General features: G+C 41.4%; 1 protein-coding gene across 3 annotated transcripts; it reads left to right on the top strand.

The window, feature by feature from the left end:
• Positions 1-44,212: 44,212 nt before the first annotated feature.
• AMOT (angiomotin) lies at positions 44,213-111,530 on the top strand. Of its 3 annotated transcripts, none has more exons than XM_010353289.2 (14): positions 44,213-44,701; positions 52,822-52,899; positions 60,054-60,202; positions 62,125-63,058; positions 69,825-70,341; positions 74,307-74,451; positions 75,746-75,838; positions 81,180-81,325; positions 94,399-94,548; positions 95,617-95,807; positions 103,674-103,796; positions 105,311-105,543; positions 106,675-107,367; positions 107,696-111,530. In XM_010353289.2, the coding sequence occupies exons 4-14, from the start codon at positions 62,187-62,189 to the stop codon at positions 107,791-107,793; spliced, it is 3,261 nt and encodes a 1,086-aa protein (XP_010351591.1). In that variant the 5' UTR covers positions 44,213-44,701; positions 52,822-52,899; positions 60,054-60,202; positions 62,125-62,186; the 3' UTR covers positions 107,794-111,530. The 3 variants fall into 3 exon arrangements, with proteins under 3 accessions (XP_010351591.1, XP_010351593.1, XP_010351592.1); XM_010353290.2 differs by lacking the exon at positions 44,213-44,701 and adding an exon at positions 44,875-44,911; XM_010353291.2 differs by lacking the exons at positions 60,054-60,202; positions 62,125-63,058.
• The last annotated feature ends 32,649 nt before the right edge of the window (positions 111,531-144,179 follow it).

Below are 144,179 nucleotides of genomic sequence, written 5' to 3'. Positions count from 1 at the left end.
GTCCCAGGTACTCTTTAGGCCAAGGTGGGAGGATTGCTCAAGTCCAGGAGGTTGAGGCTGCAGTGAGCCAAGATTGCACCACTGCATTCCAGCCTGGGGAACAAAGCAAGACTCTGTCTCAAAAAAATTTAAATTAAATTAGAAAGTGCCATCTTCTCCCTATCATTTGTGGACGTATTCTAGTTCTATTTTTCTGCACTCTCCTCTACTGGCTTTGCTAGCTTCTCCTTTGACTCCAGAAATGTGGATTGTCTCTAAGGTTCAGGCCTGCTGTCCTTTTCTCTTTCTATAGTCTCTCCCAAGGTGCTCTCATTTATCTTTTAGCTTCAGCTTTCACCTCTGTACAGTTTCCTCCTCAATCTCTTTCTCTACAATTCAATTACTATCTTAAGAAACCATTCTAGGCCAGGCATGGTGGCTCACCTATAATCCCAGCACTTTGGGAGGCCGAGGTGGGTGGATCACCTGAAGTCAGGAGTTTGAGACCAGCCTGGCCAACATGGTGAAAACCCGTCTCTACTAAAAATACAAAATTAGCCAGGCTTGGTGGTGCACGCCTATAATCCCAGCTACTCAGGAGTCTGAGGCAGGAGAATCGCTTTATCCCGGAAGGCAGAGTTTGCAGTGAGTGGAGATCATGCCATTGCACTCCAGCCTGGGCAACAAGAGCAAAACTCAAGAAAGAAAAAGAAAGAGAGAAAGAGAGAAAGAGAAGGAAAGGGAGGGAAGGGAAGGAAGGGAAGGAAGGGAAGGAAGGGAAGGAAAGGAAGGAAAGGAACCATTGTACATTTAAAACAAATTGCTGAAGAGCATCACAGAATATTTTATCTGCACATTAAACTCAATCTGCCAAAAACACACTCATTGTCTTTCCTAAAAAACCAGAAGTTCTTTTTCCAGACTTCCATCTATCTGCTGAAAAAAACTTTTTTAATAATAACAATGAAAAACACTTATTAGGTGTTTTCTATGTGCCAAGCACTATGATAAAATGATTTACATTTAGGCCAGGCATGATGGCTCATGCCTGTAATCCCAGCACTTTGGGAGGCCGAGGCAGGTGGGTCACCTGAGGTCAGGGGTTTGAGACCAGCCTGGCCAACGAGGCAAAACGCCGTCTCTCCTAAAAATACAAAAATTAGCCAGGTGTGGTGGCGCGCATCTGTAGTCCCAGCTAGTCAGGAGGCTAAGGCGGAAGAATCACTTGAACCCAGGAGGTGGAGGCTGCACTGAGCCAAGATCACACCAGTGCACTCCAGCCTGGGGAACAGAGCAAGACACCATCTCAGAAAAAAAAAAAATGTACATTTAATAACATTTGTACCTCATAATAAATAACTGTACAGAATAGACACTATTATCATAATTTTACAGAACAGGAAACTGAGACCTTAAAAATTAACTTCCACAAAGTTAACAGCAAATAAGTGAGGAAGGCAAGCTTCAAACCCAGACACAGCAGGTTAAACTGTTAAGGACCAGTAATCCAAGCAGCAGAAATTTTGGTTTTTCAAATATTAATGCTTTATAATGATTCATTTTCAAACAGTCTATCCTGTCAAATGTCAAGGACATTATGACCCAACAGCTAGGGTTATAAGAAGTTGACTGGAAGAAAGTTATGATACTTGTTTTCTTTCTTTAATGGGTACCAGTGAGAAATCTAATCATCTCCTTTACTGTACGACATAATTACCTCTGAGTTCATCCATTCATTCGTTTAAGTAGCTCCTATGAGCCTAAATTTGAGGTCAATCTGCAATTTGCCATGAAAACACAGAGAAACTAACAATTGAGGGGGTGGGGGACTCTTTTATGAACACTCCGTGGGCGCTTTTGAATTTTCATGGCCAATAAATACTGTGGCATGATAATTCGGTGACTCTACTTGTACTCTTTGATCTTAAGGGCATTAAAGCCTCCCTTTTTATGTGAATACAAGTAGTGACATATGAGCCTAACAAGAAATGTGAAGACATTAGCCCCTTTCAAATGGAGAAAGAGAAGAAATACATTCATATTTATCCAATCTGTGGATATCCCACACACATTATGTACCCACAAAATCCCCAAGGGAACGGATAAGGAAGAACAAACATATCTTGACTCAAGGTGCACAATGACGATAATTCATATTTACATTGACACTCCAAACTTCAAAGGATGTTCACAAAGAGACATCATCTCATTTCACAGAAAAGGCAGCATGAAGCTTGCCTTCAGTAAAATAATAAACTACACTAAGTCTATCATTTAGGCATCCATCCAACCAGGTCCCGTAAGTTACACCCTCAGACACCACCCAGACATCCTTCTGCCATTTTCTTCTCATTCTACACATCCTCTGGATTTGCTTTTTCTGTCCCTCAGGCCAATTATCCAACACAAAACAGTAGGTCTTTAAGAGAAAACATGCTTCAATCATTCATTCACTGAACAAACATTTATCAAGTAACCACTACGTACCAAGCACTGTGCTGGGTGCTAGAAATACAAATGTTTGCAAAAGCACATAGTGCAGTCTTTAATGGGGCCTACTCCACCACTATCTTAGTCAGTTTGGGCTGCTATAACGAAATATCATACACTGGGTAGCTTCAATAATGAACATTTAGTTCTCAGTTCTAGAGGCTGGAAGTCCAAGATTCGGGTGCCCGCATGCTAGGGTTCTAGTGAAAGCTCTCTTCCTGGCCATCTTTTTGCTGTATTCTCACAAGGTGAAGAGAGAGAGAGGGCAAGCAAGCATATTATAAGGGCACTAATCCCATCAGGAGGGCCCCACCCTCATGACCTAATTATCCCCCAAAGTCCTCACCTCCTAATACATCACAATGAGGATTAGGATTCCAACATGTGACTTTTAGGGAGACACATTCAGTCCATAATAGCCATCAACACAAATTGGTCAGGAGATAATTGTCCTGGCTCTGCTTTATTGGTTCTTATATTGGACTTGTCCATCCAACTCTCGTTTTGTTTGCTCTTGCTCAGACTTGGAGACACATTTTCTTGAATTGTTTATCAGAGCTTGGTTCCTCAGCAATTCTGCTTTTATACTACATCTAGTCTTTGGTATCCTATATCCTGTCTATAATAGAGTCTGCCGATTTGGCTTTGCTATTTCTACCTCAGCAATAAGAGCTCAACTGTCTGTAGCCCCATTATGAAAACTATGATAGGATCCCTGCCTCCTTTATTTGAATTCCTGCCCTTACATCTCTTATTTGTCCTATTATCCTCTATTCCATATTGATCTAATTCTCCCCTTCCATTCCTCTTGGTTTACTCTCTTTGTCCTCTAACCAGCACCCTTTTAAAGCCCAGTGATCAACCCTGGTAATATCCCAAGTCACTCCATGATAAGACCTGAAAACCCATAATACATTTCTTAATGGAGTATGCATATTTTCAAGACTTCCTGGATCCCAGGGTTGCCACAGCTATCATGGAGTCCAGCTTGACCAACCAGAGAAACCTATATCAGTGAAGCCATCAGAATCTCTCAAAGCTAACTGATCTTCTCTGGAATGTGGGAATCTTCTTCAATAGTCAGTCTTCTAAAAAACATCATCATCTGGGTCATTTGTTCCTCATGGTCACTGTTGTTAGGCAAACATCAAAGAGTCTTGCTTTGGTAAGGGTAAGTCTTTGGTTTCTGATCCTCACCAAGAGGTTTTGAAAATCCCTCTAATTTCATGGCATAAAAAGATGTCCATATTGCTTTTGTGAAAGGCTGCCACCCAGTCATGAAACATCTTCTAGAAAATGTAATGCAGTAGAACAAACAATGGATTGGATGTCAGAAAATCTGGATCCTTCTTCTTGCTATGTCACTGATTTATTTAGAGACTCTGAATCATTTGCAACAGGATTCAGGTAACTCATATGCATAATGTGGAGGCTAATCTAGCTGGAAACATGGTTGTTTCCAGATTGTAATGTTCACGATTCTATTTCTGCGCCTCTGTAACCAATTAGACAGATTTCGGTACCCTTTTTATTCTATTTGAAAAGCCCCATAATGTTATGGTTCCCTGGACCTTTGTGGCTGTGCTGGATAGAGCGATATGAAAACAAACAAATAAGCAAAACAAAGCAATCAGAATAAAAGGTTGGCTGCAGGTGCTTCTGTTTTACACTTAGACACAGCCTAATTCCAGAAAAGCAGATGAGTGTCATGGAAACTGCCTATGAATGTTACAAGATTTGCACGTAAACTGAAAGCCCCATTGCTGGTTGAGGAGACAGAAGTGGAGAGGATTTTGTGCAGATGATTTTCTCCTTTTAATTGAACCACTCCAGTAGCAGGAACCAAACTGAAACTCCCTTAGACATTTAAATGACTCACATATTTTAGTGCTTGAACATCAGCTCTGTGAATACCTAAAACGGGGCTAAGTGAAAAGTGGATAACATTTGCTTGACATTGTCATTGGCCTTTCTCTAATGTCAAAGATGAATTTGCATAATTATGCTGAAAGCCAGGAAACTGCACCCAGCAGGAGGTTTCCTGGCTGGTGTTAGGTTTTAGTTCTACTCCAGCGGTGACTCTCAGGATGAAGAAAATCTTTCAGAAATGAACAGAGAGAGTGCACACTTTCTAAAACAGTATAGTAACAGCCTAATGACAATTTAACTTGCATACTGATTTCCAAGGTATAATTAAGATAGGCCTGATAAGCAACTGATTGACTGAACAACCTTTTGCTTGGTATCAAAAGGGCTTCAGAGAGCACAGTGTCCAAGCAATGTTACCTCATAAACCTCTTCCTGATTAAAATTCTTTTAAGCTGGCCAGATGCCTGATAGAAGCAAACTTCTAAAGGCTGCTACTGTAACAGGTGTGTGTCTATGGTGCAATCCTGCCTTTCCAAGGTCACTGCAGTCATAAAAAGTCTCCTGAAGGTATCTACAAGGGGAAAATGCTGAAGCAGGTGAGGCCTCTCTGGGTTCCAACTTTTACCCCTTACATGGGGCTCATATTAACCTCAGGCTGTTTCCCCATATGCTTTTTCATTTTCAAATCCTGCTCTCACCAAAGAATTTGAACCCCTTAACATCCTAGAGAATCACTTCTTAGTGTGTCAAGAAATCATCTCAATGTTTTTAACTTTCACTTGTAAATGACAACAGGTCTGTTTTGCTATAATTTTAAATAACACCTAAGTACTTGCAATATATTAATAAGAAAAATAATGAGAAGTGTAAAATTCCTAAGCTCCTGCAACGAAGCTCCAACAAAAAGTGAACATCCAGATTGGAGTCAACTGAGAGACACATTCCTGAGGACTACTAGTCGATTCACCTGGTACTTGTGAAATCATAGAGTTTAGATAGCAGTGAGCTTGATTTTCCAAAGCAATCTTTTCAAGCAGACCTAACAATGTATTTCTCATTGAGATTTCACAGCTTACAAAGCCTTTTATGCTTGTTGTTCACTCTCCTGTTAATTAAAACAATTTCCATGCTAACTCTGGGTTTCACTACAGAATTCATAAATACCTAAGATTATTTCACGGAGTAAAGCACAGATGAAAAGTAGTCCTTTTTCATTCACATGCACTACTTGCTAAGTTCAAAATGTGATTGTTTGTTTGTTTGCTTGTACTGCATGTATGGCACTAATAAGCAGAATCTGCACATGTAGTTCTCCTCTGACTATGTTACCCTGTCTTGCATATATAGAGAGATAACTTTCGTCAGACTTCAAATGCCAAAGAGCAGAGCATATCTTCCAGCTTATTTCTGGTTTGAGCTAGACGTTGCAGCTTGTGCAATTTGCTAGACAGCAATTCATCTTGGAACAAACTCATAAACATGGAATAGGCAAATAGACTGATTCAGAACTTCTGATATTTTTTAAAGGGCAAGAGAGCAAATGTCTAGGTTCTAAGGCAAAAAGGTAGCAGCAGAGACAAAAGCCACACACATTTTAACCAAGTACTATTGTTATTATTAACACATTGCACTAGTATCACACTTTAGAGTTTACAATGACCTTTTACAGCCGTTATCTCATTTGATACACCCACCCTGTGGAACAGATGTTCATTAATGTAGGCATTTGACAGATGAAGAAATCCGGGCACAAAAAGGTTAAGTGACTTACCCAAGGTTGCACTGTAAGTTGGTATACATATGTTGCCTTTTGTGCTAGATAGATAAGGAATGGAGGCATCTGAAGAACTCTCAGTTCTGTTTTTTATGAGTCCTGATTGAGAAGAAAATCCCACAGCAGTGCATTGCATGCTCATCTTTATTTCAACTAATGTTTTCAGTATGTAAAACGTTGTGCAGAAGCAGCACGCTTGGAGGTTGCTCAGTGAAACTGGCATGATGCAAATGTGATGGGTAATGTTCAAAAAGGAACTAATGCTCAACATTATCTGCCACTTAATCAATGTGCAGTGTGGCCTAGGCACCACAAAACGTCCAGATTTATAGCATTAATTCTCATGGATTTTATGATTGCTTATTTACTGATAAATTTGGTAAATTAACATCTGCCCCTCAAGCAAGTCATGGAGTAATTATTCTCTTGGCTTGATTTTTACTCACCATCAGCCAACTCACTTAACAAATGTTGAAAACTAACCTGTTGTTGATGTGTCTCCCAGACTGTGAGAGACATGTCTCAAAGCTGAGATATTCTGTGATATCTATTAGGATTAATTTTTAAGATCTAAAATGGTCACGTTCCCCAATGTCTCTGGAGTGTAGCAACAAATACCAGTTAGTGAGAACACCAGGATACTTCCTAATCCCCTTCCTACTAATTTTTTTAAAGGAAAAAAAAATGAAATGGAAGTTATAGCATATTCCATGAAGGCAGTCTTTCAAACATAAAAAAGTGGGAGTTTTGCAGCATTTATAGCAAAACTTTGCTTTCCTTGGAGATATTTTTAAGGTAATTGGATATTCTGTGTTTTAAAGGCTACTTCTGTAGGGAAAAATAAGGTTTATTCACTAAATTTTAATGTTGAAAAATAGTTACTAAACCTGCTAGCTGAAATGTGTTTATGTGAAAAAGCTGCACTTTGAAGATGATAATTACCACTTTGTATGTTTCCATTGCCGCTGCTCAATTCTCATTTTCATAGTTTAAAAAGAAAAGCAGGCTTAAATAATGTAATGCTTATTAGCGTATGAATATGGACCTAATTGTCCCTTTTTAACTCTAAGAAGTAATTTGGTATATAGTCTACATAAGCGGGTTAAGAAGTGTGCCACATATGGAATTAGGACTAAAAACTTTCATTTTGAAAATTGCAACCTTATCTCATTGTCTTTTAGTAGCAATGTCTTGTGTGCTGCCTGCCACTCCGCACTTTCCTTAGAAGATGTTTATAGGAGTATGTGTAGAGTAGTAAAACCAGTGCATTAAATTATAGCAGAGTTGATCAGTGCCTTGTAGCACTGCGTAATACTGCACATACTCAAGTTGCATCAAACAAAGCACAAGGATAGTTGAAAAATGAAAACAAAATCAAAATGGTTATTTGGCATCAAGTAGACCCTGAGATAGCCCCCAGGTTTTTCTTTTAAATTCAGTTTCCTTTTGAACTGGACGAACCCATTCAGGAAGTGACATAGCCTAAAAATGTTCTAGAAGTTTCTCAGAGATTTCTTCAGTGACCTTTCCTAAGACTCGACAAAAAAATGCTTCCACCCAACACTGCAAGTTTCTTCTTTCTACCAGCTCAGAAAATGCCTGTCACATTTCAAAACATGTGCTAGAGATCAATGAGATTTTGGTTAAATTTGCTTAAGGATGATAAACACTCATTTTAAAAACACTGGGCTCATTTATATATATGATTGCTCAAGCTGTTAAAGTGAAAAACTCTCTTGAAAAAAAACAGATTTCTTTTGGACTGTGTATTGACAAATAGTAGTTTGGCTAATTGTGTTTGTTTGGTTGGATTTTAATCCAGAATGACTAATCAAACTGCCATTTCATAGACCACATATATAAGAATTTCAAAATATCCTTGCTATGCACACTTGATATCCCATGCAACCATTTTTAATATATTTGTTCTAGGTTATACTGACATCTATGGACCCCATAAGAGAAATTCAGCTTTTTAGAAAAATTCTGTTAGCTGCTTATGAGCAATTTAAAATGTGGCTCAACCAGGTAGACTAAGGGTCTTAATCTATTGTGTGTGAGCAACTAGTTGATTTTTGAACCTTATCACTTTTTTCAAAATCATTACAGAGTTCTTCTCCCTACCTACAATCAAAACTTAAGGGAGAGGGAATGAGCGAATCTCCCTTAGTAAAGAATTAGGGCATCTTGGCTGGGCGCGGTGGCTCACGCCTGTAATCCCAGCACTTTGGGAGGCTGAGGAAGGCAGATCACGAGGTCAGGAGATCAAGACCACCCTGGTTAACATGGTGAAACCTCGTCTCTACTAAAAATACAAAAAAAAAAAAAAAAATTAGCCGGGCGTGGTAGTGGGCACCTGTAGTCTCAGCTACTCAGGAGGCTGAGGCAGGAGAAAGGCGTGAACCCAGAAGGCAGAGCTTGTAGTGAGCCGAGATCGTGTCACTGCATTCCAGCCTGGGTGACAGAGTGAGACTCCATCTCAAAAAAAAAAAAAAAAAAAAAAAAAAAAATTCGGACATCTTAAATAAAAGAGTGGTCCTTATTGGTAAGATAGTAAGGGGGATCCTGTCAGGGCACTTGTATCCATTTATAGTATTCATTCAATAAGTTTTATTATTGTAATTACTGTATACTGAACACTGCGCTAACAACTGGGGTACAATGACTAAAGATATACTGGTCCTGTCCCCCGAGGAATTCCCAATCTAATGGAGGAGACAACATACAAAAACATATAACATACAAGAGAGGATGATAAGTACTATGATAGAGTGTTTTTGTCAGGATAGGCTAAATGCTATAACAAACCTCACAATTTCAGTGGCTTAACACAGTAAAGATTTTTTTGCTCATTCGAGTCAAAGCCCAATGTGGTCAGTAGGAGCAGAGGAGCATCTAATCCAGCTAGTCATTTAAGGACTGAGACTCCTTTAGTTTTATAATGCTACCATCTTCAGTGCATGGTCTCCAAGGTCATTGTGAAGAGGAAAGAGAGAGTGTGAAGAAAACACCTCCATTCCTACCTGCCTCAGCCCAGAAGAGACACATCACTTCTGCTCGCATTCTATAGGGGAGAACCAGTCACAGTGCCCCACTTAGACAAAGGGAGACTGGGAGAGATATTTCAGCTCTGTTCCTAAGAAAAGGAAAGAAGTTTGGTGGACAACTATTGATAACTAGATGTAACTGGTAGTAACTAACTTGTTAACTAAAGGTAACTAAAGATAACTAGAAGAGGCCAAGATGCAAAAAACAAACAAAACCAAAATCCTCTTGAATCTAACTTATTTCATCTTAAAATCATAGTGACGACTATAGAAAACTAGAAAAAATAGAGGATCATCTTAACTAGTAACTAGCTAACTAGATAATCAGAATAACTGGAATAAACCAAGAAACTCAGGATGATATTTTCATCTCAACTCTAACTTCTCATCTCTTGCTTGAATAACTAGGGAAAACTAGATGTAACTAGTGTTGATTAGATAAATAAGTAATTAGAGATAACTAGAGTAAACCAAGTTAGATTTAAAGTATTCCTCTTAAATCTAACTTTTCATTTCTTGTTAGAAGAGCGAGTGAGAAGTATAGAAAACAAAAAACAGAGAAATGATACAATTAGTTAACTAGTAACAAGCAAACTAATAGCTAAATATTATAGACAACACGAATCACTGAAGTAAGTTTAGAAGATCAGAAACACACATTCCAATCAATTATAACATCCTATTTCTTATTTAAATAACTGTGAGTAACTAGATATAAGTAGTGGTAAATAGGTAAATAATTAACTAGAGATAACAAGAATAACTAGAGGCAGCCCCAAAAAACTGAAAAAAAAAAAAAACTGAAAAACACATTTCTCTCCAATTTAATTTCTTACTCCCACTTTCTGATCATTGTCCACCTCTCTATTTCCTCATTGTTGTAATATGTCCCCTATTAGGACACCCCATTGTTTCATTGTAAACCCTATCTGCTTCTACTGATGCTGAAGACCAATTCCTTTACTGGATGCCTACGTCCAAAACATCTGCTCCATTACTAGTTGGAGTGTAATACTGCTAGATTGGTGCTCAGTGGTGGTGGGCCACAGAGAGCCAGGTGTGAAGTGTTGCCCTGCTTACACAAAAGGAGGAGGGGTTGCTGGAGCACAGACTATATCTGGGATACAGCGGGAGCCAGACAACCAGTTTGAATATGGCCATTATGGGAAAGTACATTTTCAAATGACAGAAACCCAAATTAAAGTCACTTGGGAAAAAAAAACAAAATGATTGGGTTATCTAACTGGGAAGTCCAAGGTAGATATGGCATATTTGAGCCAGATGCTGAAATGATACCATCAAGAATATTTCTGTCCATATTTTGCTTTTCTTTGTTTTTTGGCCCCATTCTCTACTCCTAAGATAGATTTTTCCATATGGCAGGAATGGTGTCTGTTTGTGGCTACCTTTCTTCTTCTAGGTTTATGACTTCAAAAGTAAGGCCAATTTTCTCTAGATCAAAATTGAAAATTTCAAGGAAGGAATCTGATGGGCTAAGCCTGGTCACATACTCAACCCAGAGTAATTAATGTAGTTACAGAAATGGAGTTTTATGTTTGAATGGGCTTGGGTCAGCACCCAATCCTTGTGACCAATGAGATAGAGCACTATGACTAGCAGCTGCCTCAACAAAATTACATGATTGTACAGCATGAAGAGCAGTTCCACCAAATGAGGTAAGGGTGCTGTACAGAAAAACCAAGATATATCCACTACAGCATCCAAGCACTTGTAATCTAATTTTTTTGAGCAGACAGGTCCAGACCTCTATTGAGATGTCATCCAGGGGTTTGTCATGGATTGGAACTAAGTTTATTCTAAGGTATTGCTTGCTGAAGGATATTTGTGTTGTTAGAATATTTGTCAGGTAGTCATCTATGATGAAAACAGCACTGGACATGGTTGGAATTGGAAGATACAAAGATGAAAACCACATTTGGTATAGAGTGAAGTATTCTTGATAGATATGTAATGTGGTCAGTGTAAGAGACAACCAGTGAGGGTAGTAAGGCTATCTGCATATTTTGCTATAGCAGGTATAGAAATTGAGTCATTGCTCAAAAATCTGGGACTGATGTACAGAAGATAAGTTTGTAATCAGTAAGATGTCAAAGAGAGACTTTTTAGATCCAAGAGCTGAATTTAGATCGAAAGCAGAACATTTACCTAGGAATGCATATTTGTGCAACCTATTTTTAAGATAATCTAGTTTCAAGGTAATGGATGGCATCATAGCCCCAAAGTCATGAGTCATCCATGATCAAAACCAGAATTATTAAGGCCCATGTTCTAAACAGTTTTGGATATATTAAATTATATAATACATATTAAGTGCTTAACAAAATCAGCACTTTTTTTTTTTTTTTTTTTTTTGAGATGGAGTCTTGCTCTGTCACCCAGACTGGAGTGCAATGGCGTGATCTCGGCTCAGTGCAAACTCCGCCTCCTGGGTTCACGCCATTCTCCTGCCTCAGCCTCCCCAGTAGCTGGGACTATAGGCACCCGCCACCACGCCCAGCTAGTTTTTTGTATTTTTAGTAGAGATGGGGTTTCACCGTATTAGCCAGGGTGGTCTTGATCTCCTGACCTCATGATCTGCCCGCCTCGGCCTCCCAAAGTGCTGGGATTACAGTCATGAGCCACTGAGCCCGGTCACACAATCAGCACGTATTAAACGTTCTCATAATAATGAGAGCCAATGGTTCTCTCATTATTATTACTGTGTGCATGGCATCATGCCAGGTATTTTAGATACATTATGTGACAATAATCTTATTTAGATCAATATTGTTACAATATTTTAAATAATTTACTAAGATAACAAATTTTTATTTGCAGAGTTGAAATTTAGCCTAGGTCTATTTGACTCCAAAGCTTGTGTTCTTACCATTATGCCACAAGGCTCCATGAAATGTTGGTAACAGCCTATGAAACCTAGAAAGACTAGGTACAACAGTCTACCACTTCCTACTTCCCACTGCAGTTTCATAAATATTATTGAGGCTTTAATGTCGTCACTGTCCAGGATAGATAACTGATACTTCTTAACCATGACTTCTTAGACTACATTTCCTCTTACCTCGGTCTCTGAAGGACATTCAAATTGAAACAAACTTGGAAGGAAGATTAGAAGAAAACTACCTTCCAGACTGAATACAATGTGCACCAATTCAGACACTGTACAACCCATAACAGCCTTGAAGTCTTTCAGAAATTCATGAAAGTTGTATTTCATTATGTACTAGAAGAGTGTGGGGTTATCAGTCTACTTTAGCAATAATGGGATGTACTTCAATGTTCTTGCTTGAGTGAATAGAACAAAACATTCTGGACAGATCGAGTAGCAGCATCAATTTTATAAAGAACTCCAGAAATGCCAATTTAACCTTCTAATGTCAGGTTTCTAATCTTGTAAGGAATTCAGATGTCAACTCCAAAATACCATACCATACTCTAAGCACCAAAAATATACCATATAGTACCTAGTCTTTCTAGGTTTCATGGGATGTTACCAACATTGCATGGGAGGCCTGTGGCATGTGGTTGATATAACCAAGCCAAGACGCTACCTACACACTGTGCTTCTGTGTTTCATGTAACACTAGAGTCCCACCACACATATATTGATTGATTGATAGATAGATAGATAGATAGATAGATAGATAGATAGACAGATATTGCTACGGAGAAAAGAAAATATATATGGTGGTCAGAATATCTTGGAAACAGTGGTTTAAATGTTCAATAGGGCCAGGTGCAGTGGCTCACGCCTATAATCCCTACCCTTTGAGAGGCCGAGGCAGGAGGATTGCTTGAACCCAGGTCTATTGTCAAGACCAGCTTGGGCAATATAGTAAGATGCCATTTCTGCAAAATAATATAAAACTTAGCTGGGCATGGTGATGCATGCCTATAGTCTCAACTACTTAAGAGGCTGAGGTGGGCGATAGCTTGAGCCCAGGAGGTCAAGGCTGCAGTGAGCCAATATTGTGCCACTGCACTCCAGCCTGGGCAACAAAGCGAGGGCCTGTCTCAAAAATTTTTAAAAAAGTGTTCAACAGGTTTATTATGTATTAAATTCTCAGAGATTTTAATAAGCTTATGTACTATAAATCTTTAGAAGCATCTACTATGAAGTGTTTTCAAATGTAGTTGACCAGGAATTTGTTTGCTTGTTTGTTTTTGATGACTATGTGCTAGCATACTATAGAAAACCAGTATGTTTCCATGAAATACTGTTTAGAGGATGCTGGTCTAGGCTAGCATAGGAATAGGTATGACACAAACCAATTGGTATCCATACTGGAAGATCAAGGAACTAGATATTTCTGGTAGCCAACCCAAAAATTCTTGCATTAACCCAGAGAAAGCTTGATAAGAGTGCTTTCCTCACCACACAGCATGTCTGAAAAACGTCTTTTAAGCCCAGGAACCAATGTGTCTGAGGAAGGTCCTGTGAACTCTGGGTCCGCTTAGGTTACACACCCTCCCCAGGCCTTGCTGTGCTCAGTTCACTGATAGAGGCTGGGCTTCCTGTTTCCAGAGCACACTCCTGTTCTCTCACTGACACAGAAACTCTTCTCTCCATTCCAGTCTTTATGGAATTAACCCTGACCTCTTGCTTAATTTTTGTCAGATTCCTCTCCTTGGGGACTGTCGATGATTAAGTGATAAAGTATGATGAGTAAATGACATGGCCTATGCTTTAAGAAGTAAATTACACATGTAAAACACTCAACACTGTCATTTGGCATATACTCAGTAAATGTTAGTTTCTAAATAGATGTCAAAGATTTCTTTAACAAAGCCGACATCCATCCCAGACTTTTACTTTTCATTTTATACACTTTGATGTTATTTGGAATTTTTAAAGCCACAAACTTAAATTACCCTCATTTAAAAAATTATAATAACTAAATAAGCCAATCACAAAGAAAAAATGCACTATGTGATTCCACTTATGTGACATAACTGGAGCATTCACAGAGGCAGAACATACCATGGTGGTTACCAGGAGACATGGGGAGGAGGAAGTATTGCGTTAGTGTTTAATGGGTATAGACTTCTAGGCTTACAAGATGAAAAGAGTTCTGGAGATCAGTTGCACAAAAATGTGAATGTACTTAACACCTCTAAGTTGTACATTTAAAAATGGTTGAGATGGTGAATTTTGCATTATATGTATTTTATCCCAATTAACAATTTTAAAAATTAAAATTAAAATAAATAAATGAAAACATGTCTCTCCCTTCCTCTTGTCCTGCTTAAAAGTCTCTGCTTACCCTTTGTCACCCACTTAACCTATTTTCCATATTGCCACTGCAGTGGTAAATCTGACCATAGTACTCCCCATTAATCACTATAGGATAAAATGCAAAGTTTTCAGCCTGACATGCAAGGCTCTTTAACTAAAGCCCCCACCTAGCTCCGTCTCCTAACACTGCCCCATTTTGTACCTCCAATCAAGCCATACCACACTGCTCTTTTCAAAATGTGGTATTTCATGACTTCTTGTCTCTGCCTAAAATGCCTTCTCAGAATCCTTTGTATGCCTGCTGAACACCTCATCTTTCAAGACTAGGCTTAGTGTCTGCTCTGCAGAGCTTTCTTTGACCAAGCAGAACACTGCCTCTTTTGTATCACCACTCTACCTGGTAGAGCACTCTATCACTGCAGGTAGCGTGCAGTATTGCAATGGTTTGTTTACATGTCTGCATCCCTCAGTAGACTGAGAGGACCTCAAGGGCTCATTCATGTTTGTATCCCCAGGGTTTAGAGCACGGTGCCTCCTACATAGGAATTGATTAATACATTGTTGTTGAGTAAGTAAATGAATGTATAGAAGTGGAAGCACATATCTGAGAACATTTATCCCTGTTTTCACTGCTACTATCAATAAAAATCCCCCCAAAAAAAAATCCTTAAAGAAACTGTGTGTTCTCAGGGTAGCAGGCAGACCAATACCTGGTGATAGAAAAGAAAAGGGATGGGAGCAGCCTCAAATGCCTAAAAGTGTCTGCCTTCCTTCTCCTTTCCTGCTCCCAAAGAGATCACCACTATCTTGGAGTCAGGGTTTGTTCTCTTTCACACTGCCTGCCTGATAAAGGATTGAGTAAGCGTAGGGAACAGCACTGGAGGGGAGTCACCCCAGGAAAGGGGAATTTATTCTGGTCTTCCTATGTTGGATCAGAACTGTTTTTCTTTTCTTTTAGTTTTTTTGTTTGTTTGTTTGTTTTGGTTTGGTTTGGTTTGGTTTTTTACTTTAAGTTCTGGGATACATGTGCAGAACGTGCAGGTTTGTTACATAGGTATATATGTGCCATGGTGGTTTGCTGCACCTATCAACCCATCATCTAGGTTTTAAGCCCCACACGCATTAGGTATTGGTCCTAATGCGCTCCCTCCCTTAGCCACCCCCAACCCCTACAGGCCCTGGCGTGTGATATTCCCCTCCCTATGTCCATGTGCTCTCATTGCAGAACTGTTTTTCATAGAAATGTTATTATATATGATGTACATAAAGCTTTACTTCAAGCACATTATAGGTTAAGTAGCCTTGGGTGGACTGGTTTGGGAATATAACCATAATTTATAACATTGTTTTTACAGGAAATTTGTTTCTGAGTTCAAAAAAAAAAAAAAACAAACTTTTGGAACTCGACATGAAGACGTCCTGAATTCTTTTTGAAAATACAATAAGTGTGTCAATAGGGATCTAGAGATTTATGAAAATGAAGAGTTTTAATTAGGGGAAAAGTGATCATAGCAATATTTAGCTGTAACACTGTAGGCATTAGGACTAATTTATACCAATCCTATTCTGTAGGTCTCAAATTACCCATTATTACAACTAGTCTTAAACTCTGTAACAAGGTAATTGAAATAAAGTTTTAAAATGTAAGTTTCCATTTTAAACCCAGTCTCATAAAGGTCCAACATCCAATACAACCTGTGTTGTGTCATACATGATGCCTGCAACTTGCTTTAGGACACAAGCAGCCTGTAAAAGCGATGTACCCTCTCTTAAGCACTTTCACAGCAAAATGTCAAGCCATGAAAATGACTCACTAACTTACAGTTTGTCATCAGGGTAAAATATTCCCTGAAATGAAACAGTCTCCTGTAGGAACCCACTGTATGTAAACAGATGCATCTGAAACCCATATGACCTATATGGTTATTTCTGGCCATTCCCCTTCCCACATCCAAATGTTTGTGATATATTACTATGCAGTTGAAGGCTGCAAGGCAATATGCATGATTTGAGAGGAAACAGTTCATTTACTGACACTACACAGAAAAGTTGAAGAAAGAGGCTTTCTTTAAAAAAAAAATAGAAGAAACTAAAACTGCTTTTAAGAATCACCCATTTTCCTGTTACAAAAAACAATCGTGGATATCTGTCAAATACTAATGACAGTCTGTCAATCACACCCAACCCCACCCCTCCCTGTTTTCAAGAGCTTGTCTTCTTATTGTAAAACTAGCTTTTAACTGTTTCCAAAGCAACAGAATTATATTGCTGCTATGTGTGACTGAAATGTGTGACAGGTTGTTTGGATTGTAATTCCAAGGTCCCAGTTATGACCTACCAGCTAGTATGCTCTCCTTATTCAATAGAGCCTTGTGTCTACATAATGTCAAACAAATGGTAGGGCACTAAACAAATAATGAGCTGATTTAGTAACTTGTGGAGTGTCTCAGGTTATGCTGCACAGTAGGTTGGCAACTTGAGATTATTCTGAGAGGCACAGTGAGGTCTACCCCATGATAATACTGTGATATTGAGCGATTATCTGGGCCATTGTCCCACATCTTGTCTGGGTACACAGTACTGAACATGATAAACACATTCATTCACTAAATAGTTGAATGAACCCTGAGGAAAAACTTTCAGATCTTTCTGAGATGGACTAAACTCACCTAGATTTTTTCCTATTTTAACCAACCGATTCACGCACATTTCAAGGAATGAACTACTCAAACAGCGGCAATATTTTCTTAAATGTTCCCCCAGGGAAATCTTAGGCTATGGCAAATTAAGAGAATTGCTCTGTCTGTCTGGTGACTCAGGGCATGGCTGGATTAAAAGAAAAGTATATATTAACTATGGGTCCTGGTGAGAGCAGGAGTGGGAAATGGCCTGAAGTATTCAGGGAAGATAACAAAGAAAACATGGGCCTTGGGGCCTGCTTTTTAAAACAGATGACACCTGTCCTCTCAAACTCTGCTTCTCTCTACCTCTGAATTCATGAAAGCATCTTTCTCTCCAATCCCAAAACATGATGTACACCTAGTCATTCTCCAAGTTCAACCTTCCTGACTTTCCTATGAACATTTCTAACACTTATTGTCACATTCAGTAAGGACAATTCTACTGACTAATATAGCTAGTACCATGGCTTGTCTACACAGCTGGATCATAACCTGCCTGAAGAGAGGGGCCTTGTCCTCTACTTCTCAGGATAGCTGTGCAATGCTGGGTAACTCTTCTCTTTCTGCTCCTGCTGGATGTTTTGACTCTCTCTTTGCTTACTAACATGCACAGGACCTTCTCACTGATTAAGAAGACAACAACAATAAAACCATGACTCTGCCTTCCCCAGTGTTTTATCATCAGTCTTCTTCTTTTCTTACTGTATTCCTTTCCCTAGTAGATAATATTATCCACTCTCAGGATTTCAACAATCAACTATGAAGATGGTTTGTAAATGGCAATCTCCAGCCCTGATTTTCTTAGAATTCTAGTACTACCTCGCAAAACTGCCCGATGATTTGCATAATTTTCTGTCATCTCGTACTTGGCCTAGGAATAAAATCCCCCTCCAACGTCCAAACTGATTTTTCTCCCCTGACATTCTGATTTCTACTAATGGAGCATGAGTCTCCATATCATCATGTTAAGTTCAGTTTATTTCAGCAAATGTTGATTGGGTGCTTGAGACATTGAGTCCAGAAATCTTGCTAGCATATTTATTTATTTATTTTTATTAGTATTATTATTATTTTGAGACAGAGTCTCACTCTGTCACCCAGGCTGGAGTGCAGTGGTGCAATCTCGGCTCACTGCAAGCTCTGCCTCCCAGGTTCACGCCATTCTCCTGCCTCAGCCTCCCAAGTAGCTGGGCCTACAGGTGCCTGCCACCACGCCTGGCTAATTTTTTGTGTTTTTAGTAGAGATGGGGTTTCACCATGTTAGTCAGGATGGTCTCGATCTCCAGACCTCGTGATCTGCCTTCCTCAGCCTCCCAAAGTGCTGGGATTACAGGCGTGAGCCACCGCGCCCGGCCTTTGCTAGCATATTTAAATCTTTCATCTCATTTTCTATGTGATTCAGTCTAACCTGAAGCTCAGTATGTTCTTCCTTTGAAATATCACCTGTATCCAAACCTTCCTCTCTATTCCCCTTGCCACCAACCTCAGCAGTCCCAGGACTCGTGTTCTTACTATGCCTGTGTTATTACAGCTTTTTGGCTAGTTTCTATGCTAGTATCTCTCTTTTCTCGATTGCAGTGGTTCTCAAACTTTGCTGAATATTAGGAATATCTGGGGATCTTTTTAAAATCTTAAGGGCAAGGCTGTATCTCCTAACATCAGAATCTCTGATGTTAGGAGCCAGACATCAGTATTTTGTAAATCTCCCCGGTTGATTTTAATGTGCAGTCAGGTTTGAAAACCCATGATTATTCCTCTCTACACACTATTGTCAGGACATTTACAAACACTGCTTCATTATGTAACTTACTGGTTCAGAAACCTTTAGTAACCCCCCATTTACCAATTTCAAGGCTCTTTACATTCTGATTCAATACTAGCTCATGAAACCTATGCCTTCCCACCTCAATGACCATCCACTGGAATGCCTTTCCTCTGCTTATCCAAATCTTACTTGCCCTTTAAGGTCCAGTTTATTTTTTAAAAAGAAGCGTTCCCCACTTTGGGAGGCCGAGGTGGGTGGATCACAAGGTCAGGAGTTCGAGACCAGCCTGGCCAATATGGTGAAATCCAGTCTCTACTAAAAATACAAAAAAAAAAAAAAAATTAGCTGGGCATGGTGGCACACACCTGTAATCCCAGCTACTCAGGAGGCTGAGGCAGGAGAATTGCTTGAACCTGGGAGGTGGAGGTTGTGGTAAGCTGAGATCGCACCACTGCACTCCAGCCTGGGCGACAGAGGAAGACTCCGTCTCAAAACAAAAGCAAACAAACAAACAAAAAAAGCAGTCCCTAAGGAATCTAGACCACAGTGATTATCTCCCCTCTGGACACTGATAGCACTTTTTGCCTATATAGTCCTTTCCTAAGTATCACCTTGTAGTAATATTTTCTGCTCTTAAGTCTCATTTTCAAACTAGTTTGTATGGTTTTGAAGACATAGTCTACATCTACCATATGACCCCTACTGTACCTACTGTACAGTGCTGCAGCGCTATGAAAATTGTAGACATTCAATAAATATATACACTGGTTTATGTCCATCCAATCATAAAGAATATTTCAATCCACATGTAACTAACGTTATATGTTTGTGCCATGTTGTAATATAATACAATTAGTCAGTATGCTTAATATTCTCTACTTTTTTTTTTTTTTTTTTTTTTTTGAGACGGAATCTCACTCTGTCACCCAGGCTGGAGTGCAGTGGTGTGATCTCGGCTCACTGCAAGCTCCGCACCCTGGGTTCACGCCATTTTCCTGCCTCAGCCTCCCAAGTAGCTGGGACTACAGGCGCCCGACACCACGCCCGGCTAATGTTTTTGTATTTTTAGTAGAGATGGGGTTTCACAGTGTTCACCAGGATGGTCTCAATCTCCTGACCTCGTGATCTGCCCGCCTTGGCCTCCCAAACTGCTGGGATTACAGGCGTGAGCCACTGCGCCCGGCCAATATTCTCTACTTTTTGTCAGTAGACAGAGGAACAGAAAAGAGGATATCACTTTGAGATGGGGCTGCTTTTCTTGAATACCTCCTGACTGAGTATATTCAAAGTATGTAAATAGACTGCATGTAATAAACCCAAGGGAGGATATTAACAAGTCAACATTTCCTGTTCACGTGGGAATGCTAATTCCATTTATCAAACAAAGATAGAAACATTATTCTTTTAGTCTGATCCTCCCTTTTTGGCTCCTCATGGCCCAAGACTCATCACTAGCAGAGCCAAGAAAAGAGCGAAAACCCTCCCACTGACCTTCGGACCAGAAAGTTAGGCTAACAATAAAGATTTTTATGTTCAGAAATGTTTAAATGGGCTATTTGTAACTGGAGGTAGCTATGGGTCACGTAAAAAGCAGGAGGCCTGGAGTCAGAGGAGCTGGGTTCAAATCCCAGCTCTGTCACTAAATAGTTCTGTGACTTTAAGCAAGTCACCGAGCCTCTCTGAAACTCAGTTTCGTCATCAGAAAAATGGGATGGGTAATAAATAGCATAGTGTTTGGGAGATTATTAAATAATACAATATATGTGACTGTCCCTAGCACATAGTAGGTACTCAATAAACATTAGCAGATTTGAATAAGAAGGCTAAAATAATCAGGCTGGGCACGGTGGCTCACGCCTGTAATCCCAGCCCTTTGTGAGGCCGAGGCGGTAGATCACTTGAGGTCAGAAGTTCAAAACCAGCCTGGCCAACATGGTGAAACGCCATCTCTACTAAAAATACAAAAAAATTAGCTGGGCATGGTGGCGGGTGCCTGTAATCCTAGCTACTTGGGAGGCTGAGGCAGGAGAATTCCTTGATCCCTGGAGGCAGAGGTTGCAGTGAGTCGAGATCACACCACTACACTCTAGCCTGGGTGACAGAGTGAGACTCTGTCTTAAAAAAAATAAAAATAAAAATAAGGCTAAAATATGTTATTTGTACATTTAGCATCAAATGCAAATATTTTAACAAAAGGGAGCCATCTAGCTCCCCAAGAATGTTCCATACATTTTTAAAAATGAGCGTCTTGGCCGGGCGCGGTGGCTCAAGCCTGTAATCCCAGCACTTTGGGAGGCCGAGACGGGCGGATCACGAGGTCAGGAGATCGAGACCATCCTGGCTAACACGGTGAAACCCCGTCTCTACTAAAAAAAAAATACAAAAAACTAGCCGGGCGAGGTGGCGGGCGCCTGTAGTCTCAGCTACTCGGGAGGCTGAGGCAGGAGAATGGCGTGAACCCGGGAGGCGGAGCTTGCAGTGAGCTGAGATCCGGCCACTGCACTCCAGCTTGGGCAACAGAGCGAGACTCCGTCTCAAAAAAAAAAAAAAATGAGCGTCTTGTTTGGAAATAATTTCAAACTTAGAAAAATTACAAGAATAAAACGGCACAAAGAATACTCACCTATACTTTACCCATGATAATAACCCTATTATAAACATTTTACCCCATTTGCTTTATCATTTTTATCTATCTAAATTTCCAAATCATTTGGGAGTAAATCACATACATCATGGCCTGTTGCCTCTAACTGCTTTGATGAATATTTCCTAGCTATGAGCATATTGTCTTACATACCACAGTGCAGTTAATAATTTCAGCAATATCAACATCAGTCCAATATTTTATCTAGTCTACTAACTCTTTTCCAGTTTTGTCAGTTGGCCCAATAATGTCCTCTAAAGGATATTGCTCCCCTCCTATACAAGATTCAGTCTAGGATAAGGTATTTCATTTAATTGTCATATCTCTTTAACCCCATTTTATCTGGAACATTTCCACAGCAGTTCTTTGTCTTTTATGACAATGAATGTTCCATAACTTAAAATTGAAACTGAGTACTTTCACAAAGTATAGCAGTTAGGAGCATAGGCTCCGAGGCTAATTCAGGCTGGCTGAATTAGAATCCTACCCCTGCCACCAATTACCTGTGTGAACTTAAGCAAGTTACTTAATGTCTCTGTGCCTCAGCTTTTTCATAAAAAATGGGGCTGATAATGCTACTTCATGAGGTTGTTGTGAAGATCAAATAAATTAATACACAAAAGACATTTGGAAAGTGCTTACCACATGGTAAGTGCTCAATAATGTTACATATTAATATTATTATTATTCCAATGCCAAATCAAACATACCCAAATTTACTGAGTACCTCTTACATGCAAGGTATTTTACTAAGACCAAGTCATATGTACCACACCAACTACAAAGTCATAGAATGTTGGACTTAAAAAGAGCTTAACGATTATGGGTTCTTAATTTTTATTTTTATCACAGCCCCCAGAGAATCTGGTAAAAATCTATAAACAGACTTCCCTGCCTGCCCCCCAACGCCAAAACACACACACACGGTAGTGGGAATGGTTGTTCCCAGAAAGATATGTTCACATCCTAATCTCCAGAACATGTGAATGTGACCTTATTTAGAAAAAGAGACTTTGCAGATGTAATTAAATTAAGGATCTTGAGATGAGGTGATCATCTTGGATTATCCAGTAGGGCCCTAAATCAAATGGCAAGTGTCCTTCTAGGAAACACAGAGGCAGGACAGAAGAGAAGGAAGCAATGTGAAAATGGAGGTAGAGACTGGAGTCATATAGCCACAAGTCAAGACATTCTGGCAGTTACCAGGAGCTGGAAGAGGCAAGAAACAGACTCTCTCCTAGAGCCTCTGGAGGAAGCTTGACCCTCCTGACCCGTTGATTTCTGACTTCTGGTATATAGAACGGTGAGAAAATAAATTTCTGTGATAATTTGTTATAGTAGCCTCAGTAAATTAATACAAATACACATATTCACTCACAATTTGGTAGACTTCAGCTAGTCTGTGTATCCCGGGTTGAGAAACCCTACTCTTATCCTACTTTATAATTTACCAATCAGGAACCAGATTCAGATAGATCCACAGCTAGGTATTGAACTAGAGGGAGGGAGGGCTGATGGTGGCAACCCCAAGGCCCAGATATGGGATGAGATACGGCTGATCTCAGGAAACACAACCTAACTAGCCAGGCCTAGCAAATCAAGGGACAGGGCTGGAACATTATCCCTGCACTTCATAGCGTCTCAGTCCTTGTTGCTTCCTCAAGAGCCGTCTTTTCCACCACCATCAATATTTGCAAACTAGAGAAAATAAACATAGTTACACCAAAAGAATTTGAACAAAGAACACTTGAACAAAGAAAGTAAACAAATCTTAAACAATGGGGAGGTTATGCCATTTGTCCAAGTAAATTAAGATATTGAAAACATGACTGTTTGGACGAACAGAAGCAAGATGGTGCAGTTCCGGGTTCTTCCCGCGTCCGGCAAAGACACGGGTCGACTGCGCAGGCGCAACCCGACTTCCGACGGAGAGAAACCGGAACCCGCCTGGCCACGCCTACCGCCCCGCCCCCGACCCGCCTATGTCCCGCCCACTGCCCTCCCACTCCCGGGCCCAGGACATAAAAGCCGCTCCCGGCAGGCACGTGGTGCGAACTTCCTTGGCCCCTGCTCCTACGCCAGACCCAGGAACCTCATCCGAGAACGCCGGAGCGAACTTCCTTGGCCCCTGCTCGTTCGCCGGACCCAGGAACCTCGTCCGAGAATGCTGGTGCGAACTTCCTTGGCCCCTGCTCCTATGCGGACCTAGGAACCTCGCCCGAGAACGCTGGAGCAACTTCATCGGCCTCCACCGCTGGAGACCAGTGAACCTCGCTCCCTCCTTCACATTGGCTTGTAAATAAAGTTTGTTTTTGCCTTGCCTACTTGCCTTTTCTCTGGCATTTGCTCTGGGGGTCGCATTAAAGCAAATCAATGACCATTCAAAAAAAGATTGTACAAAGAAAGTTAGACAGAAAAAGTGAGAGCTTGACCATAATAGAGATCAAGCCCAAAGCTAGGTCTGGAAAAAGATTATGTTCCCTAAACTTAATAACCAAAAAATGCTGTTAGGAGCCTGGGTTCATCTGGGCCCTGTGAGTCAAATTGTGTCACTAAAAAGATGTGTTGAAATCCTAATCCCAGTACCTGTGAACATGACCTATTTTGAAAATAGGGTCTTTGCGGATGTAATCAAGTTAAGATGAGGTCACTGGGGTAAGCCCTAATCCAAATATGACTAATGTCCTTTTAAGAAGAGGAGAAGAACAATGAGATCACTTGGACTCAGGAAGGGGAACATCACACACAGGGGCCTATCATGGGGAGGGGGGAGGGGGGAGAGATTGCATTGGGAGTTATACCTGATGTAAATGACGAGTTGATGGGTGCTGACGAGTTGATGGGTGCAGCACACCAACATGGCACAAGTATACATATGTAACAAACCTGCACATTATGCACATGTACCCTAGAACTTGAAGAAGAAGAAGAAGAAGAAGAAGAAGAAGAAGAAGAAGAAGAAGAAGAAGAAGAAGAAGAAGAAGAAGAAGAAGAAGAAGAAGAAGAAGAAGAAGAAGAAAAGAAACAGAGAGACACACAAAGAGGAGAATGCCATGCAGAGACACAGAGACACACAGAAGGAAGACAGCCATGTAAAGATGGAGGCAGACATTGGAGTGACCCTGCCACAAGCCAAGGAATACCTGGGGTTACTGGTAGCTAGAAGAGCCAAGGAAGGATCCTCCCCTAGGAGCTTCAGAGGGAGCCTGGCCCTGCCAGCACCTTGATTTGGGGGCTTCGGACCTGTAGAACTGTGACAAAATAAATTTCTGTTGCTTTAAACCACCCAGTTTTTCTCACTTTCATATGGCAGCGCTAGAAAACTAATACCAGCCCTTACTTGGGAATCCAAAAGACATTTACTGAATAACTAACATGTGTCAGGCACTATGCTAAGCCCTGGGAAAATACAAAGATAAGACAGGCCATTTTCTTGCTTTAAAGCTGGCTTCAGTTTTCTATGATGGAGTAGGTAATTTCTAGGGCCCCACAGATGCCTTTCTCAGTCCTGTGACCTGCAACCATATCTAGTTTTTGTCTTATTTGCTCATGTATGCAGAGTATGTAAGTGCTTTAAAGACAAGATGTCGGCCGGGCGCAGTGGCTCAAGCCTGTAATCCCAGCACTTTGGGAGGCCGAGACCGGCGGATCACGAGGTCAGGAGATCGAGACCATCCTGGCTAACACGGTGAAACCCCGTCTCTACTAAAAAATACAAAAAACTAGCCGGGTGAGGTGGCGGGCGCCTGTAGTCCCAGCTACTCGGGAGGCTGAGGCAGGAGAATGGCGTGAACCCGGGAGGCGGAGCTTGCAGTGAGTTGAGATCTGGCCACTGCACTCCAGCCTGGGTGACAGAGCAAGACTCGGTCTCAAAAAAAAAAAAAAAAAAAAAAAAAAAAAAAAAAAAAAAAAAAAAAAAAAAAAAAGACAAGATGTCTCCTGGCATTTCTGACTACTCTGCTTAATATTTATCCAGGAACACAGTCATTCAGACAGCTCCTTCTTCTTTTTAAGGTTCCAAGGAAAGGGGAATGGGGAAGAGAAAAGGGAGAATGTTGCAGGATAGTTTTCATTTTATTTCCTGCCCATATCTTTCCTGGTAAAACCATATTACCAATGACATCTCCCCTGCTCTAAAATGAGGAGCTCCTCACACACTTTATCAAACTCTGTACATGGACCACACTGTGGCACTGTTTCATTCCCAAAATTTAATAAAATACACAGTTCATTTTATATCACAATATGAGGCCTTAACCTCATGGTTTATGGTGTGAGTGTCTGTAGGGTACACATTTAAGACCAATTAAAAGTCTACCTCACTAATGGAGCCTACGCCTCATCACTTGGAGATATTGTGGTGCTATTATGGGAAGTCCTTGGCAAATTGATGAAATAGGCTGTATTTACCTTGATTTGATTCCCATATTCATGATTAAAGATCCCATTTTCTATCATGCTCTACCTTCTCCCCTCTGTTTACCCTAGTAAGGTGCTTCTTACCTTAGGTCCTTCTCATATTCTTCCTTTGGCTGGCTACGGTAACTTATAACATGGTGACGTCTTGAGATATGATCCCTCAGAAGAGTCATTTATCTTTAAAGTGGGATATCTTAGAGATGAAAAAAACTCTAGAATCTAGCTTACTGTATTCTTCACATCAACCTTGTGAAGTGGATATTCACATGTTCATTTTAAAGAGAAGGAAACTGAGGACCAGGCAACTGAAGTGACTTGCCCACGGGCAGAAAGCAGGAATGCGTCAAAGTTAGAACAAGTTCTTCATGCCTCTCTGATTTCCAGTCGGTACTCTTTCTTCTATACCACACTGCCTCATTTGACATGTTACAGATGGAAGGAATGCCTTCTATGTGCAGGATTCTGCCTCGAGCCTTATGGGATGATGCAGAAAAGGGTACAGCATGTCCATGCCCTCTAGCAACTTAGAACCCATTTTCCATCAAATCGTGTCATGCAGGCAGTGCCTCAAAACCAGACTATCTCATACCTTATCTTGCCCAAGTCTAAAGGACTCTCATTCCGAGTCACTCAGGTTAGGGGAAAGGGGAAGGTAGTTAACGATGCTTTCATTCAGATGCTTTCTTGTGACCGAAAGTCTGAAAATCTTTTTCCTTCTATACGCAATGTCTATTTTCCCCCTGGGTGGGCAGTAGCCTTCTGTTCACCTCCAGCATCCTGTTGTGCGCTACCCTCCCAGGAAGTCAGCTATTTCTCCTGGTTAGGCTGGACTGTTTCTCTGTTGGAACAGAGATTCCTATCTTGCCAGGGCTTGCCCTCTCCAATGACGGGCAGTTTCTGTGGGACCTTCAGTGTGACTTTTTCTCTGTTCATGGCATCCCCTAATGTTCCACATAACAACATCTTCCTCAGATTTTAAGTCCTCTGCCACCTTCATGCTTTCTTTGCTCTGTACCTATCAAACCTGCTGTTCTCCAGAAAGGGTCAGGTATCGGCCCTTTACATGTCACTTTGAACATGTTTAAATTCATTCATCTATCTATTCCAATTACAAATACTTTAAAGGATGTGGATATTGTTGATAGAAAGAAAAGACATGGGCCCTTTCCTTCAGATAACTAATTTTCCTTTGGAAGAGACAAACAGACCATTATAATATAATGGAATGTGATTCCGTTTCTGTTCGAAGTATGACTAAAGTACCATAGGGGCCACAGAGGAACATTTGACCCACACTAGGAGGGTTCAGGAAGGATTTCTCAAGGAGGTGATGGTTAAGCTATCTTGAATGACAAGTAGTAAATAAGGAAGCAAAGAAGAGGTAAGAATTTCCAGAGAGAGAGTGTGCACACAGTATGTGCTAAGGCAATGGGGCATGAGCAGGCACTTAAGGAAGGAAAAGCCGTTCTGTGTGAATGAAACACAAGGCATGAGTTGGAAAGAAGAGTGAGATACGCTAGAATGCTTGTGAGCCAAACTAAGGAGTCTGGGTTTTATCTTGAGAGGAATATGGGGCACTACTTAAGCCCTGTACATGGAGGAGTGGCAAGATTTAATCAATCACTAAAATATTCAATCAATATCTCTTCCTCACCACTCATATTTAATCAATCAGTAAAATATTTCAAATCTGTAAAATATCTCAAAGCTCTGAGATATTTTAGTGATTGATTATGCACGGTGAGGAAGAGGATTTTTGTAAATCTGTGTTTTGTGATCTCTCTGGGTAATTAGGCAATTAGTGGTACCATTCATGGAGATGAGGCATATAGGTAGAGGCAGAAGAGATTGATGGGTAGAGATGGAGGCAGATTATATGTTTGGTTTTTATATACTCTTTTTTTTTTTTTTCATACAGGGTCTCTCTACGTTGCCCAGGTCTCTATATTGCCCACTACTCACAGGTGTGATCCCACTAGTGACCAGCACTGTAGTTTTTGATCTGCTTCATTTCCAACCTGGGCTGATTCACCCCTCCTTAGGCAACCTGGTAGTCCCCAACTCCTGGGAAGTCACCATATTGATGCCAAACTTGGTGTGGACACCCAATCAGCATAGCATACTATGGCTCTGAACTCCTGGACTCAAGCAATACTCCCACCCCAGCCTCCTAAGTAGCTGGGACTTCAGATGTTCAGAAATGTTGAAGTGTTGAAACTAGCACCTGGCGGGTTTTATACATTCTAATTTGAGGTGCCTATCAAACATTCAGAGGGTTCCAGCAGGCAGCTTGATACATGGATCTTATAAGAGATCTAGCAGGTGGAATTATTAGCCACCATGTTCACTTGTCATTCTTTGAGGCCATAATACATCTTTGGCTTCTGAATCTTCAAGAGCAGCTACTGGAGCCATTTATAAGGGAGAGAAACTTCCACGTATCTTTTTTTTTTTTTTTTTTTTTTTTTTTTGAGAGAGAGAGAGTCTCGCTCTGTCGCCCAGGCTGGAGTGCAGTGGCCAGATCTCAGCTCACTGCAAGCTCCGCCTCCCGGGTTCCCGCTGTTCTCCTGCCTCAGCCTCCCCAGTAGCTGGGACTACAGGTGCCCGTCACCACGCCTGGCTAGTTTTTTGTATTTTTTTTTTAGTAGAGACGGGGTTTCACCGTGTTAGCCAGGATGGTCTCGATCTCCTGACCTCGTGATCCGCCCGTCTCGGCCTCCCAAAGTGCTGGGATTACAGGCTTGAGCCACCGCGCCCGGCCACTTCCGGGTATCTTTAAAACACTTTCACGGTCCTGCCACCTGCTGAATATGCACTGCCAGCCCAGTCTAGCTGCTCTTAACCCAGCATGGGTGTGTCGATTTGGCTGCAAAATCTGAGGTATGCAGCGGCTAAGGTATTTTTCAGAGGATGGTAAAAGACTCAAGGAAGTCAAACTTTGTATTTGTCAGTCTTTCTCCCTAGCTAAATAGCATGTATGCACCAAGGAGAACTGAACAGAATAAATAAGATATTGTATACTCCTGTCGTTAGTCTTCTTGGTTCTTAATGGTCTATAAAGTCTTCCTAGCCTCTTGTTTATACATCCTCTAAACCATTCTGAAACACCACCAGGGTGCTCCGTGTAAAATACCACTCCCATCAGTCTCCAAAACTTCTAAAAGAACAAGTTTCAATTGCTGTAGTTGGCATTCAAGTTCCTCAAAAATTTGGTCCTACTTTACAGAGCTAAGTTTAACTTTTCCTAACCTCTAACAAATTATCTGCTCCAACCAGGCCAGGCTGCTCACTTGTATTGCAAACAATCCAAACTTTTTCTGATTATAAACCTTTGGTAATGCTATTACCAAAGCTTTTCCCAACCTCTCTTCATAAAGTCATTCAAAGAATCTGCACTGAACACATACTATGTACCTTCTTTGATACTCAAAGCTCATAATGATCTCTCTTCTCTATTACAGAAGGCATGGTTACAGTGACCATTTATTCAGAATAAAGTAAGAGTTTCATATTTTTTAATATATGAAAATATTTACGTATATTAAAAATTAAAGCCATTCACTCATCAGGACTGTATCACGGAACCCCTTGAGTAGTTATTTAAACATTTTGTCTTTCCAGCTACACTGGAGTTTTTGGAGGTTTGGAGTCCAATTCTAGACTTCTTTGCACCCTACATGGCACCAATCACATGCTAGGTATCTAACAGTTATTCAGTAAGTATCTGTGTTTGGACTAATAGCTAATGTTCTTTGTTTGACTCTGGCAACATTCTTTAGGTGTGGCCTACCCTGGTAACTAGGAAGGTAGTGCACAAGGAAAACCAATGAGAGTAAGATTAAATTCAGCAGAAAATACATTTTAACAGAGAAGATTAGCCCTTCTGCTGAGTAAGCTGAGCTCTAGTAAACTGATCCTGCCTTCTTCCAAAGAGCTATGGAAATAAATCACCTTGTGAGCGAAACAGAGTTAGTCTCCATTTGCAGGGGGATTTTAAGTGTCTCCATGGTTTAGTCGTCCACAAAAATCTCCCCATATTTAACATCTGCTCTGTCTTCAAATTACCCTGAGCATTTTTCTGAGACTGTGAAAATCAGCAAGGAGCTCTCACTTTCCGAAGTGTCCACAAGAGCCAAAGGGATATTAATTAGAGGCAGGAGGGGAGGGAGCAGGGAGCTGGTTTTACCGAAGGAAGTTACTCGCTGGGAAAGAAATGAAATGTGAGTTCAGGAGGTAGAACAGAAAACTTTTAAACTCTCCATAACTAGACTGGGAACTGAATGCAAGGGATAGATAGAGATGGCAAAATGGGGTGAATAAAGTCAGAAATTTCTTGTAACCTTGGAAGAGAAGGTGATAGGGTTAAAACTGCTTCAAACTCTGTTTTTGGATACTAAGGAAAACTCTAGAAGTCAGCACACTTTTTCTGTAATGAACGAAACAGTAAATATTTTAGGCTTTGTGAGCTACATACCTATAGTCTCTGTTGTATAATCTTTGTTTCTTTTAACAACCCCTTAAAAATGTATATGTATATATACATTTTTACACATATACATACACACATACACACATATAGAGAGAGACAGAGAGATAGAGAGAGCTGAGGTTTCACAAAAACCAGCCACTGGTGGACAGTAGTTTCCCTGGTCTTGCTCTAGAAGATAGTGATTTTTTGTGTAAATTCCAATTCCATTTCAACTTGAGGAATACTTACTGAGCACCTACTGCGAAAAGATCAACTGTGCAAAGCCAGTGGTGGAAGCCCTCTATGATAAATATAAAGAGGATTCTGAATGAGAAAAAGACTAAACCTGGCAATAAACTAATCAGGGTTCCTTAGCCTGCAATAAGACAACTACTTGGAGCAGGAAGAACTAGCTGGAGAGAGGGGCAGGTTTGAGTGAATCTAACAGTGTGTGCAAAAGCTATTCAAAGTGAAAAAAAATAAATGCTGAGTGCAATTTGAGCAGGACACTGAGCATCTGGCCAAATTAAAGCTGGGGAACTCCCTCAGGAGATTTCAGTGCAGACTCGAAAGCAGTCTGGAAGCTGGGGTCAAGGAGAGAGGCAAATGCTGAGGGTGTTTTTTGACCACAAAGGCAGGGGAAGTCCTGGGTTTTGTAATTACCAACCAGCTGACACCACTTTGGGAATGAGTGAAATATCTGCAAAATGTAACTTACCTGCCTGGGATCAGTCTAAAATATCTTGTAGGGTAGACTCTGATGGATGTAAAGAAACTATGCCTGAAAAATTGGAGTCTGGGGACCCTGGGAGTTCTGGTGCAAGGAAGGAAGGGGTTGGAAATGTTCCCTTTTCCCCTTCCCCCACAATAACCACTTTTCACTAGAGAGGACAAAGCTGGCCTGAAGGTAGAAGCTACCTAGTATCTAAAGAGCACCTGACAAGAAGCTTTTGAGAAGCCAAGGGAGTGGCTCCCCCTAGATACTGATTGAAAAGACCTAAGGGCAACAAGTCTTAAGCCAAGATCAACATGTCAAGAAGATAGGAAGAACAATGCTTTCCCCACCCACCGATAGCCCAGGGCTAGAGTGTTTAAGAAGGAATCAATGCTTGGTGCCTAATGGGGGAGGAAGAGTTAGTATGGGTGGTAACCATGTTAACCACAGGTGTCCTGAAAATAACCATCTATTTCAGTTTCCAAGTTGTTTTCACAACCATTGTTTGATATAAAGCTCGCAAGCCAGTGAGGTACCAAGACATGAAAGCAGTTATTCTCTCATTTTTAACAGACAAGGACGTTGAGACTCAGAAGGGTTAAGATGCTTGCCCAAGTGTGCACAGCTTGTAAATTGCAGCACTACAGTCAAATATCCTCCAAATCCAATGCTACTTTTACACCAAGGTGGGAAGTGACTGGCAAAGAACGACATTTTTAGGATAGGTGACCCTCTTGGGAGTTAGAGTGGGTGGAATGCAGATGAACAATGGAAAGATAAGGATGGTGGAGTCAGGAAAAACAAGGCTTTCAGAGGCCTGGAAGTTTAAAAGGCTTTTAAATTAAAACAGTTCTGATTCCAGAGTCTGTGTTCCAAGGAAACAGAGTTGAGTTTACAAAAAAAATAAATAAATAAAAATAAAAATTGAGGGCTACCTGGGAAAGCTACTGAGATGCAATTAGGATGGCTTGTAGGGGTTTTCATCTAAGGCAGAGGAATACTCTAGAAGAGCAATGACTTTGCCTGCTGACTTGACTACAGATGTTAGAAAAAAATAGCTTTGGCCGGGCGTGGTGGCTCATGCCTGTAATCCCAGCACTTTGGGAGGCCGAGACAGGCGGATCATGAGCTCAGGAGTTCGAGACCAGCCTGACCAACATGGTGAAACCCCATCTCTACTAAAAAAAAAAAAAAAAAAAAAAAATAGCTTTGATTTTGGACTTAAACAGAAAGTAGGATGGGGTATATAAAAGGATGATAAACAATTGATTTACACAAAAACCTGCATCACAAAATACATGTTTCCTTCATCCAACAAACAACTATGGAGTACCCACTACATGCCAGATAGTTTGTGCTAGGTGTTGGGGATACAGCAGTGAATTGAGACACTGTCTGTGAGGTAGGAGGCACCTACGGCTTAGTTGGCAATACAGAGAATAAATTGTTACAAAACAATGTGATAAGTAATCTGATAGAGATAGGAACTAGGATGAGAACTGAAACCTAGGGAAAGGAAGGAAGCTAGTGGGACATGCACAGCTAGCCCAAGGCATACTATCTCTCCTTGAACACCTTGAGTTAATGCCTGCTCCATCCCTGGGGGAGAAGGGAAATAGTAATTAAAATGCTGGAAATGTGCTAGTATATGAAACATGGCACTTGGTGAAATTAACCACATAAAGTGTGAAACATAGTCATAGTTCTGTTGTTCTGCAATAAGGTAAAAACTGCAATTGAAAAAAATCAAACTAGATTCTATGAACCATGAAAAAATATGAGCAGCATCTTCTCCTTCCCCCATTCTGACACACTATGCTTCTAGAAAGGGGGCTGTGGAACTAGAGGAGTGGGACATAGAATTTATGTTGAAAGTTCAACTGGTTAATGTCATCCATGTAAGAGTGTGATGGGAGTGGTTGTAGGGGAATGTCATTAATCCAGATGCATGCTCTTTGATCTCCTGGAGATAACGAAGCAGGAAAGTTTATCCAAATAAACGTTAAGCCTACTACTGCTCAGGGCCACCCTGGACTACATTTTACCTCAGGAGGGATTGCTACTGAGGAAACCGTAGTAGAGAAAAGTACTGGTACTTAGAATGGAAAAACCCGTGCAAGCCACCTCCTATTACTATATTGCAAGAATCTCAAGTACTTTTTTCAAGCCACCTATTATTGTCCCTTGCATAGAAATTATCCAGTTTCACCTGAGTTTTAACAGATGGTAATTGCTTTATTAAAATGTAGTAATATTAACAGCTAGTACTTATTGAGTACCTACCCAATTCCAGGACTGTAAGGATATCATGAATTATCACAGATCTTAAATATCTCCCCACTTTTCCCATATCCCTCCAAAATATAAGTCCCACCCCATAAGGGCAGGAATTTTGCCTATTTTATTCACCAATGTGTCCCCAAGTGCTTAGAAAGTGTTTAACACATAGTGGATGCACAATACACATTTGTTCAACCAATCAATTAGAAAATTGAGACTTGAGAAGTGATTTATACAGGGTCCCACAACCAGCTGTATCTGGGGAATTTAGTCCAGTTCTATTTGATTCAAAATCTTTGTTTCTTCCACTATGCTTGGCTCACTTTTGGTAAATCTAGTACTACTTCACAGTTCTGATGGGGGAACAGGAAGTGACAACATCTGTTAAGTCATCTGGAACCATCTTCTTGCCATCACAGGCATTGAGTCAGTCAGTCACACTTTACTCCCTAGCACTCATGCCTGCACTGTCTTTCTCATTTGCTAGTACCAAATAAACACTCCACCTTTTGCTTAAAGCATTCACACCCACATTTCCTAGATATATTTCAAAACTCCCCATTTTACACCAAGATCAAATAACTGGGGGGTGGAGGGGGCGCGGGTGGGCAGGAGGATGCCACTTCAGCTACAGCTTCCCACTCCAGATTTCAGAAAACTTGTCAGCATTCTGACAACGGTTAGCAGTTAACAGTTGCAAGGAACCCTGGAGATCATCGAGCTCAATGCCCTCACCTAGTGTAGGAATAGTTTTAAAAATTACAAAACTGCTTTAAAGTTCATATGGAACCAAAAAAGGGCCCGCATTGCCAAGACAATCCTAAGTCAAAAGGACAAAGCTGGAGGCGTCACGCTACCTGACTTCAAACTATACTACAAGGCTACAGTCACCAAAACAGCATGGTACTGGTACCAAAACAGAGATATAGATCAATGGAACAGAACAGAGTCCTCAGAAATAATACCACACATCTACAGCCATCTGATCTTTGACAAACCTGAGAGAAACAAGAAATGGGGAAAGGATTCCCTATTTAATAAATGGTGCTGGGAAAATTGGCTAGTCATAAGTAGAAAGCTGAAACTGGATCCTTTCCTTACCCCTTATACGAAGATTAATTCAAGATGGATTAGAGACTTAAATGTTAGACCTAATACCATAAAAAGCCTAGAAGAAAATCTAGGTAGTACCATTCAGGACATAGGCATGGGCAAGGACTTCATATCTAAAACACCAAAAGCAACGGCAGCAAAAGCAAAAATTGACAAATGGGATCTAATTAAACTAAAGAGCTTTTGCACAGCAAAAGAAACTACCATCAGAGTGAACAGGCAACCTACAGAATGGGAGAAAATTTTTGCAACCTACTCATCTGACAAAGGGCTAATATCCAGAATCTACAAAGAACTCAAACAAATATACGAGAAAAAAACAAACAACCCCATCAAAAAGTGGGGAAAGGATATGAACAGACATTTCTCAAAAGAAGATATTCATACAGCCAACAGACACATGAAAAAATGCTCATCATCACTCGCCATCAGAGAAATGCAAATCAAAACCACAATGAGATACCATCTCACACCAGTTAGAATGGCAATCATTAAGAAGTCAGGAAACAACAGGTGTTGGAGAGGATGTGGAGAAATAGGAACACTTTTACACTGTTGGTGGGATTGTAAACTAGTTCAACCATTATGGAAAACAGTATGGCAATTCCTCAAGGATCTAGAACTAGATGTACCATATGACCCAGCCATCCCACTACTGGGTATATACCCAAAGGATTATAAATTAGTCTACTACAAAGACACATGTACACGTATGTTTATTGCGGCACTATTCACAATAGCAAAGACTTGGAATCAACCCAAATGTCCATCTGTGACAGACTGGATTAAGAAAATGTGGCACATATACACCATGGAATACTATGCAGCCATAAAAAAGGATGAGTTTGCGTCCTTTGTAGGGACATGGATGCAGCTGGAAACCATCATTCTTAGCAAACTATCACAAGAACAGAAAACCAAACACCGCATGTTCTCACTCATAGGTGGGAACTGAACAATGAGATCACTTGGACTCGGGAAGGGGAACATCACGCACTGGGGCCTATCATGGGGAGGGGGGAGGGGGGAGGAGGGAGGGCTTGCATTGGGGAGTTATACAAGATATAAATGATGAATTGATGGGTGCTGACGAGTTGATGGGTGCAGCACACCAACATGGCATAAGTATACATATGTAACAAACCTGCACGTTATGCACATGTACCCTAGAACTTAAAGTATAATAATAAAAAAAAAAAAAAAAATTACGAATTCCTTAGGGGGTAGGAAAGAGGTGCCAGGGGGTGTACAGAGCTGCAGGGTACACATGAAGCCTCTTCCTGGACCTGATATTTTCTTTTTTTTTTTTTTTTTTTGAGACGGAGTCTTGCTCTGTCACCCAGGCTGGAGTGCAGTGGCCAGATCTCAGCTCACTGCAAGCTCCGCCTCCCGGGTTCACGCCATTCTCCTGCCTCAGCCTCCCGAGTAGCTGGGACTACAGGCGCCGCCACCTCGCCCGGCTAGTTTTTTTGTATTTTTAGTAGAGACGGGGTTTCACCGTGTTAGCCAGGATGGTCTCGATCTCCTGACCTCGTGATCCGCCCGTCTCGGCCTCCCAAAGTGCTGGGATTACAGGCTTGAGCCACCGCGCCTGGCCGGACCTGATATTTTCTAGGCTGGGAAACAAAGTTAAATAATTTACATATTCAATATTTTAAATATTATTTTATATTAGAACTACTTCCAATATAGTTTATCATGTAGAATGCACAATTCACATAAATGTTTAAAGATAAACAAGAAAAGGGAGTGTAAGTTACCACTCAGGGAATATTTCCCTGAAAAGATGACATTTAAGTTGAAGCCTGAGAAATGAATTGAATTAGTGAGGTGAGGAGTGGGAAGAAAGTGGGGCTGAAGATGGGGTATGCAGAAGGAGTGGTGTGTACAAGGGTTCTAAAGCAGGGGAAAAATGTGGAATTAAAAGAGCAGTAGGCCTGAGTGTCCCTGGCCTGTGCTCACAGAGCACATGTTCTACTATCTTGCAATGTCCTGCAGCAGCACCTCCTAGGAGTCTGTCTTTCCACTCACATCCTGCCAAACCCCTGTGAGAATCTTGGAGGCAGGAGGTCCAACATCCAGAACTGAGATGCCTACGACTGCCCCATACCACCCCAAATTCCCTAGCCAAGATCAGGAAGCCAGGGACATATAACTGTCGTTTGCTTAAGGGTTTTCAACACTCTTACTAAAAACCATTCACTGGCCTGGTGCAGTGGCCCATGCCTGCAATCCCAGCCCTTTGGGAGGCCGAGGGGGCGGATCACCTGAGGTCAGGAGTTCGAGACCAGCCCGGCTAACATGGTGAAACTCCGTTTCTACTAAAAATACAAAAAATTAGCCAGACGTGGTGGCACGCGCCTGTAATCCCAGGTACTCGGGAGGCTGAGGTAGTAGAATCGCTTAAACCCGGGAAGCAGAGGTTGCAGTGAGCTGAGATTGCATGATTGCACTCCAGCTTGGGCAACAAGAGCGAAACTCTGTTCAAAAAAAAAAAAAAAAATTCACTGGTTTAAATTAGAAACTGCTGGTAGAAAAAGTAAACTCTAGTCAGTCCATTGTACAAAATATTATAAGTAATAATATCAGCTAATATTTGTATGCAACTGTCATTTTACCTTTACAACCATCCTCTGAGATAGATGCTGTCATTTTACAAAGGAAACTGACACTCAAAATTTGCCTGAAGTCACATAGCTAGTGAGCAACAGAACGAAGACTATGAAACTAAGTCCTTTTGGTGCCGAAGCCTATAGCTTAGCCTCACACTGCCCTGTGGAGCAGATTTAGTAGAGAAGAGCGATTGTGAGGGCCTTACAGCTAGGTGCTTTTAATTTCTATAAGCCACCAAGCAAACCCATTGTCCCACACCCTGGAATGCCCTAAGAAGAATGAATGGAGGGGCATGAAGAAATAAACTGTGTTAAGGGACTACTGTATGCCAGGCATCATGATAGGACCTCTAAATGTGTTATTTCATTTAATCGTCAAAGAAATCCTTATGGTGGAAAAATTATTATCCTTATTTTACAGATGAGGGAATTGCAGTCCAGGGTGGTTAAGGAATCTGCCTCATTGGTAAGTAGTGGAGCTGTGACTTGAATCCTGGCTTAGGTAACCCCAAAAGTCTATACCCCTTCCGCAGAGCACACCAAGGATGGCTTACTATTTAACCCTTCCCAGGTTAATATTTGCATTTTAACAAGGGTCTTTCCTGTGTGAATTTCACAGGACAGTGGCAGACCTGAAGAGAAAGCTGATTGGGGCCTGCAAGGTGGGTCTGCCTTAAATCACACTGGAATGGCATTGACCTGCCTTCTCCCTGGAGTTCCTAAAGTGGGGCAGCAAGCCAGAGAAGATAAATCTCTACCGCAGTCACAGCCTTCTTCTCCCCCAACTGGGATAACAACTCTCAGACACTCTGGCAACTACAGAAACAGAGAGAGCTCTGAATCAATCAAGAGTTTATTTGCAAAGGGTAATGTCAGAGGATGAACTTCCTCTAAATCCTGCTAACTCTGTACATTTAACGTGCTTACTGGCTCAGGAATTTGATTTTCCTCTGACTTGCTTTCAGAGATTTGTTTTTTACCATTGACTAAATTATATTTTCCCTCTCAGCCCACCACCTTCCAGGGTACAGACTGATGTACGTTCCTCAGCCTCCCTACTTCCCTCTTGCTCTGGCTAACCCAGGAATTTGCAAATAAACCCTACTGAGAAGTATGGACAGTCTGGGCCTTTCCAGAAACTCAAGCTGCTGAAGGAGATATGGTATTTAGTTAAGCTGAAGTGAATCCCTGCATAAATCATAAAGAGGCGAGCCCAGGTTACTCAAACAAGACCTTAGGAGGTGTTTGGGGAATAGACTTGTAGGCAGCTTTATTTTTCTACAGCCGATTTACTTCCAAAATGCTGGGGCCCACAAATACCCCAGGAGTAACTTGGCTCCCAAACGCTGGAGCAGGTCTTGGCCTTGGAGCACAGTTCTAGTGTTGTTTCCTGAATTCCCACATTGCTGTTTTCCACACATGGATCGGGCTTCAAACTTCCTGTGTCTGGACTGTGTGTGCATGCGTGTGTGTGTGTGTGTGTGTGTGTGTGTGTGTGTGGTTGTGAAGGGTGGAAGGGGGGAGGGAGGGAATCCAGAAGGAAGATCATTTAACTGAAGTCTTGTATTGCATATGTGTCCCTTTGTTCCTTTCTTGTTCAGATAAACCTGCTATTTTCTGATAAGCTGGCTTTTGCATGTACAGGGCTAGTGTCCTTATGAATAAATAGGAGGCTGACTTTTGGAGGTGTTCTGGAGAAGGCTGCTTCTCAACGTTTGTCTTTGGAGGGATTAAGAGGGACAGTTATGCGTAACGACATAAATCCTTAAGATTTAATTTTGCTAGTATATGTGCTTGCCTCTGCTTTTGTTCATAAATGCATTTAAATCATTTAGTTGTTCACTAGGCAACTAGAGGAAGATGTGCACCTTCCATACTCCTAGCTCACTTGGTAAGTGGGAGAGAATGCCATTCAGTGCAAAGCACTATGGTTTTATCATCTTTCCTTCAAGAAGAATCTAGCCAGGGATTGGGAAATAGACCATAAGGTATACATTCCTTCCCATTTTTCCTGTACATTGGACAAAAATATTGCACACAAAGGGAAGACTTTTTAATTAAGACATTTATTAGTTGGCAACATGAAAAACTGGAGATTTTATATTAAAAACATTTGACTTCTGGTTTCTCTTGAAAACTCAGAAGCTGTGGTCACATTGGACTGCATTTCCCTGCAGTGGCAATCAGGCTGCCCCTTTCCCATGGGTTCTGCCTTCTTCCAACCCCTATCACTGGCGTTGTCTCCTGACACTAAGCCTAAGGATTATTACCTTGTGTGTGCGTGTGCATGTGTGTGTGTGCGTGTGTGTGTATGGTAAGAGATACATAACAAAATTTACCATTTTAACAATTTTTAAGTGTACAATTCAGTGGCTTTAAGTACATTCAAAATATTACACAACTATCACAATTATCTAGTTCCAAATCTTTTCATCATCCCAAACAGAAATTGTACTATTAAACACTAACTTCCCACTCCCTCTCTCTCCAGTCCCTGATCACCACTACTCTACTTTCTATCTCTATGAATTTACCCATTCCAGATCCCTCATGTAAGTGGAATCATACAATATTTGTCCTTTTGTATCTGGCTTATTTCATTTTGTGTAATGTTTTCAAGGTAGACATTTGATTTTTTTCAATGGACTTTATTTTGTACAGCACAGATGTTGATTTTTATTGTGCAATAAAGGCATATTTTGAGAAAAAAAATAAAGGTCGGCCGGGTGCGGTGGCTCACGCCTGTAATCCCAGCACTTTGGGAGGCCGAGGCGGGCAGATCATGAGGTCAGGAGATTGAGACCATCCTGGCTAACATGGTGAAACCCCTTCTCTACTAAACAAAATACAAAAAATTAGCCAGCCGTGGTGGTGGGCGCCTGTAGTCCCAGCTACTCAGGAGGCTGAGGCAGGAGAATAGTGTGAACCCGGGAGGCGGAGCTTGCAGTGAGACAAGATCACGCCACTGCACTTCAGCCTGGGCAACAAAGCGAGACTCTGGCCCAAAAAAATAAAAAATAAATAAAAAATAAAGGTCAAACAGGACAGGTAGTTTGGGATGAGGAATCTTGACTTCTGAGCTTAAAATGATCCTCCTTTTTTCCATATCGTTATATGGAGGTTTTTAATGTATAGTATCTAGGCAACCCAGTGTCTTTACACAGGTGTTTTACAGCTAGTGGTTAATTCTCCTGGTCTTCCCCAGAGGGCTTTCTATACTTTATAGTCAGGATATGAAGACACAGGGATGCTGTGGGGATTAGTCAAATGTGTGTGGCACAGTTTGTTGTAAAAACTAACTCTCTGGAACTAGTTTTCACTCTCTGCTCTTAACTTCCACAGCTTTTACTGTCAATACCATTCATTTGGCACTTAGCACATGCTTGTTAGTTGTCTTTTTATATCCTTGAAGGCAGGAGCTAAGTCTCATGCCTGTTTTTTCAGTCTTGTCTATAATAGCAGCTCAATCAATGTTTGTTGATGTTGGCCTCCCCCTCCCCCTCTCTTTTAAGTAGCGCAGGCAATGCATAGCTTTAAATCCAAACTCAACTCGGTTTAAACAAACTGAAAGGTTTTTAGGGCGAAAACAAAGAAGTCTTGCGTGGCAGGATAGAAGGCTTGGAAGACCTGGGTTAAACAGAAGTGCCAAAAAACTCTTTGCCACAGGTTAAGAAGTGACTTGCACACAGCGTGACTCACCATTAAGTTCAGAGTTCTGCTAACTCTACTCCATCAAAATTTGGAGAAGAGTAATAACCAAGCAGGGTTTGAGGAGTGGATGTTAAAGGAATTAAGTGTCTTAGAGGTTTCCATTGCTCCAGTCCATTGCTCCACAGCACTGTGGGGAAAGGAAAGCATGTTAGAAAAGTGTTTTGAAGGCAACTTCAAGACTAGGGGCAGGCATACTACAAATGTAGCCACCCGGCCTTTGTTACCAGGATTTTTTAAAAATAGCATCTTCCATAGTAGCAAAATATGGGAAATAGCCCAAATTTGCCTCCATTTTTTTTTTTTTTAGAGATAGAGTCTTGCTATGTTGCCCAGGCTGACCTTGAACTCCTGGCCTCAAAGGATTCCCCTCCCTCAACCTCCCTAGTAGTTTGAAGTATAGGCATGTGCCACCACCATGTCTGGCTCCCAAATCCCCATTTAATAAGGGGATGAGTCATGAGTAAAGGAATTTTGGCACAGCTATGCAATAGAATACTAAGTTATAATAAAATAAATAAGGTAAACATAGTTATCCTGAGATGGAAGAATATTTCAAATACATTGTTGAGTATAGAAATGCAAGGTGTGCCATGATTAATAATTCCACTTGTAAGGAACAAAAAGGGAATATGCATTCATGCTTGAATATGCAAATAATCTATTTGGAAGATGACATACAGTCATAAAGAGAATGGGACTAGGGGAGCAGAGTGGTGGAGAAGAACTTTTTCACTGCAGTCTTTCAGTACTTTTTTGTTTGGTGCTTTTTTTGTTTTGTTTTGTTTTGTTTTTTGAGACGAGTCTCGCTCTCTGACCCAGGCTGCAGTGCAGTGGCGCGATCTCAGCTCACAGCAACCTCCCCCTCCCAGGTTGAAGTAATTAGTCTGTCTCAGCCTCCCGAGTAGCTGGGACTACAGGCGCGTGCCACCACCAGCGGCTAATTTTTGTATTTTTAGTAGAGAAGGGGTTTCACCATATTGTTCAGGCTGGTCTCTAACGCCTGACCTCAAGTGATCCACCCACCTCAGCCTCCCAAAGTGCTGGGATTACAGGCGTGAGCCACCGTGCCCAGACCAGTACTGTTTTATCTGAATTCTTCCATGTGCATGTTTAACTTTTTTCACTTGGACAGCATTGATTTTAACAAATATCCTGTTCCATTGTGATTGGTAGGGTAGTAGTCCTGCAGCATATACCTGCCCCCCCATCTAGCTCTCCTGTCTACTCCAAATAACAAGGCTGAAATACTCTTTCCTTGCTTCACAAACCAGGTGTCTCCATATCTTGAACATTCAAAAACTCCCTTTCTCCATGAAAAATCACCCAAATAACCTCACTTCATATATAAACAGAACCATAATGAGAATCATTTTGTGCACACTCCTGCTTCTGAATCTTTCCACAGCTCCTAGCAGAGCATGCTGCACACTCCATGACATGCAATCGTCCACTACTTTTCCTGCAGTCAGAGTTGGATTCTGAGCCCCTATTTACTGTGTGATAGTGTTTCCTTTAAGCACACTTCCTCTTGCATGCCTCGATCCATGGCCCCCCAGATGGCTCCCATTAGGCAGGCTTGAATTGGATGTCACTCTTTCATTGGCATGAGTCATTATAATAGCCTTGCGCTGTCAAGGCCTTTACATTTAGGCTTGTTTCCTACTTGAAATGTTTTCTAGGAAATATGGATCTGTAGAGAATGGTGGTTTCCATGGTAAATGTTCCTTCATATTTGTTTTCTCAAGTTCACTTCGGAGATACACAGCATGATTTCCTCTTTCACTACCAGAACCACAATAGCTTTAAGTTGTCATGAAACTGTTGAACTTTAAAAAAGAAATCTCACCCACCCTGCTTAGAAAAGGGGTAATTTATTATTCTAACTGCAGGGAGTCAACTTCATATCCACCCCAAAATTGTAGGAAAAGAGTTGACTTTTTAAAATAAAGCCACAAAACCTACACGACCTTGGATGTAAATGCTTAAAACAGATGAGCAGAATATTGGTCCCCTAACACATCTAAGACTCTCCATTATGTGTCATACACAAGTAGGAACACATACATGTGTGGAGTGCTTTATAGATTTCACACACATTTTCACACCAGTGCCTTTACGTTAATAGGGCATGTCTTATAGCATTTATTTACAGGTAGGAAAATCAAGGCTGAGAAGTTAAGCCACTTAACAGAAGTCACATAATTAGCTAGTAAGTGCCAGGATCCCAAATGAATTCTTCCTTTGGTTCCAAATTCCGTGTTATTTTGCTACCCGGACACTGTTTCTTTGTGCCTTCGTTTTCCCAGATGTAAAATGGTAGATTTTCCGTGTCCCAGGATGCTGTTCTCAGCCCTCTCTTGTTTTTAACCAATGTCAGTTTTTTTCGCAGCCAGCAGAACACCACAATGACACTTCATGTACTTTCCCCCTCCTGATTTAATGAATTAAGGGGGAAGAAAAGTTACCTATTCGCAGAGAGCTGGACAGTACCATAAACATAAAGGCGTACCAGAGTCGACCGACACACTGTTGCATTCTTTTATGAGACTGAGAAATAAAGCGTCTCATCTTTCTCTTCCCAGCAGTAGCTGGGGTAGAACACAGAACTACACAATAGTCTCTTGTTTAGTTTTATTAATTTTGAGGACGGGTGGGACAAAGGGATCAGACTGGCGACTCCAGGACCCAATCGCAAGCGTATACTAGGCCAGGCCGGGCCAACCGGTAGCTGCAAAAGAATGGTGGGCGGGACTTACGCTTCAGGGGCCCACTCCGCCCAGGCCGGCGGTACCAGCCCGCCCAGGGGCGGAGCCTCTGCAGAGCCCCGCCCACGACCCCCTCCTCTCTCGCCCCTCAGCTTCTGCGGCCCGCCAACGGGAGCGGGGCAAGCGCCCGGGGTGGGGGAGCGGAGGAAGAAAGGAGGGTGTCTCGCAGAGCTGTGACCTGGGTGGGGGGCCTGCTGGTAATAGGAAGCAAGAGGGGAAGGAAAACGAAGGAGCACTGCTCTTTCCTGCATTATTTTAAGCAGGCTTTGGTGGAAGGTGCTTTTCAGCATTTCTATTATTTGTTTTTCTTCCTCCCGCAGTGGGGCGGAGAGCTACACTGCCTCTCCCACGCGACTATGCCGCGCAGTTGCCGCAGATTATTATTGTAGTCTTTTGCAAAACCCTTTCCTTCTTCCCAGCCAGTCACGGCGCAGACTCTCGCGGCTACGGCAACCGAGTCGTGCCCCTCTAGTGGGAAGGCGAGAGCGAGGGTCCCCTGCTTTCGCCCGAGCTCCCGGACCCCGCGGTTCAATTGTTTGAAACTTCCCCGCCCCCCGGCCCCGCCTCTCTTCCGCGCTCCCCCCCCTCCTCACTTCCAGGGTCCAGGCAGGCTCCCGCCCTTCTTTCCCCGCCCTCTACTCCGCCTTCCTCCCTAGTCCACCCCCCCGCCCTGCTCCGGGGCGGTCCTAGCCGCTCACCGCAAGAAGAAAAGCCACCCGTTCGTCCCCCTCCCCTACCTCCCATCCTTTGCCCAGGAGCTGCCTTGGCAGTCACGCCCCTTCCTTCTGAGGAGCTTTCTGGCTGCCTAAACTGGTAGACCCCCTGAATTACTCCTCCGTCTCCTCTCTCTTTCGCCTCCTCTTCTCTTAGTTCTCTCCGCCTCCCCCTCAACTACCACCACCTCCAGTCAGTCTCGCCTCCGACCATCCGCTGCTCCACCCTCTGGCCCGGTATCCTGCCTGTCCACTGCCACCAAGGAGAGCCCGGACGGAGCAGCGAGGAGGGGAGCAGCCAGGAGTTGGGGCTTCCCCCCTGCCCATCCCTGGCCTCTGGCCCGGGACCGAAGCCACTTGAGCGAGCAGAGAGTCGTCACCTTGTCTTCGTTGCCTTCAGGGGTAGGAGACGCGTGGTTACTTTTCGCGGGGAACTGGGGCAGGAATCCATGGTGGCATGAACTTGGTCGTGCCCTCGGCGTGAGTGAATCGATCTAGGCGCGTGTGGGAATGTCCGTGTGTTCTACTTTCTTTGCAGCTCGCCATTAGTTTTTTTGGATGTGCAGCAAGTTAAATCGGTTAGAGTGTGCGCTGCTTTCCCGTCCTACTTAGGTGAGGAGATGATAGTGGGTACCACTACTAGATGGTACTTTTACTTCCTTACCTCCTGGGGTTCTTGTGGGTCTCTAGGTAATTAATCACATGGAGGAGCTAAAGACCCGAGGGAAGCTGAAATCTACATTTAGCCCAGCATGCATGTCAGTGCTTATCTCAGATAACTAGATAGGTTTCTCCTAAGTGCTTAGGCTTGGGGTGGGGACTCACACTCCCTGAGGCGGGAGCAGGAGGGGTAGGACCGTGAATTCTTGAAGTTTTAAAGTCTGTGTAATCTAAAACACAAGGCTACTCTTTGAGATGTGTGGTGGCGTTTGTGGTGCCTGTGGTGGTGATAGTAATGGTGAGGAGGGAGTTGCCCCTATCTGCTTAGAAGATCCAAAGATGTCAGTAAATAGTTTTGGGGGATCAGGCAGGTGTCTTGAGGGTCCAAGCCTGGGCCACGGCACATTGGTGCTTCAACAGTAAGATGGGCTTCGTGGGTATGTGAAAATGAAGAGAAAGAAAAGTGGGAGGGAAAATAACAGTCTTCAATAGACTGTGAGCAGTTCCTGGTAAATTGCCACTAATGATAATATAATAATTTGCATAAAGGGACTAAATAAAATTAAATGAGCAAGGAAAGAGAAAGTTGGTGAGAAACAGGATTTTCAATCTCTAGTGTATGTTTTAGAACGAATTTTTCAACAACCTGGGATGTTTAGTTCAGTTGTCCTCCCTCCCTGCCATGAAGAGTGGAAGTTGGGAGGCAGTTTAAAACTTTTATGAATATAACCCTCTTCTCCCATTCAGAGAGGAAGATAATTAGTCACCATAATCTTCAATGATGAAGGGCTAAGGGTATTTAAGTCTCCTTGAGCTAGGCTTTGTGAAAAGTTCTTTCTCAGGCCAGCCTTTGTGAAGCCTTCTCAGTTAGACCTTTCAGCACCCTCATTTAGTAGCTAAGAATAGTTTGAAATGCCATTTTGAATGTGGTATACATTTTCATCCATCTCCCACCTATCTTCAGTTGGACAAGTGCGTCAAGGTTGTAAGTGATGGTGTTCAAAGACTTATTACTGAGATGTCCTTAACCTATTGCTTATTTGGGAACACATTATTTACGTCCATTTAAAAATAACTTTGGTTGATTTTAATGAGGGAGAGGAAAGTAGGAAGGTAAAGAAGGAACGTTACAGGGTGACAATTTTAAAGGCTATCCTGTTTCAGATCAGCTGGGAGGGAAAAGCTGGCCTGACTAAACTACATTTTATAACTAGCCTGGGACATTTTAACAGCCAGGTGGTTGTAGAGTAGTTGCCTCTATTTACAGATGATAACTCAGGTTCCAACTATTCTGTATGGATTTATCCGGCGTCATTGACAGACACTTTCTGGCACTACATCATACTTCATTTTAAATTACTTCTTTCCTTGGAAAAGTTTATGACTTTGTAAAATTGAAAGTGCTTTTTCTACCTTCATGGTCTAGATGTGAAGTAAGCCTCTGACCACAATTGGATGTGGAGTCACTTTTACATGAAATTTGCAGATCTGTTTACCTATTTAAAAGATTTTAGAAAGGGAATTTTAATAATTCGTAGTTGATGCAGTTTTGGATTTGGAAATTGAAATCTCATTTCTGGTTTATGAATTTGGATTTATTAGACTAATTCCCAAGTAGGACATTTGTAGAGTTCCTTTTTCTTTCTGAGGTTTTGTAAAGACCGCATCAGACTCTAGAATGCTTTAAGAATAGCCTAATCAGAAGGCAGGGGGATGGATACTATGACCTTGAGGTCCCATTGAGTGCCAGAATTCTAAGTGGGTACATCTGCTTCTGTGCCTCTCCCAAGAGCCCTCTCCCAGGGCCTGCGCCTTCTTTAAAAGGGTGTCTTTGTAATTAAGCGGCCCTTCTTCCCCATCCCCCTTTCTTCCTTTGATCCAGCTTTTTAAGGCCTTTTTTTCCATTTGGAGACAAGAGGGGTTTCTCACACTTTCCTGTTCCCCTCTTAACGCTTCTTTTCCTTTACCCCAGAAAAGTTGCCTGAAGTTCTCAGGATGGTTAGAAGTTGTTTTGTTTCATTTGGGGCGTGGGGGTGGAGTGGAGGAGTTGTTACCAATGAGGAGAAATATAGGTTATATTCCCTCTTGGGAAATGCTTGCGACCAGGTAGCCTCCTCCATGGAGACTGAGCATTTGGAATGCATGAGAACAGTCTATTCTTGGGGACTGTCTGGTAGAAATTGTCCTTTGCACCCATTAAGCCCAGCTTAAACACACTGAAAGGGGTGGGGAGAGGTGTGTGTGGTCGTAGTGGAGCCTTTTAGGATGGTAAATGGGTAAATGTTTCCAAATCTCCTATTACATCATCTCTTTCTCCCATGGATTCAGTAGGTTTAGTGATCTGCTTGACAAGTTAATTAGCTGGGGACTAAACCAATTTGTTTAGAATTGTGATCCATTGATTTCCTGTCCCCAGGAATTTTTGTTGGTGTTTTACTATGATGTGTTGTCTTTAGTCTTACTTACTTTTCCCTCCTTGCTGCCTTTTGTGGACTTTGGTCCAAAATCTAGGGTTCCACCCCCAAGTCAAAGGTTAGAATTTTGTCCCAGGAACTAAGGGGGTATTAAACAGGCTGGCCATACTGCATTACTCTCCTCCATGGTGGGCTTCTGACCCCTTTTAACCCAGAGAAAGGAGGGAAGTCGCCCCTTCCACACACAACACACACAATCTGAACAAAAAAAAAAAAAAAAAAAGAAAAAGAAAAAGAAAGAAAGAAAATAGGAGGTCATTTGCTTTATAAAAGAATCCACAACAGGTTTCTTTGTAAGTACTAGCTTTCCTAGTTAGTGCCTTTAAACTATGACTTGATATATAAAAATTCACTCTTACTGGACCTTCTCCGAAGCATATTTATTGCATAAAGGAATACATAAGAATTTGTAATGATTATCACTTAAATTAAATGAGGCCATTATTTGGCCTTTGAAATCTTTTTGTTATATGGAATGGAGTTAGTTAATTGTCTAAATCATTCTGGCTTGTAATAATGCTGGCCACGTTAGCTCCGGCCTACAACTGCTTGCAGAAGAAAGCTAGTATTACTTTTTGAAAATAAACCAGACTTTATAGATTTTGAACAATTCTAAGGATGAGACTATCCACCCCATATAGGTAAAATATTTTATTTCCGGTTACTGTATTTGACTAACCCAGGGATCTAGAAAGTTATTTCTAGTAAATAATGGCTACTGATGCCACTTTTAACCTAAGAATCTGCAATAAGATTTCCTAGTGAGCCTACTGGTGAGAAGGACCTGGGCTCTAGGCCCAACCGTAACTCGGTTTACTACCTCTGTTAAGTTTTTTTTTTTTTTTCCCACTGTAAATTGTGGGTTTGGACAGGGTGATTTTGAGAGCCAGTTCTCATAAGTTTATGGTTTTCTTTCTAGGCCTCAATATCGAGTATGAATGTGAATGATTGCTACTAGAATGAAGTGCAACCGTTGTTAGAAATTCAATCATCTAGTCATCATGTTAAAAAAAAAAAAAAGATCCTGTAAGGATATATGAATATGGATGCATCATGTTTTATATTTTAACAACCCAAAATTAAGAAGCTAAGACTCTATCCAAAACTTCAAGAATTCCATCATCCTAACAGATCACCTGCTTTCATTTTCTCTAGTTCCTTTCAAGTCCTGGTTCCTGTACTAACATGAATTTTAGATAATTGGAGCCACAGATATATACAATGTTGCTTTTCAATAAGAGCCCACCTAAGACTTAGCTTTGTAAACCCATGTGGAGGAAAGAAGTCAGAATCTGACGGAGGACACATGAAGACTCCCATATATTTTGTTTCTCAAATGCCAGGAGAAGCTAATGGATGTAATAAGTAATCCCTAAACACTCTCTGTGATTCAGGGATTGTTCATGTATCTAGCAAGGCTGTTAGTTTAATTCCTTTGACCTCCTGTTATCTCTCCCCCATTCTTGTTAACAACAGCAACAACAGCAACAAAAAACTAGGGTCCACTGTTTACCTTGTCTAAATTATTGGCAATGATTTTAAATCACTGTATAGTGATATGCCATCAAGTGAGTACAAATTTGGGTGGACTATGAAATCTTCAGAATGAGAAAGGAGAAGCTGGACAGCACAGATATACTTGTTTTATAGCATGGAAAATAATATGTTTAAATTAGACTAAAAGATAGCAAAGAAACTAAGGATTTTAGACAGTTAAATAAAAGACAATACGTGCAGCAGCAGAATGGCCCACGTGTAATGGGTGCTTCATCTGAGGTCTTCACCACGTAGTGAAAGTTCAGTTTCATAGTTCTTTAATTTTCCTTTGATAACAAAGGTATGGTATACATGTGATCTCTAAGATTTGATGGATTCACCGGGCATGGTGGCTTACGCCTGTAATCCCAGCACTTTGGGAGGCAGTAGCGGGCAGATCACCTAAGGTCAGGAGTTTGAGACCAGCCTGTCCAACATGGTGAAACCCCCGTCTCTGCTAAAAATACGGAATTATCTGGGTGTGGTGGCGCATGCCTGTAATCCCAGCTACTTGGGAAACTGAGGGACAAATTGCTTGAACCCGGGAGGCGGAGGTTGCAGTAAGCCGAGATCACGCCGTTGCACTCCAGCCTGGGCAACAAGAGCAAAAAAAAAAAAAAAAAAAAAAAAAAAATTTGATGGATTCATTCCTGGAAACCAGTGGCTCATCATAAATTCGATTAAATTTCTCTAACTGGAGTAGAAAGTGCCGTACGGGTTTTTAGTATTTAGAAAGTACCAAATGAGGAACAGGAACTTTTTTTTTTTTTTTTTTGGTAATATATGATCCTGGAGAAAATGCAAATGGATGTATTTGCCAATGTTTCCTAAGGCAGCTGTTGAAAATCTACTCTTTTAAGTCTGTGGGCTTGCCTTCACATTTGTAAAGGCACTTTCACTCTTGCCCTAACTCTATGAAATATCATTAGCCTGTGTGACTTGAAGCCGGGATCTGGTTTTCTCTGCCCGGCCCCTCTCTGGCTTACCATGTGACCAAGGGTAAATGAATTAGCCGCTCTAAGCTTCAGTTACCCTTCTGGGAAGCAAGGATATTAATACCTCACAGAGGTGTTTCGGCATGCTTCATATTGGGCACATGCTTTGAGGTCATTGGATGAAAGGTGTTTGCATGATGGCAAAGCAGGCTTATTATAGGGTCTTGAGCAGGTGTTCCTTTTTAATGAGCTTTGCTCTCTCATAACATACAGTGCCCTTTGGTGCCCCATTGCCTTACAAACTGTAATTACCATTAACCCAACATTTGTATTATTGGCCCTTTCGGCTTTTTGAAAAAAAAAAAAAAATTAAACAGTTTTGTACTGTGTGGTAAGTTGAGGTACAAATAAGAGAACTCTAGCATCTTACAGGGTGGTGAAAAATAGCTTCAAAAAGAAACGTTAGTTGAAAAGGACTATAGAGATCAGTGAGTTCTTCAAAGCTCCTCCAAAAGGTGAAAAAGAATAAAGCACACGTCTGTGTGTGTGTGCGCATGTGCGTTTTAAGGGAGAAAGTTTTCAGTAATATTTGCTTGTGACACATACTGATGATAGCCAGTAACTGAAACCCAGCCATTGTAGCGTTTTATACACAGCTGGTTTTTATTAATGATGGAATATTTATGCTTGCTGTACAATTCGTGGCTCATTTCCATGTGTATGTCAGAACTTAAATACCCCCAAAAGAAACATTAAGATAACATGAAATACAAATGTGGCCAAGCTAGAAAGGGTGGATTTGGTGGAGAGTCTCCCTTATTCTTATTGGTGTCACATCAGATCACAATAACTGTGCTGCCCCTCTACCAACCTTAGGCATTGATACAGATCTTTTTTTCCCCTTATATATACCCCATAGCAAACTTCACATTTCAGTCTTTTTGATGTGGACAAATGATCTGCTCTCCCCTTTATAATGCAGATAAAACTGATGTATGTGTTTTTTAAGAGCATATTTTCCCTGCACATGCTTCTCATTATCCGAGAGGCCTGGACTCAATCAGTAAAGGAGCAGAGAAACCACATAATTGAAAGGAGAATGACGGTGGTGCATACTTGGAATATTTGTGGGAAGGGGATTGCTGACATCAGAAAATGTAGTGGCCTGAGTGTTAACAGCATTGAAGAGAAATCAGCTTTCTGTGTTTCTGTGTTTTGAAAATTATTTTTAAGGGAATAAAAATATGGGCCAGGTTTGACATCCTTTTATGAAGTTGCCCTGGAAACTTTGATGAAGATTGTTAAAGAATAGCTCAATTAAAACCTTACCCATTAGAAGCTAATTAGTACATCCCTTACTCATTTTGGTTGTTTTCAAGGGGCATGTATTTGCATTGAATTAGTGACATTTGTTCCATGTGATAGCAAACTAAGATAAAAATCACAGATGGGGAAAATTATTTAGATTGCCTGTTTTGAAGAAACCTAATTTCCTCTTTATTACATTTAGATTTTCAGTTCAGATTTTTGTTTTACTATGTTTATATACAATGATCACATTTTAGTGTGGTAGCCAGTTTTGCTTTCTGGATCATGGACTGTAAACCAAAGCTTATTTGAATTTCCCGTATGAATTAGAGAAATAGAACAAATGACAATAAACCATTTTATTAAGGTAAGATTTCATTTTTTTTTCTTGTACAATTAGTTTCTCTTTGGTCTATGTGTGTGTGCCTGAGAGAGAGAGTGGGGGAGGCAGATTTTTTTTTTTTAAAAGCAAACAATTTTTGAAGCTAAGAAAATTTTGATGACCCCCTTTACTCCCAGGAACATTCTATCTGTCTCAGGCTGCCAGTTGGGCTTTTGTTAGGGAAATATGATGAATTTTCTGACCTGGTGCTTTCTGTGACCAGGCTAAGCGATTCTCCCCTGGAAGCCTGAAGGAGAGAGGTTATGGTGAGAACAGGAGTGCAAGATTTCTAGCAGGTTCTTTTTACTGTACTCCACCTTTTTTTTTTTTTTTTTTAGGGGGGTAAGTATTTGCTTCTGAGATTTTAGGGTCGTTTGCAGTAGAGTCCGTGCTGTGTAGCTAAATACAAAATATGGGCCTGTTGTGGCCCTCCTTTCCCCCCATCACTTTAGGTGACGGTCATTCTGTACCTAGGTTCTCTGACGCTGTGCCTACGGCGTAGGTGTATGCCTGCAGTAGTTTGTGCAAGTGAGAAAGTTAGCTGGGTTATATGATTTGTGGTTTAATCTCACTCTAGTCCTTCTTGGGAAGGCAGGGTTTAGATTCAGTTCTGCAATGGCACCACAGGCAAGGCAGGTTCCCTGTGCTTGCAAAGCAACAGCAGGAGGAGGAGGGGCTGCCTTCTGCCTTCAGAGAGTGACTCAGACCCTTCGGTATGAAGATATGAAATGCTGGCTCCTGTCCATGCACCTGCTGGATGCCACACCTGCAGTCAGCACCTGAGCCCCACTCAGACACAAAAACCAGACTGAAGGCAGATGGGGCTCCCTTGAAAAGGGGCACAGCAAAGCAGGGAGCTCTCAATTATGTTAGTAGAGCCCCACTGGGAATTGGGTTTAGTCATCCCAGTGTTGACCTGGGGGAACAGATTACTTTCTTTTAGATGCAGCTCACTCACTTGCTCAAGATACTGTTGGAGTGCTTCAGGAGTTTGCTTTCCTAATGAATTTCTCTTGTGAACTGTCCTCTTAAAAACTGGAGGTTCTGTGGAGGGTTATGTCTTAGAACCAAGGAAGTCACAAGACCTGGGTTCCAATGTTGGCCCTACCAATGGGCAATGGTGAAATTCTGTTGCAGTTAGTTATGATTAGCTATCTGTTCTGGACTTGAGCTTCCCTCTCCAGTTCTAAAATGGAATTAATCACATCTGCCTTTATTTCCCCACAGAGCTGCTGAGAAGGACAAATAAAATAGCAGAAGTGAAAGAGCTTTTGTTTCCTTAGAAGGAAGGCTGAGAAACTAAAGGTAACAATAACATTATTATTATTACTGTTATTCCATGTCTTTCTTTGTTTTCTTCTCCTGCTGTGGCCTCTAGCAAAGTTTTGGGAAAGTTATTTACTCAGAATGCAACTATTAAGCACATTTTATGTACCAGTTAATGTTTTAGGTATTGGGATGGATACAATGAAAAATCACACACCCAGCCCATGCCCTCTAAGATCTTACAGTCTAGCAACTTCCATTTCCATTTCTGGCTCAACCCGTAATGGTGATTGCTACCGGGGCACTCAGAAGCTTAAAAGGTGAGAGTTAACTTTTTTTTGTCTCTGCACTACAGCTGGGGATTTCTGTCCCTGGAGCTGAGTATTCCAAGGTCTAGATTGGAGATTTATGGGAGGAAAGGCCATGGGGACAAATAAAGGAATTTCTTTCCCTCCCACATTTGCAAAGTACCTAACCCTTAAATGACCATTTTTTTTCCAGAAGTCCATGTTTAGTTTCATCCTGGGTTCTGTTCTGTTCCTAGTCAATATGGTCTAGTCCTCTCTTATGACCTTAGCTGTCATCCATATGCTAATGACTCCCAAAGATGTATCTCAACCTATCTTTGATGTCAAGTTGGTTATCACATTCCATGTCTTCTACTCAGCTCATAGGTTTTTGGTGTTTTCCTCTTCTTGGGAGCTTTTTCAGGTAGCCCAGGGTTTTTACAGAGCACTATGTGTTGCCGGAGCTATCGGCTCATACCTCTGTTCTCCTGTTGAGTTGGGCCTCCTCTGCCTGACTGCGAGCTCCTCAAGGACTGGGCTCTGTTTTATTTATTTATTTATTTATTTATTTATTTATTTATTTATTGCCACCCTAGGGCTTACCTAGCACAATGTCTGGCTATAGTAAGTGCTCAATAAAAGTTTATGGAAAATTTGCTGTGATAAGTGTCATCATAGAGAATTAATTTTCCATATTGAGCAAAGTTGAGGTCAGGAATAGATGGGGAGGGATTAGGGAAAAATCTTCAAAGAGAAGGTAGAAAGCAGAATTGCCTTATTTTGAGAGTTCTGGCTAAGAAGTCATGGAAAGAATGCCTGTTGTGTCCACTCTTGCTAAACCAGGGGCATCTCTGACCTATTGCCTCCCCTGCTTTAGGACTGGATGACTTTTATGGTCAGGTCTGCAAAATAAACCTCTGTCTATAATACATTGACCATTTAAGACAGGTGTCACTTAGTCATATAATACTAAACAGGGCTGACCTTAAATGTGCCACCTTAACTGAGGCTGAAAATAGAGCTACACTCACAGGCTCATTGATCATGCCTGCTTAGTTCTATAAAGCAAAATGTCCCTTAAGATATATTGAAGATTAGGATTTAAAAACTGACAAATTCAATTCTCAGAATGTAAGCAGGTTGGGTCACAAGAACTGAATGTCTTCAAGCTGACTGTCAGATCTTTCCAAGGGCAAAAATGAAAGATGATATAAGCTATTACAGGCCATGAACCTGTTCTCACCCACCTGATGCTTTTACTAATTAGCTTCTTGGCTGGGTGGCAATTTGGGGCAAGTGCATGCAAGCTGGATTCACAGGGGAGCCCACATTCCACTCTGCCATTTCGCAAGCCACTGGGATACTACACTGCTTCTCTTGGCTTCTTTCCCTCTCAGGAGCCCTGCTCTGCCCTGGTGGAAAAATGAGAGCAGGATAATTTTTCGTTAAATGAGGGAGGGATTTCATGGGACTCTGGTGTTTTGCTAATTTTATTTTTTAGTGGGTTGTCTAAAAACATTTATGCTTCTTGACCCATCAGTTTCACTTCTAGGATTCTATCATGAAGAAACAACCTATAGTATTGAAAAAGGTTCAATCACAAAGTGTTTTTGTAACATTATTTAGACTAGCATAAAATTGGAAGCAATTTACATGTCTTAATAATTGAAGAATGGGTAAGTGAATGCTGATACACTTGTTTAATGCACCATTATGCAGCCATTACAATGTTATGAAGTTATGCCACAACATGGAAAAAGTATTTATGATGAGGTGAAATGCAGGATCCAGAATTACATCTTATTAATAATTCATTGCTTTGTAAAAACACAAATACACATAGGAACACTAAAGGAAATATAATGTTAACAATGCTTAAGTTGAGGTGCTGGGATTGTAAGTGATTTTTTTCTTTATTAAAAATATGTGCATGCTGTGCTTATATTACTTGTAAAATAAAATATAAGTAGACATGAAAAATGGGTGGTCTGGCATTGGAGGTTAGAGATTGGTGAAGCAGGCAGCTTCTAGGTATATTCTTAAACTTTTCTCATTTTAGGCTCCATCTAATTACAGGGACCCTTTATACTTTTCCTGAGATAATAAAGAAGGGGATGTGAAGACATAGTCTACTCCTCTTTGGGAATGGATGTGTGTGCTGGGGGATAGAGGGAGATGGCAACAGGATTCTCCTTGCTACACAGTATGTCACTGCTCACATCCACTTCAGGGTTGATCACCTTTGTTGCCTATAAACATGTTCAAGGTAATTGCTTCAGAGCAAGGCAAAGTCAAACTGGGACCAAAAACGACCAAGACCTTGAGTTACCATCCCAGAAACGGATCTCTCACACTGATCCTCAGTAAGATTTGGAAATGCCAAGGCCTTGCTGTGGTTCTTAAAATAATTTTTCAACCTAATCTAATAGGGTGTTGCAAAAATAATTGCGGTGTTTGCAATAGAGTGTATTAAGTCGTCCTTGCATTGCTATAAATACCTGAGACAGGGTAATTTATAAAGAAAAGAGTTTTAACTGGTTCACAGTTCTGCAGGCTTTATGGGAAGCATGGTGCGAACATCTACTTGGCTTTGGGGCGGGGGCCTCAGGAAGCTTGCAATCATGGCAGAAGGCGATGGGGGAGCAGGCACATCACATGGCAAAAGCAAGAACAAGAGCAAGAGGCAACAGGGGAAGATGCCACACAGTTTTAAACAACCAGATCTCATGAGAACTCCCTCACTGTCAGAACAGCACCAAGAAGATCTGCCCCCATGATCCAATCATTTCCCACCAAACCTCACAATTCAACAGGAGATTTGGGCAGGGACATACCTCCAAACTATATCGTAGAGGTAGAGATAGGAACAAAGAAGAGTCGGGGCTGACTCTTCTCTTAAGCCTTTTCTTGAACTAATGCTAGAATTAAGTAAGAGCAAATGCCAAGCTGGTATGATATTGAACAGACCTGAAACAGGGGGCCTGGAGACATCGATCCCTGGAGGTTCATGTTGCTGTTCAATCCACCTCACATCTTAGCCTAAAAAGTGAATTTGCAAAGCCTTTCTATAGTAGTACTTCTAGCTGAACACTTCCCCCTTACCTCCTTGAATTTTCCTTCCTTCCATTAACATTTTACTTCCAATGGAACTGGAAAATCAGTGGTAGCATTAAAGCAGGTTTATAGTCTTTTAAAACCAGGGTCAATTCTATGTAATAAGTAGTTATTAAGCCTCTTCTTTGTACAGGCAAATAATGCTAGATAATATGTGGTAGTGGAAGGGTTCTTGCCCTAGGCATTATAAATGTTTCATTTTGGTCCTGGCTCTCTCTTAGCCTTTGAGGCCCTGGCATCTTCGTGTATACAAGAAGAGGGTGGGACCACTGGGTGGTCTCTCCCAAGAGCCTTTCCAGTTCTGGGTTTCAATGATCTAAGGATCCCTGTGTAGTAGACTGAGTTGCAAATAAAGGTTCTTTTTTTTTTAAAAACAAAACAAAACAAAAAAAACTTTCTTCATAAAATTGCTGTACACTTCTCAAAAAAAAAAAAAAAAGGCTACTTTGAAATAACAGTGATAGTGATAGCTTACTTTTATTGAGGCCTTATTATGTGCCAGTCTCCATGCTTAGCACTCTACATGGATTAATTCCCGTAATCTTTGTAACAACCCTATGAAGTATGAGCACCATTATCCCTATTTTGCAGATGATGAAATTGAGACTTGGGAGATCAAGAGACATGTACAAGGTCTGTTAGTAAGACATACATTCAGGATTTAAACTTGGGCAGTGTGACTCTAGGCCCAGACTCTGTGCCACGGTGTTTATGATGCCTACCTGTTACCTGTTGAAGGTTTAGCGATAACCTGCAAAAGAACCATTGTTTTTCACATCCCAAATGAAGTGAATTGGTATCTTAGGTTGTAAGAGTGTTGGGGCAGGTATTCTCTAGGGTACTTTGGCTACAGTATGGACCAACCTGAGAGAACGTAAGAATTTACTGGGGCCTCTCGCTTTTTGTGAGAGGTTGTGTGTGTGTGTGTGTGTGTGTGTGTTTGCACAAATACATACACATAGGTACAGGGAAAACTTTGAACTGGCCCAGATAAGGGAGTCAAATTGGATGAAACAAGTTGACCAAGATTTAGCAGAGAAACAGCTTTCTTAGACTTAGATTCTTTATCCTGGTTGGGTAGAATGAGAGGTAGGGGCAGAATTTGGGAGGGTATAGAAGAGGAGATAGAAAGAAGATCTTATAGGCATATTGCAAAATTTATTTGAAGGGTGGGAATTTGGTCTGTCCTGACCACCTTGTAATGTGGATTTTCTGGGACTTGTCTTGGGAAACGTCTCGGCCTTCATTAATATGTTTTGGCTCAACCTCACAGGTGTATTGAGAGAGGCCAATGACTGCAAATGGAGTAAGAATTTAGCTTGGCCTTGCTTCCCTGTTGTTGTTATAGAACAGTTGATTATATAGATTCAAATTGCATTTTTAAATACAGAACCACAATTATTCTTTTTTTTTCTATCAAATATTCTCAGAGACAGTCTGTGTGCCCAGGAGAAACAAAGTTATTTTACTGATTGAAGATGATGTCAGACCCCTGGCAGTGGCATGATTAAAGCTATAGGGAGATTAAAGGTTACAGAGTTCATACTATTTTAGTTCTTGTGCATGAAACAAGGAGTCTTTTCCTTTCCTTTCTCAAATACGTGGAGTAGTGTTTTCCTCATTATGTGACTCTTGACATGTAGATGAACATAAGTTCTTGAAGAAGAAAATAGTAAACTGGAGAGGACTCTGCAAAGCTTTTTCCTTAGGCTGATTTTTTTTTGTTTGTTTTAAACAGAGACAAAGATGGCACGAGGTGGGTGAGGGTAGGGGAACGATCTGTGTCCAGTTCACATAAAGTGATTTGGGTTTTGAAAAGGATATGGAGGGGCCGAGTATGATGACTCATGCCTGTAATCCCAACACTTTGAGAGACCGAGGCAGGCAGATCACCTGAGGTCAGGAGTTCAAGACCAGCCTGGCCATCATGGCGAAACCCTGACTCTACTAAAAATATGAAAATCAACCAGGCATGGTGACACATACCTGTAATCCTGGCTACATGGGAGGCTGAGGCAGGAGAATCACTTGAACCCGGGAGGCAGAGGTTACAGAGAGCCGAGATCCTGCCACTGTACTCCAGCCTGGGTGACATAGCAAGACTCTATCTCAAAAATAGATTAAATAAATAAATAAATAAATAAATAAGAAAAGGATACAGACGACAAAATTGAGAGAAGAAAGACCTTGCACGAGTAAAGTTTTCTCAGTGAAGAGCTGAGTATCAGGAGAAAATCAGTAATATCAGCCTGAAGAATCTAAATCGTACTGGAAAATAATCATATGGTAGTTTCTCTCCAGGGACTCAAGTTTAAAAGCCTTGGGCGGTTTTCTGGTGTTTCAGTTGAAAAAAAAAAAAAAAAAGGGATGAATGTTTTGTTCAGAATTGGACAATAGAAGCCGGTGGCTATGTACCATAGCTCTGTTAAAAGTCCAGCTTTGATTCCAATTAGAAGTTGTTCCTCTGCTTCAAAACTAGGGGAGACACCCTAAAATAATTACCTTGCAGATTTGAGATGATTATGCTTTTGATCATGATTATATGCTGTGCCAAAACAAGATGGAAAGACACATTTCCGTGTTTGTTCACTGTATGTCTGTTCACTTTATTTTTGGCAACATTGCAAGGAAATAATGTTAAATTAATCACTTTGTGGTTTTGTGGATTTTTTACAAACTTGAATGTTTTGAACATGCTCTCAAAATACAGAGATGTTTGTGTACTTCTTTTGCATTGCTTTCCTCCTCTCATGGAGTGGATTAAGCCTTTCCTTTAAGTGATATGAATGAATCATAGGTAGGCCAGGACAGAAGATAGGAATGTGGTTCATGTGCATCTCACTTAAACTCCTGAGTCTTAGAATCATTTTGATTAGGCTGACAAGGCTTTGCGGAGAGTCCAAGCAGAAATTAGACATAAGGACTATCTCAAATCCAGGTCTATTATGCATTTGCATCTAGTCTATATAATGTAAGTCTGTGAGTTTTTTTTTTTTTTGCTGGGACACCGGGGCAATGGAAGTGCCAAGAAACAAGTGGAGGCATCTTCTGCTTGGAGAAGGGTTGCAGTCTATGTTGGGAAGGGCAGTCTACTTTCCTACTCCAAGAATGGATGGACCGTTGATCAGATGATCAGAGTGTAAGCTCCTTGAGGGCAGGGATTATATTTTATGTGTCTTTGTAGCCCTTATTGTGTCTAGCATGAGGCTGACAAATGTGTGGAATAGTCAATACGCAATAAATACTTAGTGACATGGTTGAAAAGAAGTCGCCCCCCTCCCGCCCCACCTATCTGAGCTTGAGGCACTCAAATTGGGAGCCTCACTGAGTGTTCTTTTTTTGACCAAAAACCTACCTTATGATGACTGCACTCCCTTCTGGGATGTGGGACAGTGAGCCTCACTAACCTCTCCTGCTACTAATAGCAGTTTAAAGCTTGCACCCTAAAGGTGACAGTGGTTTTGGCTTTTGTCATCATCCACCATTCCAACTTGGAATGGAAGTGGTAGCTTTCTAGGGCTGTGAGGTCAGAACAGAGCAAGCCTTTCTGGTCTCAGACCTGAACATTTCCATCACTGGAGACCGGCCTGGCTTTCCGGACACAGCTGCTGGATACTGAGGTTTCTTTTCTGCCCTAGTGGAGATGGACTCTGCTACTCATTTAAAAACCAAGCACCATAGGAGGACAAGTCATTCTCTTGGAAGAACTGGTTTGGTTAACTGCTGGCCGTTGGTGGCAAAATAGAAACGACGTTTTTATTTCTCCCTCCCTTCCCTTCCTGAACATTTCAGAGTGACCAGTGGTTGGACTCTTGGCGGCGCTTACCCTGAACCTGAGTGTTAGGGGAGAGGGAATCTGCCGTTGCGGTTTCTGGAGCTGCTCATAAGCAAGAATTCCCTATCCTGATCAAGGCTTTAAGCCTAAAAGAAAGCAGAAATAGGTATGGAATATTTCTGTGTGTGTGTGTGTGTGTGTGTGTGTGTGTGTGTGTGTGTGTACGCGCGCTCGCATGCGCGCTCGTGTATGTGTGTATGCATATGTGACTGTGTGCATGCAGGGTGGGGTGGATGTGACATGGGAGGGGGTGGTATACTTTTCAGGGTCCAGGGCAGCTCAGTGTCTGCATTTCCCTGCCTTGCAGGGAGCGTATGTAAGTCATTTTTGCTTTAACACCATACGTGTTTCTGTTTCCATTTTTTGAGCAAGGAAAAGTAATTTGGTAGTCATCTCTCTAGTTTTGGGCACCAAAAAAGATTTATATATTATGCTTGTCAACCTATCAGAATATCCCAATTTGACAGTTCAAGTGCAGGAGTTCTGGAGGCACATTGGGAGGAACGGAAACGGGACTGGTTGCTTACCCCACTGGTGTACACTTCCCAAGAGAATATGATGAAAGGGACTTTGGAGGGTCCCTTCGTGTTGTCAGACTGCCCAGCACAACAGTTGGAAGCCAGGTAGCAGTAACCAACAAGAAATGAAGAAAGAGAGAAGATGAACTTTCTTCATATACTATATATACGTTCTGGGTCACTCTGTCTCTGCATGACCAAAGAAAGGGGGTTCATGTTTCCAGAGAGATTGCAGGCCACTTAATATCATAGAAATAAGAGCCTGGGAGCCAGGGAGCCAGAGTTGCCATCTAGAAACCTGATGCGGGTTAAATTGACCTTTATTGTGACTTTTTGTGTGACATTATCTTCATTCTCCACCAATTACTAAAGATCCTTAGAGTGAGAGTTTCATTACTGAACGTTATTATTTAATTCCAATACTTAACATGACAGATTCTGTCCAAAGAATTTTTGAATCTCTAATGAATTAGTGTGTACTGTACAGTGCTGAGAGAGAGAAGTCATCTACCAGTCATTTTTCATTTGAGAAAATAGACGTTAAGGAAAGAGGAATCAGTTGTATACCCTGTAAACCAATAGTATGATTAGAATTTGAATATTAAATTGTGTTACTAAAGTTATCAGTTTCAGTCAACCCATATTACCTGTTTAGAAGAATTGGTGGTGAGGGAGGGGATATGCTAATCATACACCCTTTCCAGAAGGATGATCTTTGTATTTTTCAATTTCTAAATTTTGTCAGAGGCACACTTCAAATAAAAGAGGCTTCCCCTTTAAGCTTCTCCTACCCAATAACAACAACAACAAATCTCGATGACTATTTCGGGAGGGCTGAAAGGCAACTTTGTCAGTAATACGTATTCTAAGTCCTTCTCTTATTAAGCCAAGCAGCATCCAAAATGGACACTACAAAAATGATTTTTTAAAAAGATGTTTCAGAGCCTTATGAGATCAGAGAAAAAGATTTGCATCGAGGCAGGGATCATTACTATCTGGTGCAAGCCAAGCTCTCTTCACCTTTTATTTATTTGAGTCTTTGTTTTGCATTTTGTAGCTCGCTTCATGTGCTGAGCTGCTTTACAAATCCTGTTATGGGGTAATTTTCCCCACTGTCCTGCCCCCACCTCCACAGTAATAAAATTTGGATTTTTACCTTAAATAGAATACAGAGAGATGAAGCCTGTGAATATGGACCTTGAAAAGTTACCCACTTTAATTACCCTACTTGACTGTTCCAGGTTTCTCAAGCATTCTTAGGAGTTAAGTCCAGATTGAATATTTAACTCATGCTAAAAGTGAAAGAGGAAACCTAGAGCTCTTATGCCTCCACTTTCCTCATCATATCAGTGCTAGGGCCTGGAATCCCCCAAAATCTATTAATTTTAGGTTCAATTCTCTACTTTGTTTCTGCAATAGAATCCTCACCCTCCAATATCCATTTTCATTCCCTTTAGAGGACTAATTTATCCATCAACTGGGTGTTAAGCTTCCTGTTTCCCCTTCCCAGGTCAAGGGCAGCCCAGGTGCCCAATTTCTCTCTCTCTTCACAAGGCACCACCAGCAATAGAGATGAGAAATTCTGAAGAACAACCAAGTGGAGGGACCACAGTATTGCAGCGTTTGCTACAAGAGCAGCTTCGCTATGGCAATCCTAGTGAGAATCGCAGCCTACTTGCCATACACCAGCAAGCCACAGGGAATGGCCCTCCTTTCCCCACTGGCAGTGGGAACCTGGGCCCTCAGAGTGATGTGTTGAGTCCCCAAGACCACCACCAACAGCTTGTGGCTCATGCTGCTCGACAAGAACCCCAGGGGCAGGAAATCCAGTCAGAAAACATCATCATGGAGAAGCAACTGTCTCCTAGAATGCAGAATAATGAAGAACTCCCGACTTATGAAGAAGCCAAGGTTCAGTCCCAGTACTTTCGGGGCCAACAGCATGCCAGTGTTGGAGCTGCCTTCTATGTCACTGGAGTCACCAACCAGAAGATGAGGACCGAGGGACGCCCATCCGTTCAGCGGCTCAATCCTGGAAAGATGCACCAAGATGAAGGACTTAGAGACCTTAAGCAAGGGCATGTCCGTTCCTTGAGTGAACGACTAATGCAGATGTCACTGGCCACCAGTGGAGTTAAGGCCCATCCACCTGTTACCAGTGCTCCCCTCTCCCCACCACAACCCAATGACCTGTACAAGAATCCCACAAGTTCCAGTGAATTCTACAAGGCCCAAGGGCCACTTCCTAACCAGCATAGCCTGAAGGGCATGGAACACCGAGGCCCCCCACCAGAGTATCCCTTCAAGGGCATGCCACCCCAATCTGTAGTGTGCAAGCCCCAAGAGCCAGGGCACTTCTATAGTGAGCATCGCCTGAACCAGCCAGGGAGAACAGAGGGGCAACTGATGAGGTATCAGCATCCCCCTGAGTATGGAGCAGCCAGGTAAGAGAGTTCTCTTTCTGTCATTTCCTGACCTCATCCCCAACCAGCTTCTGCTGTGTGTTGGGAATCTTAGGGAAGGAATGGGCAGCTGTTTGGTATAACAAACTCTGCAATGCATGACAGGCCTCTGGCTTAGAGAATTGCCTGCCAACCTGAATTTGTAGCCTCTGTAGCCATAATTAGCACTGTATTAACAATCCCTTAGCTTTGTAGGTTGAGCATGGCCTCAACTGCCTAGTGGATGAACAGGAGCAAAAGTCTTGATTTCAGTAGCTATTTGCTGTTCTGTCTCCTAGGATGTTGAAGAAGGGGTCTATGTTTCTCATAAGCCCTCCTTGAGAAGTAGAAGCAAATTACCTTGCATTTTAATTAGTCTGGAACATCCTATCACTTGCACATATTCCCCTCCATGAAGTTCTCATCATTTATTTTTGCAAACAAATCTGTGTATTTCTTGTCAGTTATCATTTTTTCCATAGAATTACCATTATTCTTTTGGACACTAAACAAATACCCAGATGTTATGGTGGGGGAGCTATATATGTATGTAGGTTCAGAATGTTACTTGCCTTATGCTTGCAGTTTATGAAATCTGGACTGTTGTATCTTTTTTTGGTAGAGAATTTATTAGTTGGCTGTCACATTTTTAAACCTTTGAGTTAAATTCCCATCACATCGTTTAGAAATTTTGGTCAGATGCTAAAATACAGAAGGAAAAATATTACCATTTCTGTCTTATATACTTAGTTGTTCCTATATATACTTCTTAATTATTCAGAGGTCCTTTGTCCCACTGCTATATTCACTAAATCTTATGATTCTATGATTCTGTTCATTGTTCCTGTTGTTAGTATTTGGGCCATGTCTCTGATCAGTAGTATTTCAACATACAGGACAGGAGAAAAGGTTTAAACTGTGGGCACTGATGGTGGCATTTAAGTGTGGTATCCTGCCCCATGACCGTGAGTAATGATGGGTGGCCATCAGGTTTGAAGTGCTTGGTCCTAGGCTAGCCTTCATCTATATGCAGCTTACAGACTAGGTCTGTGATGTCCTTTGATGTCTACCTCTTTGTCTCCTGTACCCTACTTGCTTATTTTGGAAAAAACTTCTGGCTTGAAGTTCATTGAGTGACTCAGGAGAGAAGGCAGTTCTGGAGTGGAGTAGGGTGAAAGTAAGAGAAGGCACCTAGCATTTCCTGATATTTCTTTGTTTTGCCCTCCAGGTCCTGTTTTTTTAGCCAGAGGCAGTTCACTTTGGACTCCACCCCTAACTTTGCCAGTTTAGGATTTTTTTTTTCCCTCTTAACCCAGGTTGATTTCCTAACCCTTTTCAACCTCCTCTGTGCAGCTTTCAAAGGACAGGAGCCTATGTTCTGATAAGTGTCTTGGAACAGGAAATGGGGTAACCGACAGGGCCACTCAGGTTTAAAAGAGATCAGGAACCAGATTCCCATCTGACCAATGAAACGGAAGACCCGGGGGGAAAGGTTGGTCTGTTCAAGACTGCTTCACTTAGTGGAAACCCATTCAAGCCAGCAAAATATCAATGAAGCTGGGGGTTTCTGTTTTACTTTTCCCATCAGTATGGAAGAGTTTGTTGATGGGCTGACGTCTGTTGCCTTGTGGGAGGGGAGTGTGTTGGCTGGGGTGTGGAGCAGAAGCCACAGCCCCACTCAGCATACAGCCCGCCTTCCTAGGAAGGCTATTTTCAGAACTCATTCACCAGTATTGTTTGTGATCTGAAATGACTCCCACAGTGTTTGAAGCTAGATGGAAAAGCCCTTTGATCTCCCTAAATAAATAATAGGGAGCCCAAAGAGGTTTTTTTTTTTTTTTTTTCTTTTTTTTCTTTTTTTTCTTTTTTCCCCATCCTGATTAAACCACCGGAGAAATTTAGCTGCATGTATTTTACAGGAAGATACATTTTTTTTTATCCTCCCACCTAAGTTATCTGTGGATTTCTCTTTCTTTCTGTCCTCAAAAGCAACAGAGCCCATGCTGATCTACCCTTGTTGAGCAACATTTTAATACACAGTTTTGCTGTAACAAGTTTTTCTCTATGGGAGAGCAGCAGAGTGCTTGATAATGCTTGATGAATAAGCAAACCTAAAATGGCCCTAGTGGGAGGATGCTCCATATGAAATGTGGGTCTGCATCAGGCAAATTCTGGCTGTAAAATTGTTGCAGGGCCCTACGTGAGGGAGTGGCACCTATTGACAAATTACTGGCAAAAGGAGGTAGTTGAACTGCTTTCCAGAAGTGTACTGCTTTAAGGTGGTGACACATTTTCCCTCCTCTATTTCCTTTAACCAACTAGCTATACAGTTTGTGAGTACCTTTCCAAGTAACTGCTGCTAGCAGCAGCCAATTAGAAGACTACATTCTGAGCCCTTAATCCACAAATTACAGATCAGGATGCAAAGCAAGCTTTTTGAACAAATTGCTGTTAAGAAAACATTTGTTTGCTTTTAGAGATGCAGTGAACTGCTGGAGATCTGCTGTTAAAATGAACAAAATTATAAACAATCCTTTTATTACTTTATCTTTCTTATGTCTTCCTCTCCCCACTTAAAAAATAAATACCTTGAATGCCCAGAACTCCAGATGAGAAACAAAGCCAAGCCATCTGAAGAATTTTAAAATTTCAGAATCTTTGTCTTTCTAAGTGCTGAACCTTTTCTGCATCCTGGGTTTATATATTTATCAACTGCTTTTAAAAATTAAATCATTTCTGTTTATAAAGTAGCCACCTCCTTTCAATTGTTGAAATCATGCCCAGATCTGAGGTTTCTTGAAATCCTTGTTTAGTGGAATCTAAGGGTGACCTATCTCTGTAGTTCAGAGCAGAGCTGGTTGTGCAAGAGAAACCATCAGGAATTTGCAGCCTGCTCCAGGATTCACAGATTCACCGATTCGCCATTGCAGAGCCTGGGAAAGGCAGTTTCTGTGGTGAGGATCAGTCGAGTTCCAGGCTATTGGGTGGCACCTGCTCTGGTGAGAGTGTATGTGCAGGATTGCACATGTGTGTGCCAGGTGTGTGGAGTGTGTCTGCGTGCACATGTGTGCATGTGTGTGTGGCTGCAGAGGGTGAGGACTCCCAGTCATGGATGTGGCAGGGTGGAAGGTGCTATGTCAGCTGGGTGGAGTGGCTTTTACTTTCCCTTTGTGTCACTACTATCTCTGGGAGGAGTGTACCCCCTACCCCACCCCAATCCCCCAACTTTGGGGAGGATCCTGATTTTAGTCACTGGCCTTTGTCCTGCATGTATGCTATGTCCCCTTTTCTGCAGAGCCCCAGTTGCCCAGGTAGCCTTAGGAAGGAGCAGGATGAAGGGAGGGAAGTGGTGGGAGGCAGGTCAGGGCTTGCATGGAATCATGTGATTCTGTTGTCTGCAGGCGGCTTGTTGTTCCTGGTTAACGTGTCAGTGGGGAGTGATTCAGGCTGCTGTGTGCTGGAAGGACCTGGAGAGTGTGCTGCTCACGTGGCTGCCACCTTTATTATTACTGTTATTACTCTTACTGTTATTATTTAATTTGGGGTGTATTTTGGCTTCCTCTGACATCCCTCCCCCACCTCCCTGCCCAACACACACACACACTCTGCCTTACCCCCTGTCATTCCTTAATCCTTTTTTCTCAGGGGGAGCTTCACCCCAGTGTTCATTCCGTCCTGCTTTTCCCTGACGGGTGGATGCTGGAGCCCAGATTGAGTTCTTCACTGAAGGGCTTTCTCTCCCTTTGCGACTGCCCAAGCCGTTGCTTGTTTGCAAACCAGCCAGTGACGGGCTGCCTTGGTTTTCCCAACATCACAGTGCACTGAGATCTGCTTCCTTTTCCAGTCTGGGGAACTGAGGGGCAGCTGCCTTGTCTCTGTTTATCTTCATCCTCAGCTTATCTGACCCCAGAGACCTCCTTCTGGAGACCTCATGGTCTCCTCCTTCCCAAGGTCCCTGGAAGGCCACGTGCTGTTGTCCAGGGAATGAAGGAGCCTTTCAGTCTCCAGGCAGGAGGGAGGCCAGTGGCCGAGTTTGTTTGAGAGAGAGGCCTGGGTTGCTTGATGAGGCCCAGGGGAGCTGTGGAGAGAAAGCCCAATTCAGAACTGGGCGTTCAGTCTTTAAAAGAGAATACCTTCCAGGCCTTGGACTTGCAAATTCTGGGAACAAAAATGAAGGTTAATATAGTGATTTTTTTTCCCTTAAAATTTGAAAGCTGCATTGGAGAACATGAAACTTAAGCCCCTCTTTTCTGCCCACAAAGCAGAAAAGAGGCACACAAGCCCCAACAAATCTCAGGACATTATATTTTAACTCTGTAGGCATGTAGAAATTATAATAGCTCTCATTCAAAGAGAGAAAAGAGCACATAGTCTTTTACCTGTGAGGAAACTGAAGATCCATAGACTGGAAAATAGGAACTCTTCGCCAAATAAATGTATAAATAACTCCCAGGCTTTTGATTGAATGAGTGCTTTGAGCTCTGGGGAAAAATATTATGTATGGCAGCAACTTTCCAGTTATACTCATGAGTACCATGTCAATTCTCTTTGCCCAGAGAGTTCGCATGCCCTGTTCAATATTCAGCAATTATTTATAATGACAGATGTATGTGATTGGAAGAATGTGGGTACACCAGAGGCATAGATGGGGCTGAGCGACAGAATCCAGGGTTTGAACAGGTTTGAGGACTCTTGGGAAGATCTAGGTTATTAGATATCCATGAGAAAGTGTTTGGAATGATTTTATAGCTATAAAAAGCCCTTATAGTGAAGATCCCTTGTAAACATGGATAAATGAACAGTAATGGTAAATGGAGTGTGTGTGTGAGGAATGTGCTTTAGCATCTGGAATGCCAGTTAAAAGTTAATTGCTCTTGGTTATTTGTCCCAGTTCCACCATGAATTTTATGCAATTTATTGCAAAGATTAAATGGATATCCTTTAAGTAACAAGCTAACAAGATCAGCTTATCTCACTGGGAGGTAGAGAAGTGACTCTTTGTAATTCCTATTGCGCCAAAAATGAGAAGACCTCAGTATTTTTGCAATTTATTTGTGACCTCAAGAATAAAACAGGCTCATGCAGATTAAGTAACTTGCGCAAAGTTACACAGCTCGTGAGCAGCAGAAGAGGTCTCCAGACCCCTCTATTGGGATCCAGATCCCATGCACTTAGCCATCTGTCTTCCCTGGATTGAGAAATACCAACTGTAGAACAAGCGTCCACAGGACATGGGAGCATATGAGGTTAATTGGGCATGAGCTAGGGGATGAACAAGCTTTTTGTCTTCAGTGCACACTGACAGATATTATTCCTGGTAGTGGTGATAGTGGAAGTGATCCATCCACATACTCTAATTGTTTCCCTTAATGGCTAATAGTCATTAGGTATGAATTGTTTATACCTAGATGTTAGCATTTTGTACCTGGTAATTGGGTACAAAAATGGGAGAGCCACATTAAACAATGTACCAAAGGTCTCTTTCTGGAACTTTCTATGACCAATAGGCTGGAAATCTGAATATCAGTACACAGAAATCAATGTATTATGGTAGTAGAAAAAGCCAGAAAATGGGAATTGGGAAAGAAGGATTCTACCCTGGCACTACCACTCTAATATTTGGCAGATCACTTCCCCTTTCTGGACCTCATTCCCCATCTGTCCAGTGATGGGGTTGAACTAAATAATTTTCTTTTTTTTTTTTTTTTTTTTGTTTTTGAGAGGGAGTCTGGCTCTGTCGCCCAGGCTGGAGTGCAGTGGCCGGATCTCAGCTCACTGCAAGCTCCGCCTCCTGGGTTTATGCCATTCTCCTGCCTCAGCCTCCCAAGTAGCTGGGACTACAGGCGCCAGCCACCTCGCCCGGCTAGCTTTTTGTATTTTTTAGTAGAGACGGGGTTTCACCGTGTTAGCCAGGATGGTCTCGAACTCCTGACCTCGTGATCCGCCCGTCTCGGCCTCCCAAAGTGCTGGGATTACAGGCTTGAGCCACCGCGCCCGGCAATAATTTTCTTATAAGGCCTTTCCAGTTCTTACATTTTGTGATTCATTACACCAAAAATAGTATGTTAGCATTGCTTGTAACCCTCTTCAAGTCTTTTTATGGTTACTGCTAATGGGAATCATTAAATCATTAACAACTGGAAGCAACAATAATTATTTAGTGTCTGTTATATAAGTATCTACCAATCCTTGAATAGATTTTTTTGTTTTGTTTTGCCCTTTTTTTTTTTTTTTTTTTTTGTGAATGTATGAATTACTAAAGGGAGGTGCAGATAGCAAGATGAGGGGTGGTTTCTATGTTTGTTCGTTGTTTCCTTCCTGGCAAATGGAACATAGTTTCTTAACTAGGATCTTTATGTGTGCTGGACCACATGTATAATGTCAGAAAAGGTTTAATTTAAAATAATGAGATGAAAATTACCTTGTAGAAGAATGGTTTGAAATGTTTAGACTTGAGCAAATGGGTGTACAGGTGTGTATCACTACGATTTTCACAAAGTGACCATGGAGGTTGTCTGGTTCTGACCTTCATGGGATCACACCTCTGTTTGTCAGGCAGAGTCACAGAAGGTCAGGCTGGAAAAGGGCTGTAGTCTTTGCAGAGAAAGAGCAGGCAGGGTTAGACTTCCCCATAGTCAGGCCTTGCCTGCTCTTCATTTTGCAGGTGTCCTGGGGGCATCAGAAGCCTCCTCATCTCACTTTTGTGAGCCCTTGTCCCCCAGTGCCTTGGGAGAGAAATTAACCCGCACCTGCCCTTCATGTTTTACAGGCAAGCGCAGGACATCTCATTGCCATTGTCAACCAGGAACTCTCAGCCTCACAGCCCTACTTCTTCTCTGACCTCTGGGGGGTCCTTGCCCTTGCTACAATCTCCAGCATCCACTAGATTGTCTCCTGCCCGACACTCCTTGGTCCCAAACCAGGGAGACCATTCAGCTCACCTGCCTAGGCCGCAGCAGCATTTCCTTCCTAATCAGGCTCACCAGGGGGATCACTATCGTCTCTCCCAACCTGGCCTGAGTCAGCAGCAGCAGCAACAGCAGCAGCAGCACCATCATCATCATCACCACCAACAGCAGCAGCAGCAGCCACAGCAGCAGCCAGGAGAGGCCTATTCAGCTATGCCTCGGGCTCAGCCATCCTCTGCTTCTTATCAGCCAGTGCCAGCAGACCCTTTTGCCATTGTTTCCAGAGCCCAGCAGATGGTTGAGATCCTCTCAGATGAGAATCGGAACTTGCGGCAGGAGTTGGAAGGATGCTATGAGAAGGTGGCAAGACTGCAGAAGGTGAGGCTTCCGTTTTGGGATATTAGGGCCTCTAAGTCTTATTTGTGGGACTAGTTTAATATTCACATTAAAGTGTCCACTTGTGAATCCCAGCATTACTTGTGGCAGATCTTCAGGACTTTTATATCTGGAGGTTAGATATGGGTCAAACTTTGGAAAAAGCTTTCTACCTGTCTACCTAGGAGAAGTAATGTCTTACATTTACACAAGGAGAAAAATAATTATACAGTTTTTCCAGATGCCATAGTCCTAAAGAAAACGTGATTGATTCTTTTAGAATTCCAAAAGGCAGTGATACTTCCTGATAAGAATACTGGTGATGCCTGTATAGGTAAAGGATCTGACAGCACCTTAAGGCTCATTGTCTTGGTCACATTTTCCCAAATATGAATTTGAATCTTAAATGTAAAAATAAATGTAGTTCCTAGAAAAATCTCACCAGCTAAAGTTAGAGCGGTCCTGCCTTGTTCTGGAAAAGGCTCAGAATACTTTTCCTAGTGGGAGTTCTCATAGTAACTCTCTTTCAACAATCCCTCCTCCCCACCCTTTGATTTGGTCCCTCTCTGCAGCTCAAATTCAACATCTGCTCTCTTTCTCTGGTGTGTGTTGGGGGCAGGAGGGGCTTAACACCACAGCTGGGTGACAGGTGACAGCCCTAGGCTGAGGAAATAGGAAAAGGATTGTATCTCCAGTTCACATTCTTCTCTGCCCGCCCTGCTCCTGCAGCTGGGACTTTAGCTCTAGAGTACCCCAAGCGAGGACCCTTAGCTCTTGGCTTCCAGGGGCTGCTGGTGAATAAGGTTATGCCTTTGGCAGCTTCTTTGCAGCTTTTGTCATTGTGGAGCTCATGTGGTTTGGTCTCCCTACAATGTGAATTGTTCAGAGAGGTGAGGGTGAAAGTGGGGAAGGGACAGGGGGATGCCTTGTATTGTCCAGAAGCTCTGTCCTTAGGAAACACCAGGAGTAGAAATTTCAGAGGCCTGAACGGAGCTGAGTATTTGTAAACAGACATCAAATCTGGGGGCCTAAAGGAGACGGGGGCTTATTATCAGCAGAGGATTTTTTCTTTTTTTTGGAGATAGAGCCTCGCTCTTGTCACCTAGCCTAGAATACAATGGCGCGACCTTGGCTCACTGCAACTTCCGCCTCCTGGGTTCAAGCAATTCTCCTGCCTCAGCCCCCTGAGTAGCTGGGATTACAGGCATGTGCCACCACGCCTGGCTAATTTTGTATTTTTAGTAGAGACGGGGTTTCTCCATGTTGGCCAGGCTAGTCTTGAACTCCCGACCTCCGGTGATCCGCCCACCTCGGTCTCCCAAAGTGCTGGGATTACGGGCGTGAGCCACTGGGCCTGGCAAACAGAGGATTTTTATATAGGAAAATGGCTTCCCTGTCCCTTAGTTTTCCTAAATCTGGATGAGGGTTGTTGGAGTGCTCTGAGAATTGTTTCTTCCTGGCTATTCCCTGATTTTGTATTTTCACCCCCTCATTTTAACTATATCCCTGCCCCCATCACTTTGGTGGAGTAAATTAATTGTATCCATACACTGGAAACCCAACCTGGCTGATTAGGTTAGCAGTTGACACCCCCTCTCCAAACTCTCTTCGGAGTGATCCCAGCCCATCTTTGATACAATCACTGAAGGATGAACCCAGCTCTTCTACGGACCCTTTTTGCCAAAGGATCCATGGTGATTTTGTGTGTGTGTGTGGGAGTGGGTTCAGCCAGTGACAGGGAAGAGGAACAGAATAGGATTGCTGTTGTTTGTTCCCCAAGATGGGAAAAGATGCCTCAAATAAGTGTAACTGGAACAGCTTGAGTGTTGGGAAAGTAGAGGCTGACCCAGTGTGGAGGTAGAGTAGAGAAGAAGGTGGAGTAGGAGAGGAAAAGGAAAGTGGGGAAAATTAAGGTAGATCTCAGGTAGTGCTGGAGGAAATGAAAAGGCCCAAGGCTCATGAGGGGAATAAGTAGACAGAGTAAGTCTGGAAAACCCGCTGCCACCCTCCTCTCTGCCCCCACCATCACCCAGCCCAAACCAGTGGATATATCCTTCTGTGATGGCTTTTCCTGGAAGGCCCTACTGAGAGCTGTGGGACTTGCCCTTTTGAAGGATAGAGTATCTATACAGTGGGTAGGGGAAGGATTAGTATAAGATCTTGAAATAGCAGTCTGCACACCTTGAGGAAAGGGACTGCCTTCCAGGTGTTGCATTCTGTGCACAACTGGACAGCCTTGAACTATAAGTGCTGCCCAGAGCAGACCAACACCAAACCTGCTCTTTCAGATAGAAATGTTTATTTTCTCTCCCCAGCGCTTGAGTTTCATGCAAAAGCTTCATCAGGCGCAGGCCTTACAGATCTTGTCTCTAAATGCCATTCACCAGTTTTCACCTTCTGTGCTGCTATCTTGGTGCCATCTGTGAAGAGAAAAACACTTTTGAGTCTGCTCTTTTCTGTGGTGTAAGCCTTATTTGTTTGCAGGCAGTCTTGTCTCTGGCAGAATTTTGGACATGGAGGCGTGTTGAATCTGACTGGTTTGGCAACCTTACCTTTCCTCTAGTGTCCCACTAGGGGCCTGATATTTCTCCCCAGAAAGTACCCTGAGCTTTGTTAAACAGGATAGTGGAAAACACAGAAGGAATGCAGAATGGTTGCAGAGTCCAATTTAATCTGAAAATTGCTTAATAGGCCATAGGTTTATTTGTCTTATACAAATTATATGCAAATATCTGTGTGGTTATTTTATGTGCAATGGAGCTATACTAGTTACAGAAAGACTCTGGAGTTTAATTTCTCATTTTCTGCCTGATTGTGGCTGATTCAGGGCAAGACCCTTTCTCTTTGAGTTTATTTTCCCCATTTTATGAGATTTGCAGGGGTGTCATAAAACACAACTCTGATTATGAATTTCTGTTCAAAAATCTATACTGGTTTCCCACTGACTGTGGGATAAAGCCCAAATGCCTGGCATTAAAAGCATTTTATGATCTGACTCCAGTCTATCTTAGCAGCCATATCTCGCCAGGTTCCCTCTGTGTACCCCACAGTGTCCAGCCAAATTAGACGACTGGTCATTCTGGGAATGCATTTGCTTACTCAGAATAGAATACCCTTCCCCTCACCTCTGCTCATTGAAATCTGACCCAGCTTTCAGGATCTGACTCTAAATGCCACCTCTTCCCAGATACTGTTCTCCTCCCCACTTCCCCCAAACAGGAATAACTTCTTCCTTGTCTGTGCTTTATGGCACTACTTCTACTTTTCTTAAAGATATATCTTGCCCTGTATTCTTTCATTCGATTGGATTGAAACCTCCTTGAGGGCAGTGAAAATGTTCTCATTCATATTTACACACCCCCAATAGTACTTTAAAGAGTTGATGTAAATATTTGGTCCTTGGTAAATGTTTGTTAAATTGTACTGAACTGCTTCATGAAGCTTGAGGTTTTTAGGGTTGGTCTCTGCTGCTGACAGTTGCTCTTCAGAGGCAATTTAACTTTTCTCTCTGCTAAAATGAGAAGAGGTATCCTGCTTATTAGGCAGATAATCAGTACAGACTGGAACCAACATGTGAAAGCCCTTTGAATGCTTTGGAATAAAGTATCTATATACTATATATATATAATTACTAATATTTTCAAAATTAAGAGTTTTCTTCAGAAATTAAAATTCTTTATAACTATTTATAAAATTTATTCTGTCTTACCATCTCCTCTGAAGGCAGAAACTGTCTATGTTTTTAACCCGAGGAAAGACCATGACACCGTGAGTGAATTACTAAGCTTATGGTTGAAGGTGGAGATCCTTCCTTGAAACTTTTCTCGTCTGACTGTGTTATGCTTGCCTCCTGGCCGTCTGTGAGCCCTGGAAGAAGCTGTCACCGAGGATTTGCATGTTTGTTTTCAGACCATTTTCCCCATCAACCTCCTACCATCACCACCATCTTCTTTTCTGTTGTTGTTAAGGTGGAGACAGAAATCCAGCGTGTCTCAGAGGCATATGAGAACCTCGTGAAGTCATCCTCCAAAAGAGAGGCCCTAGAGAAAGCCATGAGAAACAAGCTAGAGGGCGAGATTCGGAGGATGCATGATTTCAACAGGGATCTGAGAGGTGACGGAACCAAAGGACTTGTCTTTGTACTTCTGAAGCAGCTGCAGGGTGGTGAAGGGAAGGGCTGAGCAGGATTCAACTAGGCTCTTTGGGGTTGTCCAACCCACCGGTATGGGCAGTAAATGGCTGGGCATGTGCCAGGCTAATTTTTTGTGACTGCAATAGTGCTCAGTCCCAAGCTTGATTGATCAAAGTGTGGATGCACCTCACTGGTCTTCTGAGCGATGAGCTGATGTATTTATCAGGCAGGATCCCTGCTGGGACTCCTGGACCCACCTGGCCCACCCCCACAATAGGTGCTGCCTCTTCTTTTTAACAGGTTTTGCAGAGGCATGCCCTTTGACTGTGCAACCTTGAAGTATAATGTCCTCTCTTATTTCCAGGACTCACTGACTCCTTTTATTTTTGACTTTCACCTGATAATATTGAAGACTTTGGGAAATATTTCTACTTTAAAGTGCCTTCGGCACCTTCAAAACTACTGACTTGGGGATGGTACTTTCTTTTTTTCTTTTTCTTTTTCTTTTTTTTTTTTTTTTTTTTTTTTTTTTTTTTTTTTTTTTTTTTGAGTTCGAGTCTTGCTCTGTCACCCAGGCTGGAGAGCACTGGCACAATCTTGGCTCACTGCAACCTCTACCTCCCAGGTTCGAGTGATTCTCCTGCCTCAGCCTCCCCAGTAGCTGGCTGGGATTACAAGTGTGTGCCACCATGCCTGGCTGATTTTTGTATTTGTAGAGAAGGGGTTTTGCCATGTTGGCCGTGATGGTGTTAAACTCCTGACCTCAGGTGATCCACCCGCCTCGGCCTCCCAAAGTGCTGGGATTATAGGCATGAGTCACCGTGCCTGGTCAGGGATGTTACTATCTATCTTTGAATTTTAGTTATTTTATCTTTAAAGTCAGGCAGCCCAACTACGTGCTGCTAGTTGTCCCTTTCTAGCTTTGACATTACATGAGTTTAAAGACTTTATAATAACTGTGATGCTCTTTTTCTCTGGTTAATGAAAGATATCTTTATATATTTGGGGAAGGATAATTTCATTGAAATTTAGAATTCTGCAGTTAACTTAGGTTTTGGCAGTGAGGAGTGAAAGCATTAAATACTTACCTCCTCCTCCCCGGCCATGGTCTAGTATTATTTTGGGATTCACATTTGCAAACTCATGTTAGTCACCCATTCCTGTTTAACAAGAAGAAACAGGCTTGTTTTACCAAAGGTCAGTATTTAGAGGGCCAATAGTATGTGCATGATAGTTTATATTTGAGACCCTGTTGATTGTCTCCAAATTCCACAGAGCGTCTAGAGACTGCCAACAAGCAGCTTGCGGAGAAGGAATATGAAGGGTCAGAGGACACCAGAAAAACCATCTCACAGCTCTTTGCAAAAAGTAAGTCTGCAAGCTGCAGAAACAGGTATTAATGTGTGGATGGGAGCAAGGTGCGTGAAAAGATTACACTGTTCTCTTTAGCCTTTTAGAACAGCCAGGGCAGAGTCAATATCACCTAAGGATTGTTTTTCCTATTCAGGCATGAAGTTGGAAGATTCTGTTCTTTTCCTCCTAAGCCAAGAAGGCTGCTTGCCACAACATCTTGTCACATCACATTGCTCCTTCAGCATTAAACTAGAGAAGCCTGTTGAAATCCCTGCTAGTGTCATTGCTACCTAAATAAAGAGCCTTGCTGAACATGAGGTCCCTTCATGTTGAAGGGATTTTCTTAGAAGATCCCGTGTGCTGGCTCTGGTAGAGATAGGATTAATGTGCAGGATTGATGATAGTGTTTGGAATACTTCACCTGTATCTGGGGCTCCCTTTGTTAGGCATCTAGTATTTATTGTTACATAGTGGCAGATTGCAAGGGGAGCTAATCCTATGGCCTGAACTAGTGACTCTGGCTGCACACTTGGAGGATGTGGGGGAGGGCAGAGCTGTGTCTTCCTCATAATAGTGTTTCCTTTGTCTGGAAATACTCCTAGGACCATGACAATGAATTAATCCTCTTCTTTATTGGTCTCTAATGGACCCCACCCAGCTAGACAATGTCTAATTATTTCCAATTGCCTTAATAAAACCAGCAATAAAAACTTCATAGTGGATTGAGTCCACAGGGAGAATTAGTCGGGGAGAAACAGATGAACTGCTCTCGTTTCTGCAGATGCCTGTAGCTGGTTTCCTCTACCCGCAGCCTCCCTCAGTGTAGCTCTGGCTGTAGTTGTGCTCAGTAGGGATTTGTCAGTCTCTTCCATCTTTGCTGGGTCTCCAAATGACCCTTTCAACTCATTCCATGCAGCTTCTAGCCAGCTTTTACAAGTTCGTTTGATCTTCACTTACAATACTGCCCTCCCTTCCTGGGTTGTTCTGTTGTGCTCTGGCTTCAGAACAGGTTTTTTCTTTTTCTTTTCCGTGTACCTCCTGTTCCTTTGTCAGCATATCTTAGAGTAAGGAATGTAGTTTTTCTGGTGTCATCAGTGCCTAGTATAAATTTTTGTGAAACTGCTTTTGTGGTATCACAGTTGCTCTCAGAGCTAGTTCACTGGCAGAAAGAGGTGGCAGACTTTCAGATCAAAACAAACAAAACGTATAGATTCTTTGTTCTGGATCAGCTAGATCATACTCCTCTCTGTATGGAGATGGTATTTCAGGTGTCCCAGGAGCTCTTCTACAGGTTTATACAATGTGCTAACTTAGTAAATCAGATGGTATTACCAGCAGAGCAAAAGACTGTCAAATGGCTCTAGGAGGGAAAAGTGAAGTTCACCAACTAGCCAGGGAAGAGGGCATGACTCTTGTCCCTCCTAATTTCTTTTGGCTTGGGACATTGACAGGGCCCTGCATGGTTGGAACTGTGGCAGGAGAAAGGAAAGCCCTCTTGAAAAGCCTCTCTGGGGAATGTACTGCAGGAATCCTAGAGAAACCAAACCAACTCAACCCTAGAAGAAGGCAGCCTAGTATAGTAGAACCAATCTGGGTGTAAATAGGGGCTGCACTACTTATTTACCAACTGTGGGACCTTGTGCAAGTTGGTCAAGCTGTCTGGGTCTCTGTTTTCTCATATGCAAATAGGAGAAGAGAATAGTACCTTCCTTGTATGGTTGTTCTGAGGATTAAGCTAGTACAATACCTGGTATGCAATATGTATTCAACAAATGTTCCTTTCTTTCCAAATGCAAAGTCAGAGTGGGAAGGAAGGTGAGGCTGCCCTATTGAAGTTTCTCCTATAACTTAAGGTTTGAGTCTCAAGATGAAGAGCACTTAACCTCCAAAAAATCAAAAGTACTTATTTGAGTTTCTGGTGTGAGGTCTATCTTAGTTAAGAGGAGAGGAAAGACATGGGACATGACTACTTGTGTCATGGTCCCCTGTAGTTATAATGATTTGATTCATAAACATGGAATTGCTAATTTTATAGGTCAGGTGACTCTCAACCTTCTCATACTAAAAATTAGTATACACCATCTGTTGTATCACAATGAAAGGTTTTGAATCTACAGATTCTCATTATTAATCATGGTGATAATGATCATCATCTGCTTTATGTAGTAAGTTCTTTTGCTGTTTGGTTATGCTTTCTAACATTTCTTTCACTTAAATAAATATTCTATCTCATTTGATCCTTACAAATACTGTGAGGTTAAACAAGATGGTAAAATTACCTCTGTTTTACCATCTAGCATTGTTGATTCTTTCTTAACATGTCTATCTTTCTGCTTATATTATTGATCTGATTTTGCATGCTGTCTGCTTTTTTCATTAGAGCCCTTAGCATATGAATCATATTTGTTTTAAATTCACAGTCTGTTAATTCCAGTATCCCCTGCCTTATCTCGGGGTCTGGTTCTGATGCTTGCCCTGTCTTTTCAAACTGTATATTTCACCTTTTAGTATGGCTTGTAGGTTTTTTTTTTTTTTTTTTTTTTTTTTTGCGTGTGTGAAATGGCAGACCTGATGTATGGGGTAAAAGGCACTGCGGTAAATAGGCCTTTCGGGATGTGATGGTAAAATCTGGGGGAAAGGGAAGTGCTCTAGACCTATGATTAGGTCTCAGTCTTTTAATGAGCCTGTACCTCTGGACTGAACTTCACAAGTGCATCTCAGTTTTTTTTCACCCCTTTAGGTGGTGCAGGATCACTAGAAAGGGCTTCAGCTGGATATTTCTTTCTCTCGTGTAGAAGGCCAGAGCATACTGGAGTTGGATGTTTCCTTTCCCCTGGGTCAGTTAGGCTCTGGAAACAAACAAACAAGCAAACAAAATCCCAAAAACTCATAGATTAGGTTCTGGTTAAATAGTTTCTCTTGAGGGCAGGCCTTGTTAAGAACAGAATGCTCTGGCATATTTCATGATGGTTCATTTTTCCCTCCCCCTGCTGGAATCACAAGGAGTCCATTTCACTAACAGACATCTACAACTAGGACCAAGCAATGAAATCTTTAAGTGATCATTTGGGAAGAGTGAGAATTACTTTGTTGGAATTCAGTGATATCACTTCAGGTGTAATATTCTGATATTCTCATTAGCTGTGGGTACTGGAGCAAGGTATAGCCAGCCACTAGAAGAGGGCAGATTGAGATAAGAATAGTATATTGAACAAAGTGTAAAATCTGTTTAGAGATTACTTATAAATCTGTATTAACTTATACAAATGCTAGCTTGTGATCATGTTCCTTCATTCTCCTAAAAGTTATAGTTTTGGCTACTGTCTCATACTGGTGCTTTCTTCCTCTATTTTTCTTCTATCCATCCACAGATATTTATTAAACTTTCATATAGATGCTGCTCAACTGAGCTCTCTTTAAAACCCAAGTCAGAAAGACCATTATGTGCCCACTAAGCTCTTCCATTCTAAGGCCATAGAGTATATTTGTATACACATATACACACACATGCAAGTATATGTACACACACACATTTTTGTGTATATGCAAGTATATATATACACACACACACACGTTTTTTATATATGTATGTATACACACGTTTTATATATATGTATGTATACATATATATGTGTGCGTGTGTGTGTGTGTGTAAGCACACAAGCATATTGGATTACTTTTTTTTTTTTTTTTTTGAGACGGAGTCTTGCTCTGTCACCAGGCTGAAGTGCAGTGGCGCGATCTCGGCTCATAGCAACCTCCGCCTCCCGGGTTCAGCCCCCGGGTTCAGCCTCAGCCTCCTGCCTCAGCCTCCCTAGTAGCTGGGATTACAGTCGTGCGCCACCATGCCCAGCTAATTTTTGTATTTTTAGTAGAGACAGGGTTTCACCGTGTTGGCCAGGGTGGTCTTTATCTCTTGACCTCATGATCCGCCCACCGCAGCCTCCCAAAGTGCTGGGATTACAGGCATGAGCCACCCTGCCCAGCCATATTGGATTACTTTATTTTAAAAAAACTGAACTTTCAAAGGCTAATAGGCTTAAAGGGAGAAAAGGAGATTCGCAAATAGAGGATTTTCTTTCAGGTGAAATGGCTGCCTTTCTTCCTCTGATCCTGATGTTTTCCATCTAACTTTGCCGTGTTCTTTACAGTGTTCCCTCCACACCTAGCCTATCCTACCAGAGAAGGAGTAGGATAAAAGCATAACATGGCTTTCAGTTTTACTGTATTATCTTTGACTGTGTATATACCCAAAGGATTATAAATCATGCTGCTGTAAAGACACATGCACACACGTGTTTATTGCAGCACTATTCACAATAGCAAAGACTTGGAACCAACCCAAATGTCCATCAATGATAGACTGGATTAAGAAAATGTGGCACATATACACCATGGAATACTATGCAGCCATAAAAAAGGATGAGTTCATGTCCTTTGTAGGGACATGGATGAAGCTGGAAACTTCATCCAAACACCGCATGTTCTCACTCATAGGTGGGAATTGAACAATGAGAACCCTTGGACACAGGAAGGGGAACATCACACACTGGGGCCTGTCGTGGGGTGGGGGGAGGAGGGAGGGATAACATTAGGTGATATACCTAATGTAAATGACGAGTTAGTGGGTGCAACACACAAACATGGCCCATGTATACATATGTAACAAACCTGCACGTTGTGCACATGTACCCTGGAACTTAAAGTATAATAAAAAAAAAAAAATTAAAAGAAAAAGACATTGGATTCCCAAGAGAAGCAGATGCTGAGATAAAGTGAGTTGGGTTAGGGGGTGGTGTTGGGTTAGGTTTTCCTTGGAGAGGACATGTTGTCAAGTAGACTTGATCTCAGTTACAAAGTAATGTTAGTGCATGAAGGGTGGGCTTGAACTGTTACCCAGTTTATGAAATGTCATTTTTAGTTCTGTTTAATGTACTGTCATGAGGAAACAATGGGGAAAATGTTTTGAGCTCAATTGCTCTTTTGCCAATATAAGACAATTTGGAAGAAATATAATTGAGGGGACGAGTCTACCTTTTCTTCTGAGGGGTGTGTGTGTGTGTGTGTGTGTGTGTGTGTATTCTTTTTGTAATGCCTAATACTTTTTGGGACACATTGCACCTATTTTCTCATTGCTTCTGCTCAACAACCATTAAGGTGTTAAGTGACTTTTCTGAATTTCTACAGCAAGTTAGTGGTAGAGCCAGTGATAGAGTCCAGATCTTGGGTATACTGGTTCTTCAGCTGTTTACTAGATAGTAGGCTATCTAGTAAAGGGTATGATGTGTCAGTTTTGCTCAGGTAAGGCTTTGAGCCAGCTCCAGGCTGGCAGTGTTGATGTTTAATGTCCTGACAGATAAAGAAAGCCAGCGTGAGAAGGAGAAGCTGGAAGCGGAGCTGGCCACTGCCCGTTCTACCAATGAGGACCAAAGACGACACATCGAAATCCGAGATCAGGCCCTGAGTAACGCCCAGGCCAAGGTGGTAAAGCTGGAAGAAGAGGTATGGTTTCCTCAGGTAGCATATGAGCCTGGGGGTAGGAGGGCTGGGAAATCAGGGACACTGGGTTCCACATTGTGGTGAATTGGCAGCTGCATAATCCCCAATAGGGAGGTGCCATCTGCTGCTCCTAGTTTCCACTGTGCTGATGTGAGTGGACTTTGCTTTCTTTTCTCTCCTTGGTAAATTCTTTTCTTTTGCTCCAAAATAGGAAATCACCAGGGTCAAGAAACAATTTCCATTTGTTCATTCGTATGATAAGCTCACTGCCCCCATATTCCAAGCTTTTACTATATACTTAGCCCTATCGTAAGCCTATGACAGATATATAAATGTATATATAGATATAGATGTATAGATATGTATATGTATAGATGTAAATTTTAATTTCTGCACTTACAGGTATTTTAAAACTTTATAAAACTAGAAAATAATTCGAGGTAGCTTAAAGTACTCTAAGGATTTTGAAATCTGAACAGCCCTTGTCTACCCGGGCTTAGTGGGAAGTCAATCCCCTCTCAGGTCAGAAATGATTCTCGCTGGCCATATCTTTACTTACTTGGACTTACTTGGCAGATTGGTTTTTGAATAGAAGCAGTCTTGGGAGGTCTGAGACAGGATGGGACCCAGGGACAGTTTACAGTTTATGTCAGAAAAAATGCACTGTCCAAGAGCTCTGCTGTGGTTCTCAGTGGCTAGCTCTAGAAAATAGTTGCGTGGAGGAATGGACTTGTCATTTATTTGTGTGCAGAGATGAAGCCTTCCCTTGACAAATGCAAGGGCCCCCAAACTATTAAGCATATGATTAATATGTATCTGATTAGACTTGACATAGATGCTATTTGATTGCAACACTAAACTGTACTCATGTGAAATAGAGGGAAATTTGCTGCTGGCTTGTCATTAATTTATCTTGGATGTCAGTTGTTATTGGACTGGACTACTAACTCTTAGATGTTTTGCCCTTCAGGGGATGGGTGTGTTCCAGCAAAAATTGATGCTAAAGTGTAACTTGGTAAAGAAAATTTCATATCTCACAGACTTCTGCTCTGAAATTTGAATTGTTTTAAGGGAAAAAGTAGCCTTCATCATAAAAAGTTGAGAAATAGATTTGAAACAAAAGAAATTTAATGGCATTTAAAAAGCATTCTGACTATTGTATATGAGGTATCTATACTGCCTTCATTCATTGCTTGCTTCCTTTCCCTCAGTATGAATAGGTCTAGTTCCTGGAGATTTCCCAACTTATCAATTTCCTCTGCTTTCTTTTTTGGATATTAAAATGCTTGTTGGAGTTGGGCTATAAATTCACACTTTACCAGTGGATAGTGCCATCTAATTCATGATATCCCTTAGCCTGACTTGGTAAAATACCAACTTCAGGTAGTATAAAATCAGGTTAATGTCTTGCTTCATCAGTTGTCTATGTCAGAACTATGCTAAGTTGCTCAACCGAAAATGAGAAGACTTGTATTTACCTGATGTCTAGGTTTAAGGAGCTTATCGCATCCTTTTGCTACACCCCATATATTCCCTTCCCTCACATTTTTGTGAGGACATTCCAGAGAAAATTATAGGATGGAGTAAGACTGAATTCTTTTAGAGAAGGGCAAGCTGAGAGACCTGCTGAGAAGAAGTAGCTTGCTGGTGGTCACATGGCCAGTGTTGGGTAGAGCCAGAAATAAAACTGGTATCTCATGACTCTTCATTCCCTAAGCCCTGCTGCCTTTCTCCCTGTCTGAATCATCCTTTGGTTCACCTCCCAAAAAGAAAATGTGGGTGCTTGTTCAGATTTAGTAACCTCTGCATCTTTTAAGTTGTTTAAAAATTGCTTCACTCATTGGGCCTTTCTTTTTTCAAAAGACTATGAGAAACTTGTCCAGACTGCTTTGAGATTGGGGTGTACAGAGAGTCCTGCTGCCCTTCCAGGAAGGGTGCTCAGCCAGTTGGAGATAAATGGGGACAGAGTGTCTGCAACCATTTTTCTTTGCAACGTCTGAGGGCACAGTGGTAACTGGTTGTTTGAAAATAATGAAAATAATATATGTTTTGGGAGAAAATGTTCATTTCTAGTTCCCACTGGGCAGCCCTTGCTGAAAAGGTTGCCTGAAATATATATCTGGCTTCAGACTTCTGAGGCTTTTCTGGGCATTAGTCCTAGAGATTTTTAGTAGTTTTCCAGGGGCCCTCCCCAAAATATGTATGTAGCTTTACAATATAAAGAAGTTCTAAGTATTGAGCTGGGATTGAATGATGGCATTTATTTCAAATGAGATCATCAATTATTGTTAAGTATGTAGTCCTCATCCAATTTGTGCTTTCACATGGAGTCTAATTGTTAGGAAATTCTGAGTTGCTCTGGCTAAAGGAGGTGAAACCTTTGACTGGGAGAGCAGGCTTACCACCTCTACCCAGCGGAATCTCAGAGGCCATGTGATGTCTTCCAGACTTTCAAGCCGGCTCACTTCTAGCACATATAAAGGCTTGGAAGACCACATCTCAGAGAAAATCAACTGGTTCTTATTTTCCTTTTTGTTTTAGCAGTCTCTCAGAGCTGGATTTGCTCCTGGGTGCCGTTTGTCGTGTCTCCTCTATGTTGTTCAAAGGAAAACATCCCTTTTGCTTATCCTCAGATATACGAAATTGCTAATTAAAGTTTTGCTTTTCTGCTGTGACTCAGTCTTCATTAGGCTTTGCTCTTTCAGGGCTGAAATTTCAAAGTTTGGAACATCATCAGGGAGGTATTTGGGGTAAACAGGTAGTTCTGGAACAGATCTAGGAAGGAGCCTTCATTGTGATTGCTTCACAAAATCATTGAACATTTCTAAACCAAGAAAGGTATTCATGAATAGAAGAGTTATCCTTCTGTCTGTTGGAAATGGCTCAAGTAAGGCTGTGTTTGAAGGCAGATGGATATGTTAGATAACCTGCCTGTGTCCCATATAAACAGATAATTTAGTGATGGCTTACAAATGGCATCATGAACTTTCCTTTTTTCTTGAGCCTTAGAAGTTCTTCCAAGGAAAACCTCTCTGACCTACTTAGCAAATCAAAATTAGGGAAACTTTCTCAAATTAGACCTTTTGTTAGGATACTATTTTTCTCAGCTTTCTAAGTACAAGGTCACTCAGGTAACTACTTCTCATTGCATTAAGGTGGTCAGGGAAAGGTTGTGACTACTTTAATGGTCAGAGGACCCTTGCATTTATTTATGTCTTTCTCTTTACAAAGACCTCATTTAGATTCTTTTCCTGAAATTCATTCCTTCTTGCTAATCTCATTAACTCTCTTGCCTGAAGTTCTCTACAATCACTGTGCTCTAAACTCTACATAGAAATGTTGCCTCAGGCTTACAAAGAACTTTCTCCTGCAATCACAGCTTCCGTTTGCTCCCAAGTTCAGTGCATTCTTTCATGGACCTGGCTCTGCTGACATCCAGGAAGGAGGTATCTTGCTGGGGAGGGGATAGCACTGTAATTATAAATCAGACCTGTTTTCTTGGTGAGTCACTCTGATCCAGGTCTTGAACCAGGGTGCACCCTGTGCCCCTATTGCAGCAGCAGCCGAACGAGGTAAATGGTGCCTTTCCGTCCTTGCCCTTATCTTTCGGGACACGTAGGTCCTATTGAAGTGGAGGCTCATTAAACTCCAAGTCAAAAGAGCTCTGTGTCCTACAGCAACCACGGTATTCTCCTATTCAAAGACAGCCTCCCCACCCCCTACCAATTTGACCTCACTGGAGATTTTCGATGGATGCCTGGCATATCCTCTCACAAGGCTCAAGGCAGCCCAGGCTTCTGGCTGGCTGCTGTCTTATGATGATCTGGAGTGGAAGCGGCTTGGGTAATTGTTTCAGGGATGGTGGGAAAAAGGCCTTGGCAAGATCAAAGAGGGAAGATGCTGCGGGTGGGCTGCTTACTGAACTGAGTGCACAGGAAGGGAGAGTGTGGAATGTGAGAGGGCTGGCAGAGAGAGCCAGTGAGCCTTGTTCTTTGGCTTTAGGCTAGAATGAAAGCCATGGAGATTCAACAAGAAGGGGCCCAAATGTTAACCTTTTCTGAACTGCAGTGGCTAGTGATGATTTAGATGTCACATTGATAGCTCGTATTAGAGTAGCCAGTGCATTTTCTAGAGTCCCATTGCAATTCTACTCAGTTCTCTAAAGCTAAATTCATACCGTTTTACTCCATTTCCACCATTGTTCTTAAGGGCTAATATTTTCCCTTCTTTCTAGATCTCTTACTACTTATTTGATTTGTCTTTTTGGTTTTAAAGATACATAATTTTCTGCTACCACACCCATCCACAAAGCATCATAACCAATTTCCTCCTTCCCTGATATTAGAGGAAGGTGTCTCATAGGCATAGATATTCATATGTCTAATACTCCAAAATAATTTTCCAACAACAATAGGATTTCATTGGTGAAGGTAAATCTTATCCAGTGTTTTGATGGATTATAGATTTGGATGGAAGATCCAAGGATGTGAATTATGTGTGCATTTAGAGTATTGATAGGATACAGATAAAATACATATCCACCCAGGAATATTCCAAGGTGTTCTGCTCTTGCATTATTGATTTATTTGAAGAGCATTTCATCTAAGGATGGCATTCTCCATATTTATCTCAGTGTATTTCCTTCCTTCCTTCCTTCCTTCCTTCCTTCCTTCCTTCCTTCCTTCCTTCCTCCCTCCCTCCCTTCCTCCCTCCCTCCCTCCCTCCCTCCCTCCCTCCCTCCATCTATCATTTATTTATTTATTTATTTACTTATTTACTTATTTATTTATTTATTTTTGAGATGGAGTCTCGCTTTGTTGCCCAGGCTGGACAGCAGTGGCATGATCTTGGTTCACTGCAACCTCTGCCTCCTGGGTTCAAGCGATTCTCCTGCCTCAGCTTCCCAAGTAGCTGGGACTATAGGTCTGTGCCACCACATCCAGCTAATTTTTTGTATTTAGTAGAGACGGAGTTTCACCATGTTGGCCAGGCTGATCTCAAACTCCTGACTTCAAGTGATCCACCCACCTCAGCCTCCCAAAGTGCTGGGATTACAGGAGTGAGCCACCGTGCCTGGCCGCATTTACTTTTGAGTAGGTGTTTTTCCACCCAATGTGTTACAAGAAAGAAATTATGTTTACCCCCAAATAGAGATGGAGTGATCTCTCTGAGCTCAATTCTTTCAGTCTTTCCTATGATTCTGGCTCTTGAAATTCCTAAATTGGAAGCTTTGTGGGTTTCTCTTTAGTCGCCTTTAGCCCTATTCCTGAGGTAGCAAGTTTTTAGAGGTGGTTTTTTTTACTCTTCAATTCTTTTAATATCTACCAGTGGACCACAGCCTACTGGCAATGGACGGAGGCAGCTTGCTAATACCAGGGTAGTGTTACCAAATTGCTTCAGCATGAACCCTTACTTGGATCCAGTGGCTCCTGGGTAAGACTAAATCAGATCAAACTAAAATCAGGCTCATGGAGCAACATATAACCCGTGGTGTGAAGGAGAATAGCAGTAAAAATACACTTCAGTTGTGACATTTGTATAATAGTGTTTGGAGTTGTGGACAATACAAGGGAAGAGGAAAATTAGACAATGAAGGCACTGGACTTAGTTTTATATTTTTAGCCTTAATGTCCTTTAACCAATGGAGTGTTTGTATATGTTGGTGGTCATCCAGCTAGTATTAATAGTCTGTCCTTTCTGCCTACTGATCTGTATTTTCTTGTTTGTATTTTTTAAACATTAAAAATATTTACAGATATATTAGTATATCCCCAAAGAACCTTGCAAGTGTTATCCTCATTTGACAGATTAAGACATTAAATTACAGACAGATTAGGTGATACAGTCAGTGATACATTTAGGAAAAATCCCAGATCTCTTAAATCTAAAGCATTTTACCCTGTTCTTTGTCCACTAGTGAATAAATGGGAAGCTAAATGATTAAGTCACTTCCATGCAAGTGGCTAAGACAAATGGGGCTCTAGAAGCAATTTTGTATATAGCCATCCTTTAAAAAATAAGTTTGAAAGACACCCACAGTTGTTGGAAGGAGGGAAGAGATGCCATCACGTGGTATTCATTTGCAGGGATCAGATTTTCCTGAGTCAGAAGAGGGTTAAGAGATCTGCCAAATATTTGGGAACTGGTTCAAAATATTACAGAAGTGTAATGGAAAATCATATGATTGATTGAGCTCAAGAGTATTTGCCTTATGCTTCAATAGATTGCCTTCCCACTGTTCTTCCTCCCACTTTTATGATTTTCCTTTTAAAACTTATCTCTGAATAGGAATGATATGAAACTCTTATCTTGACTGGGTCAAAGCGAATACATTTATGAGGTGTGTGTTTGTTGTTTGTATATTTGCAGTGTTGCAGATACTATGCTCATTTTTGTTCTTGAATGTAATAGTTATTTAATATTAACTGTTCACCAAGAATATAGTGACCAGTAAACTAGAACTAGAACTTAAGAGAGATACCAAGGAAAATAGAAGGGCTCTACCCTTAAGTTGCCTATGGATATTGCCTTCCAATTGAGGCAGAAATTTTGTCTTGTTTCCCGCTGTGTCCCTTCTGCTCTCATTTGTAAAATAGGGCCTGATGTATAATAAGCATTCAGTAAATATCTGTTGAATAAATCCACACATGAATGAAATCTTTAAAAAATGACTGCTAATACAGTACACATGATGAGAAGCTATAGAGAAAAGCAGCAATCAGGATCAGGTAAGATTATTCAAGGAAGAACTCTTGGAGAGTTTAGTGATTTAGTAAGGAGGGATAAGAAGTGATCAGACCAATATGAAATTTGAGTATTTGCATAGTAGACCTGGTAGAATTTTAAGGCAGGAGGAGCCTAGATTGATAAGGGCATTTTAAAGAGCCATATCTAGGCTGAACACAGGGGAGTGTGACAGTAGACTGAGTGGTAAACATAAAAGCATCAAGTAGTTTGAGGTATGGATGAAAGAGAACAGCTCTGGTCTAAAGAAGAGAGGAGGTAGGTTTAAAAGTGCCTTGGATATAATAGGTACCTAATAAACACTAATTGAATGGGTGTGCAGTAGGTTAGTAGGTTGCTCTTTCTTTCTTTTCCTTTCTTTCTTCTCTCTCTTTTCTTCTCTCTCTCTCTTTCTTGTCTTTCTTTCTTTCTTTTTTTGACAGAGTCTCTGTCGCCCAGGCTGGAGTGCAGTGGTGCAATCTTGGCTCACTTTAACCTCCGCCTCCTGGGTTCAAGCGATTTCTTGCCTCCGCCACCCAAGTAGCTGGGATTATAGGTATTCATCACCACACTCAGCTAATTTTTGTATTTTTAGTAGAGACAGGGTTTCACCATGTTGGGCAGGCTTTTCCCGAATGCCTGACCTCAAGTGATCCACCTGCCTCAACCTCCCAAAGTGCTGGGATTACAGGCGTGAGCCACTGCATCCAGCCGGTTGCTTTTTTTCTTAAATGACTATTTCAGGAAGTCTGTTACAGCAGCTGTATATAGGATGGACTCATGGGTGTATGTGTGTGTGTCTGTGTGTATGCGCATGCAAGTGTGTATAGATTAGGAGAGCAACTGAAAGTAAGATCTGTTAGGTGTTAATATAGCTTAAACTGTGTTGGCTATGAACATATAAAGAAATGAAATAATATGAGAGATGTTAGAATTAAGACATAGTGATAGATTGGATATGGTAGACAAAGGAAAGAGGGAAGAATGATAATTCCAAGATTCTGAGACTGGAAAAATTAGGTAAGTGATGATGATGACTGAAATGTCAAAAGGATGACATTTTGAGGAAAGATGAAAGTCATCTGGGGCATGCCAAGTTTCAGAGTTAGAAATCTTACAGTCACCTAGAGGTCTGTGACTGAGGATAACATGATAACATTAAAATATTAGTGTGGCACAAAGGAGATCTCCAGTAGTGCTGCAGTGTTGAGCAAGGTTTCTGAACCTCAGCATTACTGACATTTGGAGCTGGACAACTCTTTAGTGGTAGTGGTAGGATGCTGTCCTGTGTATTGTGGGCTGTTTAGCAGCATTCCTGGCTTCTAGTCACTAAATGCCAGTAGCACCCCACCTCCAGTTGTGACAACCAAAGATGTCTCCACACATTGCTAAAATGTCCCCTGGAGAGTTGGGCATGGTAGGGGGTGGGGGGGTGATTGCCCCCAGTTGAGAACCGTTCATATAAAGCCAAAAAAGGAAACTGCCATAGATTGGACCTTGGAGTACAGTAGGAGGTGGGAGTCAGGTTAGGGTTAGAGAGAAAGTGGATCTAAAGATCAAGCCAGGGAGTAAATGTGGTGTAGGGGTCTACATTAAGAAAACACAGAATTGGAGAAGGCAAGGAAAGGATTTGACAACTTCTTGAAAGTTGGCATTTTGTAAGAAAACTTTAATACATTAAAGGATTCCCTCCATTCACTGAATGTTCAGGAGGGATTTGGCTTAAATAATAGATTTACTTAGAATCTTTAGGGCTCATGGGTACTGGTCTCTAGATTAGAAACTAGAGTCACTAATCTGTGGTCCTCACAACTCATTTTATGCACAAACACTCAAACCACTATCTTGGCTTTGGAAACTTTTTAAGTGAACCTTCAGTTCTTTGAACACTGAAAACAGAAAAATAAATCATCTAGGGTCTTATGACAAAACCACACATTATGTGGTATGTCTCTTGCATGTACATACACACAAACTAAAGCAAAATTTTTGTTTTTACCTATAAGAATGTGTCAGTACAGAATTCTAGGACCCCATTTGGCTGAGCCCTCTTGGATATTGGTCAGTGTTGAAGGTGAGAAGGGGATTCTGATCCATAACCTATTTGGGAGTTAAAGACTCTTATAGATCTTCTGAGATCGTGTATCTAGCCCTGCTTTTTTTTTTTTTTTTTTTTTTTTTTTTTTTCCTTAACTTCTTAAATCCTGGTGGGGCAGGGCATTCCTAAGAGAGAGAATATCACCTCCAGAGGCAGTGAGGGGTGAAATATTATGGGCTATTCAGTAACCTTAAGCTATGTAACCGTACTGAAGCATCAAGTATGAAAAGATGATGGAGCAAAATAAGGTGGGAGGCCCATTCTCTAGGGAAGACAGATAACAGACAAAAGTGAACATGAATATAACACACACAAAGCTCTGGCAATTGTTTTTTCAAGTGAAATTTTAAATAGAACCCTAATACGTAAAGCACATAAAAGAGGAACTGTCTGATGTAACCCACCCACTATAGTGGCCCCTAAAGCACCTCCACCAAACACTAGGACTCTGCATCACCATCTGAAGACCTCTCCAGGGGTTTGCCAACTTTTCTCTAAAGGATCATATTGTAAATGCTTTGGGGTCTGTGGACCATGCAGTTTCAGTTGCAACTCCAGCTGCTTGACTGCCATTGTAGCTATGAGGCAGCTATAGACAAAATCAGTGGACATGGCTGGATTTGGGCGGCTGCTGACCATTTTGGTTTGCTGACTCCTGAAACCCCCCTCATTTTTTTTTAAACAAATGAGATCTCTGTAGCTGAGAATAGAGAAACAAAGTTGCTATTAATAGCACAGCTAGGACTAGAACCCAAGTCTCCTGATGGTCAGCTTGTTCCTTTACCTTTCATTGTGCTGTCAGATAGAAATTTCTGATATGTATATCTGTGTGTGTGTCACATACACACACACACACACACATACAAACACAGCGAGAAAGAGGGAAGAGAGAGAGAATGAAAAAGAGAGAAAGATAATTAGTTTTGCCTAAGGGTCTTTATTTAAATAGTACTTTTGATCTTAGGTAAAATATTTCTTTCTCCTAAAGTAGACGTACCTTGCAAATCATGTCATTTGGAGAGAAATATGGTATCCTTGCAGCTACTCAGTGGTTGCTTCTAACTGTATTTCCAATGAACAACTTGCTATCCAAAGATATCTACAGCATAAAGTGTTTGAGGCCTAATGTTATATGTCTTCCTGTGGGGAAATCGCTATATTTGTGTTGTCTAATTAGACAATGAGGTGATCATTAGAGTTACTAAGAGAATGATAGCCATGTCAAGGATATCTGGAGTGAGTGTTCAAAGTTCAGAGGACTGGAATGTGTATGACTTGGTATTAATTTTTCTCTAAAAAAGAACAAACAACCTGGAGTACTTTCTGTACCATATACTCTACTAAGCACTTAATGCATCATCTCATTTGATTCATATAAAGATACATGGTGATTTGTCATGACTAAGGCAAAAGTGAAGCACATAACGTCCAAGATAGTAGTGGAGTCAATAAAGCCTGTAGGTCTTTGTTCCTTTTTACACGTAGATAAGATCTAGAAAATGTAGAGAGTGTAACTTAGATGGTTGGCTTTGTTGATTGCATCTCTAGGATCTTGCACTGGTTACATGCAAGAGTTGTCTTTTTCTACCCTAACTTGTCTAGAGAGTAGGCATTTACTAGGTGATTATGATGTTTATGGGTGAGTTGCACTTTTTCTCATTTTAAATGAGGTGGGAGAATTATGCCAGCTACAATGGTCCTGCTACCTTGTGGAAAATCATCCCAGTGGCAAATCAAAATGGGATATTTTTTGGCTTGCTTTCTGGTATTTATCTGACCTGCATGCCTATCTTCGGCCAACTCAGATAACTCCCCGGGCCTTTATTGCATTTCCCTTCCAGAGAGTTGGTTCAGTGACTTATATTGCGGGGGTGCTTTTGCTAGGATACTTTGGTTTTCTTTCTCAAGAAGTCCACATGGCCCTGGATTACTTATTTTTCAGTTTTCTGAGCTTGCATTGCAGTAGTTTACCACAAGGCAAGAACTGCATGCTATCTAAGTTTAATTGCCTTTAAGTATAACTGCTGTAAGCCTTAGTAATTATAGTTAACTTTCTCTGTATTAACATTGCCCTGCTCCCTTAGGGCTTTCAGAGCAATTCACAAATAAATGCATTCAGCTTTAAATTGCTCATAAGGATTATAAGACCCAAAAGGTGAAGGATAGAGGATGTTTCCTTCTCTCCAATTATTCCAAGCTTAGCAAATAGGAAGACAGAGGCAAAATTTTTGATTGCCCTAGTCAATGTTGTTATAAACAGCCACAAACCCCGGGGAAGAAAGGTTTAAACTTATTGAGATAAAGAGAGTGATGGTGTTTTGTTTGTTTTATTTCCTAGGAAATGTTCTAATGGATAAAAACATCTAGGCTTCGAACTCACCTCAACTGGTTTATAAGGCTAGATTGAACTAGACTTGGAATGAAAGGAAATGTCAAGGAAGTACAACAAAAGTAGAAAAGGTTTTTGTTTTCCAGTCACCTAGGCAAGGCATACTACAGGTCTGGTAGGAAAATACAAGATAGGATTCCTTCGACTTAGAGAAAGTTCAGCAATTCCAATTTGAGGAGGGGGCCATTATAAGACAAGGAGGGTTTTTCCACCAGTACATGCTAGTGCTGTCTGACTGGAAATTCTACCAAGTAGTGATTTGGACTCAATACCATGAAGGTTTCTGCAATGAGGGAGTCAGGTTGGTTCTGCCAGCTGGGCCCCAGCTAAGTAGCTGTTAGGCAATGCTGGTAGGGTGGGTGACTTCTTATGTTTCAGTTATCTACCTAGGTAACTCAAGAGCTTGGGAATTTGTTGAAAAGTCAGAATCAGATACCTGAATTTCTTTTTGACTAGGTTATCAATAATATTTTCATATTTTTATCTGAAGAGTGAAGGTGTCCCTAACATCAACTTCCATCAGAAGGATAATGACAGACGTGCCCCACTTGGAAGAGTTTCTGCTTTGGAAACAGCTATGAGTTGATTTATTAGCATTGAGGGGGCCCCACAAGTGTTACGAGAAGCTTCATCTGCTTATTTGTTAACAAGTTGGGAAGCCTGCAGTTTCCCCATATCTTCTTTAAAGATATAGACAGATAGATAGATAGATATACCATAGGGGTGTGTGTGTGTGTGTGTGTGTGTGTGTGTGTGTGTGTGTGTATGTGTGTGTGTGTGTATCTTCTTTAAAGATATCTTTAAAAAAGATATAGCTATATATCTGTGTCTTTAAAGAAGATATAGATTATATATCTTTAAAGAAGATACGTATCTTCTTTAAAGAGCTCTGAGATCTTTCTCATTATTTTATCTGCATAGAGCCAAACTTTTGCTTCTAAGCTATAAGGTTACAAAGAACTCACACTCTTATTCCCTGCTTACTTCTACATTTGCTTTTGGATATGGCTTATAGGCTTGCAAAGAGAAATAATAATGTTTGACTCATTTAGTTTCACTTTTGAGTCATTAGTTTGAGACTTTCGGGATCTTTTATGGTTCCAGAATAAAAGTTATGAGACTATAACCCAGGTTCTCCAATTCAGGCTCATGAAGTAGCAATCACAAATAACCTAAAGAACTAGCACGGCAGTGCTAGGCAATGTGGAGGGTAAAGGCTTTTGAATCATCACATGACACCTTTACTTTTGAGAAGCAGAAACTTCCCAGGAGAGCAGTGATGGATTATATGGGGTGATTACCAGGACCAAAGACTTCAAAAAGACAATTCTGACCTTGTACCTTCAGTAGTTAATCACCCTTTTTCTCCCACTTGGAGAAGAGACAGCTACATAAAAGTGGGTGGGCTTCCTTTCCATACCAAAGCAAACCTTTCTTCCTGGAGATCCCCCCTTTTAAAGGATTTGCCTAATGCAATAACCAAAATAAGATATGCCTTTCCCAAGAATATTCCATATGAGAGTGAAAAAGACCAGAGGTAAGGATGTGTGTAATCGGGAATCTGAAAAACTTGGCTATCGAACATAGATGGTACTGATGGGAGTAGACTTTGGAAAGGTATAGAGATGGGGAAGAAGGAAGAGGTTTAAAAGGGACTCTCGATTCCTTCACATTCTCTGTATGAGCAATACAAGGCAGCCTGCTACTCAACCGTGAAGGACCTTCTCGCCATCCATTCCTTTTTGCAGCTGGACTCTAAAATAAGAAGAGATCTAAACACAAGGCTGGATTTGGGGGATACATAATTGACCCTGTTGCTTGCTGTTTTTCCTTTCACCTTGCAAATTACCCAACGTGGATTTCCAGCTGAAAAAGAAGCAAGTGTACGTTGACAAGGTGGAGAAGATGCAGCAGGCCCTTGTACAGCTCCAGGCAGCATGTGAAAAACGTGAGCAGCTAGAGCACCGTCTCCGGACACGACTGGAGAGGGAACTGGAATCCCTGAGAATCCAGCAGGTATGGAGAACTTAAAGGAAGAAAGGGGAAAAAAAGTCAAGAAAATGACATTATTCCTGGTTGCTTATTTTTCAGTTGGCATTTGATGTGAACACTGAAAGCGCACACTTGCTCATCTTTACATTTTTCTCCCACCTAATCTTACTCCAGAGTGCCTCCCAATTGTGAATACAAAGTCTGTTTCCTTAGCTTCCTATCCCAGAAATATCCTTTAAGCCTATGATCTTGCACCTTTTATTTTCACATGAACTCCAGGAACAGTAGATGCTGGAAGAATTAGAGCTGCTACACAAATACACGCCTTAATATTGTAGAACTAGAAATGGTCTTCAGAAATCATCTGGCCATACCACTCTTCAGTTTTAGATGAATGAAAATCAAGACTAGGAAAAGTTGGCACAAATCGCTAATGATAACCACAAGTTACGGGCAAGATAGGAACTAAATCCTAGATTTTTTTTTTCTTGAGACTGAGTCTCACTCTGTTGTCCAGGCTGGAGCACGGTGGCATGATCCCAGCTCACTGCAACCTCCGCCTTCCAGGTTCAAGCGATTCTCCTGCATCAGCCTCCCGAGTAGCTGGGATTATAGGCATGCACCACCACGCCCAGCTAATTTTTTTTGGTATTTTTAGTAGAGACGGGGATTCACTATGTTGACCAGGCTGGTCTTAAACTCCCGAACTCAGGTGATCCGCCTGCCTCAGACTCCCAAAGTGCTGGGATTACAGGTGTGAGCCACCGTGCCTGGCCAGATTTTAAAATTCTCGTTTCTGTTGTGTGTTATGCTGGCAGGCAGGGATGGCAGTTTTTAGCCCATTAATTCACTTTCTGAGTAGCATGACAATTTGATATGACAGGCCCCTTTCCTGGCCAAGGGAATCTCACATTCAAGCCCGTGATAGGAAGTCCTGTGGCCTTAGAAGGAGATCTGAATTCCCCCTGCTTCTTTCTGAATCAAGAGTCGAAACAGAAGTAGGCTGGGCAGTAATCCTTTCCAAGAATAGGGGCTCAGACACCATGGTTCTTCTCTCACTAACTTGAAGGTTCTCTGCATCTGGCCCAACAGCGTCAGGGCAACTGTCAGCCCACCAGTGTTTCAGAATACAATGCCGCTGCACTGATGGAGCTCCTTCGGGAGAAAGAGGAGAGGATTCTGGCTCTGGAAGCTGATATGACAAAGTGGGAGCAGAAATATTTGGAGGAGAATGTGATGAGACATTTCGCTCTGGATGCTGCTGCAACCGTGGCTGCTCAGAGGTAAGTAGCTGGTAGGGCATGAGTGGGAAGAACAGAAAGGTCACTGATTCATAGATTTTTCCAGTGTTTTATTTTCTTTAATATTCTGGGTCCACCCCCACTCCCGTTTCTGCCTAAGTGTGTTTTCTTTCATCTGATTATGCAGGGATTGAACGGCTGTAGAGACAGAGAGTCAGGGATTTGAACATAAAAGTTGTTTTATAAACTTACTAGAATCATAGTTCAGCTTTCCCCAGAAGCCAGAATAATTGCAGATGGGATCAGCTGTAAATTTGCACCCCTCCTTCCCCAGAGCCACAGATTCCTTCAGCCACATATGCAGGTTGTTTAGCCCCAGGACTGGAGTGAAAGCCCCTCCAGAGAAACTACCACTCAGAAACTAAATGTCACTGAGGAGTTACTGCTGTCATTTGATAGCTCTGGCTTGTCCAAGGTATGTCAAAGGCTGTGCTGAACTTGAACCCATCCCTGCCCTTTGGGAAGGTCAATATTTGAAGGCCACATTCTCTATGTGCACGACCTCATCATGTGTGAGCAGTCACATTTCATCTGGTAAGGGAGAGAAAGTGGCCGAAGGATTTTCGTTTTTTGCTTCTTATTTGTTCCCCTTTTCAAATTATGAAAGTTCATTATTGGCCTTTGGAGGAAATAGTTGCTGTTACTCCATGTGTCTGTTTTGCTACTGCTCATAATCATCAGTTGGGGTAAAAAGAAAGGAAGAAAGAGAGAGAGAGAGAGAAACAACAAAAACTGAATTCAAGTCAGGTGATGACTTGAGTTGTGGCGATAACAGAGCCTTGGTCTGGAATTGGATATGAAAGGCAGGCTACAGCATATTGCACCCAGATAGATCTCTACCCAGAAAGTTATTAAAAACCACAGTGTTGTTTTTAACGTTCTCCTAAACATGGTAAGCCAGCAGAGTCTGGAAGTGCTTGCCAGACTTTGGGTTGGTATATGCGTATGGAGGGGGTGGTGGATACATTTATTTTTGAGTCCGTCTCATGCCAAATCAGAGGTGGGGAGGTTCAGTGCTAAGAGCTGAACTGGTGCTTTATAAGCCTACTTTCTAAGCCTACTTTCTAAGCCTTCTTTAGGAAGACATGTCTCTCTAATGTGATCTGCTTGTCTTCATTAGATATCATCTATGCCTCAAATGGATGAAAGCTGCCTGTGGCTTGATTTTGAGGTCCTCATGGGCTTAAGCTTGCTGACCTTGTTTCCTAAGCAAGGCATACTCAATACATGGCAGTGTGGCAATAGAGTGCACAGAAGGCCCAGCTCTGCCAGAAGATGGTCTCGAAGTTTGTAGGCAGGTTAGAAGCAGAATTAAAAGTAATTTTACCTGCTAGCTCCCAAGGAAACACCTGTGTCTAGCACGTGTTCAGAGGTTATATAAGAAACGCTGACGCTAAAAAAACGTTGTTATTATTGAGAGGTGGAAAGATACAGGGTAATTTTGTCACCTTTAGGCAGAAGCTTAGTAGTGTTCAGGTCACGAGAGTGTGCAGTGTGAGAAAACACTAGAAAGCTAGGGTTCGTGGTTCCTACTTCAGACTAGGCTCCAGGTCAAAATGCAGGAGAGCTTAGGGGGTTGTCACTGGGGCTTTGTATAAAGAAACTATCTTCCTTCCTTCCTCCTTTGAAAGTTTTGTGTATTCGGGGAAACCCCGCTCAGATGGATTTTCAGAATCTATTGGCTCCCACAAGGTAGATTTAATTTAAACTGAATTCCCTTTAATCATTAGATAGAAACTTTTCATCTAATCACTGTTTTTGGCAAAATGTGCATGCCTATCACTCAATAGGATAAAGCACAGCCTGTTCCCACCTAGAAAGAACACTTTCTGATAGTCCCACAGGCGAACATTCCAGATCAGGACTGTGTGTCTTTCTGGCACGGTACTAATCCAACCCACAGGAGACACTGGCAGACAGACTGTATTGAAATTTCTGTAAAATAAGCGAATTGGATTAGGTCATTCCTTCAGACCTTCCTATTTCTAGGATTATGTTACTCTTCCAACGATAGTGCCTCTTATGTTCTACCATGGAGGTTGGTTTTCTTTTCCTCTTTCCTTTGAAATGAGATTTTATATTTGGGTGGTAACATTCAGAAAACTTTATTTCAAAACCTGTGGGCTCTTCTGCCTTTCTTTCCAACATTTCTTTTTATTCCTTTTGTCTACTTGTTTTCCTCTTCTTTCTCTCAGTCTTAAATGTACCTATTGACCAAGGTTCTGCCCTTTGCCCCTTTCCATGGTAAAAGTTTAATATTTTCTTTTCTTTCAAATTTTTTTTTTTTTTTTTTTTTGAGAAGGAGTCTCGCTCTGTTGCCCAGGCTGGAGTGCAGTGGCGCTATCTCAGCTTACTGCAACCTCCATCTCCCGGGTTCACGCCATTCTCCCGCTTCAGCCTCCCAAGTAGCTGGGACTATAGGCATGTGCCACCACGCCCAGCTAATTTTTTGTATTTTTAGTAGAGACAGGGTTTCACCGTGTTAGCCAGGATGGTCTCAATCTCCTGACCTTGTGATCCACCTGTCTTGGCCTCCCAAAGTGCTGGGATTACAGGTGTGAGCCACTGCGCCAGGCCTCAAGATAATTTTTAAGTGTCTAGGATATTGGCTGCAGTTGGAAAGTGCTCAAGTGTATTTGAGTAAGGAAGGAAGGAAGGAAAGAAGAAAAGAAAGAAGGAAAATGGAAGGAAGGAGAAAGGAAGATGTGAAAGCAGGAAGGAAACAATTTCTAAATGTATAAATTATATCCCTAAATCTGGTGCCACATTTTAATGATCTGCTTGGTTTCTGTGTATTCTACCAGGATCTCAAGCTTAATATATTCCAAACCTAATGGCTCATTGGTAAATGACAGATTTCACAATTAGGACATCTTGCTTTGGTGGTATCAACGATAGTTGGAGAAAACAATTTTTTTTTCAATTGTGATATTAGTTACATATTAAAAAATCACCTGTTGTAAGTGTACGGTTTGATGAATGTTGGTAATTGTATACAACAGTGTAACCACCACTACAATTAACATAGAGGACCTGTTGTAAAGTGTTCTCATGCCCTTGAATTTGATCGCTTCCTGCCATGCCTGACCCCAGGCAATGACTAATCTGTTATTTTGTCACAAAATTATACTTTTCTTTTCTAGAATGTCATATAAAAGGAATCATATTGCATTTACTCTTCTTGTTTGACATATTGCACTCAACACAATGATTCTGAGACCCATCCAAGTTGATGCTGAGTAGTGTTCATGGTATGGATGTATCACAGTTTATGTATGCATATTTGGATATATGCATATTTGGATTGTTTCCAGTTTTTGACCATTGTCAATAATAAAATATAATATAAGAATAGGCAAGTGTCTTTTCTCAGGTGATAAGTCATATTAGGTGGTCTATTTATATCCCTTCCAACGCTTAGATATTGGTTTTTACCCTTAAAGAGTCCAGTAGGAGGCATTATGATGCATATGGAAAGTGCTGGCATTGTCCTTTATCCTGAGACGCATCTTAAACATCAGATACAGCAACTCTGTGAGATTGGTCAGTTGTATGTTTAGGTGAATTTTACTTGATGAAAGGTTAAGAGGGCCGAGAGATAAAGATAGATAGATAGATAGATAGATAGATAGATAGATAGATAGATAGATAGTAAATTAAGATATTTTGGCATATCTAAAATGAGTATTTGATACTTAAAATATTTGTTTTATTGAAAGTGATAACAGGACATTTATTTCTTTCATTTTAGTTAGATAATTTGCCCAAGATCACACACAGCTACTAAATGACAGAAGAACTAGGATTTAAATCTATATTTTTGTCACCTTAGCTGCTGTAACTCTGCTGCTTCTTAGAAATGGTGTAGCTCAAAGATGGTAATAATAGTGATTATTAGCTGTTCAGTAAGATACTAATTGAAGCTAATTATTTAGTTACCTGGAAATATTATAAATAATCACAATAATATGGCCTGAATTAAGGCTCCATATTATTTTGTCCCTAGGGAGTCCTCTCTAGATGCTTAATATAGATGAGGGGAAATTACTACTGAGTAGGAGTCCCTGTTCATTTGCAGAAGAACCAATTTGGCAATGCAGATTTTTAGTTTCAGCTCATAAACAATGAATTTATTCCTGAAGAGCAGCAAAAGGATGACAAGATAACGCACCCAATCAACCGTGTAATTTTTATCAGCTTGCGTTTACTGAATTAGGTTACTGCCTTTCTCAGAATGTGTAATGTTTCATGTTTATTTTGAGCAAAAGTAAATTCTGGAAAGAAGGAAGTAAAGAAGAGGGAAGCAGAAGGTAGAAGCTGTTCACACACATAATGCATGTCTACCTATTCCCTCTTTGTAGGCATTTCTCAATTTCCTTCCTCTGCTTTCTTCTCATTCTACCTTCTCTCTTAGTTATATCCTCTGCTCTAGCTTCTCAGTAATAGCAATGATAATAACTGTAATAGTAACTCTGATATCTCTAAAATTAAAGTTAGAATTTTGAACAACTTGTTAGATATTGGCATATGGCAATTCTTAAGTCACTTTCACTCCAGTGTACCCAAAATCAAAACCCATTGCAGTGCTTTCCAAAAGAGCCATTCCTCAGTTTCCTTTCACAGCAAACAGTATTTCATTTTTCCTAGGCATTTGAGTTCGAAATAACAAAGTTGTCATTCATTCTTCCATCTCCCTAACTCCCACATTGATATTGTCTCCAAATTGTATCAGTTCTACTTCCTACAGCCTGTTTCCATTTCCGTCGCCACTTCGCTGGTGCATAGTTTCATGATCTGTTGCTGGGATTATTACAATCACCTTGCTGACTGGTCTGCCTGATTCCAGTATTTCACTTCTCTTATCTCTCTGTCACATTTCTAAGAGAGATAAGGCCGTCTTCCTAAGGCATGGCTTAGATCATTTTATTCCCTTGGAAAGCTCTAATAATTTTCACTGCCTTTTGCAATAAAGTCCAAACTCACTTCTGTACTAGTTAATTATTTACTTTTTTGTCTTCCCTTGTAAGTTTCCTACAGTTAAGGACTAGTCTTAGTTCACACATTAAATAAACAAAAGGGTGATGCTGATAGGAAAAGATAGGCTTGAAGTTTGAAAGGCCACTAGGTGTTTTAATTAGGAGGTTATTGGTGACATGCTAGAAAGCAGTTTGAGCAATGTGATGGGATAACTTTGTTGGAGAAAAGAAGGAGAAAGAAGATGACAAACTATTTACTTAAGAATTTGAGGTGGAGGATGTCAAAATCAGGAATATGCAGTTTGGGGTTTGCAGGTTTTATTTTCAGATTGTAGCCCAGCATCTCTCTCCTGATGTTCTTAGAGAACGTCTTGGAGTGTTGGAAGGTAGCAGGTCAAGTTGCTCATTCAAATATTGTGCTTGCTTGCTTTTGCCTAAGCCACTAGCCTAGTAGCCCTAGTCTTCTAGAAGGAAGATTGATGCTGAGGGCTGCCCTGGCAGCCCTGTCGGAATTCACTAAGTGCCCCACATTTTCAGGCTCCATTCCTGAGGAGTTCACAGTGTCCATATCAATTAGCTGGCAGGGCTCTGAGTCCCCAAAATGGTCTTTTATGCGATGAAAGTGGCAGCAGGCCAGCACTAGTTCCCCCAGTGACAAACCGTATGCTCAATTCCCCAGTGTCCGTAGACACCATGCACTTTTCAACAATCCTGGCTCTAAAGCCCCAACCTTCACATTGGAATTCTGCAGTACAGGAATTGCTTCCAGGATTTTACCAAGAGCTGGAATTCTTTCAAGTCAGAATCTCATGTGATCTCTGTATGTTAGTCTCCTTCTATCTACTCACCTATGTGATTCATTCTCTCTCTCTGTCTCTCGCTCTCGCTCTCCTCCACCTCTCTCTTTCCCTCCTTCTCTCTTTCTTTTAGAGACAGTGGTCTTGCTGTGTCACCCAAGCTGGAATGCAGTGGCACAGTCGTAACTGACTGCAGCCTTGAACTCTTGGGCTTAAGCAATCCTTTTGCCTCAGCCTCCTGAGTTATGTGGTTCTCTCTTAATAATAGCTTTGTTGAGTGTTTTTACCATGCCCGACACTGTCTTACTGCATAATTTTATCCTCTATGAGATGAAGTTATAAATATTGTTGCCACTTGGCATATGAAGCGGCTTGCTTAGAGCAGATAACTTGACTTTCAGAGGTCATAAAGCTTGTTGGGGGCAGAGAATACTTGGAGAAGCTGGGACCTGCTGAGTTGTCTGTATTCAGAGCCTGTGCTCTCAAGCACTATGCAAATGCTGCTTCCTCTTGGGTACCCAGTAGGACTACAAGCCAGTGAATTGCACTAGAGAAAGTATAGAATGCTGAGATGGTAAAATACTTTGAGTTTAGCAAATAATGAAAGCCATTGTATTCTTTCCCCTTCTTGCTCTCCAATTATTTCATCATTCCATACATGGTTTCAACCTTGCATATAAGGTACATGTATATTTTGGGGAACAGTAATTTTATAGAGGCTCACCCAAATCCCCAACCTTAATAGCAACTTTCTGCCTCTTTCTCTTGCCACTTCATCCTCATCGGCACTGGACATAATCTTGAAGCTAAGAGAACATAGTTAGCTGCCAACAGAAAACATGCCTGGAGTTCTCCTGCAGATCCCCATTCTCTTGGGAGGTATAATGAAGCAGTGCCAGTTCATTGTTTTCTCGGTCTATTGTCTGATTTCCTTTAAGACCAATATAATTGCATCAGTATTCTCCCTAATCCTAATACCGCCCCCCCCAGCCCCCCACCACACACACACACACACACACACACACACATGCACGCCTTTTGTCCTTATTAATTGGTCTTTGAGTTAATGGCCTGAGACACTTTCAGATGGAACATCATGGTCCTTTATGCAGTTAGAACTCTGGCAAGAGAACAGTCACTTTGTTGGGATAGACCCATTGATTTGGTGCTAGAATGTTTCAGATGTAGATTAGCTAGGAATCCAGTGGGACTGGCTCAAAGGCTCTACTTATTAGCTCACATGCCCCACCTGATCTTAGCTGATGTGTCTATTGTTTGCTTCTAGTACTCAGGTGTATTTACCAATGTTCATCTGTAGCAATAAGTTACTTAGTATACCCTCTGACTTTCTTGAAAGTCTGACCTTTCTCCCTTTATGACTTCTGTAAGAATAAAATAGAAATATATACTTATTCCTTTTTTTTTTTTTTTTTTTTTTTTTGAGACAGAGTCTCCCTCTGTTGCCTAGGCTGGAGTGTAGTGGCTCGATCTCAGCTCACGACAACCTCCGCCTCCTGGGTTCAAGTGGTTCTCCTGCCTCAACCTCCCAGATAGCGGGGATTACAGGCGTGCACCACCATGCCCGGCTAATTTTTGTATTTTTAGTAGAGACAGGGTTTCTCCATGTTGGCCTGGCTGGTCTCAAACTCCTGACCTCAGGTGATCCACCCACCTCAGCCTTCCAAAGTGTTGGGGTTACAGGCATGAGCCACCATGCCTGGCCCAATATATACATATTCCTATTGCTTGGCCATGATCTAAAAACTTGAAGGGGCTCTCTGCCAGAACTGAACATGGGATGATACCTGTTCAGTTCGGAAGGCAAGCCTGTGCCTATCTCATCCCTCACTGACTTTTGCAGCCACTTCTATAATAATAACGTTGTCTTCTAGCCTGAACGCTGAACTGTCCTATTTTGGAGGCTCTTAGGGGTTAGTTCCCCAGAAACCATCTGTTCCAAATGAGCTTGATTTCAGCGTAGGACTTTCCAGAAAAGCCTTTCTTGACTTAGAAGAAAGATAACATTCATTGATCTTGCTATGCTCCCATCTCGTCACTTCCATTTTCCTCCCCAGGGACACAACAGTCATCAGTCACTCTCCTAACACCAGCTATGACACAGCTCTAGAAGCTCGCATCCAGAAAGAAGAGGAAGAAATCTTGATGGCCAATAAGCGTTGTCTTGACATGGAGGGCAGGTAAAATGTTGTTCTGGACCCTGAGGAATCTGAGACGTTGATATAGAGACCAGATAGGATCTTTATTCACAACTAGGAAATCTGATCATGCAGTCTCCCCGCTCCACCATCACCCCTGCCAGCCTATCACTTAAAGGTGTGAGATGCAATGACTTTTACCTTGATAATCTCCACTAAACCTGGAATTCCAGGTAGAGTTTCTGTCCCTTTGGCCTTCCTAATTGCTTTTCCTCTGCCCTCTGCCTGAGCTTAAATTGTTGGCATTTGCACTCTGGGATATTCTTTCTAGCACTGCACTGCAACCCTGTGGTACAGCAGATTGCTTAATAAAAGAGTAAAACAATATCTGCTTGGCCGGGCACAATGGCTCACGCCTGTAATCCCAGCACTTTGGAAGGCCAAGGCGGGCAGATCACCTGAGGTCAGGAGTTCAAGACCAACCTGGCCAATATGGTGAAACCCCATCTCTACTAAAAATACGAAAATTAGCCAGGTGCGGTGGTGGGCACCTGTAGTCCCAGCTACTCAGGAGGCTGAGGCAGGAGAATCGCTTGAGCCTGGAAAGCAGAGGTTGCGATGAGTCAAGATTATGCCATTGCACTATAGCCTGAGCAACAGAGCGAGACTCCATCTCAACAACAACAACAAAAGAACATCTACTCAAAGTGGGAAGTAGGATACCTGATTCCTTTTATAAACATATGATCATTGACTTATTACCTGAAGGTTGTCACTGATTCATAGAAGATCTCATCTTCTCACTGAGTAAATTGTTTCTGTTGACTGAGATTCTTCACTACAGCACCCAGTATATCAGTTCATTCTCTCATATTCAGCCTTTTTTTTCCACTGGTACTTTATTGTGACTTACTAAGGTTTAAGCAACGGCTCCTGATGCTCTGCTGTATCCATTTGGGTGTGCAGAAAAACATGTTGTTTTTTTCTCACACTATTGCCTTTATTAATGAAAAGTCATCTTTTATATATATTATATATATATATATTTTATTATTATACTTTAAGAAAAAACATGTTTTAAAAACTGTAGCACACCATCCCTTGTCTTTCAACTCAGAACTAACTAGATCAACCTTTAGTCAAAAAGATAATGGGAACTCTATGTAGTCATGTAGTCAATTAGACCAAAATGTAGAGGTAGCAAGAACATCTTTTTTTTTTTTTTTTTTTTTGAGATGGAGTCAGTCTCACTCTGTCACCCAGGCTGGAGTGCAGTGGCACTATCTTGGCTCACTGCAACCTCTGCCTCCTAAGTTAAAGTGATTCTCCTGCCTCAGCCTCCTGAGTAGCTAGGACTACAGGTGCCCGCCACCATGCCCAGCTAAATTTTGTATTTTTAGTACAGACAGGGTTTCACCATGTTGGTCAGGCTGGTCTTGAACTCCTGACTTTGTGATCCGCCCGCCTCGGCCTCCCAAAGGGCTGGGATTACAGGCATGAGCTACCGCGCCTGGCCGCAGCAAGGTCTTTATATGTTCTTTGTCTTTGGCTCCTAGGATTAAGACCCTACATGCCCAGATTATTGAGAAGGATGCCATGATCAAAGTACTCCAGCAGCGTTCCCGGAAGGAGCCGAGCAAGACAGAGCAGCTGTCGTGCATGCGGCCAGCGAAGTCTCTGATGTCCATTTCCAATGCTGGATCAGGCTTGCTCTCCCACTCATCCACCCTGACTGGCACCCCCATCATGGAAGAAAAGCGAGATGACAAGAGCTGGAAGGGAAGCCTAGGTAATGACAGTAAATAAGGAAGATTATAGTCACATGTTCAAAGAGAGCCATGAGACAAGCACCCATGCTTAAGGAAAAGGGATGATGGTCCAGGTTCTAGAGAGGAAGGTGTACCAGGGTTTTGGGTTTATATGCCTCCTGAGACCTAGTTCCACATTCTGGAGCTCCTCCACACTTTGAAGTCTCCCAGTGAGAATACTGATTGAGGCCAAAGCCTAGAGGACAAGAATCTTGAGTTTCATTTGGGTGTGAAGGAAGATAACTCTAATTTCCTCTAAAATATTCTCACATTTGACCTTTGCCATGTGGCACCTTTATCTTTCTCCAAAACCCATGTGGCCTTTGTGTCATTCAGAATTTCAAAATTCCAGCATTTCTGTGTTCCTTCCTCCTCTATAATAGGAGAACTCAGAGTTTTAGTTACGCTAAATCGTTTGGGTAGCAGGTTTTGTTCCCACAGTGTTCTGAGATGAGAACAGAATGTACTTTTTCATTCCATTCCTGTCCATTCCCTCCCCTCTAATCAAAACCCCAGACATATTGTGGATACCACGGGCACATTTTTAGAGCCTGAGGAAGGAAGCTTATATGTATTTTTATTTTAACCCTTTTTTGTTGCTTTTAATTCCATTCTTGGTCCTCTGATACTTATAATGTCTTTTGGTTAGAATAAGCATTTTGGAGACTATGGTCATGGTAAGAACCTTAGATCACACAATTATTACCACACTTAATCTGTATCAATAGACTTCTTCCCCAAATCCTTTCTTGCTCCCTGGTAATGTGTGGTAATGGTTTATAAGTGGAGCTGAGTAGGAGCATTCTGACACTTGGTGGAACCCAATCACCATTGGAAAAATAAATCAAAACAGATACCCAGGTCACTTACAGGCTTAATATATTGTGCCAGGTGATGGATGAGGACCAGAAGGGATCTTCGAAGTCTGTAAGAAACTTTTAGCCATGGTTGGAGGAGCCTCACACACTGATTTCTGGGTTCCCTGGAGGCAAAAATAAATAATTTAGACACGTTCAAATTTCTTCTGAAATTTGAATGGGAGAACAGGTAATTAGATGTCTGGATTTGAATCACCTATTTTTTTCTAATGTCTGTTCCTCTTTCATTTGTAGGCATTCTCTTGGGTGGAGACTACCGTGCTGAATATGTCCCTTCCACACCCTCGCCTGTGCCCCCCTCGACTCCCCTGCTCTCGGCTCACTCCAAGACAGGCAGCCGAGACTGCAGTACCCAAACTGAACGTGGGACAGAATCGAACAAAACTGCAACTGTTGCTCCCATCTCTGTTCCTGCTCCAGTTGCTGCTGCCGCCACTGCTGCCGCCATCACTGCCACTGCTGCCACTATCACCACCACCATGGTAGCTGCTGCTCCAGTTGCTGTTGCTGCTGCTCCAGCTGCTGCTGCTGCTGTTGCTGCTGCCCCGTCTCCAGCCACCACTGCTGCTATTGCTGCTGCTGTTTCTCCAGCTGCTGCTGGTCAGATTCCAGCTGCTGCCTCTGTTGCCTCAGCTGCTGCCGTTGCTCCTCCTCCTGCTGCTGCTGCTGCTGCTGTTCAGGTTGCTCCAGCTGCTCCGGCTCCGGTTCCAGCTCTGGCTCTGGTTCCAGTTCCGGCTTCAGCAGCGGCTCAGGCTTCTACTCCTGCTCAGACTCAGGCACCAACTTCAGCTCCGGCTGTGGCTCCAACTCCAGCTCCAACTCCAACTCCAGCTGTGGCTCAGGCTGAGGTTCCTGCAAGTCCAACTACCGGTCCTGGACCACATCGTTTGTCTACACCAAGTTTGACCTGCAATCCAGACAAAGCAGGTAATTATTCCCTTTAGCAGGTAACTTTTGGTTTAGTTCTGCTCTCAAATACAGATTTATTTCTTGTTGCCTGATGTCTGGGCAGAGTTATCATTTGGACTGAGTTTTTCATGTTCTAAGGGAGAGAGAAGAGAGTCTGTAAATGACTTCTCATCCACCAAGATGGGAACAGGCATGAGTAGAGGCCATTATCTTAGCAGAAGTAAATGAGGGAGGTGACAAGTCTCACTTTGCCATTGGCTTCATGAGGGCTCTGATGGTGTCTAGTTCTAGAAATACAGGTTTTTTCTTCATCCCTAAGTGTTTTCTAACCCTTATTTCCATTTAGATGGGCCTGTGTTCCACTCCAATACTCTGGAAAGAAAAACTCCCGTTCAGATCCTGGGACAAGAGCCTGATGCAGAGATGGTGGAATATCTCATCTAAATGGCCAAATCAAGAGCTGCAGATTCTCAGCAAAAATGCTTTTAATCATTTCCCCCTTTTATTGGTTCTTGTTTTGGGGGTGAGGACAAGGGTTGGGGGGAGGGGATGTTTTTTAACAGGACTTTTTGTTGGAACAATGTACTACTTGAGTAATACCATGTGAACCACCAGTCTATTCTGGTATGCTTAGGGTGTACCTCTAAAGACAGATTAATCAGAATATGCTCTAAAGCTTATTGTTTGAATTTATACAAATACTGGGACTGTTAACGGGTGGGTATACATCAGTGCTTTCAATGTGCTTAAATTTGTTTAAAATTTCCATATTCTAGATCATTTTTAATCGAAGAGCACAGTATGTGTGGAAGACAGTGTGTAACACGTAGTTTGGAAGTGGGAAGCTGGAGAGAATTGAATGTGTGCTGTTTTGTATAGTTACTATCCTGTGCAGCAGCCGGAGAAAGCTCTCACCTCAGGCTTACAAAAGGGAATAGTTTCAGGAGCTACGTAAGCTGGAAAAAAGGTAGGGAGTTTTGGGGTGCAGAAGGGTGCTGGAGATAATTTTTTCTTCCAGTTTCCCAGCTACCCTGCCCCAGGGAATTGTGTTTGTCTTCATTTCAGTGGTGCTTTGGAAACGGATTCTTTTGGTTCCCTCCTGGAGGTTCATACATTCATATATATGCTCTGGAATAATTTATGCATTTGGATAATTAATATATTGCTTTCAGATGCTGGGAGAGTACATTAACTGAGTGATGCACAACTTCCTCTCTCTCAGGGAGTTAGACCACCAGAGGCCTTGATGGAGAGTTGCGTGAGGTGCTATATGCAGACTTTCATGGTCTGTGTGTAGCCATGAACACAGCTTGCTTGCATTTATTAAGACCAATCAGCTTAGTGGTTATTTCTTCTACAGCACAGATTCACTGGCTGGGGCTCCAGTCTCAAATTGCTAATCATTTGCAAAGTGAGGAAGGATCTTTGTTGACAGGTTGAATGCTTTGAATTTCTGGTGACTACTTTGAAATAACTTGTTTTGTGTGTCAAATTCTAAGCATATGTCTTAAAAGGCATTTTTGACTATCATCTCCAAGGGAATAACATGACAAACCCAAAGTACTATGCTGCAGTCGGGGGAGAGGTGGATTGCAGCAGTATCCTCAACTACCTCTTCTCACTGTCAGTGACTCCATCTTGGAATACCTTTGGGAAGCAGCGGGAAATGTGCATGTGGGTAGAGATCAAAGGAGGCAATGGTTCCAAGCCTTGCCATAGGGCTGCCTCCAAGAACACAGAAGGATGCCAGTTGCCACAGGTCCCTGCCCTGTGTCATCTGTCTGCCCTTCATTAAGGTGACAAATCTGCAGATAGCATCATTAAGATCAGTTTTAAGGGGTATAGGGAGGGTGAGGGAAGGTAGGGGGGTGTTAGGTAAGGGTGGGGGGGTAGAGGTTTTGGGATGTCTTAGTTAGAAACCAGATTAATAGAAGAGTAGGCCTGATATATTACATCATGAGCCATAGTGGTGGGAGAGAACTTTAGCAATATAGCCCTACCCCCTCATTTTAGTGATGAGGAATCTGAGAACTGGAGAGGTTCAGTGACTTTTTAAAAGTCACACATCACAGCTAACCATTATGCCAATCACCATGCTTATTTTGGGAAACTCTTATCTTTTTTTAATTCCATTTTACGAAAAGACATCTTCATGGTCCAGGGAATATGTATCTTGTAAAATGTCCCTGGCTGGAGTAGCTTGTCCTGTCTTGACAAACTACTGAATTTCTGTCTTGCCTCTCCTTCAGTGCCTTTTAAAAGGCTTTCCCTTTTCTGATTTGCATTACAACATCGAGTCACATAAATGTCCCCCCTGAGAAACCAATCCCACTTCTTACTAGGAGATTGGGTGTCTTAGATAATCTTTTGGGGTTCCTCTGTGAGTATAGTAATGATATCTTTCCTAATTATCTTCCAAAGGAATTATTCTCTGTATGTGTGTGTGTGTGTGTGTGTGTGTGTGTGTGTGTGTGTGTAGAGAGAGAGAGAGACATAAAGGAAGGGTTATGTGATTTTCAGCTAGTCCTTTCACATTTCCAATAATGAGGTAATCATGTTACATACACATTAGTCCTCAGTTATAAAGTGAATCTCAGATAGAAATTAAAACTGCAGTTGTGTTAAGACTCTTTCATACTACCCTTTAGTCATAAGGAGAAAAATAACCTCAAATAGTAGAAGCAGCAAGTAGCAAACTTCAGGAGAGCTACTTTCTATCCAAATAAATAATTTCAAAACACTTTTCATCTACTCCTTTCATGGTTATAACACATTGGCAGACTTTTTGCTGGCTCTAGGAACCATGATTTTAATCACATTCTGCAAGGTGACAAATGTCATACATTCCACATTGTGTGGTAGCCATCTCTTTAGACTCATGTGTTTGGGGGAAAGGAAGAAGTTCTTGGTTAAGTACTATTTTGAACTTTCCAGAACCTATCTGTCCTCTCATACCAGAGACAGTTCCTCTCTGCTCAGTTTCCAATCCCGGATAATTTGCTAAAATAACATTGTACATCTAAGAGAGGAAAGAAGAGTATGTCAGTATATTATGCAGAAGATAGATACAGCCTTTTCAGAAGATCTCCACTAGTTGTTGATCCAAAAATTCAACTTTATGGGAGAAATCTCAATTAGCCACCTTTTCACAGCTGTGTGGATGTAACATTTGGGGGCTCTTTCTGGACTCCTACCTATCTGTGCATTTTACTGGCACCTCAGGAAAGGAGGGTGACCAGGTTGTCTTAGCTTGTACTGCTTGGTGGTCTCTGAGGACCTTCTAAGTCAGTTGTACCCCAATGTTCCATGTATAGAAAAACTTCATTAGAACAAACTTTACTTGATATGAAATTCCTATTAACAGTCTTTTTTGAAATAAAAGTAGCTTGAGCTTTCTTTTAAAATCATGTATCTTGATTGTTGATTTAATGAAGGATTTCCTTTTAATGCTGCTTTTGAGCTTCAAGGTAATAGGACAGCAGGAACCTAAAATATCTGCCATCATCTGCCATAGGAAAGATACCCAGAGACCCATCATATTCTCTTTTTGTTGTTACACTGTTGAGTGGGTATAACAATTGGAAGATGAGCAAACTGATTGATTGTGCAAACTACTTTTCATGACAAGCCTAAACCCTCATAATGCGGCAGCTTAAAGTGTAGACATATGCACTAACTTTGATCAATTATATTCTCATATCTGTTAGCCACACAATCTCCTATTATCTCAATTGCTTATGTGCATATGGAGTATGTTACTTAAAACGTGTGCATTCTTACTGAAAATGTTTTCTAAGGAAGATATCAGTTGTGGGCTAATTACCACCAATTTCAGCCTGCCACGATTCTTGGAAATGTGTCTTCCAAGTGCCATCCATCATCAGTAGGACAAGTGTCGGGAGTTTGTTTATTTTTTTCCAGTAGCAACGATGGGTTACATGGAGCCATGAAACCTCCTTCTGGCCTCCCTTGTGATTAATGGCATGTGTTTGTAAAATGGATAGCTGGGGTTGGCAGATGGCTAGAGAAGAATCGCCTTTGGTTTAAAATGTATGTGGTCCCCTAATGATTGTGACCCCATTCTGTAATCAACTGAGCTAGTTCCAATAAAGTTAAGCAGGTTTAAATCCACTTTGTGCCTATCTTTTCACTGACAATAAAGTTAGCTATTTTAAAATGCAGTACCGTGTGGAAAATGCTTTGGTGTTTACCCGACAGAGGCTTTATTTGTGCTGTATCAGTGATTACTTTCAATTCAGTATGCAGTGAAATTGCCTTTCAAGGGCAGCATGCAGCAGAATTTGCATTTGCTTGAAGTATGGAATGTGATTATAGATTATAAAGTATTAAGACAACACCACAGGCCACATGCTCTAATCGGTCTCTTTATATACTCAGGCAGCATATATTAAAAGCTTTGCATCTTTTTATCTCCTGGTTTCTAGGGATAAAATGATGGCCACCCAAAGCAGAGAATTCATCCTTTGGTTAGCATTTTGGAAGGCCCCTTGATATTCCTTTTGTACCCTTGTTCTGATGCCAATTCATCAGTTTTGGTTGAGGGAGCTTGTTATTAAAAACAAATCAAAACCACAAACGAGTTGGCTCTTCACTGAAAATGTTAAGGCTGCCTTTACACTGCCCTTTCTGTGCCTCCTGTTTACCAATGAGTTCCAAACCTGACTGGTGAGGCAAGGATCCCCAAAGACTTTGAAATGACACGTTTTCACAGTGAAATAGACTTGATGGGTGTTGCAAAAGGGATAGGGTAGGGGGTCTAGAATTAATTCAACTGTAAATTTGATTTTTCTTAAAGTTGGACTTGATTCCCTCCATATTTATGATGAGTGCTTTGAAAACCATATGGATAAAAGCCTTCCCTCTTTTCAGGACAAAGAAGATAAGGTATTAAGTTCACCAGACCTTCTTACAAAGCTTTGCAAAGCATTCTTTTCAGAAATGTATTGTGCCCATTTCTTAAGGAGCAGTCACTTGTTGGAAGAAAAAGCAAATGTTCCTTCAAAAATGTGTTAGATTGGCCAGGCGTGGTGGCTCACACCTGTAATCCTAGCACTTTGGGAGGCTGAGGCAGGTGGATCATGAAGTCAGGAGTTCAAGACTAGCCTGGCCAAGATGGTGAAACCTCATCTGTACTAAAACTACAAAAATTAGCCAGGTGCGGTGGCAGGCGCCCGTAATCCCAGCTACTTCAGAGACTGAGGCAGAAGAATCGCTTGGACCTGGGCAGCAGAGGTTGCAGTGGGCTGAGATCTTGCCACTGCACTCCAGCCTAGAAGACAGAGTAAGACTGTCTCAAAAAAAAAAAAAAAAAAAAGTGTTAGATTGCATTGTAGGAGCATTTCTAGATATTATTATCCAGTTATATAACTGATCTGGCATCTGCATGGTACTTCATCTCTCCCTTTCTGTGTGCATTTCCTATTGAGATAAGTGATCTGCACACCTTATATGAGTTACACAGTGGCAGAAAAAAAAATGTCCTGCTTCCCACCTCCATCTTATTCTGCAGGAAGGTTTTTATTGGAGAAAAAATGAAAATGGTGTGGTCTTAGATAACTTTTTACATTGACTGGCAACTGCCCTGGTATTTCAGTGAAGAGCCCTATGTTATAGGACTTAGTTTCCAAGAAGAAAAATGTTCCCCACAGCACCAAAATTTTATAACACATTACAAATGCCCACTCTTTAGATGCACAAACTAACCAAGCCCATGGTATGTATTTTCGTCTCCACGTTTTTTTTATTTGCTAGTAGCCTCTACCAATGGATTCAGGCACATGTGGGTTGTTGAATAACTACTTACTAGATAGTGCCATTATGTAGATGGCCCTAGAATACAAAATTTAAAAATAGTCCATGATTCTAGTTTATTACAGAAAACCACACACAGACACACATTTATAATTCGTTGTGATATATGAAATAGCAAAGGTTTGAACAAGAATACAGAACTAATGCAAAGGAGGGAATGATTGTTGGGATGGCACAGGGAGAGGGGAAGAGAGAGGAAATAAACTGAGCTTTGAAGGGTATGTAGATGTTAACTAGGTGAACCAGGGGATGGGGATCAATATTCCATGTGAAGGAATAGCATGTGCAAGGACAATCTCACTTTGTCAGACCTGCAATCAAATGAAGACTCGGTTTCCAAGATCAAAGTCCCTAGAGAACTGCTCTGAATTTTAACAACCTACTAATGGAAACAAACTCACTCAATCAGGTGGTAGAATACTAGTCTAGAAGTCAAGAGAACATAAAGCTTCAGTCCTACATCTGCCACTAAACAGATACTTAACTTGTGGGCAAGTTCCTTAACAGTGTCGGAGAAGTTTATCAGTAAAGTGGGGATAAATACCTGTCCCTGTGAACCTTGTGGAAAGGGATAGGAGAGGCTAACAAAGAATATAAAAATGCCAGTCAAGGCTGGACATAGTGGCTCAAGCCTATAATCCCAGCACTTTGGGAGGCCCAGGCGGGCAGATCACCTGAGGTAGGGAGTTTGAGACCAGCCTGACCAAGATGGAGAAACCCCGTCTCTACTAAAAATACAAAATTAGCTGGGCATGGTGGCACATGCCTGTAGTCCCAGCTACTCAGGAGGCTGAGGCAGGCAGGAGAATCGCCTGAACCCGGGAGCCGAGGTCGCACACCATTGCACTCCAGCCTGGGCAATAAAAGCAAAAACCTCGTCTCAAAAAAAAAAAAAAAAAAAAAAAAAAAAAAAAAAAAAAAAATGCCAGTCAAAGCAAAGGGCTGAATCTATAAAGATGAGGTGGTTTCTTTAACTTTTTATTAAGGAAAAATTCAGGCATATGCAAAAACTGAATAGCTAGGGCACCTCCATTTACCCATTTCTAGGCTTCAGCAATTATCAATACATGGCTGATCTTGCTTCATTTATCACCCCTACCCACCCTATGTTATTTTGGAGCATATCCCAGACATCATAGTGTTTCATCCATAAATATTTCAATATGCATAATGATAAATTTTTTAATAATGAAAAAGTCAAGTGTTACATCTGGAACCAAAATATGTAAAACATCAAACACACAGAAAAAAATGACAGCATGTTTGCCACTTACAAAGCTGCTTCATCTGATCCCATAACTTCTGCTTTACATTGAAACATACGGTCTCAAAAACAGAGGGATTCCTTCTCTCACAACCCACATATCAAAGGGCAGGATTGTTTTTTAAAGGCTCCCCAGCGTAGGTTCCAAGCTATTATTTCTCCTTCACTCATATAAAAAGCTCTGGCTCCCTTAATGTCCCTGTCATCCAGTTGTTCCTTGTTTACCCTCGTCTACTAAGTTGGTGACTATCCCAAGTGCACTGATGGTTTTGGGCCCTGGATCACAGTTGTCTCTCTACCCTAAACAACCCAGACAGCATCTTGGCCCATCAGCTCCTTGGCCTCTCTACCTTCACTGACCTCCACGTCCATTCCACCTCAGCTCACTGTGCCCATGGCCAACCCAGAGCTGATCCATCAATCAGCACTGCTCCACTGTGGATATGTCCACCAGTACCCTACTCTCTGACCACAGTCTCCCACCCTCTCAGTTTGCCTACTCTGACTCTTATCTACTTTTTCACTTCAAAGAGACCTCAAATCCCTCAATGCCTCCATTTCCTCCCAAACTTTTAGCTCTTACCCATCTATTCTTGGCCTCAAACTCGATCACTCGAACCTGCAATCAATTCATACCCTCCAAGAACCTCAACCATTCATCACAAAATCAGAAACTCACGAGTCATCCTTGACACCTCTCTCTCTGTGTTAGCTAACATGCAATCTATTACTGATCCTATCGAAATAAATCTCAAAATTCATTCACTTCGTTCCAACTCTACTGCCTACAGCCTATTCTAAGCTACCATTATCCTTCACCTAGTCTATTTTAGTAGCCTATTCACTGATATGCCATGCCGAATCTTTTTGTTGTTGTTGTTGAAATGGAGTTTCACTCTTGTTGCCCAGGCTGGAGTGCAATGGCGCGACCTTGGCTCACTGCAACCTTGGCCTCCTGGGTTCAAGTGATTCTCCTGCCTCAGCCTCCCGAGTAGCAGGTTACAGGCAACCGCCACCACGCCCAGTTAATTTTTGTATTTTTAGTGGAGATGGGGTTTCGCTATGTTGGCCAGGCTGGTCTCAAACTCCTGACCTCAAGTGATCCACTCACCTCAGCCTCCCAAAGTGTTGGGATTACAGGTGTGTGCCACTGCACCCAGCCTGCCATGCTCAATCTTGTCCCACTGTTTTTATTCCAGTCACTAGTCAGCAACAAATATAATTAATATCATGTCATTTCCCTGCTTACAATCTATCAAAAGCTTCCAATTGCAGTGTGAGTAAAATGGTGCCACAAGAGGTAAAACAACTAACCCAAAGTTTTATAATTAGTGAATCTGGAACCAGGATGTAGATATCTTGAACTATTATTCCATCAGAATGATTGTCACACAATGTATTGAATATCTTTTTTTCTTTATGCTCAAAGATGCTACTGACATGACATCATTATTTTCTCTGATACTAACCTAGAGCAACTATTTTTGAAGTGTGCTCCAAACCATCTGTCTTGAAATCACCTTTTCTCTGGCCTTGCTCCCAGAGATGCTTATCCTGTACTTCTAGAGTAAGACCAAGGAATTTGCATTTTAACAAGCTTCCCAGGAAATTTTTTAAAAAAATTATGATAGACCTACAATAATTGTACATATTTGTGGAGTACAATGTGATGTTTCAATGCATGTACAAATTGTACAATAATCAAATCAGGAATATTAGTATATCCATCATCTTATAATTTCTTTGTAATGAGAAGATCCAGAAACCTCTCTTCCTAGCTATTTTGAGATATGCAATATATTGTTAGCTCTAGTCATCCTACTATGCAATAGACCACCAGACCCTATTCCCTTTATCTAACTATATAGCTTTATATCTGTTGACCAATCTTTCATTATCTCTTCTTCCCCTTACCTTCCCCATCCTCTGTTAACCACCATTCTATTCTCTACTTCTATGAGGACAACCTTTTAGATTTCACATATGAGTGAGATCATGCGGTATTTCTCTTTCTGTGCCTGGCTTGTTTCACTTTGACATGATATCCTCAAGGCTCATCCATGTTGCTGCAAACGACAGGATTACCTTCTTTTTTACAGCTGACTAGTATTCCATTCTGCATACACACACACACACACCCCACATATTCTTTATCCATTCATCCATTGGTGAACACTTAGATTGATTCCATATCTTTGCGATTGTAAATAGTGCGGCAATGAACACGAGAATGTTGCTATCTCTTCAGCATGCTGATTTCATTTCCTTTGGATATGTACCTGGTAGTGGAATTGCTAGATCTTTGTAACTCTTCTGAAAGCACATACTCTGAGAAACACTGACCAAGGATTTCCTGGCATTTATCTACTTCTCTCCATCTCTTCAGTTCCCTTGCTACATAACAGACTCCAACTACATGTTGTCAAATGGGTAAGTCTGATGTGGGTATTAGCTATCATACACCCCGGTACTTCAGTGGACAGTCACCTTATTTTCTTAATTCACCCATAGTACCTATGGTGAAATGGCTGCCTATTCAGCTCCCCAGATATGACTCTAAGTAGTTGGATTTACTGCTCTGATCAAACAGGTCATGTTGTTGGCTACTTTTGTTGTTGGTTTACATGGCTTATAGTTCTTGAGGCAACCACAACCACATTTGTAATCTTGGCCAGCTCATTTACCTCCAGTGACCGTTCTGTAATATGAGGTCACTGGATTACGATCTCTAATGTCCCTTCTGGCTCTTACATTCCGTGATTCCATGAGACTAAATACTGCCTCTGAAGTCATAAATTCTTTCACACGGATCCCAAATTGGCTATGCGGCACAGATAAAAAAAAAAAAAAAAAAAAAAAAAAAAAAAAAAAAAAAAAAAAAAAAAAAAAAAAAAAAGAAAACATTTTAAAATCTGAATATACTGAAAATATTCTACAGGCCTGCAAATTTATCCATGAAGCCTCAATTTTTTTTTCCTCACTAGTTGTATCTGTATTTGATACTTTAGTCTCCCATTTTGGCTATACCTACTCAATGCTCCTACTTTGTATATCATTTTCCAAAGAAGACAGGTCCACAAGAATGAATTTACCCCCAAAATCTGAGGAGATCATAACAGAGGAAAGCCAGGAGAGTTTGTATATATTTTTAGCCATGAGTCTATGGTAATTTGCATTTATCCAGTTTTATAAGGACTAAGTGACACAAACAAGGGAGGGTAAAAGGGAAATATTCAAGGCATTTGTCATCTCAGTAGATGGTCAAGAAAAGTGTGGCGGTTGCTGAGCCACCATGATATCCATGGGAATAACTAGAGATAGGAAAAGGGGAAAAGAAAATTACTTTTTTGTGAACTGCCAGGTGTCGAAAAGTGGTTGTGTGACAGATACATAACTTAGGTATTCTTTGCAACAACCAAAGTTATAAGATCTAATAGAAAAAGGCTGGGGTGGGGCTTGGGGTGGTGCATATCTTTCAATACTCTTCTTTCTCTCACACCCAAGGGGCAGATCCACACTTTGTGAGTCCTGAAGCTCACACAATTTGGGAGGTCCCTTTTAAGAAAAATAATTTTTAAAATTATGAATACACAACCAGATACTAATTAGGTAAAACTAGAAATCACAGCTAAGTACAAATTTTTTAAAGCTGAGAAATAACACAAACATCACAATATAAAACCCTAAACAGTAATTTTTAATTAATTAACTAGCAAACACACCTCCATAGTACTTTTTTCTTGCATATTTGGCTTCATATTCTTCATTTCCTTCTTTATATGGTAATGGTTTTGCAATATTGAGATAATTCAGTCTTTCCACGAGCATGGTTGGTAAAAATTTATTATTATTACTGATATTTGGGAAGCTAAAGCACACAACTTTACACACAGATGTTCTCAGTGCTTGTAGAACTAATTCATGTTTGTGCTCTAGGAACATAAGAATTCTGATAAATTATGCTTTATGCAATTCCCATCACAGATTAAATAAAATACAATTCATAGTTGCGTCATTATATTATTGAGTATATTCCTAATAGAAGAGAACTTCCTCTGTGTTTATGAGGAATCGGAATACTCTGCATACCATTTTGCACATCAGGTGATTGAAGGAATTAGTCATGGACTAGCATCTGAATCCATACATTTCAAATCTTGTTTCTTTTCCAATACCACACACTTTCAGTGCCAAATACCGTAAGACACGTTCATATAGTGGTAAGACCTCTGGCTTTGCACCTTTGTAATTACCATGCTGGATAAGTTAGCAGAATAAACCGTAGAGGTATTTCTGGAAGCCATTCCTTTACCAGGATAGGTAAGCAATGATTTATCTATACACAGGACTGACTGAAAACCATATAAACATATCTCACTAAATACAAACTGAATCTGTCTCCAACTCAACCTTGCCTTGGTGGATCTCCAACATGAAAGTATAATACAGGGAAATCAGAGTAGAAAGAGATGATATTTGTATTAGTCAAGAATCTTCAAAGAAATATAACCAAGAAACATAACCAAAGAAATACAGCATATGCAGGCAGGAATGTAACATATATATGTTAATTTCTTTGGTTATGTTTTTATATATACATATATGTGTATGTGTATATAGGTATATATATTGAAATTGTCCTATGTAGTTCATACTACACATCCCATCCATCAGCAAATCTCATCAGTTCTACCTTCACAACTTACCCAGAATCTGACCACTTCCACTGATTTCTGCCAGCTCAAGTTTCACTTTCTTCTGTTATATCAACATGTCTTCCACAGTTCATTAATCTCTGCTTTGTATTCTTCATTTAGATGGTTAATTACTTAACTATTTTTAAAATTTTATGGAAGAATGTTTTAATCTACTGAGCAGCAAAAGTTTTGTGGTGTTTTGTTTTTGTTGCACTTTTCCACCTTTCAAAAAATAGTGTAGTTTTATCAATATTGTGCCAGTCCCTTTTTAATTATCCACCTTTGCATCATTTGGATTATCCTGGCCCAACTACTTACAGGTGGCTCCAATGATGGAAAAATGGACCAAGGTAGTCCTCCATGTTTCACAATCTGAAAAAAAGAAAAAATTTAGACAAAATAAATTTAATAGTGTTTATTTGAGCAAAGTATGATTCATAAATTGAGGAGTACACAGAACCCAAAGAAGTTCAGAGGACTCCAGTCTGCAACTTGGGCAGTGAGTGTTTATAGACAGAAAAAGGCCAAAGAAAGCAGGAACAAGAAACAAAAAGCAAATCGGTCATTTGAAACGTACCTTCCTTGGAAAGGTTAAAGCAGAGGGCACTTCCTTATCATGCCGACTAAAAGTGGCCTATTTGGGGATTTGGCTATTTTATTTCTTTCTCTCCTGATTTCTTGGAAGATCAGATAAACAACTTAGTTTCAGCTTGTTGGTGTATCTTTAGCATGGATGATTTCATTTTGGTTTGGTCTGTTGGGGCCTAGTGCAGGAGCTCAGTCCAAATCAATAGCCTCCTATAAATTTTATTTAACACAATCAAAAACATCTTCCCCTACAGGCAGAGAAACAGACTGCTTACTGCAAATATGGCTCCTTTGTGTGGTTCTTTGTCTAGTCCCACCTCTTCAGCCACTCTAAGCCAAACTTAGTCTGGGAGGGAATTTGCCCCTGCTCTACTCATCCTAGTTTCTGAACTTGTTGAAAACTAGGATATAGTTTTTACAACTCAGGTGGATCCCTCATCTTCAGGAAGTATATTTTTGTTAAAGCTTTCAGAGATCTATGCTGTCCTTTCTATATTCTCAGTGCTTCTCTTCACTGCCTCCCATCCCTTCCTCCTTTTCCTCCTGTTTCTTCCTTTTTTCTCGTATTGTTGTTACTTTTGGCAGCTACTACATATATTTTTGAATCTGTACATCATATCTGTCTTAGTAGATGCATGGAGCTTGTAGGGATTTTTTATTGTATTCCCCTTGTTGCTCTTGCATGATTTCCAGGAAATGAAAGGGAATATGCTGACTTCTACAGCCATTTTGGTATTGCAAATGACCTTGTCTATATCTGCTCATTACTGTATCTCCAGAGCCCAGAAGAGTGCCTGATACAAAGTAAGTGCTCAGTAAATGCTTTTAACGAATGAATGAATGAATGAATGAATGAATGAATGAATGATTAATCTAGCAAACTGCATTCTCCACTCCTGTATTGAGCTATTGTGGTTGCTGGAGAAAGATGTGCAGATTGGTGCCATCACACATTCATAGGCTCCAATTTCAGCTGGGACCTTCTGTACTTGTCCTTGGCCAGTGTCCTGTTCCCCTCAGCAAGTATTCCACACATAGCATTCTTTTCACACAACCTGCAAATATTCACCTCCCTTACTCACAGATAGCAGTCAATGCCCATTTCAATGTGAAAGCAGAGTTTGCAGTTGGGAACATGAGGCTCATATTAAAAACATATAGCAATAGGTAGAGCACAGTCGTTGAGCCAATCAGAAAGCAGTTCAGCTGTAAACAGCTACTATTGCTGTGCTGGTGTTTACCAGCTCAAAATCTGCCTCAGGAATAACCTCAACATCTAACCTTCTCCAATGGCAGACTTACTGACAGCTTCACCCAACTCACATTTTTCTCTGGTCTCTGAGGATAAAGGATCCTTCCAGATCAAGATTGATTTTCACACCTCAGTCTTTGCTCTGGACCTCAGCCCCTTCTCATCTTCCTCAGGTACCTTAATCCACCCACAAGCTCCCAGTTTCCCTTGTCTGCAACCTCTTCCCTCCTCCCCGGATCCTCCCCCAGTCTAATCAAGGTGCTCAAGCTGCAGCCTCATCTCCTTCTCTTCACAGCCACGTTCCTAAGGCCAGACGCTCGGACAAGGGATCCAGCGAGAAGCCTTCTTTTCCAAACTAGGGCATGGGTGGGGAAGAAGCTGCAATTCAGAAATGAATAGAACAAGGAAAGTGCCCCAATGCAAAGCCCCAGCAATTGGAATTTAGAATGGAGGAACCTGAGGCAGGCTGCCTGAGTTGCTTCCTGAGGTGGGATAGAGTCCTTGGGGTAGATCAGTAGGTCCAGCTGTGGGGTAGTCCAGGCAGACAGAGGCAGAGACAGGGAAGCTGAAGAGGGGGTGGCTGATGATGACAGTTGTCTTCAAATATTTGAAGGGTTGTCAAGTGAAAAGGATGATTTACACTATATAGCCCCAACGCTAGGCCTATGAGCAACGGGTGGAACCAAAGGGGAGTGAAATTTCTGCAGTGAGAGCTTTCTGTCTAAATGCTCCAAAAATGGAATGAGCTGTTTAGAGAAGGATTAGATCCTCATTATTAGAGAAGTACAGTCCAGAGGCCAAATAATCACTTCCTAGACATTCACCATGCTGCAGTACTTATATAGTCACACTCCTTTAGAAGAGTACATGTGATTTCTTTAGGTATTCTCAGCATTTGTCACAGTACCTAATTTAATGCTTGCTGCATAGTAGGTGCTCAATGAGTGTTAGTTGTTAATAATAAAAATAATGGTAAGTTCTCAATAAATGTTTTATAAAATGACTACCCTAAAATAGGATTAAAATAAGCATCATGAAGATTGGTAGACGAAGTGACTTTTTAAACATGCTATTCTTGTAGTTTCCATAAAGATCAAATACGTGAAGGCCCTTTGCAAAATGTAGAGTGTTATTATCAACATTAGGTATTGGGCCAAGCACGGAGGCTCACCTCTCTAAACCCAACACTTTGAGATACCAAGGCAGAAGGATCACTTGAGTCTAGGAGTTCGAGACCAGCCTAGGCAACATAGCCAGACCCTGTCTCTAAAAAAGAATAAAGAAAGAAAGCAAGCAAAACATTAGGTATTTTCAGAAAGCTCATCATCTTAGTGCAGTCCCATAGTAAGCCTTATGGGCAATATGATAATACATAAGCCTGGGCCCCTGATTTTGAGAAACTGCCAGTTCAAATAAACCAAATAAATACAAACAAAGTAACTGGAGGAAACCAGTGCTAAATTGTGTGGTGCTGTGTACATACAGCACTTCTGATGCCCAAGGGGCCAGTGTGGCCCTGTTACTTTGTTGATGACTGCTGACATTCTTTAAGACTTCAGTATTGACTTCAACAGTAACATGATTTGTGACTTTGGACACTGTCATAGCTCCTTGGCATCTGTTTCCTCATCTGATAAATGAGAATAATAACTCCTGGTTTACTTTGAGGACCAAGTGATGTAATGTACCAGAATATACTTAGTCAAAGTAAACCATACTCTACAAATGCAATTATGATCATCCTTATACAAGCATTTCATTTATCTGCTCTTGTGATACCTAGCTAATGCTCATTTTTCTTACTTATCATGCTAATAATTGGTATCCAAATCATCCCACTTCTCCTTCTCCTTCTTTTTGGAAGGAAGATAATTGAGCCCTAGTGAGCATACATCTACTTCCTGGGGTACCTGTTGAAATGTGGGCTAAAGCGACACCCCTTGGCAGAGGTACACATCTATCCATTGGGGATGGCAACTGGTTGAGTGTAGAAGTGGGAGGTGAGGGTTGCAGAGTGCAGACTGACTGGCGTGTTGGCAGATAACTCTTTCCCTTGTCTAATACGTGCTTCTCTTTCCTGGTTGGACCTCTCCAGAAATTGTTTGCAGGCTGGCCTAGGTGTCCATTTTCAGTGTTTTTACACTGCCTTCCTGCAGGACTGTTTTCTGAATAGCCTTGGACCTAATCATTCCTTCCCCTTTTCTCGCTCATAGTTCTCCAGAAAAACTGTAGAATGTGCTGAGAATGCAACATTCTGAGATAAGTGGGGAGCTATCTGGAGCAGCCCAGATGCTGTTTCAGCACCTCCCTATCCCCAAGAAACAGGGATGCTTTAGCCCAGTGAGTCCTGTGACTCCAGGTATAATACCCAGGGTGGGTTGCTTTCTGGGGTCTCTCATTTAACAGTGAAAGTAGGGCATACTCAATCAAGACTCCATCCACTCCAGGCAGCTTTCCGAGCCTTGGAGGACCAGTTCATCATGAATTCTAGGCATCTGTTGTCCCTTGCTGCCTACCTGTAAGTAACAAATCTGCTTCATGTAACTCGTTGCATGTGTGAGTATTCTATTTCAGCAGACTCAGACAAGTTGGTAACTGGTGCACAGTGAGCCTACTTTATACTTCCTGCTATGGACTGAATTGTGTCCACTCCCACCCAAATCCATATATTGAAGCCCTAACTCCCAATGTGACTGCATTTGTAGACAGGGCTTTTATAAAGAGGTAATAACGTTAAGTGAGGTCATAAAGGTAGGGCCCTAATCCAAAAAGGTTGGCAGCCTTTTAAGAAGAGGAAGAGAGCACTTTCTATCTCTTTCTCTTCCTACTCCTTTTCTGTTTCTTTCTCCTCCCATGAGCATGAACTGAGGAAAGACCATGTGAGGACACAATGAGAAGACTGACCTTGCCTGATAGACTTTGATCTTGGACTTTGCAGCCTCCAGAAGTGTGAGAAAATAAATTTTTTTATTTAAGTCATCCAGTCGATACAAGTATGCTGGTCTATGGTATTTGCTATGGCTTCCTGAGCTAAGAAACATCCCATCACACTTCAGGTACATGCAGATTTGCACACAGGAGCCGTGGAGGAAGTGGCTACAAATCAAGAGGAACAGAAACCCCAGCCTGATCTGCAGTGCCTAAACACAGGGAGGAGTGGTGTGTGGTATGTGAACAATTGGCGCCTATAGCCCCAGACAAGGATAGCTGAAATTCAGTGTTGGGCTGGTGGAATCCACAACTGTTTTTTTTTTTTTTTTTTTTTTTTTCAGCAGGGGGTCGTTTGTGTTTTAAACTAAAGCCATATTTCTGAGCAAATTGCCTAATCCTTCTGTGGTAAAGCTGGCGAGGTTGAACCATGAGAAGCTGAGTCGCTGAAGCAAGGAACAGTCTGTTTCTTTTTTTAGTGGTCAAGTTCTGTGGAGGCCTTCTGTAGCAGATGGGATTATTTCTGCACCTTCTTCTGGTATGTTTCTCCCCCTGCTTCTCTAGAACTGGAAGTATAAATAGAAATTGAAGTCAATTTAAACATTAAAAGATATTTTTCTTTATTTGTAAATTACTGATATTACTGTTTTTGATTCTGTGTTCCATTGATTGAGCAGATTTATTTCCAGGGATGCAGAGGAACGGGGGCTTCTTCAGACTACATCACCTTACAAGTCAATGCATGGAGACAGAACGAAAGACCACAGGCTTGGGGGCTGCTTCCTGTACAGGCAAAACTGCCTGCTGTCCTTGCTTCACCAACCTGCCTAGGAAAACATTTAGTTTCCAGATGCTATGTATGACAGAGCACTTGTTCTTTCTTATGGTCCATGTGACCTGAGCTATGGATGCCTCTAGAATACAGTCAGAACTACTTTCTATAGTCATCGTTTTCAAGTAAATGTGTAAAGTTTAGGACAACAGGACAGGTGGGTGGTATAGGCTAGGAAAGATTCAGTGACATCTACTGGCCAACCTTGACTTTCTTTAAAGCACTGCTTAAAATTCATATGGGCAGTATCTAAAAATACAAATTCCTGGGCCTCCATTCCCAGAGGATATGATTAAGTTGGTCTGGCATGGGATCTGAGTATCTGCATATTTAATAAACTCCCCACATTATTCTGATACACAGTCAGGATTGAAAAGCCCTGTCTGTTTTCAAGAGTCTCCATAAAGAAGAGGTGGACAGAGTGGCGCAAAAGTCCACATCACCTTTCTTTTGTTACATCAGTTTCAGACCCTCAGGCTGCCAGGTTTTGAAGAAAAGCAACTGTTTCAGGGAGATGCTTGATATGTAAGGCAAAATAAATGATCTGTCATGCTTGCTTTCAGATGAAGAAATATGCAGTAGCATTTTGAGCTAAATGAAATGGAATATGCCATTTGAATGTTGCCATTTAAGGGACATTTATTAAATATTTAATAAGTCCCCACAGTGGGCAGAAGGGAGCTTTCCATTCTACTATTTGGTAAAAAAAATTGGTCCCATCTGTAGATGTTATACCAGCCACAGAACTTCAGCCCAATTTTTCATTCTTTTGTTTATGTATTCATATTTCCATACAGACCCATTCATTCATTCATCAAATTATGTACCACAGACTGTGCTGGCTGTGGGATTATAATGAGAAAGTCAAGTCTCTGCCTTTAAGGGTGCTAATGATTAAAAAAAATAAAGCAGCAGCAGCAGTCTGGCACAGATGTTACCAAAACAAAGTTGCATTTAGGGTGAACCATATATATGGGCAAAAGAGGCAAAGGCTTCAAAGAAATCTATTTGTTATTATAAACCAACAGTTATGTAGTACAGTAATCCCTCCTTATATGAGGGGGACACATTCCAAGGCCCCCAGTGAATGCCTGAAACCACAGATAGATAGTATTGAAGTCTATATATACTATGTTTTCTTCCGATACATACATCCCTATGGTAAAGTTATAAATTAGGCAAAGTAAGAGATTAACAGCAATGACTAATAATAACATAGAACCATTATAATGATATGCCAGCATCATCACTCCTGCATTTTGGGATTATTATGAAGAAAAACAAGAGTGACTTAAACACTGCAATACCACGGCAGTTGATCTGATCACCTGGACAGCTACTAAATGATTAACAGGTGGCTGACATCTACATGGACAAAGGGATGATTCATGTCCCGGGCAGGATAAAGCAGGGTGGTGAGGTATTTAATCATGCTACTCAGAATGGCAGGCAATTTAAAACTTGTGAATTGTTTATTTCTGGAATTTTCCATTCAATATTTTTGGGCAGCAATTGACCATGGATAACTGAAATCACGGAAAACAAAACTGCTTGATAAGGGGAGATTACTGTATTTACTAAATACCTGGTTTGTTCTATGTGTCTTACATCTATTAACTCATTTCATCCTCAAAATAATGCTAAGAAAGAAATACTGCTATCCTCATTTTACAGATGAAGAAATTTTGACGCAGAGAGATGAACTCATTTATTAAGAGACAGAGCTAAGATTCAAATTCCTGTTCTTAATCACTTTGCTACAGTCTCTTCTCCTTGATGTCTGAAATCCCCACCATTAGAGAATCATTGCTCTTAATCACTGTAACAACCAACAATGGTAGCATTTGTGAAATACTTAGTATGTGCCGGGGACTGTTTTAAGCACTTAAATATATTGCTTATCTCATTTAATTTTTACAACAAATATCCCCATTTTAGAAGGAGGAAGCTGAGAATCAGAGAGGTTAATTCAGTTGCTCAAGGTCACATAGCTGGTAAGTGGCAAAGCTTTGATTTGAAACAAGTTCTGTCTGAAGAGCCCACACTCAACTGCTATATCATATTGCCTTCCAGAAACTAGTGACACAATTAAGGCAAGGTGATGGCAAGAGAGCAGTGATTAAAAGCACACACACTCCAGAGCCAGAATGCCTGGAATTGTACCTGCTCTATCACTTACAAGCTGTGTGACCATGATACAGTGTCCTCATCGATAAAATGAGGATGATAACAGTATCTATCTCACAGAGCTGTCATGAGGATTAAATGGATTAATATAAGAAAGTAAATAAAGAATGCCTGCCACATGGTAATCGTTACATAAATATTGGCTATTACTATTATTTTTCCTTCATATGTCCAAAAGAAGCCATCACCACACATCTCAGTATGAATGTCTATCAGATATTAGTTAGCTTGTCACCTAGCAAAGCTCTGACAAGACGTACTATAGGATTTGTGTGGGAGGGGGTTATGAAAGACGGCATTCCAGGCAAAGGCATGAAATTCAGAAGTAGCATGGTGTGTTTGGAGTTGGGTACTGCAAGATTCTCAGGATGACTGGGACAGAATGTATTTGAAAAAGTGTTTAAAGCTGAAGGAAGCAGGGCAGGTAGGCAGAAACCGCATCATAAGGAGTCTCACCTGCACATACAGGGATTTGGACTTGACCCTCTGGAGAGTTATAGGAGATTTTAAGCAGGAGAGGGACATGGCCAGCTTTGCATTTTAGAAAATAATTCTCTCAGTATCCTGGAGAATTGATTGAAAAGGGTCAGACTTAAAGCAAGCTGTGACAATAGTTTTCTCTCTCTCTGTCTCTCTCTCTTTCAACGAGTAGTAATGAGTACCCGAACTAGGGCAAGTATTAGCAATGGGAATGAATTTCAGAAACAATTAGGAGGTGGCATTCACAGGACATGGTGAATGATTGACTGTAGTGGGGGAAAGTGGAGAGAGAAATGTAATATGAATCCCAGTGTTTCTGGCTTGAGTCGCTTTGTAGGGGCAGTGGTACAATGGACTACAAGTACACAGGAGGAGAAGGCTGGTAGAGTCGGGAGTAGAGATAATCCGTGCAGGAAACATTACATTCGATGCCCCTTTGGCACATTCAAGCTGAGATGCCAAGTAGGTAGATGGATATATGGGTCTGTAGCTCAGGAGGGAGCTCTAGACTAGAGATAAAGATTTTTGATTCATCTATCTGTATGTTGTATTTAAAGCTACAGGCCCAGTTGAAATTGTATCGAGTGTATACAGAGTGCAAAGAGAAAAGGGACAAGGAAACAACAGCAGCACTTAAGAAGTGAGCAAAAGAAAAAGAGGTTAGTAATGGGGCCTGGGATGGAACAGCCTAAGATAAAAAAGAGAACCAGGAGAGAAGCTTTCTGTTAGGAATTGGGGTAAAATTTTGCTAGTATTTAGATGGCATTAGTCTATAAAACCAGGGAATGCTAAAACCTTGCTTTGCCAACCAGCCTTTCCCCTTATAAGATCCTGTATGGAAAGATGTGCAAGGATCAGTAGCCAAAGGGTGAACAAAGTATCACTTTAATAGAAAAGATGAAAACTCTGGGAGTGGTGGCTAATGCCTGTAATCCCAGCACTTTGGGAAGCAGATCACTTGAAGCCAGGAGTTTGAGACCAGCCTGGTCAACATAGTGAAAGCCCATCTCTACTAGAAATATATATAAAAAAAAAAAAAAAAAAAAAAAAAAAGGTTGCTTGTGGTGGCACATGCCTGTAATCCTAGCTACTCGGGAGGCTGAGGCATGAGAATCACTTGAACCTGGGAGGCGGAGGTTGCAGTGAGCCACAGTCGTGCCACTACACTCCAGCCTGGATGAGAGAATGAGACTTTGCCCCCCCGTCCCCCCAAAAAATAAATAAAAAAGAAAAAGAAAAAAAGGAAAATAAAAAGAAAAAATAAACAGCTGAAAACTCAATGCATGGCTCTCTAGGAAACCTGGAGTACATTGTTTAGGTTAGAGGCGTTAAGTAGTGCTTCTACTTCTTGCTAAAACCTATCACTCTCTAGGTAGAATTCGGAGGAAGCTGCAAGGGCAACCAAGCCAAGAGCAAATTCTGTGACCCTTTTACCCACCAGTACCTGAAAAGTGGCAACAGGATAAAAAGAAACCCTAGTTTAATGGAAGAGAGAAAACATAAGAGAACAGAAGGTGAGCCAAAGAAATAAATAGTAAGACAGGCTAATAGGACAACCCAGAGAGTGTTCAAGAAGAGACTGGTCATCAGTGTTGAAAGCCACAAGAGAAGTCACATAAGATAAGGCAACAGAGGCAAGTGCTGGAGTTTTCTCCTTATTTTCATTTCTGATCTTCACCCTCAAGCACTGTGACATCTGCAGTGGAACAAGTTATTTTAATGAGCTCAAATTGTTCTCTGCTTGCACCCTTGGTTTACAAGGATGGTAGAATGCGTGGCCCTGACTTAAAATCTAAACTGACTCCTTGTGTGTTCAGAGCCCTAGAACAGTAGTAAACTGGTAGCTGGCAGATGTGATTTATTTAATCTTAGCAGTGTGTGCCAACATATAAAAATCAGGAGAATTCACATAACAATCTGGATTTCTGTATTCTTTTAAAAATTTAGATTTGGCAAAGCTGGGCATGCACTGTGAATGATTATAAATCCTGGTTGCCACCTTTAGATAGACATGTGTTCTTTAATTTTCTGCACCCTCCCGTATCGCTTTATTTCCAGGCTGTGTCAATCACTGATGTCAATAGCCTCGCATTTGCCAAGTACAGAACTTCAGAGCATATTAGCAATGAATAGATGGGCATGCACTAGAGCAGAGGTTGGCAAACTTATTCTGTAAAGGGACAGATTATAACTATTTTAGGCTTTGCAGACCATATAGTTTTGTCACAACTTCTCAACTCTACCGTTGTAGTGTGAAAGCATTCATAGACAAATTTGTATTCCAATAGGTGTGGCTTGTCCTAATACAACTTTATTTAAGGACTGTAAAATTTGAATTTTATATAATTTTCATGTTATCAAATATTTTTCTTCTTATGATTTTTTTAAACATTAAAAATGTAAAAAGCATTCTTACCTCATAGGTCACATAAAAACAGGCTGCTGAGCAGATTTGGCCCATGGGTTGTAGTTTGCTGACCCTAGACTAGGTAACCAAAAGCCTCATTTCCCCAGTTAGGACATGTGATCATGCAAAAGAACTGAGGAGATATAGTTATTACTATGAGGAAGGCAAGACCGGCTTGAGTATATCATTTTGAATGGCTAGGTTTGGGACCTGGCTTTATAAAGAGTCTCTGTTCACTATGGAAGTGCCAAAGGCAATGCAAGAATAAAGAACCCAGAAAAAGACAGCCATCTGAAACCAATCAGGCAAAAGGAGGCTGGTGCCAAACAGCAATCCAAATCAGGCAACCCCTCTAGTTAACCTCTTCAGATTTCCTCATTTTGATAAATAGCATGACTATTCCCCAAGTCTTAGGGGACTTTGGGTGGGCAAACACCTGAGAGAGAGACTAGCCAATCCTTGTGGGGGCAGTAACATAATGAAAAAGCTGTTAAAATGATCAAGGTCAACCTGACTGATATGAATTAGAATGAGTCTGGAGAGTGGATGTATGTGGCAGGGGAGCAGGGGAAAGAGGCTTTCTGAGGAAGGTTGGAAAGTTATTATTTGACTTGGGCTAGAGTTTGTAAAATGGACATAGGACAGAACTCACCTTATGGCTAACAACACATTCTGGGACCTTGTCAGAGAATCCATAAGGGTACCAGTTTGGGTAAGAGATGAACAGGTACCAAAAGATGTCTCTTCATCTCTATGTGAGATGGAAATGGGGATCCTTTCTTTTTTTTTTTATTTTTCTTTTCTTTCTTTCTTTCTTTCTTTCTTTCTTTCTTTCTTTCTTTCTTTCTTTCTTTCTTTCTTTCTTTCTTTCTTTCTTTCTTTCTTTCTTTCTTTCTTTCTTTCTTTTTTTTTTGACAGTCTTGCTCTATCTCCCAGGCTGGAGTGCAGTGGCGCGATCTCGGCTCACTGCAAGCTCTGCCTCCCGGGTTCACGCCATTCTCCTAACTCAGCCTCCCGAGTAGCTGGGACTACAGGCGCCCGCCACCATGCCCAGCTAATTTTTGTATTTTTAGTAGAGACGGGGTTTCACCATGTTAGCCACGATGGTCTTAATCTCCTGACCTTGTATCTGCCTATCTCAGCCTCCCAAAGTGCTGGGATTACAGGCGTGAGCCACTGCACCCAGCCAGGTTTCTTTTCCGTAACTAACTTAAAAAAAAAATTTGGTCCCGATGATCAAAACAATACACATTGACTGTAGAAGTGTAATATGGGTAGTGCAGAAAAGTGTTAAAAAACAACAAGTTAAAAACATTCCTAATTATTTTTTCACCTAGATGAAGCTCCTGTTCATGTTCTGGTCCAGTTTTATTCCAGTGCCTTTAAAATACCTCCACATGGTTGATAATTACGTATTTGATTTTTAGCTTGCTTTTCTCACTTGATTTAAAAATTTTTCCATATCATTGAAATTGTTTTGCAAACGTGGTTTTTGAAAATTATATATGTGTGTGTATACATATATATTCCCCCATTCTCCCACTCTGCACTTCAGCAACAGCAGTGCTAAACATTTAAGCATGCTTGAAAGATTTGCTATTATAAATAATGTTCCAAGTGGTGCTTTTATTTTAAATGATTTCATTAGGAAAAATATAGTTAGAAGTGGAACTACAGGGTTAAATGGTACAATATTTTTTAACTATTGCTAAATATTTTTGTCTGATTTTAAAGATCTGTATGGGAGTTTTCATGAAGGTTTTAATGATCTTCTTTTTTTGTCTTCATTATTTTATTTCAGCGTCTTCATTATTTTTACTCATTTAGTAAACATTTACCATCACCTCCTATATGTCACAGTTCAGAGGTGGTTACAAAGAATTCAAAGGTATAAACTGCGTTCTTTGGAGCATGCAAGCTATCCAAAAAGATAAGACCCAAACACCAAATTCTACTGGAATTTCACTTGTAGATATACTTGCACAATTTCACCAAGACATATGAAGAAGGATATTCACTGCAACAACAATAACAACAACAACAACAACAACAAAAACTAAGAAACAAAAATAGCAAAAAATAAAAACAAAAGCCTGGCACTTTGGGAGGCTGAGGCGGGCAGATCATGAGGTCAGGAGATCGAGACCATCCTGGCTAACATGGTGAAACCCCATCTCTCCTAAAAACACAAAAAATTAGCCACGCATGGTGGCAGGCTCCTGTAGTCCCAGCTACTGGGGAGGCTGAGGCAGGAGAATGGCATCAACCTGGTAGGCGGAGCTTGCAGTGAGCAGAGATCGCCCCATTGCACTCCAGCCTGGGTGACAGAGTGAGACTCTGTCTCAGAAAAAAAAAAAAAAAAAAAAGCCTGGTAATTACCAAAATGTCCACCACAAGGGCAGAACAGTGTGTATAGTGTCCTCTTTGTGTGTGTGTGTCTGTGTGCATGTGTGTATTTGAGAAAGCAATAAAGAGAGACAGAGAGAAGATGAACATGAAGACACTCCATTATCTGCTGTTCCTTAATTCTAAAAAATCTGAACATTGAATATTTTCTTCAAAATCTGGTACAAACTCATTTGGGGGAACCTCATATGAACTGACATGTAGGTATTTGTATTCTTCATTTATCACACCTAATGTGATTATTCAAACACCTTGTCCCATAAATTTTAATGTTCAATTAATATTAAACATGTCTAATTTACATCTTTGTTGTCCCAAACCCTGCTGAGGGGGTGACATACTAAATGTCACAGGCACTATATCATTATGTTAAAATCCTAAAAGTGTTGCATGCCAACATTTTTCTGGCCTCAGGAGTTTGGAATAAGGATTTATGTCTAGTACAGATACATTTGTTTGTGTGTGTGTGTGTGTGTATGTGAGTTTATGTTGTTTTCATTTTTTCTGGATGATACTGCATGAAATATTTTATAGCAATCTCTGGGAAAGGGACTAGGAATTTTGGGGAGTGGATTTTACTTTTCATTTTGTACCTTTCTGTAGTTTGAATTTTCTGACTTTACATGCACATTATTTACTTATTTATTCATTTAAAAATTTTAAATTGCAAAAAAGCATGTATATTTACAGTGTGGAACATGATGTTACAAAATATATGTATATTGTGGAATGGTTACATCAAGCTAATTAACGTGTGTTACCTCACATAATTATTTTTTTCATGGTGAGAACACTTAAATCTATTCTCCTAAAAATTTTCAAGTATAAAATACATTGTGATAACTATAGTCATCATTTTACACAATAGATATCTTGAACTAATTCCTTCTGTCTAACTGAAGTTTGTATCCATTGATCAACATCTCCCCAGTTCCTAGGCCCTGCCATGTGTTACCTTGATGTATATTTTAAAAACTCAGCAGAGTCATAAGGATGAAGATTATGGTCCACTTTGTTTTCTTCTTTGTATCTCTTATTAAAGCAAACTATGGCCTGAAAAGGACTCCGTACTTTTATATTTGAGTGCTTGTGGATGTACTGTAACCTAGCTTAATAGTCAGACAAAAATTGAAAAACTAACTTAATATTATACACTTGTAACAATAGCTGAGTGTTGGCCAATCCCAGGGGCCATACTTCAACCTCTCAAACACTGCTGAATGTTCAAACTGTATTCAAATAAGGCCTCACTATACCTCACTTCCGATTCCTGTACATCACTGTACCTTTTTTTGTCTATAAATGTGTTCTGACCACGAGGCAGGGAGTCTCTGTGAATCTGCTGGGATTCTCGGGGCTGTCCCATTTGCAAATCGTTCATTGCTCAATTCAACTCCTTTAAATTTCATTCGGCTGAAGTTTCTCCTTTATCGCTCTCCATATTTAATATCAATATGAAAGTAATTAAAATGTTTAAAAAGTGCATTTAAAACATTAAAAACAAAAGTACCTATGATGGGGAGAGCAGTCTATGGTAAGAATTAGGAGGTGCATATCCCAAGAGCCACAGAAGTCTGAGAGGTCCCTGTAACCTGAGAGAGATCCAGACAGCCTTCATGGGGCTGATGGGACTTGAGCTAGACTTAACACATATTTAGGATGCGATTGGTAGACACGATAGGGAGTTCAAATGGGGAAGGCCATCCATAAGAAGACAAAAAAGGAAGAATGAACTACTGTCAACTGAAAATGTGGGAGACTAAGTAGGCAGAAGGATACCAGCTATCTTGAAGGTAAAAGCGAGCTTTTACCTTCAAGTAACAGTGAAGGTGGCTCCAATTCCACCTTACATTTGACCCTGAATGTGCTCTCGTGGAATACAGGTACCACCAAACTGGAATGTATGAAGTTACCATTTGTCTTCCACCCATCCCCAACCCATTTATTTTCTTTCTTTATTCCCTTCATAGGCCTATCATTAAACAGCCACTTTAAAAAATTCTCAGGACTCTATCTCTAGAAATAGTTGCCACTGACATTTCTGTGCATGTTAAAGACATGCACAGAATCATTTTGGGGAGAGAGAAGCTTGAGGAAATCAACCAGCCCACCCCACTCATACACTAGAAAAGGAATACAGGGTCTTGAGAGGTGAAACACCTTGCCATGTCACATAGTCCACTGGTGCAGAGGTCCAAATAAAACGCAGTCTTCCACCTTACAGACCAGTTTTAGACTACTCTTCTTTCTGTGTTTACTGATGATATATTCATTTTCCAGACTAGCCTGTGATCTGATAAGACTCCAGCATGTTATTGATGTCTGGGAAAGGTGAAACAAAACATAAAAGCATGTGGAACCAGGTGGTCGCTAGAAAAGCTGTACTAGCTTGTGTAGATTGGAGCTGTATTCTAATGAGTTACCATGGCAACATCTGGGCACGCATTTCGGGCTCAAGGGAGAAGATATAATACTAATATCCTGCCTGGCCACTCATTCCTGTCAAGGTATGATTCATCACTCCAAGAGAATGGGTCTCCAACTGTCAAGTTGTGGGGAGGACAGGGGTGATGGTGAAGTAGACACTCCCTTCTTCTTGTTTGCAGTGTCATCATTTTTGAAGTGGAGGGAAGGAAGGAAGGAAAGAAGGAAGGAGGGAGGGAGGGAGGGAGGGAGAGATGCTTTTCTTTTCATTATATTTTGCTTGCAGTATAAGACACTATGCTGCCATTAACCTTTCCCAGCCTGGAAAAATTTGTTCTAGCTATATCTCCTTCCTTTGAAACCTAACTTGCCTTACTTCTCTCTTCTGATTCCATATAATGCCACAGGATTTCACTAACAGTCTGACATGGCTGAGCGATTCACAAGCTTTTATAGCAAAATTAAATGTTATTATTCTTAAAGGATCCTTTTTTATCTGGGACAAAACCCAAGAGTCAGTAGTGAAGCAAGAGATCTAGATCAGGACAAGTATGGAGCTATGATAAGATTCTGAAGTAGATCAAATTTGCTTAGATCAGGACAAGTGTGGAGCTATGGTAAGATTCTGGAGTAGATCGAATTTGCTTTGAAGTCCTAAGGCAGGAAAGGGACCAAGTTTAGCTTAGACCTCACAAGGCCCACTTCTCTGACCCAACCTATACATCTTATTGCATCTCAGTGGGGTGCACAAAGGGAGACACAAAGGGATAGCCAAGTTGGGAAGGGGAGATCACGACCTTGGAAACTGATGGTATACCATGAAGTTATCTTGTGGGGAGCCCTGAAGTATGATTTAAAAACATAATCATCTAAAGTGGACAGAGTAGGCCAGGATGGCAAAAGATTGCTGTTTCTGGGTCTGAGTCTCTGAATGGGGCTGTTCCAGTACCAAGGCTGAATTGTTCAGCCCGACTTCCTACCTTTCTCCATTCTGTAGCCTCTGGAGCATTCAAGTCAGTCTATTCTCTTTATTCCACACACACCAGGCTAATTTCCACCTTCTGTTTCTGTGGTTTCTTCTACTTGGACTCCCCTCCTCATCCTCTCTGCTTACCCTACTTCTAATCTATGTTTCAAAATCAAATTAGAGTTCTGTATCCTCCATGGACCATTCCATTGTTGCCCCCAACTCATAATTATCCCTTGCACAAAGCTTATTTAAGTTTTGTATTACATAGTTATTTAATCTCTCTGTGCTTTGATGAGGGAAATAACAGCACCTACCTCCTAGGTTTTTAGTGAGGATTAAATAAAATAATTCATGTAAAGCATTTAGGGGAGTGCCTGAAGCACAATCAGTGTTCAATAAGTTGTATCGGTTTTTATTTTCATGGCAAGGCATTATATAGCCCCAAGTCAGGGCCATCACACATTGCTGTGATGTAGTACATAGTAATAACATCAAAAGCAGCAGGCAAGGCCTTTTGTCCTTTTAATATACAAAAGGATACCTTGCCTTCCAGAATAGATAAAGAATAATAGGTAACATTCTGAATCCTAACTATGAGTCAGGGTGATATTCTAAGTGCTTTCCTTTTATGAACATGCTGAATTCTTATACCACTAAGAGTGCAGGACTATCATCATTATCCCCATTCTACAATTGAGTAAAGAGATCCAGAGAGGTTGGATAACTGGCCACAGGTCACACACTTAGTTAGCAAGTAATGGCAGAGCAGGATCCAAATCTAGACAGTGTGGCTCCAGAGCCTGCACTCTTAACCATTACACTAGCCCCCTTGCAAATTGGAAGATAAAACCCCAGGCAAGGCCTTGGGGAGCAAGGAGCCTATTTAGAAAAGGGAAGAGGATTTAGCTGGAAAGTGTCCAGATGCTTTAAAGCACAAAAGCTTTGGGGTGGGTGACCCGTATCTGTGGGGAACAAGCCAGTCTTGCATGTGAATTGGGTGTGCTCATGCTATCCTTGCTGTCTGTCCCAGGGTAGTTTCAGTTACGCTCAGGGAGCCTGTCCTGAGAGTCTGTGACTGTCATAATGACTCACTGTGAGGAGGGCGACTGGAGATAAGGGAAAGGAAGAGTAGCAATCTCAGGCTGTGGGCACTAGAAGAGTCCCCGCAATCCCTGGGGTGGTGGCAGGAAGTCTTGAAAAAAGAAGCCAGCCGACTGCTGCCCAGCCACTGAGGGGTATGAGCATTTTCAGATATTTGCCTTCAGAAATCAAACCTTTAGGTCTTATCTCTAACTTCTTTATTGGCTCCTTCTTGGCCACAATCCTGTTGTTTATCTGGAAGGAATTCCAAGTGTTACATAAAGCTGAGACAGAACATCAATACTTGGTTTTGATGACATAGTGCTCAGAGAGGGATTGGCAAGCTCCTCTGAGTGAGGGCTGGGTGGGGGCTTTTAGTCAAAGGCTATGAAGCATGCCCTACCTTAAAGTACACAGCTCTGTGGGGAGACTTTGCTTTTGGTTTCATGCTATTGTCAACTCTTTGATGACTTCACAATTACTTGGAAGATTAGGTACTACCAGAAGAACTGCCGCAGCCAGGACTGGAGACTTACATGGTGTTTAGTCATCAGGAATACTAGACAGAGCCTCATTCCTGAAATGCTGCCCTAACCAACACCTGTCATCTTATTATTGGTATTGGATGCCTGAGTCTTGAAGATTTTATTTTTCCGTCTTCAAGAATGCCCATTTAAGAGCTAGAAAAACACATGAAGCTCATCTGGTCCAATCCGGTTAATCTGTATTAAAGCATGAGCATTATTTGATGTGTTATTAGCATTCATTGAGTTAACCTGAGGTTTATAAGTAGCTTCTATGAGTTCCCTAACACTGCATGCTGAGTTTCATGTGAATGTCCACATGTGCATTTTTTACACATTGTAAAGCTCTTATCAAGCCAGAAGGTAGTGGGTTGTGTTAATACTCAGGAGGCAGTATGACACAGTGGAAAGCATAGGCTTGTAAAAAGGCCTGGCTTTGAATTCTGGCTCTTCCGCTTACTAGCTGTGTGGCCTTGAACAAAATGCATAACCATTCTGAGCGTAATTTATAAAATGGAGAAAGTAACAGTGCCCAACTTGAGTTGGTATTGTGAGGATCCAATTAAATAAGGTAGGTAAAGTGCAGAACATAGTTCCTGGCACAAAGTAGAGGCTCAATAAATATTAATTCATTCAACAAATACTTATTGACTGCCCACTTTATGCCTTTCATTTTTCTATGTTCCATAGATACAGCAGTGAGCAAAAATTCCTGCTCTCGTGGAGTTTACATTCCAGTGGCTCATACTGTGAATATTACTCTGTCAAGCACTATTCGTTCACTCACTTATTCCTTCAACACATTTCTATTAATTTCCTATTATATGTGATCTACTGTGCTGACAATGAGGCTAAGATGGAAAACAAGACAAATGTGACCCTTTGTCTCATAGCAATTTGGTGGGAGAGACATCCAAAAAATAGTTAGAAATTCTATAAATAAAATAACAAAAAATATGGTAAAGACCATGAAGGAAGCAAAGAATGGACACAGAGAAGGAGAAAAAGGGGAATGAGAGAGAGGAGAATCATTTTGAGCGGGATGGTCAAGGTATGACCCTGATATATGGTGACATTTAAGCTAAGATCCAAAAGATTGAAAGGGGATAATTATGAAAAGGGAAGGATTGTGTATTAGTTTTCTATTACTGCCATAACAAATCACCACAAGCTTTGTGAATTAAAATAATACTGATTTATTATCTCACAGTTTCCCTGGGGCAGCTGTCCAGGTACTGCATGGCTGAGGTAGGTTCTCTGCTTAAGATCTCCAAGACCAAAATCAAGGTGTAAGCCAGCTGCATTTCTTGCTGGAGTCTCTGGGGAAGAATCCACTTCCAAGCTCATTTCCTTTTTGTGTTTTCCACATGGCTCTTTCCATCTTCAAGCCAGCAAGGGTGTCTAGAGACTTTCTCATGCTTCAAATATCTTTGACTTCCTTTTCTGCTGCATTTTTTTTTTCTGCTTTTTAAGGGCTCATGTAATTACACTGGACCTACCTGGCTAATTCAGGACAATCTTTCAATCTTGAAGTCAGTTTACTAGTAACCATAATTATATCTGCACACGACAACAGGTTTGATATCAGGCAGTGAAGGTTATGGGAGTCAAAATTCTGCCTCCCACAGATAAAAAGGGTATTGCAGGCAGAAGGAACAGCATAATGACCAAGTGCACTGAGATGGACTCCAGTTTGTCATATTTGAGGAACTGAGAAGACAGTGTATCTGGAATGTTGTGAGCAAGCAGGACAGTGGGACAAAATGAGGTTGGAGAGGTGAGCAGGAGTCAGCTCATGCAAAGCTTATGGGCCATGCACAGGAGTCTGGGTTTCAGTCTAAAGGCAATGGGGAGTCATTAATGAGTCTAAATCTGGGAAATGACGTGACTTGGTTGACATATTTGAAAGTTCATTCTTGCTACTGTGTGGACAATGAGTTGGAAGGGAGCAAAAATGAAAGTGAGAAAGTAATTATGAAGAATAAAGGTAATGATTCCAATCCTTAATTCTAGAGCTTCTCACTTTGTTCCAGTAACACAGCACAGGGAATCATAGAGTTCTCCGTGGAAAACTATAAAATATTCATATTTAAATCATAAAATGTTTACAAATATAATTCTATGTTAAATCAGATGCTAACTTTTTCATTCTAGTATAGGTACACGGAAGCAGGGACCAAGGGTTTCAGGAAAATTTACGGGAGCACATTCTATCCATAAACTTACTGCTTTTCCTTGAAAAACTTGGTGGAAAGACCATCATTTCATTTCATTTCATTTTTAGTGGCAGAATACTCTTATTTAGTTCACAAAACACAAAAGTTTCTGAGGGGATAGTTTAAAAAACATTGTGAAGAGGAGAACAATGTGTTAAGGCATAAGCACTAATATAGGTTAGACACAAGACCAAGGTCCTTCCCATATACTTTCAGTCTCTTTTGGACTTCCCTGTCAGGATTTTTAACTAGCTGTTTGAAATGTGTTATTACAGTGGGAAAAAATTCAAGGTCCAACGGCTATGCAGATGGAAGAAGGCCAAGTTCACAGAGTAGCCTAATTCATCAACGGGAGGTGAGATCTTTTCAGCTTCATTGCTAGGTGGGCCCTTTGGTCCCAGATTGAAACTGCTCTGATTCTACCTGGTAGCTCAACCAAACAAGGCCCCCATAGTCTCCTCTTCTAAAGCTCTTTGAGTACAAAGCCCCCAGTCACTGGCAGTTTCCCACCCAGCCTCCTCCTCTTCTACCCTCTGGCTTTGAAGAATTCTGTGATCTATGCTCCTAGCAGGCACTTAGATTTCTTTCTCCTACTTTCTCATGCTGTCTGTTCATTTACACACCTCTCACCAAGTCCTTCAAACATCCCATTTTTCTAAATAACCCTTGTGTTCCTTTCATCATTTCTAGGTCCCCTCTTCCCAGTGTCACACATCTGGGGCTTTGATGGCACTTGTCCATTTCTGTTCCTCACATCGACTTTGTTCAGCTCATCCATGCTCAGGACACACATTTGCATGTGTAAAGTCCCATTAACATTATGATTATGCCTTCCCTATTCATCCTCCAGTTTTCTCAACATCACATACATTGAGAAGAGGGAAAAGGTTTCTATAGGAGCTAGGATGCAGGTGTCAGAATTGTGAGAGAGGCCTTAAAGGTGGCACTGTTGGATTCCTGAGAGCCTGGGCTGAAGTAGCTAAGAGTGGGCTGAAGAGGCGCTGGAATGTCCACTTAAGGATTTGTGGGAGATTCTAGTATCTGAGAAACAAAAGCAATATTGTCATCCCCTTCGGACAAGTCTACCCAGATTCAAATGGAGTGGGGCCTGTGTCCCGCCACATCTTTTTATCTATTTGGAGCATGGGGGAGGAGAGATGTTAGACGAGAAACAGAGAGCATGAGAGAGCGTGAGAGAGCTGGAGAGGGCACTAAGGCAGGAGAGAGATTGATAAAAGGGAAGTCTTTTCGGCATTTGGATAATGCATTTGAAAAAGTATAGAGGATACAGGCTAGTCTGGTTCCAGCAATTACTCTGAATGAAATGGAGAATTTCTGCAAAATACGGCTCAGGGGCAGCTTTTTCTCGTACCAAATTATCATAGCAATGTTGAGCATTTTTTTTTGAGTGCCCACTACTATGTGTTGAGCCCTGTGCCAGGCTTTTTATTTGCCCTAACTCATTTAATCCTCACAATGACATTAATAAATTGAGGTTATTATTATATTTCCATTATGGGTGAGAAAAATGAGGCATGGAGAGAGGAAGCAACTAGTTCAAGGTCATATATCTGGTAAGTGACAGAATCAGGATGCAAGGCTAGGTCTGGCCAAGTTCAGTGCCCATGCTCTTAACTACTATGTTCTGCTGGCATCATTGGCCAGTCAGTGAACCATTGTAGAGGCCAGAAGTCCCTTCTCATCCAACTCACATCTGGTTTTTGTTGTTGTTGTTGTTTTGTTTGTTTGTTTGTTTTTGAGAATCTCAAAGCTTAGGGAATGGGAAAGACTCGGAGTAGGAGTACAGCCAGTTCACAGCAGAAAAGCACCCTTTGGTGTCCATACCAAGGCAAGCATTGATGACTAAAGAATCACAAGCTGTCTTCATGTGAGCCAAATGCTTATTGTCTCCTTTTAACAAACAGAATTAAAAATCTATACACCACTTCCATGTCTACTACAGGATCAAGCACCTGCTGGATATGTTAAAGCACAAGACTCCAAGCTGGATTTCTTCAACTCTGTCCTTCAGCCTGCATTCTTCCCCTTTGCCTCAGCTCTGTCTCCTGCCTTCTGTTCCTTCATCTGTTTTTGTCTCCCACTTCTCTCACTCCCTCTTCATATTTACCTGCTAAGCCATCGCCAGAAAAGAGAGTTGTATTTTTACTTTTCAGGGTAATTTCCTGACTGGTCACATTCTCCTTTAGTGACTGCCTCTGATTATTACATTCTCTCAGTAGCCACTCACATATATATTTAAGATTTAGGAAGAGGCCAGGCACAGTGGCTCATGCCTATAATCTCAGCACTTAGGGAAGTCGAGGCAGGAGGATCACTTGAGCCCAGGAGTTCAAGACTAGCCTGGGCAACATAGTGAGACCCCATCTGTATTTTATTTAAAAACAATTTAGGAAGAGAAGGGAGCCCACTTGTATTCTGTATGGACAAAGTTGGAATCTAGTTCCTCCATTGAGAAACAAAGTGAAATGTCAATTAAAAATAATAATGTCATTTTCTTAAAATGTTACTTTCAATTTCTCAGGATTTTTTTTTTCTTTTCCATTCTTTGATATTACAAGGCACAGTCAAAGTGTGGCCTCTGTAAGTGACTATAGAACTTTGCATTCATAACTCTTTTTCTGCTTCTCTCTCTCTCTCTCTCTCTCTCTCTCTCTCTCTCTCTCTCTCTCTCTCCCTCTGTGTGTGTGTGTGTGTGTGTGTGTGTGTGTGTGTGTGTGTGTGTTTCAGGCTACAGCTGTGAGGTAGACTATGCAGGTACAAATAACCCCATTTGCTCACAAGCAAGTGACTTGATCATGGTCATACTGCTAGAGAGAGGCAAAACTAGAAGTACAACCTAGGTATTCCATCCTTTGCTCCAGAGATCTTTCCACTGAACCATACCTAGTGGATATGCTTCTTCCTCCATGTGTTCTGGATTTTAGGAGGCTGCAGTTGGAAGCAGCTGGTAGATGGCCCTCTTGAGTGACAAAAGATATGACTCAGGGACATAAAGAAAGATTATGGCACTAAAGAGAATACCAAACTCAAACGTTTCTTTATTTTTAAGAGAACACATTTGGGCTAGATGAATTCACAAGTTCCTTTTAGGGCTACCAGTCTAGGAAATCTAAGCCTGTGAGGCCTCTCTTCTGAGCCAGCTTTATTTGAGTAAATGCGCTGGAAGGAAATTTATAAGGAAAGCTTGTCCATTCCTTGGCCTCTTAGTAGAATTACCCCTTGACCAGCTCAAGCTTCTCAGATCCTTCTGTTCCTTAAGTCCTTCAGATTCAACTCTCCCTTTCAGTTGCACATTCCAATATTTCAACATGTTTTACAGCCAAATGATCACTGTGCACATTTAAGTTTTCTTTCTTTGGGGGATTCTTCTAAATGCAGTATAGGAACCTAGTTAGTAGATATCCATGAAAGGGAGACTTGGTGATGGCAGGGCTGGGTTAGGGCACTAACTGAACCAGTCAGAATAAATGTGACTCTCAATTTGAAGCAAGCGATATGTTGAAACATCAAGGCTCTTCAAGGGAATATGAAGAGGTTGGCTTTCTTCACACCTGACATTACTGAGCCCAGAATGCCTGATGGGGATACTTGCTTCAGTTAGAAGTTGGGAATTTGGGTTGCAGCTTCAAATGTTCCCCTCTCTCAGCTCCCACTTAACAGAAAGAAGTACCTTAGTCCCCATCTCTCAAACTCTTTTCAAGCAAACATTTCCTCCAGATAAAATATGGAAACCATGAAGTGTACAATTTAATCAAAATGCCAATAATCTTACTTTATATGATCTAGAAGTTAAAAGCCCTGTAGTCAGACAGAGATGGGTGCAATTACTAGATATTGATCATCGCAAGCCAGCCTCTCTTTAATCCACTTTTCTCATCTCTAAAATGGGGCAATAATAGCTTATCATACCAGGTTTTGTGGGAATTAAATGAGAACATGCAAGTAAACCACAGGAAGCTTCCAGAAACTGTTTGTACTATTACTAGACTTTTCAGCACACTTTCTGCTGTTACTTCTTTTAAAAGTCTCACTACCCGTTCTGTGAGGTAGAAGCTGGGGCAGAGTGGAATAACTTGGTCAGGACCACACAGAGTCCTGTATACCCTTCTGACAGAATGGTGCAGTCTCCATCAGTGACAAGAACTCCACCTCAGGGCTCGAGCTCCCAGCTGCCTGAGCATGTTTTAAAGGATTCCATTGAAAACATATGTACTAAGTTCACCAACTCCCTCCCTTCCTTCCTTCCTTCCTTCCTTCCTTCCTTCCTTCCTTCCTTCCTTCCTTCCTTCCTTCCTTCCTTCCTTCCTTCCTTCCTTCCTTTTCTCTCTCTCTCTCTCCCTCCCCCTCCCTCTCTCTTATGTTCTTTCTTCTTTAAGGAAGAGAAATGAAACCAGATGTTATAAGACCAGGGCAAAATCTCAGGAAAGTCTTGTTTTCAGTTAGATTTTTATAGTAATATTTTATTGGCACAGTCTCTGTCTTTCCTCTCCTCTTCCTCCATCTGCTTTGCAATTCCATTGCCTTCATCTGCACTTAAAAAGGCCAAGGCAAGCAAGGCAGGCTAAAAGGCAGTGAGGGCAAGGAGGCCTCCAGGAGATTTCCAGGTCAGGACTGCCATAGATTTTGTGTCCTTGGAGAGATGCTTCCTTTTCTGCTGCGCTTGGAAACATCTCTGTCTCTCGGGTTGACACAGTCTCAGGTTCCCTCCTTCAGAATCCCAGG

Source organism: Rhinopithecus roxellana, chromosome 7 (assembly GCF_007565055.1).
Source record: "Rhinopithecus roxellana isolate Shanxi Qingling chromosome 7, ASM756505v1, whole genome shotgun sequence".
NCBI lineage: Eukaryota > Metazoa > Chordata > Mammalia > Primates > Cercopithecidae > Rhinopithecus > Rhinopithecus roxellana.
The sequence above is the reverse complement of the archived record's forward strand: the minus strand, read 5'-3'. Positions and strand labels throughout refer to the sequence as shown.

What these genes read in the sequence shown, in the direction of transcription:
- AMOT (XM_010353289.2), top strand. Translation starts at nt 62,187, where the DNA reads ATGAGAAATTCTGAAGAACAACCAAGTGGAGGGACCACAGTATTGCAG. An exon ending in AGGTGGCAAGACTGCAGAAG is followed by an intron (nt 70,342 to 74,306) that starts GTGAGGCTTCCG and finishes GTTGTTGTTAAG; the next exon opens with GTGGAGACAGAAATCCAGCG. An exon ending in GAGCTGGAAGGGAAGCCTAG is followed by an intron (nt 105,544 to 106,674) that starts GTAATGACAGTA and finishes TTTCATTTGTAG; the next exon opens with GCATTCTCTTGGGTGGAGAC.